The sequence below is a fragment of the Globicephala melas genome, chromosome 1, assembly GCF_963455315.2.
Source record: "Globicephala melas chromosome 1, mGloMel1.2, whole genome shotgun sequence".
NCBI lineage: Eukaryota > Metazoa > Chordata > Mammalia > Artiodactyla > Delphinidae > Globicephala > Globicephala melas.
Genome location: NC_083314.1, coordinates 71699029 through 71804282, shown reverse-complemented (window position 1 = coordinate 71804282; position 105254 = coordinate 71699029). Strand labels below are relative to the sequence as shown.

Here is a 105254-nt window from a genome sequence, read left to right as displayed (position 1 = left end):
CAGAAGAAAAGAAATAATAATATTAGAACAGTAAGAAATGAAATTGAAAACAGGAAATCAATAGAGAAAATCAATGAAACCAAAATGTGGTTCTGTGAAAAGGTCAGCAAAATCTATAAATCTGTAGCCAGGCTAAATAAGGAAAAAAAGAGGATGCAAATTACTAATATTAGAAATGAAAGAGGGGACATCACTACCAACCTCATAAACATTAAAAGGATAATAAAGAAATGCTATGAACATCTCTATGCCCACAAATTTGAAAATCTAAATGAAATGGACCAACTCCTTGAAAGACACAACCTGCCAAAACTCACACAGGATGAAATAGACAATCTGAATAGGTCTACATCTATTAAATATATTGAATCAATAATTAATTACATTCCAAAGCAGAGCATCAGTTCCAGATGGGCTTACTGGTGAATTCTACCAAATATTTAATGGAAGAAATCATACCAGTTCTCTAGAATCTCTTACAGAAGATAGAAGTAAAGGGAATTCTTCTGAACTCATTATTTTACATATTCTAACTCATTCTAATAACAAAACCAGACAAAGACTATACAAGGAAAGAAACCCCATGGACAAATAACTCTCATGTGCATAGGCAGAAAACTCTTCAACAAAACATTAGCAACTCCAATCCAACAATGTACAAAAAGAATTATATACTACAACAAAGTGGGATTTACCTCAGGTATGCAAGACTGGTTTAACATTTGAAAAACAATTAATCCATCATACCAACAGGCTAAAGAAGAAGAATCACATGATCACGTTAATAGACACAGAAAAATAATTTGACAAAACTGAACAGATTTTTTCTTCCCTCTACACAAATCTTTTATTTTTTTAACATCTTTATTGGAGTATAATTGATTTACATTATTGTGTTAGTTTCTGCGGTATAACAAAATGAATCAGCTATATGAATACATATATCCTCATATCCCCTCCCTCTTGCGTCTCCCTCCCACTCTCCATATCCCACCTCTCTAGGTGGACACAAAGCACCAAGCTGATCTCCCTGTGCTATGCAGCTGCTTCCCACTAGCTATCTATTTTATATTTGGTAGTGTATATATGTCCATTCCACTCTCTCACTTCGTCCCAGCATACCCTTCCCCCACCCCGTGTCCTCAAGTCCATTCTCTATGTTTGCGTCTTTATTCCTGTCCTGCCTCTAGGTTCCTCAGAAACATTTTTTTTTATTCCATATATATGTGTTAGCATACAGTATTTGTTTTTCTCTTTCTGACTTTCTTCACTCTGTATGACAGTCTCTAGGTCCATCAACCTCACTACATATAACTCAATTTCGTTTCCTTTTATGGCTGAGTAACATTCCATTGTATATATGTGCCACATCTTCTTTATCCATTCATCTGTCAATGGACACTTAGGTTGCTTCCATGTCCTGGCTATTGTAAATAGTGCTGCAATGAACATTGTGTTACATGACTCTTTTTGAATTATGGTTTTCTCAGGGTATATGCCCAGTAGTGGGATTGCTGGGTCATATGGGAGTTCTAACTTTACTTTTTAAAGGAACCTCCATATTGTTCTCCATAGTGGCTGTATCAATTTACATTCCCACCAACAGTGCAAGAGCGTTCCCTTTTCTCCACACCCTCTTCAGCATTTATTGTTTGTAATTTTTTTTTACATCTTTATTGCAGTATAATTGCTTTACAATGGTGTGTTAGTTTCTGCTTTATAACAAAGTGAATCAGTTACACATATACATATGTTCCCATATCTCTTCCCTCTTGCGTCTCCCTCCCTCCCACCCTCCCTATCCCACCCCTCTAGGTGGTCACAAAGCACCGTGTTGATCTCCCTGTGCTATGTGGCTGCTTCCCACTAGCTATCTATTTTACGTTTGGTAGTGTATATATGTCCATGCCACTCTCTCACTTTGTCACAGCTTACTCTATTGTTTGTAATTTTTGATGATGGCCATTCTGACCACTGTGAGATGATACCTCAATGTAGATTTGATTTGCATTTCTCTAATGATTAGTGATGTTGGGCATCCTTTCATGTATTTGTTGGCAATCTGTATATCTTCTTTGGAGAAATGTCTATTTAAGTCTTCTGCCCATTTTTGGATTGGGTTGTTTGTTTTTTTGATATTGAGCTGCATGAGCTGCTTGTAAATTTTGGAGATTAATACTTTGTCAGTTGCTTCATTTGCAAATATTTCTCCCATTCTGAGGATTGTCTTTTCGTCTTGTTTATGGTTTCCTTTGCAGTGTAAAAGCTTTTAAGTTTCATTAGGTCCCATTTGTTTATTTTTGTTTTTATTTCAATTTCTCTAGGAGGTGGGTCAAAAAGGATCTTGCTGTGATTTATGTCACAGAGTGTTCTGCCTATGTTTTCCTCTAAGAGTTTTATAGTGTCTGGCCTTACATTTAGGTATTTAATCCATTTTGAGTTTATTTTTGTGTTTGGTGTTAGGAAATGTTCTAATTTCATTCTTTTACATGTAGCTGTCCAGTTTTCCCAGCATCACTTATTGAAGAGGCTGTCTTTGCTTCATTCTATATTCTTGCCTCCTTTATCAAAGATAAGGTGACCATATGTGTGTGGGTTTATCTCTGGGCTTTCTATACTGTTCCATTGATCTATATTTCTGTTTTTGTGCCAGTACCACACTTTCTTGATTACTGTAGCTTTGTAGTATAGTCTGAATCAGAGAGCATGATTCCTCTAGCTCCGTTTTTCTTTTCTCAAGATAACGTTAGCTATTCGGGGTGTTTTGTATTTCCATACAAATCATGAAATTCTTTGTTCTAGGTCTTTGAAAAATGTCGTTGGTAGTTTGATAGGGATTGCATTGAATCTGTAGATTGCTTTGGGTAGTGTAGTCATTTTCACAATGTTGATTCTTCCAATCCAAGAACATGGTATATCTCTACATCTGTTTGTATCATCTTTAATTTCTTTCATCAGTGTCTTATAGTTTTCTGCATACAGGTCTTTTGTCTCCTTAGGTAGGTATATGCCTAGGTATTCTTTGTGTTGCAATGGTAAATAGGAGTGTTTCCTTAATTTCTTTTTCAGATCTTTCATCATTAGTGTATAGGAATGCAAGAGATTTCTGTGCATTAATTTTGTATCCTGTCACTTTACCAAATTCATTGATTAGCTCTAGTAGTTTTCTGGTAGCACCTTTAGGGTTCTCTATGTATAGTATCATGTCATCTGCAAACAGCGACAGCTTTACTTCTTTTCTGATTTGGACTCCTTTTATTTCTTTTTTATCTCTGATTGCTGTGGCTAAACCTTCCAAAACTATGTTGAATAATATTGGTGGGAGTGGACATCCTTGTCTTGTTCCTGATCTTAGTGGAAATGGTTTCAGTTTTTCACCATTGAAAATGATGTTGGCTGTGGGTTTGTCATATATGGCCTTTATTATGTTGAGGTAAGTTCCCTCTATGCCTACTTTCTGGAGCATTTTTATCATAAATGGGTGTTGAATTCTGTCTGAAGCTTTTTCTGCATCTACTGAGATTATCATATGGTCTTTTCTTTCAATTTATTAATATAGTGTATCACATTGATTGATTTGCATATATTGAAGAATCCTTGTATTCCTGGAATAAACCCCCCGTGATCATGGTGTATGATCCTTTTAATGTGCTGCTGGATTCTGTTTGCTAGTATTTTGTTGAGGATTTTTGCATCTATGTTCATCAGTGATATTGGCCTGTAGTTTTCTTTCTTTGTGACATCCTTGTCTGGTTTTGGTATCAAGGTGATGGTGGCCTCGTAGAAGGAATTTGGGAGTGTTCCTCCCTCTGCTGTATTTTGGAAAAGTTTGAGAAGATAGGTGTTAGCTCTTCTCTAAATGTTTGATAGAATTCGCCTGTGAAGCCATCTGGTTGTGGGCTTTTGTTTGTTGGAAGATTTTTAATCACAGTTTCAATTTCAATGATTGTGATTGGTCTGTTTATATTTTCTATTTCTTCCTGGTTCAGTGCCTGAAGGTTGTGCTTTTCTAAAAATTTGTCCATTTCTTCCAGGGTGTCCATATTATTGGCATATAGTTGCTTGTAGTAATCTCTCATGATCCTTTGTATTTCTACAGTGTCAGTTGTTACTTCTTTTTCATTTCTAACTCTGTTCATTTGAGTATTCTCCCTTTTTTCCGGATGAGTCTGGCTAACGGTTTATCAATTTTGTTTATCTTTCAAAGAAACAGCTTTTAGTTTTATTGATCTTCACTACTGTTTCCTTCATTTCTTTTTCATTTATTTCTGATCTGATCTTTATGATTTCTTTCCTTCTGCTAACTTTGGGGTTTTTTGTTCTTCTTTCTCTAATTGCTTTAGGTGTAAGTTTAGGTTGTTTGTTTGAGATGTTTCTTGAGGTAGGGTATTATTGCTATAAACTTCCCTCTTATAACCATTTTTGCTGCATTCCATAGGTTTTGGGCCATCATGCTTTCATTGTCATTTGTTTCTAGGTATTTTTTGATTTCCTCTTGATTTCTTCAGTGATGTCTTGGTTATTTTTAGCTATTGTTTAGCCTCCATGCGTTTGTATTTTTTACAGTTTTCTTTTCCTGTAATTGATATCTAGTCTCATAGCATTGTGGTCTGAAAAGATACCTGATATACTTTCAATTTTCTTAAATTTACCAACGCTTGATTTGTGACCCAAGATATGATCTATCCTGGAGAATGTTCCATGAGCACTTGAGAAGAAAGTGTATTCTGTTGTTTTTGTATGGCATGTCCTATAAATATCAATTAAGTCCTTCTTGTTTAATGTGTCATTTAAAGCTTGTGGTTCCTTATTTATTTTCATATTGGTTGATCTGTCCATTGGTAAAAGTGGGGTGTTAAAGTTCCCTACTATGATTGTGTTACTGTTGATTTCCCCTCTTATGGCTGTTAGCAGTTGCCTTATGTATTGAGGTGCCCCTGTGTTGGGTGAATAAATATTTACAATTGTTATATCTTCTTCTTGGATTGATCCCTTGATCATTATGTAGTGTCCTTCTTTATCTCTTGTAATAGTCTTTATTTTAAAGTCTATTTTTCTGATATGAGAATTGCTACTCCAGCTTTCTTTGATTACCATTTGCATGGAATATCTTTTTCCATCCCCTCACTTTCAGTGTGTATGTGTCCCTAGGTCTGGAGTGGGTCTCTTGTAGACAGCATATATACGGGTCTTGTTTTTGTACCATTCAGCCATTCTATGTCTTGGTTGGAGCATTTAATTCATTTACATTTAAGGTAATTATTGATATGTATGTTCCTATTATCAGTTTCTTGTTTTGGGTTTGTTTTTGTAGGTCTTTTCCTTCTCTTGTGTTCCCTGCCTAGAGAAGTTCCTTTAGCATTTGTTGTAAAGCTGGTTTGGTGGTGCTGAATTCTCTTAGCTTTTGCTTCTCTGTAAAGATTTTAATGTATCTGTCAAATCTGAATGAGATCCTTCCTGGGTAGAGTAATCTTGGTTGTAGGTTTTTCCCTTTCATCAGTTTAAATATGTCCTGCCAGTCCCTTCTGGCTTGCAGAGTTTCTGCTGAAAGATCAGCTGTTAACCTTATGGATATTCCCTTGCATATTATTTGTTGTTTTTCCCTTGCTGCTTTTAATATTTTTTCTTTGTATTTAATTTTTGATAGTTTGATTAATTTGTGCGTTGGCATGTTTCTCCTTGGATTTATCTTGTATGGGACTCTCTGTGCTTTCTGGACTTGACTGACTATTTCCTTTCCCATAATAGGGAAGTTTTCAACTATATACTCTTCAAATATTTTCTCAATCCCTTTCTTTTTCTCTTCTTCTTCTGGGCCCCCTATAATTCGTAGTTGGTGCATTTAATGTTGTCCCAGAAGCCTCTGAGGCTGTTCTCAATTCTTTTCATTCTTTTTTCTGCTCTTTGGTAGTTATTTCCACTATTTTATCTTCCAGGTCACTTCTCCATTCTTCTGCCTCAATTTTTCTGCTATTTTTTCGTTCTAGAGAATTTTTAATTTCATTTACTGTGCTGTTCATCGTTGTTTGTTTGCTCTTTAGTTCTTCTAGGTCCTTGTTAAAGGTTTCTTGTATTTTCTGCATTCTATTTCCAAGATTTTGGATCACCTTTACTATCATTACTCTGAATTCTTTTTCAGGTAGACTTCCTACTTCCTCTTCATTTGTTTGGTCTGGTGGGTTTTTGCTTTGCTCCTTCACCTGCTGCGTTTTTCTGTCTTCTCATTTTGCTTATCTTACTGTGTTTGGGGTCTCCTTTTCGCAGGCTGCAGGTTCATAGTTCCCATTGTTTTTTGTGTCTGCCCCCAATGGCTAAGATTGGTTCAGTGGATTGTATAGGCTTCCTGGCTGAGGGGACTGGTACCTGTGTTCTGGTGGATGAGTCTGGATCTTGTCTTTCTGGTGGGCCGGACTGCATCCGGTGGTGTGTTTTGGGGTGCCTGTGACCTTGTTATGATTTTAGGCAGCCTCTCTGCTAATGGTGTGGTTGTGTTCCTGTCTTGCTAGTCGTTTGGCATGGGGTGTCCAGCACTGTAACTTGCTGGTCATTGAGTTGAGCTGGGTCTTAGCATTGAGATGGAGACCTCCGGGAGACCTCTCACCGATTGATATTACATGGGGCCGGGAGGTCTCTGGTGAACCAATGTCCTTATATCAGCTTTCCCACCTCTGAGGCTCAGACCTCACACCTGGCTGGAGCACCAAGACCCTGTCAGCCACATGGCCAGGTACGTGGGCCGTTTCTTGACTTTTGGGAAGTCTGAGGTCTTCTGCCAGCGTTCAGTAGGTGTTCTGTAGGAGCTGTTCCACATGTAGATGTATTTTTGATGTATTTGTGGGGAGGAAGTGATCTCCTTGTCTTACTCCTCCACCATCTTGAAGGTCCTTCTGCACAAATCTAAAAGCTCTTTTTTCTCCTTTCCTCTTAGAGATCACAGAAGATTAAAGTTCCAGAGCACCCAGGTAGATCATTTACCAACTGAACAGTTTTTCTTGATAAAAACTCTTGACCAGCTAGAAACAGTGGGGAACTTCTCAATTTGATAAAGAATATCCACAAAATCCTACAGTTAAGCCATCAAGTTTGTGGTAATTTGTTATAGCAGCCACAGGGAACAGTTACAGGACCTAAGAGGCAAGGTGACTAACCTGAGGTTTGCAGTTATTATACTTGGTACATCAAGCTGCTTCATCAGCTATAAAGAACAGACTTTGGCAGCCAAACAACAAAAGATACACAGGTGACAATGCCTTGAATTTACAAAGCCATTTTCAAAGGCTTATTTGATCTTTACAGCAGCCCTATGAAGGAGGCAGTGCTGGTGGTGGTGTAAGGCACGGTCTGAACCAAACTTGGGAATCCTGACTCTGGGTCAAGAGATCTTTCTCTTCCCCTGGAGTGTACTAATTTCCCCCATGAATATTCAAGAGGGTAGGAAGAGGAAACTTCTGCTAACTCAACTTCCTAAATGTCCAGGGCCTCCACATACATTATTCCATTAATCTTTGTGATAGTAAAAAGCAGGCATATTTATCACTATTTTACAGATTGAGGAACAGAGCTGCTAAATAACTTGTCTAATGGCTCATAGCCAAAAAAATGGGAGGATTGGATTCAATCCTAATTTGACTCCAGAGTTTGTGCTCTATTCACTCACCATACCACTTATTACACTGGCAAGAACCTTAACCAATCTTCAAACTTGTGTTGGTCAACAACCCATTATCCGTGGAACATTCCATCTGGCACAGAAAAATGTATAGGCAACAAGAGCATCCCGGGTGAGCACCATTTCCTGACCCACATCTTCATCACTTGTGACAAAGCACCACTTCCTTCCCTTTGGCTATGTGGAACCTCTCCTTGAGAGCAAAGAGGACATGTGTCTGTGGGAAAAACCCCTCCCTAAACAATCTCAGGTGGGCTGCACAATGAGGTCATCTCCTATTCCTAAACAAGAGAGTCTAAATATTCCCCTGAGACTTTCTGCTCTCTCTTCTGACATTTTAAGGCCTAGGATGGCAAAGTGACCTGCCTGAAGGTGCCTGGGTCTGGGCTGCCCCTGAGCATCCCATCTTCCCAGCCAATGACGGTTCTCATCACGGTCTCTGACCAAAGGTCCCTATAATATAGGCCAGCCCCACAGTGAAGGGTCACTGAGAAGCAGTCCAGACCACCTGGCCACTTGGAGCCCATGATGAGTACACTTATCTGGATAAGTAAAAGAAAATCAAAAAACAAAAACCCCACAAAAACAAAATGAAAGTATAAAATTCCCCCAAACTCTGAAACATCTCCTAGGAGATCTGATTGCAGAGTCTAAAACTGGCCTGGGGAAAGCACTGGGAAAAATACCCTGGGGTCAGCCCTGCTGGGTGAGATGAGGAAGCCCATGGGGACAGGTGTCTGATATGGAGGCTGAGCAGACCAGTGTACCAAACAGCCCTGCCGTGGGCTGGGGTTGTAAGGTTGAGCGGAGATGGGGGCGAAAATGAGACTATGAGGTGGCTCTCTCTCAGATCTAGGCCCAGGTTTTATCCAGCATCTTTCCCCTGAGAATTCAGGAAGTCACCTTCCTGAGCAGATAGCTGTGCCCAGGTTCAAGGAGGGGAGCTGGGGACATAGCCCAGTATGGCCTGTGATGATGCCCACTGGCAGTGCTTTCCGGACCTTACCCAATCTGTACTACTCAGAAAGCCCACCCCAAGGCTTTTACCAGGTTTCCCACATCAGTGCCTCCTCCAGGGTTCAGATCTGGTTCAGAACACTGGAGTTTGGAGGTTAAGGAGAGAGATTCATGAGCATCTGTAATCTGAGGTTTTTCTCCCTGAACACTTGTCACTTTCCTGATGCTCCTGCCATCCTTCCAGACCCCAGAGCCAATATGTGGAATCTCTCCCCTTCTGGGGCCTTCCTGGGACTTGACCCTGAACTTCTCATGTCCCCGCAGTCTCCACAGCTCTTTGAGAAACATTCTTGGTAGGGTTGGGGGTACTTTTTAATGTCCCTCAAATTACCCTGCACGGCAAGCCACGTAGTTTGCTAGCTTGCTTTCTGCTGCCATAAGCTACTTGAGAGAGGGAAGTGTCCTTACCATTCCACACCTTCTAGGAAGGAACAGCGTTTACGGACCAGTAACCATGACTGTTGAGCCACCAACCTCAAACCATTTCTGTGCACCAAAAACTACCTCCCATAACTCTGATCTATCTTCTTAGACAAGAGTGGTAAATATGACAATTTGCGAAGTACCCTAGAAACCCTGACTAACCACATTCAGCCTTGTTCTTCCCTCTGTACAAAGCTCAAACCAAGGTTGCATCTTTGGCCATTCTAGAAGACTCTTTGGTATATCCACTGAACACTCTTCCTGAAAAGGCTGGCACAGAGCTGGATTCTCCTTTGTCTCTGAATAGTTCCAGTCCCCAACCAACCAAGCCTTCCCTGGGAGACAGAGACAGCTGGGGAATGAGGACTGCATGCTCCACGAAGTCATTCAATGATCCTCTGAGATGCTCATGGGTCATGTATGCAGCCCAGAACAGGGATTCCTGTGCTGTCATGCCAAAGAAGTGGGCTGACTTGAAGTGAGTCCAGGGAAGAGGGATAGGGAAACTAGGATACTGAGTTCTGAGAAAGTCAGACTCCTTCCTCTTAGCCCCCAGAAATACAGATGTTGCCTGGCCCACCTATTTGACTCTGTATTTATTTCCCAATAAAAGAAGGGCTCTTAAAGGCAAGAAAACAAACAAACAAAAACAAAACAACAAGCTGTAGACTAATAAGCTTCAGTGAAGAACTCTAGCTGGGATCACTGGAGAGTGCAATGAATTGTGGGGACAGCTCCAGATGAAACATGGTAGAGGAAGTGTCCAGTAACTTCCTTTTCTCCATCCACTTGCCTGCCCCAACACTACCCTGAGAAAACCATTCTGTTGGCTTAAAACATAATGACTCCAAACATCCTTTAATGATGTAATCATAAAAGGACTAACACATTTAATTATCCACCACTCAAATTACTTTATCAGATATCATTTCTAGTTAAGAGCAGGACATTTAGAATATGGGATTTTTAAATATTAGGGTTCTGTCTCCTCTTTTAAAAATTGCAAATGTAATACAGCAGTGAAGAAGATGTTAAAAGAAAGAAAATAAAATCTTCCATAGTTTTCCAATCTTGTCACAACTGTTTTCAAGTTTGTAAATCTTTGTTTATAAGGTACTAGAGTGACTGGTTCAGAACTCTGGCTCTGTGGTCAGGGAGACCTGGGGTTAAGTCCCCAGTCTGTTAGTTATAGATCATGTGACCTTGGCAAGCTGTTTAATCTCTCTAAGCCTTTCTTTCTTCAGCAGTAACAGAGTTAAGATGAACCATCTCATAGGATTGTTGGGAGAACTAAATGACACTAATGCAAGTAAGGTGTTCAGTGCAGTGTCTGGAGTATGATGGCCATACTGCATTTGGCATCTGTCATTTTCATTATTTCTGGAAAGTAGGCATAAGTGATTAAATGACAAACCTCATGTAGCTGCAGCAGGTGATGCACAGGAAGTACTACTTGTGGTCAAGATCAAGGGCAATACTCAGACACCTGGAACAGAATGCCTCAGGCACCCCAGAAAGGGATGTCATTCCTGGGTTTCTTCATAAGACCAATGGTAAATCTGCAGCATAAATAGCACATCATGGACCATTAAGAACTTTTAGCAATTGAAGACAGAAATGTAGATCTTCTGCAATCAGTATTTTAAAGCCCTGTTATAAAACAATTGAAAATTCTCAGCACAGACCATCACATTTGATAAAGAAAAATATCAGTGTATAAAACACAATAAGAACAATAAAATAAAATATGAATCAGAACTGAAAATGTAAAGCAGAATGAAAATATGAACTGAACCCATAGCCACACCTGATTCAGTTTTGCAAAATTCATGTGTGGGAGGTTTTGAAGTCCGTATCAAAATCACACAGTATAATAATTGCATTTATTTTTTATTTTAACTGTAACTGTATAAAATACCTATAGAGTTCTCATTGTAGTGTGGGTTGGTCAACTTAATTTATTCTTTTGCTGTATTAAGCAATTTCAAGTCAAAAATGCCTTTGGGTATCATCATAAGTAAACGTCTGATAGTTGGGCTACTTCCAAATAATTACAGTCAAGACAGGGTGGAGACAGTGGGAGGAATACTCCTTACTGTGCAGTGACTTAAGTTAAGTACTTTCTTGCCTCAGTGGACTACTTATTCTATAAGCACATATGTAACTAAAACGACTGGTGTGCAAACAGTTTTGTGTTTTTTTAATTTAACATAATACATAAAAGGTATTGTTATATGTGCTGTTTAGTTTATGAACAGAGATTTCTTAAAGAATTTCATGTTAATTATCTTGCCTTGAAAAGAGAGCAAAGGAAGAGCAAAGGATTGTTTAAATTGTTAGGTTTTGGAAGGCATTCTATGGGGTAAAAGAAGTACAGACTGTACCCGAAGACAGAGGTTGCCTTCTTTAGTTTTTCTGTTTCTAAACTTTGTGCTGTTAAGCAAGATAACAGAGTTAAAACAGTAAGGAGAAGTTCCCATCCTATGATATTTTTCTGGGCATGAATAAGTCAATTAAGAGGAGGCCTCTAAAAAGAAAAAAAAAGAGGAGGCCTCTATCTATGTTGTCTTATATTTAGGAAGCATGGCTCATAGCTCCCAGTTCTGATGACAGAGCAGGGAAACAAACATTAAAATGCTAAATCTTGGTCTCATTGGGCCTCAAGTGGCTGAGATATTAAGTCCTACTTGCTCAGATGGCAACTTGAGCTCCAGCTGTCCTTCTCAAATTTCCCACCAGCTAGAGCCGACAGCAGGAACTTCTGCAGATGTTCCCCGCTGAATCCCAAAGTGTCCACTCTTCCCCCTTGGGGAGACCCACACTGGGACAGAAGGCTGGGAGAAAGACAGGCAATCATATTGCTTCCTGTGTTGTTTACTGAACTCTTTAAAATACAAGAATCTACTTAAGAGCCTGGGTTCTAAATTTGGTTTGTCCACACAGGTGTGTTAGGTCATGGGCGTGGAAGAATATGAGAATTCTAAAATAGAAACAGCTTATTTCTCCTAAGAGCTCTGCACCAGGCCTAGACATTACAATTATTATCCCCAATAGACAGATGAGGAAATTGAAGCTTAGAGAGTTAAATAACTTGCTTGAGGTCACACAGTAAATAAGTGACAAGTATAGCACCTGAATATAAGTTCTACCACCTCCTGCCACACTGGCTTGGAATACATGCTTCCTAGCAAAGCCATTATCAAAGCCCTTAATGTCTAGGGAAAAGAAGGCCACATAAGGAGAGATCAGGGGAAGAGAACGGCTATGACCCTATGCCCTCATTCTATCACATTCTTTCTGGACTCTGTACCCTGTATTCTATATATTTATCCATAAGTATCTATGACTCTTGACTTCCTTAGTACTTCCTGTCCTCTTCTTAGGAACTGCCTCCATTTTGACCTTAGGCTCCCTCTTTCTCCCCCTCCCTCTGTCCCACTCCCATTAGTCCTTTGAGCTCTCCATCTCCCAGGACATTTCTGGCCACTGGTCCAGGTCTGTGATTGCTGCCTTGCTAACATTTTTCAGCTGCCAGTTTTCTACAAAGACTCATTCTGGGCATGCCATAAGCATGGTTCTGCTTTCCTTGTCGTCAGTTTCACATCGAATCTCCATAGGTCCTGATTCTTACTCTGTCTTTTCTCAGAAATCTCTATCTAGGACTTTCTTTTCCTTCAATTGAATTTTTATTTTATATTGGGGTATAGTTGATTTACAATGTTGTGTTAGTTTCAGGTGCACAGCTAAGTGATTCAGTTATACATATACATATATCCACTCTTTTTCAGATTCTTTTCCCATGTAGGTTTTTACAGAATATTGAGTAGAGTTCCCTGTGCTATACAGTATGTGCCTGTTGATTATTTTATATATAGTAGTGTATATATGTTAATCCCAAACTCCTAATTTATCCCTCTATCCCAAGTTTCCCCTTTGGTAAACATACATTTGTTTTCGAAGTCTGTGAGTCTGTTTCTGTTTTGTAAATAAGTTCATTTGTAGCATTTTTTTAGATTCCACATGTAAGTGATATTGTATGGTATTTGTATCTAGGACTTTCAATACTTGACCTCACTATTGCTCAAATTCTTCCTCAAAGGATTAATGTGTGTGACAGCTTATACTGCCACCCAAGTACCTGAGGGTTCGAGTTTGACTTTACACTAGTGGAAATTTTTTTCCAAATTGTGAAGGTGTATGTAGTCAAAGGAGAATGGGATCAGAAAAATATGAATTTGAACCATAGAGTTTTCACTCACTACTTGTATAACCTCTAGGATAAGTCACCTTGTTGATGGAACACAGCTTTTCTACCTATAATATAGTGCACTACAAGTTACCTAGTATATACTGTAATGTGCTGCTCAGACCTCCTCGAAAAAAAGCAATCATTCCCCAGTTGCTGGAAGCACTGGTGACTGACAGCTCTCAGCTGAGTCCCACTTCCAGAGCTGCCCTCAGCCAGTCCCTTCCCTGAAGGCCACCCACATCTAACAACTGGTCAGTTGGTCAATGAAAGGATATAGAAGACCAGTCCCTCTGCCTCAGTTTAGAGCAGCCCTTCAGGAGTATCCCAGGTCAAGAGTTCCTCATGGAGCCAGCTGAAGTTTTTGCTGTAACTGCATTCAGAGCTCAACTCCTTTGTCTGCTCAGTCCTACATCCTTTGCTTCCCACAGGCATTGATTCCACAAGTACTCCCCAACAAACTTCCTGCATACACATCTCCATCTCAGTCTATGTTGGGAAGAACTGACCTAAGATATAGCATATATTTTTTGAATGTTAAAACAACATAGGGTATATAAAGCACAGTATTTGATATAGCATGGTCACTCAATATTTGCTACTTCCCTCCCCTTCCTATTGTTCTTTTCTCTCACTGATTCCTAATGATACTTGACGTAGTGAACCTAGGCCTTCTAACAGGAGGCAATGTCCCTCTTCCCACCTGATCAAAGCTCCTTTTCACATACAAAGGGTTAAAAACATTTTTGGAAAGGCTTTCATCCTCTTGATGGGAGCCACCAAAAGTTTTAAGTTGGTCAGTGACCAGGTCATATTTCTGTTTAGAAAGCTTACTTTGGCCATAGTGTGGGAGAAATTTAGGTAAAACTAGAGGCTGGGAAATGATTAGCAGAAAAAATGGTCTCCACTAAGAAGTGGCAGTGAGGTGGGAGAGAAGGAGGTCCATTGCAGACATTTTATAGTTGGGTTTGGTAGCGTTTGGTGACTGTTAGGATATGGGGTCTAAAGGAGAAGGACCTCTAAAGTGACGTTTAGACTTATGGTGTCGTTTCCAGGCATATAGCAATGTCATTCTCTAAGATAGGAAGTATAGGAGATGGAGATAACTTTGGATCAAAATTAGGAGCAAGGGCATAAGATTACTTTGTTGGCTTGGGATGGGTACAGTTGAAGTGGTTTTGGTTCACCCAGATGGAGATTTCCAAGGAGTACTTGAATATATAGAGCTGAATTTCAGAGGAGAGGTATAATCTGGAGAAAAACAGAAACAACAAAACCAAGTAAACCTTAGAAGCCACCTTTCAAACTTCCTCATCTCACGCTCAGAAAGCTGAGGTTTAGAGGTTACCACCTCTGAAGGATTTGCCAGAAGCCACGTGGCCAGTTTTTTAAAGCCATGACCAGAAATCAGGTCTCTTGGGTCAGTGTACCCATTCCTTAACTGAGTTTCATTTTGCTCTATTTATATATACGTTTCCCCAATTTAACAATGCCTACTATACAGTAGGTGTTAAAAGTGTTTGTGGAATGAACATACTAATTGCAACCATTCTTTGAGGTAGGGCTGGCCTCTCCCCTCCACATCATCACTGAAATTTTACCTCAGTGGCATCTTGGAAATCATCAGACCCAGAGAAGTCCTATTAAGCCACCAAATTTACATTTCCCCAGGTACCTCCTGACCCCTCTTCACTTCCTCTGAGAGCCAGATCTCTGTTGTGCAGGTCACACCCATGGGCAGGGTTTCTGTGGAGTCCACAGACCTGAATGGGAAAATTGATAAAAGCAAGAAGAATAGAAAGAAGGTATTATTTGGGGGCACAGAGATCATGTAATCAATTCCTTTTTATTCTACATTTGGAAAAACTTAGGCTAAGACCTTGTTCTGGATGATTTATTGAGGTTATCCTATTTAATCCTGGTGAAAAGATCATCCACTTGTTTTACATGAGGAAACTGAGACTAGAAAGTTTACTTTTCCTGAAGTTCTAAAACTGGTGGATTTTGAACTCAAACCCAAGACTGTCTGGCTCCAAAAGTTATGCTCTTTCCCTCATACCATGCAGCCTTCCAGAGGCTCCCATCGTGTGTGGTTCCAGGTCTTAAGTATAAGCATGGATACCAAACATGTCCATTCCAGTGCTTTCTCTAGGTACCAATAGGCCCTTCAATTTTCCCATCTTAGCAGACCCTGCAGAATTCACTGCTCTGGGGTCTGGGAGAATCCAGGAGACCTTTATGAACATAAAATAGGTAATGGGTCGAGCCCAAGGGAGTGCCTAGTGGGCATCAGGAAATCCCAAAGGAAGGAGAGAACATTTTTGACTTCTAGCCTCAACTCTGCTGGTAACTTGTTACGTGGCCTTGGGTATATCACTTCCCTCTCTTGGTCTTCTAAGATTGAAGAAAATATGGGGAAATGCAAATTTTCTGGGCTTCCCTGCTGATGATTTCCAAGTCTTCTCTGTAATAATCATCTCCATCACACAGGGTATGGAAAGAGGTGATGTATGGGGAAAGAGAGAAACTCATCCCTAAGAAGTGGTTTGGGGGCTTTGGAGAAGCAACAATTAGTTTGAATCTTAACAAATGGGTAGGAGTTTGTTAGGCAAACAAGGAGGAGGAGGGGAGATTCCAGGAAGTATAAAAGATTGAGCAAAGGTGCTGAGAGAGTTTGGGGAACTGCAAGTAGTTCAGGAAGGTTACAGCACTTGCTGCAAGGGAGGAGCCAGGTTACAAAATAGACAAGAGACATCCACAGAAGCCAAGTCATGTAGACATTAATTAGTAACCTTGAGGCCCTCTAAACAGTTTATCCTTGAAGATTGTAGGCATGGAGATGTCACAGTCAAACTTGTGTTTTAAAAAGACCCTTCTGCTCTGATTTCTGCCCTCTACCAGAGAATATAGCACAGCAAAGAAAGGAGCTGCTCCTATTGCCTGGGAACTGGAATGGAAAGACATTTATGGGACAGACCATCCAGAGCCACAGCCAACCTGTAGCCCCTACTTATCTGTTATTCATGACAGCCCTCTTCTCTTCTTGATTGATTTGACAGAAAAATGGTAAGAAGAACACTGTTATCCACACCTCATAGAGCTGCAGAATTAATTAATTACCTCTATTGTTTTTGACAAACACCCCCAGGGGAAAGACTTTCACACTGTGTGATTTTCTAGCCAGGTTTAATAAAGACAGCCTTGCAGATGGGGTCTTTCAAGGAACCACCAGACAGATCAAATAATGACAGTTCTCTGGGAATGAGGTTTTGAAAGAGTTCCAATCCCTTTCTACCCCTCCAGTGGCTTCCAGGCTGTTAGTTTTCACCATGATTGTGGACTTTTGGTTTTAAAGGCAAGAGAGAGGCTAGAGTGGAGTGGGAACCAGGCAGGTTAAAATGCCACAGAGCTCACTGTTCTTACTGGGATTCAGCCATTTTTCTTGAATAAACATTCCTTGAATTGTTGTAAGCCTTTGGTTAATTTCTAGAATTCTGAAAAAGTTGATTCTGATCATTCCCCACCCCCACCCCCACCTCCAGTTTTCTCATTGCTTTTACAGATGAGAGAGTTTTCAGAGGTCCATACTCTGCCATTTTTGCTAACATCTACTATTTGCGGGTGTGTGAAATTCTCATTCTATTAAGGGGATTCTCATCTACTAGGTTGATTTTTTTAATTGTCATAAAATTTTTACATCTTTTCTTTGTTTATTGAAGTGATTGTATGCTTTTTCCCCTTTAATGAGCCATTGTGATTAACTGCATAAATAGATTGTTCAAAGTGAAACCATCTTTGCATTCCTGGGATAAACCTATGGTATATCTTATTGGGTTAAGGAATTCCATTTGTTAATATTTTATTTAGAATTTCTATCCACAAGTGAGCTCGGTCTATAATACAGAGAAATAAAAGAAGAATAATTATCATTTGGACAACTGAACTCAGAAATGTCAGTAACCATGACGTGACTTCCGTGTACAAGAGTTGGCTGTAACTTTTAGTTGGTTCCTCTTGGGAAGTAGGTAAATCCATTTGAGGCTACACATGGCAAATCAGTTAGTGTTAGGATTAGATGAGTTGAAGAAGGCTGAAAAAGAGTGCTTTAAGCAAGATACATGTTTATTATTTCCTCAACTAAACTAAAAGAAGACAAGAGGTAGGCAGTTTATTTTAGTATGGTGATTCTTTGGATATCTCTAGAATATCTGGGATAGCTCTAGGATATGGTGGTTCTACTATCCTTATGTTGTAACCCTTGTTCTCATGGTCCAAGATGGCTATTGAAGCTCCATCCATTCATTTTTGTCCCAGGCAGCAGGATGAAGGAAGAAATGAAAAATACTTTCCCATTCATTCTCAGAAATCCCACACAATTTCTGCTTATATAGCAATGGCTAAAACTTAGCTATGTGTAAAGGAGTTGGGAAATGCACCCTTTAGATGAACGGAACACATCCAACTAAACATCAGGGTTTGTTAGTTTGAGAAAAAAAAGGAAGATAAATATTTATTTAATAAGCAATTAGGAGTCTCTGCCACCCAGAGAATGGTTTGATCATGGAAGAGAGGACATATTTGTAATCAGATGTATGGGAAGAAGGTGAAGGTGTACGTGCTTGCATGAACATTTGCTCGGCAGTCAAGGAGAATGGGGAGGACATCTACCAACATTACGTGCTCATCTCATTTTCTCTGAGAACAGTGTCACAATAGAATTTATCCCTCACATTTATTAAAAGTTAAACGCAAGTTTCTTGGTCTGGCTGCTAATTTTACAGGCATGTTTACTTTGTAGAAATTTACCAAGCACTTTTCAGGACATATGTAATATTCCAATAAGGAAAGATAATGAGAAATAGTGACTGGGAGAAAATACTGACTTTTAAAGTTTTGTTTCAAATCCTTCCCTAATTTTACCCATTTGAGCCACAACACTTTGAACCTATTTTCTCTCCCCTTTGTATAGAAATATACTATTATTTAGCATATAAATATATTTATATTATTTTATTATCATATATAAATACATAATAAAATTTATATAAGTATATATATTTATAAGGATCATTTCTGAGGGCCACACATCTACCTATAAAACCTTGGTATTGCATTACATTAATTATCCCATATCTAGAAAAAATTTTATAAAATAAAACCAAATTAATATTCAGAATTTTTCAATGAAATATTTCAAATTTCACAATTTTCTAACTTGCCAACTCACCCTGCAGAAATTTCACATAGAAACACTTCTATCAATACCTGTAACATCCTTGAAATTTCCCGTACATCAGCGAGAACAACCTATCAAAGCACAAAACTGGCTGTGCAACTTTCCTGCTCAAAGCCAAGCAATGGCTTGCTAATGTTTCTAGGATAAAATTCCCAAGACCCTGCATGATATGGTCCCTGTTACCCCATCAGTCTTTTCTCCTGCTACACTTTCTCTAGCTTTCCCAGACACACTGCTCTTCTCTCATTCTGAATCTCAGGAGTGGCAAGCTTCTCATGAATTATGGTTTCCTGAATTCAGTTTTGTATCTTTGGTGCTGATGCAAGGCAGGAGGAGGTGGGAATTAGAGCAGTGTCTTTATAGGTGCTGGTCTATGGATCTGTCCGATGGTACCAATAACTATCTCCGACTCTACTTGGAAATTCATAAGAGGATGGGGCTGATTCTCCTCCAGCCTCACCTCTCCAGAGCCCTCACAAGAGATTGGAGAGGGATCACTGGCTCTTTTCAGAGTACCTCCTACCTTTCCAGTTTTTTCATAAAAAGAACACCTCAGCCTACTATGGATGTATATAAATTTCTTTACTGAATTGTCCACAGGATCTCAAAAGCCCAAGGAACTTTAGCAAAAACAGCGGTCATAGGAATTTACATATAAAGCAGAATGTCACAAAGTCTGCAAGCGAAGCTGATTCACCTTGGTGGGGAACCCTAAAAATTTGCCCATTAAATCTTGCCACCTAGATGCCAGTGTTTAGCTTTTCTTTTGATTCTTCAATTTACTCCAAAACCCTTCAGTGAGATTCTCTCCCACCTTTTTTGTTTGGGTGTCTTGCGTACAACCAGCTGATACACGAGGCACAGTTTCTGCCCTTTCAGTCCTTTCTCATCTTTTGCAAATACAAATGCCCTGGCTTTGCCCTGACATTGTTTGAAATTCTCTTTTGCTCAATCAAAGTTGATTTTGAAGTGGAGAAAGGTAAATTCTAGTCTAAAGGGTGAGGGAGAAAATGGGTCCATTCCATTCTCATTGAGTCGCCTTGTCAGTGAAATTTTGCAGCCGATTTTCTCACTAGTATTGCTAAGAAATAAGCAGACATCAGTCACATTAGGAAAATGAGATTTTTTTGGGGGGGGGGGCTGTGTGGCATATGGAATTTTAGTTCCCCACCAGGGATCATACCTGCGCCCCCTGCACTGGAAGTGTGGAGTCCCAACCTCTGGACCACCAGGGAAGTCCCAGAAAAATAAGACTTTTCTTATTGATCTGACCCTGACTTTTGTGAAATTAAAGTTCCAGAATTATTGTGCTAAGGAACATTTGATTCTTTGAGAACGGATTTATTTTTCAAGAGCCACCGCCCAAGATAGCTCTCTATTTTCCACCTAGAAATGTGGCAATAGCTTATTTTAGATGCTTTTAAATTCAGACCTCTCCAGCAGCCAGGTTAGTTTTTTCTTCCAGAGCATCCCTGCTTCATGCTCCTTTCCTCTTTCTTAAAGGCTCCTCCACACACCCATCCCTGACCTATCTAATGTCTGCTCATTTTTCAGCCTCTGATTCCAAGGGGAGGCTCTCTCTGACCCTCAAAACCAGATCCAGTCATCCTGGTTTGCATATGCTCAGCTCTCACAAGCTCATCTGTCTAGCAGTTGTCATATCTGACACCTGTCGCATTGTCATAATTGAAATTAAATTACCAATTTTCCTTTGTGCTGACTCAACACTTCCAGTGCAGGGGGCACAGGTATGATCCCTGGTGGGGAACTAAGAGTAGAATGTAATCTGCATGAAGGCAAGAACTGTGTCTGTCTTTCTACATGCTATATCTAGAATGGTGTTTGAATCATAGCAGCTGCTCAATAAATACATATAACCACTTTTTAAAATAGTCTGAACTTGGTTGTTTGGACACTAACATCAAAGAATGTGCTTTTCCCCCCATTTACATCAGGACTATGTCAAACTGCCTTCTTTCACTTAAGGATGTTTTGGGAAAATCCCTCAGTTTCATTTTCATCACTTCTAGTAACTTAACAGTACAGTTCAATGTAAAACTCCCCTTTAACCTCTTCCTGTCACTCCAGCTCAGGCTTGCCTCATGGTCCAAAAAGTCTATAATAGGGAGGGGGATATGGTTTAAACTCCCCCACACCCCTCCTATTTTACCTTGCCCATTTCCAGCTTCTCAAGTGGTTTTAGGTCAGGGAGGGACCTTCTGTTGGTTATCTCTGTTTCTCCGGATAATACTAATCCACTGTAGATGCCTTCTCTGACAGATACCTGAATATTGGCTCTTTGGTGGAGCATGGGTTTGAATGTCTTGGCGGTGGTGGGGGTGAGGAGTTCTCCACTGAAGAGTGCTGATGTGGGAGATGTTCTCTGGCTTCGCCTCTTCCTGCCCTCCCCCGACTCAACTCCCACTGATGATGTACCATACAACCTCCTGCTTCTGAGACCTGCCTTCCTGGTGGCCAAGGTGGCAAGACAACTGAAACCTGGTACTGTCTGCAGAGTCCACTGTGGAAGCTCATACATGTCAAGGAGTAAGTGTACAGGCTGCTTCTTCATCTAGCTCCAATGTCGTGTTTCTACCTCAGGGAAGATCAATGGACCTACTGCCCAACTAGAGAGTAAGGTGTTAAGCTACACTTCCTTTGCATATCTTAAATCTCTCATGTAGTACTTTCAGGGCACCCTTCATCTGGCATTGCGGAAAGGGGACCACACTCCTGAGGAGGGGAGGAGAAAGTCACAGGTCTCTCCAAACTCCAACAATCTTGATCCTGATGATTTTCTCTTCTCTCCCTAGTCTTCTGCTTATATAGAAGGGGGTTGAAGAGTGCTGGGGTGATTGCTGGGGTAGCAAAGTCAGTTCAGTCACCCATGACTAAACCTAGACATTGTGCTATCCATGATTTATTTGCAGCTCTATTTAGAATAGAGGTCTCTTTCTTGTAGCTCTAAATGAGAGGCATTTGGAAAAGTCCTGCCAGGAACTCCATTACAAATATCTGTTGATCCAGCCTCCACGGAGGGCAGAGGGGCAGGGGATTGAGCTGTTACCGATGGACAAGAATTGAATCAGTAGTGCCTAATGGAAGCTCCATAAAAACCCTAAATAAAGGGGTTCCAAGAACTTCTGGGTTGGGGAACCCGTCCACAATTTGGGAGAGTGGCGGACCCTAAACTCCACGGTGACAGAAGCTCCTGGACTCTGGACCCTCCCAGACCTCGCCCTCCACCTCTTTCTCTGGCTGTTCATCCCTTTATCATAAATGGAAAGACCTTCAAGATGGCGGAAGAGTAAGGCGTGGAGATCACCTTCCTCCCCACAAATACATCAGAAATACACCTGCATGTGGAGCAACTCCTACAAAACACCTACTGAACACTGGCAGAAGACCCCAGACCTCCCAAAAGGCAAGAAACTCCCCACGTTCCTGGGTAGGGCAAAAGAAAAAAGAAAAAACAGGGACAAAAGAATAGGGATGGGACCTGCGCCTCTGGGAGGGAGCTGTGAAGGAGGAAAGGTTTCCACACACTAGGAAGGCCCTTCACTGGTGGAGATGGGGGTGGGGATGGCGGGGGGGAACTTCGGAGCCACGGAGGAGAGCTCAGCAACAAGGGTGCAGAGGGCAAAGCGGAGAGATTCCCGCACAGAGGATCGGTGCCGACCAGCACTTACCAGCCCAATGGGCTTGTCTGCTCACCCGCCGGGGCAGGCGGGGGCTGGGAGCTGAGGCTCTGGCTTCGGAGGTCGGATCCCAGGGAGAGGACTGGGGTTGGCGGCGTGAACACAGCCTGAAGGGGGCTAGTGCTCCACAGCTAGCCAGGAGGGAGTTCGGGAAAAGGTCTTGACCTACCGAAGAGGCAAGAGACCATTGTTTCAGGGTGTGCGAGGGGAGGGGATTCATTTTTTCGGGGTGCACCGCCTAAACGAGCTCTAGAGACGGGCGCAAGCCACGGCTATCAGTGCGGACATAAAACACTAAGGCTGCTGCTGCAGCCACCAAGAAGCCTGTGTGTAAGCAGAAGTCACTATCCACACCTCCCCTCCTGGGACCCTGTGCAGCCCACCATTGCCAGGGTCCCATGATCCAGGGACATCTTCCCCAGGAGAACGCACGGCACACGTCAGGCTGTTGCAACATCACGCTGGCCTCTGCCGCCACAGGCTCGCCCCACACTACGTACCCCTCCCTCCCCCCGGCCTGAATGAGCCAGAGTCCCCTAAACACCTGCTACTTTAACCCCATCCTGTCTGGGCGGGAATAGACGTCCTCAGGTGACCTACACTCAGAGGTGGGGCCAAATCCAAAGCTGAACCCCAGGAGCTGTGCAAAGAAGAGAAATGGAAATTACTCCCAGCAGCCCCAGGAGCAGCGGATTAAATCTCCACAAGGAACTTGATGTACCCTGAATCTGTGGAATACCTGAATAGACAACAGATCATCCCAAAATTGAGGAGGTGACTTTGGAAGAAGCAATATATATATTTTTCTTTTTTCTCCTTTTGTGACCGTGTATGTGTAGGCTTCTTTGTGTGATTTTGTCTGTATAGTTTTCCTTTTACCATTTGTCCTAGGGTTCTGTCTGTCAGTTTTTTTGTTATTGTTTGTGTTTTGTTTTTGTTTTTTGGATAGTTTTTAGCACTTGTTATCATTGGTGGATTTGTTTTTTTGGTTTGGTTGCTCTTCTCTTTCGTTCCTTTTTTATTACTTTTTAATTTTTTATATTTTTAATAATTATTTTTTATTTTAATAATTTTTTTTTGCAGTACGCAGGCCTCTCACTGCTGTGGCCTGTCCCGTTGTGGAGCACAGGCTCCGGATGCGCAGGCTCAGCAGCCATGGCTCACGGGCCCAGCTGCTCCACGGCATGTGGGATCTTCCCGGACTAGGGCACGAACCCATGTCCCCTGCATCGGCAGGTGGACTCTCAACCACTGCACCACCAGGGAAGCCCTATTTTAATAATTTTTAAATTTTATTTTCTTTCTTTCTTTTTTTTTTCTCCCTTTTCTTCTGAGCCATGTGGCTGACAGAGTCTTGGTGCTCTGGGCAGGTAAGTCCTGTGCCTCTGAGGTGGGAGAGCTGAGTTCAGGACTTCGATCCACCAGAGATCTGGCTCCACATAATATCAAACGGTGAAAGCCCTCCCAGAGATCTCCATCTCTATGCTAAGACCCAGTTCCACTCAACGACCAACAAACAACAGTGCTGGACACCCTATGCCAAACAACTAGCAAGACAGGACCACAACCCCACCCATTAGCGGAGAAGCTGCCTAAAATCATAATAAGGTCACAGGCACCCCAAAAAACACCACCAGACGTGGTCGTGCCCACCAGAAAGACAAGATCCAGCCTCATCCACCAGAACACAGGCATTAGTCCCCTCCACCAGTAAGCCTACACAACCCACTGAACCAACCTTAGCCACTTGGGGCAGACACCAAAAACAATGGGAACTACGAACCTGCAGCCTACGAAAAGGGGACCCCAAACATAATAAGTTAAGCAAAATGAGAAGACAGAGAAACACACAGCAGAAGAAAGAGCAAGGTAAAAACTCACCACACCAAATAAATGAAGAGGAAAGAGGCAGTCTACCTGAAAAAGAATTCAGAGTAATGATAGTAAAGATGATCCAAAATCTTGGAAATAGAATGAAGAAAATACAAGAAACGTTTAACAAGGATCTAGTAGAACTAAAGAGCAAACAAACAATGATAAACAACACAATAAATGAAATTAAAAATTCTCTAGAAGGAATAAATAGCAGAATAATTGAGGCAGAAGAATGGATAAGTGATCTGGAAGATAAAATAGTGGAAATAAACACTGCAGAGCAGAATAAAGAATGAAAAGAATTGAGGACAGTCTCAGAGACTTCTGGGACAAAATTAAACACACCCACATTTAAATTATAAGGGTCCCAGAATAAGAAGAAAAAAAGAAATGGATTGAGAAAATATTTGAAGAGATTATAGTTGAAAAATTCCCTAATATGGGAAAGGAACTAGTTAATCAAGTCCAGGAAGCACACAGAGTCCCATACGGGATAAATCCAAGGAGAAACACACCAAGACACAAATTAATCAAACTATCAAAAATTAAATACAGAGAAAAAATATTAAAAGCAGCAAGGGAAAAACAACATACAAGGGAATACCCATAAGGTTAAGAGCTGATCTTTCAGCAGAAACTCTGCAAGCCAGAAGGGAATGGCAGGACATATTTAAAGTGATGAAAGGGAAATAACTGCAACCAAGATTACTCTACCCAGCAAGGATCTCATTCAGATTCTATGGAGAAATTAAAACCTTTACAGACAAGCAAAAGCTAAGAGAATTCAGCACCACTAAACCAGCTTTCCAAACAATTGCTAAAGGAACTCCTCTAGGTAGGAAACACAAGAGAAGGAAAAGACTGAAAATAACAAACCCAAAACAATTAAGAAAATGGTAATAGGAACATACATATTGATAATTACCTTAAATGTAAATGGACCAAATGCTCCAACCAAAAGACATAGACTGGTTGAATGGTACAAAAACAAGACCCAGGGACTTTCCTTGTGGTGCAGTGGTTAAGAATCCACCTGCCAATGCAGAGGACAGGGGTTAGAGCCCTGGTCCGGGAAGATTCCACATGCTGCGGAACAGCTAAGCCCATGTGCCACAACTACTGAGCCTGCATGCTGCAACTACTGGAGCCTGTGCACCTAGAGCCCATGCTGCGCAACAAGAGAAGCCACCAAAATGAGAAGCCCATGCGCTGCAACGAAGAGTAGCTGCTCCTCACCGCAACTAGAGAAAGCCCACGTGCAACAATGAAGACGAACACAGCCAAAATAAATAATTTTATTTTAAAAAAATGTTTAAAAATAAAAAACAAGACCCATATATATGCTGTCTACAAGAGACCCACTTCAGACCTAGGGATACATACACACTGAAAGTGAGGGGATGGAAAAGATATTCCATGCAAATGGAAATCAAAAGAAAGCTGGAGTAGCAATTCTCACTTCAGAAAATGTAGACTTTAAAATAAAGACTATTACAAGAGACAAAAAAGGACACTACATAATGATCAAGGGATCAATCCAAGAAGAAGATATAACAATTGTAAATATTTATGCAACCAACATAGGAGCACCTCAATACATAAGGCAAATGCTAACAGCCATTAAAGGGGAAATTGACAGTACCACAATCATAGTAGGGGACATTAACACCCCACTTTCACCAATGGACAGATCATCCAAAATGAAAATAAATAAGGAAACATAAGCTTTAAATGATACATTAAACAAGGTGGACTTAATTGATATATATAGGACATTCCATCCAAAAACAACAGAATACACTTTCTTCTCAAATGCTCATGGAACATTCTCCAGGATAGATCATATCTCTTGGGTCACAAATCAAGCCTTGGTAAATTTAAGAAAATTGAAATCATATCAAGTATCTTTTCCAACCACAATGCTATGAGACTAGATATCAATTACAGGAAAAAATCTGTAAAAAATACAAACACATGGAGGCTAAACAATAGACTACTTAATAACCAAGAGATCACTGAAGAAATCAAAAAAATACCTAGAAACAAATGACAATGAAAACACGATGACCTAAAACTATGGGATGCAGCAAAAGTAGTTCTAAGAGGGAAGATTATAGCAGTACAATCCTACCTCAAGAAACAAGAAATCTCTCAAATAAACAACCTAACCTTACACCTAAAGCAATTAGATAAAGAAGTATAAGAAAAACCCCAAAGTTAGCATAAGGAAGAAAATCATAAAGATCAGATAAGAAATAAATGAAAAAGAAATGAATGAAATAATAACAAAGATCAATAAAACTGAAAGCTGGTTCTTTGAGAAGATAAACAAAATTCATAAACCATTAGCCAGATTCTCATCAAGAATAAAAAGGGAGAAGATTCAAATCAATAGAACTAGAAATGAAAAAGGAGAAGTAACAAATGACACTGCAGAAATACAAAGGATCATGAGAGATTCCTACAAGCAACTCTATACCAAAAAAATGGACAACCTGGAAGAAATGGACAAATTCTTAGAAATGCACAAACTGCCAAGACTGAACCAGGAAGAAATAGAAAATATGAACAGACCAATCACAAGCACTGAAATTGAGACTGTGATTAAAAATATTCCAACAGGGCTTCCCTGGTGGCGCAGTGGTTGAGAGTCCACCTGCCGATGCAGGGGACGCGGGTTCGTGCCCCGGTCCGGGAAGATCTCACATGCCGCAGAGCGGCTGGGCCCGTGAACCATGGCCGCTGAGCCTGTGCGTCCGGAACCTGTGCTCCACAACAGGAAAGGCCACAACAGTGAGAGGCCCGCTTACCGCAAAAAAAAAAAAAAAAAAATCTTCCAACAAACAGAAGCCAAGGACCAGATGTCCTCACAGGCGAATTCTATCAAACATTTAGAGAAGAGCTAACACCTATCCTTCTCAAATTCTTCCAAAATATAACAGAGGGAGGAACACTCCCAAACTCATTCTACGAGGCCACCAGCACCCTGATACCAAAACCAGACAAGGATGTCACAAAGAAAGAAAACTACAGGCCAATATCACTGATGAACATAGATGCAAAAATCCACAAGAAAATACTAGCAAACAGAATCCAACAGCACATTAAAAGGATCATACACCATGATCAAGTGGGGTTTATCCCAGGAATGTAAGGATCCTTCAATATAGGCAAATTAATCAATGTGATACACCACATTAACAAATTGATCACAAGATGATCATATGATCATCTCAAAAGATGCAGAAAAAGCTTTCGACAAAATACAACACCCACTTATGATAAAAACCCTCCAGAAAGCAGGCATAGAGGGAACTTTCCTCAACATAATAAAGGCCATGTATAACAAACCCACAGCCAACATCATTCTCAATGGTGAAAAACTAAAACCATTTCCACTAAGATCAGGAACAAGACAAGGTTGCCCACTCTCATCACTATTATTCAACATAGTTTTGGAAGTTTTAACCACAGCAATCAGAGAAGAAAAAGAAATAAAAGGAATCCAATTGTAAAGCAATTATACTCCAATAAAGGTGTTTAAAAAACAAACAAACAAACAAATATTTGTTGAGGGAATGAGCCAATGGGTTTGTTGTGCTGTCTGCTCCATAGGCAGCCTCTGCCCAAGCTGGGCTCCCAGGCACAGAGGTTACTGTACTGGGAGGCATTCATTCAGGAGATCACATTTCTCATTTCACTAAGGAAGGAAAGAAACCATCAAGGTAGTGCCTATCAGGAACTGTGCAGACTCTCACTGGCAGATGGTACATCAGGGGCAGAAATGTCTGGGTAAAAAGCAGGAGCAGTGAAAGAAATAATCAGTACTGTGAGGTGGAACAGAGGAATGAAAAATTAAGAGATGGGAAGATAGTGGAATAGAAAATGAGGGTGAGAGAAATTTGGAAAGAGAGAAGAAGGAGGAGAGAGGAGAGAAGACTAAGAGGTGGGTGTGATCGGGAGGGGACTGGGCAAAGGAACTGTGCTATAGCTTGCCCAGCTGGAGCATGGGGGGATGGGTAGTGCAGCTGGTGAAACAGGGAAAGGTCCTGTGGTTACCACTTTCCAGCTGGTACAGGTGTCTCTGGGCTAAATCTGTCCCCTCCCCCACCATGCAATCTTCTGAGAAGGTGGGGGGAGTGCGGGAGAATAGCAGGAGGTTGGGAGGAGAGGAAAGCACACCTCTCCAGGTGCAGGGGCTGACACTTTAACAAATGTGCTTAAATATAACCCAAAGGTACTGGAGGAGGTTGATCCTGTTATTCCTGGACAAGAAGTAAGGATAAAGGATGGAACATTTCTACGACTGCTTTGCTCTCAGCAAGAGTTGTGTAAATACACATGGTCAAAGAAGCCATTTAAATCTAAAACCCAATGAAGAATTTTGGAAAGACTTCTGCCAACACCCAACATTGTTTCCTTAAGAAGAGTGTTCAGGAAAAGAGCTTGACACAGAGCCAGGCACATAGAAAACCTCCATCAGTGTTAGTTCTTATTAAGCAGCTCCCAACACAGAGCCTCAGTATGCAGCATGGCCAGGCACTTGCTAAATATGGGCAGGGAATGAATGAACTCATTGATCCAAGGGTCCAGGTTTAATTTGCCTGGTCCCACCTCCAGGGCCAATCCAAGCTGTTTGTGCAGAGTCAGATATGAAAGCTGCATTCTCTCAGTTCACAGGAGCTCCTGGCCTTGCAAACCTTCCATGTGTCACCTTGTGCTGCCTGTTGGAACAAGCTGGTCCCTGGTGGCATATCCGATGCACCAGAGAACCATGGGAACCTGGGAGTGACCAATAGAAAATTTAACTTGAGAAGGGAAGGAGTGTGGTATACAGGAGCAGAGTAGGGCAGGCAGTGGAGGAGCGAACCAAGTCCCACGGACAGGCCTAGAATCATGAAGCTAAGTTCAGAACAAGGAAGCTTAGAGACCTTTTCTTGTACCTTGAGGCTCAGAAAGTGGTCCATGGACAGCAACGTTAGCATCCTGTGGGGGTCTTGTTAGAAATGCAGAGTCTTGGTCTCCACCCCAGACCTACTGATTCAGAGCTTGCATTTTAACAAGATCTCAAGGTGATTTGCTACTGTTAAAGTGAAGGTTAGAGAAGCACTGGACTAATCCAAGACTTTTTTTTTTTTAACATCTTTATTGGAGTATAATTGCTTTACAATGGTGTGTTAGTTTCTGCTTCATAACAAAGTGAATCAGTTATACATATACATATGTTCCCATATCTCTTCCCTCTTGCGTCTCCCTCGCTCCCTCCCTCCCTATCCCACCCCTCTAGGTGGTCACAAAGCACCGAGCTGATCTCCCTGTGCTATGCGGCTGCTTCCCACAAGCTATCTACCTTATGTTTGGTAGTGTATATATGTCCATGCCACTCTCTCACTTTGTCACAGCTTACCCTTCTCCCTCCCCATATCTTCAAGTCCATGCTGTAGTAGGTCTGTGTCTTTATTCCCGTCTTACCCCTAGGTACTTCATGACTTTTTTTTTTCCCTTAGATTCCATATATATGTGTTAGCATATGGTATTTGTTTTTCTCTTTCTGACTTCCTTCACTCTGTATGACAGACTCTAGGTCCATCCACCTCACTACAAATAACTCTATTTTGTTTCTTTTTATGGCTGAGTAATATTCCATTGTATATATGTGCCACATCTTCTTTATCCATTCATCTGATGATGGACACTTAGGTTGCTTCCATGTCCTGGCTATTGTAAATAGAGCTGCAATGAACATTTTGGTACATGACTCTTTTTGAATTATGGTTTTCTCAGGGTATATGCCCAGTAATGGGATTGCTGGGTCGTATGGTAGTTCTATTTGTAGTTTTTTAAGAAACCTCCATACTGTTCTCCATAGTGGCTGTACCAATTCACATTCCCACCAGCAGTGCAAGAGTGTTCCCTTTTCTCCACACCCTCTCCAGCATTTGTTTCTAGATTTTTTGATGATGGCCATTCTGACCGGTGTGAGATGATATCTCATTGTAGTTTTGATTTGCATATCTCTAATGATTAATGATGTTGAGCATCCTTTCATGTGTTTGTTGGCAATCTGTATATCTTCTTTGGAGAAATGTCTACTTAGGTCTTCTGCCCATTTTTGTATTGGGTTGTTTTTTTTGACATTGAGGTGCATGTGCTGCTTGTAAATTTTGGAGATTAATCCTTTGTCAGTTGCTTCATTTGCAAATATTTTCTCCCATTCCAAGACTTTTTAAACTTAAACTTGCTGCCATGGAGCCATCAGAGGGCAGTGCTGCAGAGCTCCCCAGAGCTGACTGAAGGATGACAGGAAACTTGTCTTCAGACTTCAGTTCACATGAGGCTGTTCATGGTAAGAACTTTAGGCCAATGCTGGAATATCTTCTTTGCACAAAGACAAAGGCTTGAGTTCACTGATAATCATCCCACTAACTTTTGAAATATATGAGGGTCTGAGGAACACATGAGAATCAGGTTTGATCCCTGTACTAGAACTCTCAGAGAAGCAATTGTCTTGGCCATAGGGTATGAGGCATCCTCGAGGCAAACCTGGCTTCATGGGCATGTGACCTAAGCAAGCAAACAGGGCCCTATGCTCAGAAGGGTGCTACACTTGGTTTAGTACTCTGCTGTCACCATCTTGAAATTCTTTTTTTTCCCCTTTTTTGTAATTTAATTTTTATTTTATATTGGGGTATAGTTGATTTAGAGTGTTGTTTTAGTTTCAGGTGTACTGCAAAGTGAATCAGTTATACATATAAGTATATCCATTCTTTTTCAGATTCTTTTCCCGTATAGGTTATTACAGAATATTGAGTAGAGTTCCCTGTGCTACACAGTAGATCACTGTTGATTATCTATTTTATATATAGTCGTGAGTATATGTTACTATATGTAACATAGTGAGTATATGTTATTCCCAAACTCCTAAATTATCTCTCTTCCCCACTTCCCCCCCCCCCGGCAACCACAAGTCTGCTCTTAAAGTCTGTGAGTCTATCTGTTTTGCAAGTAAGTTCATTTGTATCAGTTTTTTTTTTAGATTCCACATATAAGTAATAACGTATGATATTTGGAGTTGAAATTCTTGATAATTTTATCTTTCAAGTTGTGTTTTAAGTGAAGTCCGTTGAGACCAGGGAGCCACACACATGAGCAGGAGATGCGTGCACTATGCATGTCAGTCACTGTTCCTTGTGGCCTCGTTCATGGTACCGCATGAGTGCAGAATCCAGTGGAGGCCCAACGCACAGGAGTTCAGTGAGACTCAAAACAAGTACAAAGGAGTTGTGTTACGGAAGCCACTGGCTTCCATAGAGTGCTGGTAGAATGTGTGTGGACGTATGAGCTATGAAATATGAACTGAGTGATTTCAATGATTCTACATACAAAGTAAATATTCTTGTATTTCTTTCAAAACTGACATTGCACAATATAAACAGTAAAATTCATAGTAATAATTTAAGATTTTAATTTTCCTTTCCTTAGAACATCTTTAAATAGCAAGTTAAAAAATACCATCCCAAGTAGAGAGAGTCTGTGGAAGAAAGGAAAAAGCTTCATTTTGGTACATTTAATGGCACTCTTTTCCTGCTTTTTGAACAAGCGGTCCTTCATTTTCATTTTGTACGGAGCCGCACATATTTTGTATCTGGCAATGCCTCAAGGGATGGGAGAGGCAGAGAAGAGTTGCTGCTGGTGACCTAAGCTAACTAAGGTGGGATTTGCCGCAAGTTTTTAAGTAACTAGAACCAATAGCAACGTGATGCCTGGAGGGGTGTGCCTGTTCTTTAGCAGCCCAGGAATATGCTGATTTGTGATATAAAGTGACATTTCTTTCCTCTTACTACTTTCCCCAGAAATGCTCTTTTATTCCATTCATGTGTATGTGTGCATGCATGCCCGTGTGTGTGTGTGTATGTGTGTGTGTGTGTGTGTGTGTGTGTGTGTGTGTGTGTGTGTGTTTCTCCCAACAAAACCTCCTCCTCTCCCAAAATAAAGTGAAGGAAGAGGGGAGGACACTGCATACAGAAAAGAGATCTAGACAGCCTGATTGGAGGATGCAAGCTGATCAGAGGTCAGTTTGGGATTGGACTGCAGGCTGGGCTGAGAGAGAAGAGAGAGGGTGTCTTAGGGAGCCCAGGTTATCTTGTTGTAACAGACAAACACAAACTTTCTTGTCACGCATGTCCAATGCAGATCAGACAGCCGGCTTCCAAGCAACGGCTTGAACCGAGGCTCCTTGCATTATGTGGTTCCAATTCTGAGTCCCTCACTTTCTGTTACATCAATTCTACCCACATGCTATTGGCTAAAACCCGGTACAGGGCCCAATTAGATGAAATGGGAGCTGGGAAAAAGAGTTTTTCTATTGGCTGATGTATTAGTCAGGGTTTTCCAGAGAACCAGAACCAGTAGCACACTACACACACACATTTAAAGAGATTTATTATGAGGAATTGGCTCATGCAATTAGGGAAGTTTACAAGTCCCAAGATCTGAGTTAGCAAGCTGGAGACCCAGGAGAGCTGATGGCGTAGTTCCCGTCCAAGTCCGAAGGCAGGAAAAACCAAATGTCCCAGCTTGAAGGCAGTCAGCTAGGAGGCGTTCTCACCTACTTGTGGGAGCCTAAGCCTTTTTGTTCTTTTCAAGCCTTCAACTGATTGGATAAGGCCCACCCACACTGGAGAGGATAATCTGCTTTACTCAGTGTACTGATTCAAATGTTACCCTCACCCAGAAACACCCTCAGAGACACACCCAGAATAAGGTTTGACACATAAAATTATTAACCATCAAAGTCCAGAAAGAAAATGAAAGGGTTTGTTGAACACACAGTATTATCTCTGCTACAGAGGTGATGAGGGGAAGGGGAGGTAAGGCTGATTTGGTGGAAAGAGAAAGTGGTCTGTGGTGGAACAGTTCATTGAAAGGGAAGCACATCTTTTGGTGACCCTCTCAGCTCCAGACCCATGCAGAACCTTAGAGGAGGAGAACACACAGCAAAAAATCCAGGTGTTATGTCGATGGTGGGCCTGGTAGCTCTTACCTTCCTATAATGAAAGTCCCTGGTGACAGCATTTAGTCGATTTGATGGTTTTTTGGATCTCAGGACACAACGAGGACATGAAGAGCTGCCCATACAGCGACAATGGTGAAAAGAGGAGGAGAGGAAACTCAGCTCCCAATAAGAGGTTTGGGAAGGACCCTTTTTATGTGGTAAAGCTGCATACTCAATATATATGGAATCTAGAAAAATGGTACTGATGAATGTAGTGGCAGGGCTGAAATAGAGACTCAGACATAGAGAATGGACTTGTGGACACAGGAGAGGAAGGGGAGGCTGGGATGAAGTGAGAGTGTAGCACTGGCAGATATCACTGCCCTGTGTAAAATAGATAGCTAGAGAGAAGCTGCTGCATAGAACAGGGAGATCAGCTCGGTGCTTTGTGACGACCTAGAGGGGTGGGATAGGGAGGGTGGGAGGGACGCTCAAGAGGGAGGGGATATATGTATACGTAGAGCTGATTCACTTTGTTATACAGCAGAAACTAACACAACATGGTAAAGCAATTATACTCCAATAAAGATGTAAAAAAATCAGGGCAAAAAAAAAAATAAGCTGCATACTCAGTTCTGGGGGAGTAAGCCTGACCCCACATTCCCAGGAAACCTAATAAGTATGTTCCTCACAGAGGCTAGAACAGGCAAAACACTGAGAAGGAGACCAGAACTTGGTGGGGGAGGAGTTTGAGAGCTGGAACCCCAGGAGGTTTGGCAAGGATGTGGAAGCGAGAGTTAGAGACAGCACAAATTACCTCCCAGCCACGTAGGCACACAGGAGGCAGTGGTCCCAGGTGTTGCCCTTTGTATCTCCATGTTCCAGTTTGTCTAGGCTAATGGAGCAGGCATTGTCCGACAAATTTGGGGCAACTTTAGGAATCCACTTTGGCAATCATATCAAATATTTATTCCAACAAGAAAACATTTCATAATACATTTTGCCCATTTTTTGATGGGAAGAATGCATGTGTATATGTATGTTAAAAAACAACTAGAGGATATAAAATAAAATATTATTGTTCTTTAAAAAAGTTAGTTTGAAAATCCTTGTAGACATCTCAATTCTTTCACTCATCCTATATAACCAGAACTTCTGTCCTGGTTAATATTTTCATTACTGATGAGGATAATTTCTTGAAGTGCCACTCTTGAGTTAGAAGAGTTTATCTCAGATCCATAGGAGACCAAGAACAGTGGTTACCGTGATCACTAGCCAAGTGGCAGTCCAAGCTACTCCAGAGGATGGGGCTGAAAGAACAAGAAAACACAAAACATTTAGGTGTCTTGATTAATGTGTTGAGAAGGGGCAGGGGTACTGGACATTGGCATGGGAGCTTATAGAGCAGGGGAATTGTTTCCTCCCTCAATCCAGACCCAATGTGCCTGGGACATCCTTTTACCAGATTGAGCAAAGCTCAAAGTCCCAGATGTAAAGTATAAAGAGTACAGAAATCCCTTAAATATCACTGGCTTAGCTGAGTCCTGTACTTGAAGGTTACCTTGGCACCTCTGTGGACCTGGGAAAGAATCACTCTCCTACACTGGGCAGCAATTAAGTAGGGCAGAGCTTCAGGTGCAGTTGATAATATGATGCTATGCGTTAACTTTAGGGAAGGAAGTATTAGTTCCCTTCCCTGTTTCTCTACACTACTAACCATCAGTACCAAATAGGAGGAAAAAAGGGGTAGGAAAAAAAAAAAGAAAGGGAAATAAAGAGATACAGAAGGGGAAGGCAGGATACTGATAAATTAGGGAAGAAGAATTAGGGATACTTTTCTAGGATAATTTGGATAGCTAAAAAGTGACAAGATGGGACTTCCCTGGTGGTGCAGTGGTTGAGAGTCCGCCTGCCAATGCAGGGGACATGGGTTCGTGCCCCGGTCCGGGAAGATCCCACATGCCGCGGAGCGGCTGGGCGCGTGAGCCATGGCCACTGAGCCTGCACGCCCAGAGCCTGTGCTCCGCAATGGGAGAGGCCACAACAGTGAGAGGCCCGCATAACACACACACAAAAAAAAAAAAGTGACAAGATGGGCTTAGCCCTTCAAAAAATAGATGTATTATTGCTTTCATCCTCTCTGTGAATGAGCAGCCACTTTCATTCTATAAAGGACAGGGATTGTTTCTCTTCCTTTTTCTGGATCTCAGGATATGGTGGTGATATAAAGGTGGTGTTAGGACTACCCAGCCAACTGGTGGTCTTATGGTCAGAGAGCAAAGTGTCATACTGGGTCTATGGTGGCAGAAAAGCAGGGCATATCAGTAAAGACTAGAAGAGACATGACCAGTTAGTTGGGAAGAATACTGAACATACAGTTTCCATAGCTCATGTGTGGGAGCAGAGGTAAAGAAATCAGCACAGGTGGGCAGAGTAGATTGGGTCCAAGAAGACCATGAAAGAGCCATGTCTCCAGGGGCCATGATCCCTGATGATTGGGTATGACAGGAATCTCAGGTAAATGCTGGTACCACAGGTATGAGTTATTCTGGAGGGATTTGTACACCAGGGCTTGGGGATATGATTTCAGGCCTGTGGAGAGCACAGGGCCTGAAATGCTGAAGATGGTGATCCAAATTTATTAAGTGGTTGCCAAATCCCTAGTGTCTCTAGAATTAAAAGGATTGGGCCTAAGTTATCTACCATTCATTGAGGACTTGTTAGATACTGTGCTAGGTAGTTATCTGTATTGCCTCATTTAATCCTTATAACAGTATGAGATAAGAACTATTGTTTTGTCTTATTTAAGAAGGACATGACTTCATACAGAGTGAAGTAAGTCAGAAAGAGAAAAACAAACCCCCTAGGCTAATGCATATATACGGAATCTAGATAAATGGTACTGATGAACCTACTGGCAGGGCAGGAATAGAGATGCAGACGTAGAGAAAGGACTTGAGGACACAGTGGGGGAAGGGGAGGCTGGGATGAAGTGAGATAGTAGCATTGACAGGTATACACTACCAAATGTAAAATAGATAGCTAGTGGGAAGATGATGCGTAGCACAGGGAGATCAGCTCGGTGCTCTGTGACCACCTAGAGGGGTGGGATACGGAGGGTGGGAGGGAGGCTCAAGAAGGAGGGGATATGGGAATACATGTATACATACAGTGATTCACTTTGTTGTACAGTAGAAACTAACACAACATCATAAAGCAATTATACTCCAATAAATATGAAAAAAAAAAGAGAAGGACATGATTTGGAGAAGCTAAGTAACTTGTTTAGCTAGTAAGTGACAGTCCCAGGATTAATCCCAGGTGTAACTGACTCCAAAACCTATACTCATAGCTACCCCACTATGGGACCTGTGTAGGCTTGAGAGAGAACGAGGAGTGATGCTCTAATGAGTGGATCCTCCCAGGAGACAGAGAAATCTGAAACACGAAACCCAGAGTTTGCTTTTCCAGCTTCATCAAGGAGCATACACCTGGGGAAGAACAGAAAGTCTCTACCTTAGGATCAGGTTCTCCTGTTCACCACTTGTTCTCACTCATGCTCATCCAGTTGGCCCTTTTTTCCTTCGCTGCCCACCAGAAATGCTTCTGTGTTGCGGCCCAACAGTGTCTGGACTGTTCCCCTACTTGCCCTTTTTCTCCCTGCTCACCCTGAAATCTCAGATTATCCTGCAAGGACACTGGCCTCAGATTCCAGGATGATGCACTGTTAGAGCACGGCAGGAGAAGGGGAAATCAGAGCCCCTGTGCCAACTGCCCTTTGCAGATGAGGACCCTGAGCTCCACAAAGCCGAGGTGAGCTGCTGAGAGGCGGTGAACCCTCTCAGCAAGGCAGTGAAACCTTAGAGAACCCAAGTCTTCCATGCCTTTAGGATTCTCCACTAATTTCTGTGCCAGGAGGCTGAATAAGTTCTCCACGCTTTTCTTCCTTCAAGAGAAAACTAGTTACCCTGTGCCCACCTCAGCTCCCTTGGCAGTATCTCTTACCCAGTACACAGGGTGAAGTGAAGTTGACTGTGTAATTTTGGCTGCTCACAGGATTGCTGACTTGGCAGGTATAAGAACTGGAGTAGTTTTGTGGTGTATGAGTCACTTCAAGCACACTGCTCTGGAACTCTTTTGGAAGGGACTCTGCATACCAGGTGTAGTTTACAGACTGGTCCTGGATCACACAGGACAAGGTCAGGTTACACTTGTTCCCTTCCTGTGTCTTCTTGACTTCTATGACAGGCTTTGGTACAGGGTCTAAAAATGAATATGTTAAGATGAGACAATGGGTTTATGCATTTATGAAGCATTTATGCTGGGAGGGTTTCGCCAACAAAGTACAAAGGGAGCCCCAGAGGGCTGCAGGAGCAGTCATGGAAAAGAGGCCCCTGCAGAGGGAGCCAGTGAGCAGTTTTGACCTCTGGAGGCTTCAGACTGAAAGAGCTACTCCTTGGAGTGAAGCTAAGCTGGATCCAGAAGGGGGAGCCATGCACCCAGAAACAAAAATGGGGTTATGACAATCTGTGGGCCAGAAAGAACAACAGAGGTTTAGCATAGATATCAGCGGGGTTGGACTTGATATCCCAACTGTCTGAGCTGCTCAGGGCCCCTTCTCTAACAATGGTCCACACTTGGCACCTTGGTCTATCAGTCCTTCAAGAGTTCTTGGGCTCAGATTCAGCAAGAGTCCTGGGGTAAGGGGTACCACCCTATACCTTTCCTGGATGCTGGCAGAACTACAGAGAAGAACCTCATGGAATTCCCAGCAAAAGTCAGTAGTGATGAACAGCACTGCATCAGTTAACTTTGGTATCTCAGTGCCAGCCACAGAGCAGGTATTCTATAAGTATCTGATGAAAGGGATAGGTGGATGGATGGATGGATGGATGGATGGATGGATGGATGGATGGATGAATCAGTTATGCAATAGAAAAGACAAAACACTTGCTTTACAGTGAGACCAGCCTGGGTCCTGGACTTGGTCCTGCTAGAGTGACATTAGGCAAGATAATTGATCCCTTGAACTTCTTTCTTGCATGTAGGATGACTCATGTTAGTAATATACAATGCCATCATCCATGAGAAAGTGCTTTTGCAGGGTGTAAGCGTTACATGCATGTTGGAGGTCACAGCATCTTCACTGATGTCATCCTGCAGCCAGATTTGTTGAGAGGTAATCCCATCATCTGCTCCTTCCTTGACTAGGACTGCTTTACCTGAAATCCTCTGGGGTCTTTTCCTTCTGGTCAAGCGTAAAACACAGAATCAATACAGCTCAGATGTCATAGGATTAAAATGTGGCAGAGAATTGACCCAATCAGTGCTGGCCTCTGGATCATATGTCTGTGAGGGGCAGTGGAGGCTCTGCCATCTGACCTCCTGAACTCTAGATCCATCTCCTCCGTGAAACCCTATCAGATTGCTGGACTCCTCCTGCATACTTTACATGAGCAATCTTCATACTGTCTTCCATCATTTCCTGTGGTCTGGACTCAAGTCTTGCATACCTTCCTCATTTCCCATGGTGAGCAGCACAACCCTGAGCACATTGTGGACAGAGCGAGCTAGGGCAGACTGGCTCCAAGATGCCCCCTTTGAGCTGTCAGAAATTCCTGGGCTGGACTGAAGGATAATTCTTCTGCTAATCGCACCCTCAGGGTCTTATCCCTAGGCAAGTGTGCTAAAGCCAAGCCAGCTTGTGGATTTTAAGATATTCAGAAATTTTGCAAGCTGGTTGTGAAATCATTAGCAGTTTGGAGGTGGCTGTGGTGGGAGTATTTACCACAGAATTTGGTAAATGATACAAATTTGGGATTTTTTTTAAAGCCACTGTAAGAGCCTTTGAATCTTTCCTGTTCCCAGTACGTCTTGAACTTTCAGGCCGTATGACATGGAGGAAGTGAGTGAGAAGGGGATTTTAGCCTCTTAGACCATTCTTCCTTCCCTTCAGCCCTTCTTGACTCTTCTAAACTCCTTGCATTGCTTTAAATAGTCCTAGTTTTCTTTTTTTTAAGAAATTCTTTTTTGCTAAAGGTACATCAAATTGGTCTCCATCGCTTGCCATCAACAGAATCTTACCTAATGGGGCAGAGATGGCAAGATCTTTCTCCAAGTTCACACAACTAGTAAGTTACTGCCCAGGGTTTTAAACCCAGGTCTGTCTGACTCCAAGTATAATGTTCTAGCCCTTACTTCACTTATACTCGTTAGGCTGGCACTAGGAGTGGAAGTTTTTTTCCCACCCATTCAGTAAGGTAAAAACACTCTTGAATGGCTCTTGCCCAATCCTTTATCTCTTCTATCTTTTTCCTTATGTTTGATGAAGTCTTTGTTCAGTTATGTTATTAAGAAGAGCTCAGAACTGATTTGGGTTGATCACAGGAGAGCATGAAGAGAATAGAGAGGAAACCATCCTTACTGTTTTCTTTATCTTCAAATCTTAGACTCCTTAATGTCAGAAGAGGTTTTAAATGTCCCAGAGTAATCTACTTCGAGTCTGGCTGGCCCAGCCTCACTTCCAAGTGGAACTGGCTCCAGGAGAAATGAATTAAGCCTATCCTGAGGTTTTTCCCTCCCCCTCCCAGGGAGAGTCCCCTCCCAGTGGTCTGTCCAGGGCCCTGGAGTGGGGACTTGCCCTTTGGTTCCCCTAACTCACCAAGCACCTCCAGTGAGATCTTCCATTCGTCCTCGTACCCAGAGTCCTTCAGCACCCTCAGGAGGTAAGTGCTGCTGTCCTCCTTCTGGACGTTATTGATGTGCAGTGTGCCACTTTGACGATCAAGCCTGACCCTGTCCTTAAATTTAGTATTGAAGTATTTAAGCTGACCGGAATCACATTCTACAATCTTCTGGTCAGTAGTATAAAGCCAGGTGGTGAGTGATTTGTTTTTCGTCGGCACACTGGAGATTGACAGACTCACGTTGCTGCCGGAGATGGCATATTTTGAATAATCTGTCAATGAGAGGCAGAGTGAGTGAGACCCATTTTAAAAAAGGCAGAGCTGCCCAGTGGCCCAGGCTTTGGCCTGGGCTGGTGGAACAAAGAAGAAGGAAGAGCCTTTTGCTTGGGAGCAGTGAGTATGATCTTTATCAGAGGGCCTGACCCCTGATCAGGAACTCAATGATAGTCAGAGCTTGAGAAGTGGGCATGAGAACAGGAGATGTGCTCATAATCCGTCTAATTCTGCCCTAGAGGATAAAGAAAAAGGACACTGAGCCAGCCCTTGCTCTCTCCCTTACTCTCCTAATAGGACATTTTCAAAGAAAATGATGACGAGTCACGTCTCCTCTCTGTGCTTGTGTTCCTTGTGTTTCAATTTAGTTCTCCAGCAGTAGGTAAGAAGTGAAGGAGAAACAAGGTTAGAAAGGAAAGGGAACCAGAGTTAGTCAGTGGCAAAGTATTATAGGAGAGTGAACGCATTTTATTAATAAAAATATTGTGCTATTTTTCTGGCTTTCGTGATTTTTGTATTTGTCAGCTTTTAAAAAAACTTGTGATACACTGGGCTTTCTTTTCTCATCCTAACTACATTCATTTTTGTTCCTATTTGTATTTACAGTTCTGTTCTCTTTCTCATGAGGGCACTCCAAATTGTATAAGCCTCAGTTCTAAAAACCCTGGTTTCTTGAATGCAAGGAGAAAGAAAAGGTGATAGCCAGAAGACATAAGATGAAGGAAGGTCTGCTAACTCTCTCTGTGGAGGGAGGAAAACTAAGTGTAAATGTATAGGCTGAGAAAGAGCAGTAGAAAAAAGCTAATGGTAGAGGAAAGAAGAAATATGATCTATATCGCTCTTACCTCATATACTGTCACAAAAAACTTCATATTGTTTAACATCGTGTCTATACCTATTTACTTTCCACATGTCTATCGTTCCCGAAAACATTCTTTTCAATAAAGATTCAAAATGCCTGTGTCCCCAGGTCTTTCAAGTTCCTAGTCACTAATCCTTCCAACCATCCATCTATCCATTCAACAACCAGTTATGGAGCATTTAATTTTTGCCTGGCGCGTTCACAAACACACACAGGCATTTATTTCCAGAGTGTTTCTGATTGATCCATTCCGTACTTTATAATCTCTGACAGCCTAGGTCAGTGTTTTTCAACCTTGGCATTATTGACTTTTTGGACCAGAGAATTCCTTGTTGTGAAGGGCTGTCCTTGTGCATTGTATGATATCTAGCAGCCTCCCTGGCCTCTGCCCACTAGATGCCAGTAGCATCATTCCAGTTGTGACCATCAAAAATATCTCCAGACAATGCCAAATGCCCCCTGGGAGGAAAAAATCTTCCTGCCTTCATTCTGGTTAAGAACTGCTGACCTAGGTCATCCTTGGTAGACTCTCCAACAAGTCTCAGACATATGTTTAGGAAGATAGCACAAGCCACAATTAACCGCTTTATTTCTCAGTAAGAAGTCACAGCCAACCACCAGGATGGCTTTTTTTGAATCATTACACATAGGTGGTGAAGGAAGGAGGACGGAAAGCTACAATATCCTGTGCATGTCTATATCTTAGAACTCATATCATATTAAAGTGATCCATTTAATATCTATTACTTGCCTTTATCACCAGATCACATGCTTCCTAAGGACAAAAAATGAGTCTTATGAGTTTAACTCATTTTCCATTGTAGTATGATGGTTAAGATCATGGGCTCTGGGGACTTCCCTGGTGGTGCAATGGTTAGGAATCTGCCTGTCAATGCAGGGGTTCGAGCCCTGGTCCAGGAAGATCCCACATGCCGTGGAGCAACTAAGCCCATGAGCCGCAACTACGGAGCCTGTGCTCTAGAGCCCATGAGCCACAACTACTGAGCCTGCGTGCCACAACTACTGAAGCCCACGTGCCTAGAGCCCGTGCTCCACAACAAGAGAAGCCACTGAAATGAGAAGCCTGTACACTGCAACAAAGAGTAGCCCCAGCTCGCCACAACTAGAGAAAGCCTGCGTGAGCAACAAAGACCCAATACAGGCAAAACTAAATAAAGAAAGAAAAGAAAAAAAAAAGATCATGGGTTCTGGAATTAGACTATGCAAATCCTGGCCCACTTATTAGCTGTATAACCTTGAGCATTTTACCTAACATCTCTGCATTTGTTTTAGTATTTATCTTACAGAGTTTGTGAAGGTGAAGTTCATGTGTCAAGTTTACTGAGTTAAAGGATGCCCAGACAGCTGGTAAAACACTATTTCTGGATCATCTATAAGGGTTTTTCTGGAAGAGATTAGCATTTGAATCAGTAGACGGAGTAAGAAGATCACCCTCACCAATGTGTGTGAGCATCATCCAATCTACTGAGGGCCAGAATAGGACAAAAAGGCAGGAAAAAAAGGCAAATTTGCTTTCTACTTTGAGCTGGGATATCCATCTTCTCCTACCCTTGGACATCAGTGCTCCTGGTCCTTGGACCTTAGGACTTGAACTAGGAATTAGACCATTGGCTCCCCTGAAGACTCTCTGTGGAAGGATGAATGAAGATGAGTCCACTGAGAATGAAGAACACAGAACATATAGACTCAAATCACGAGTCTATATATTCTAAGGCCTGTGGATTTGTACTGGAACTACACCTGTAGCTTTCCTGGCCTCCATCTTGCAGGTGGCAGATCATGGGACTTCTCCAAAGAAGTACATAATATGGGTTATACTTCCATAACTGCATGGGCCTCATAATAAATCTCTTTCTATATATTTATATATATCCCATTGGTTCTTTTTACTCTAAAGAACCCTGACCCAGAGTTACACAAATAAATGCTTAGAATACAATTAAATTAACACAAATAATCAATACACATAAAGTACTTAGACTAATACTTGGAAGATTAGTAAGTATTCAATAAATGTCATGTATTGTTTTATTATTATCACCTACGTTAATTTTGTATCCATAACATCTAGTACTATGCATTAAGTACTGAGATGTTTAACAACTGCCTGCTGAACTTACTTTATTGTACCAAAACAGTGGTAAAATAAGGACTAGACTAATGATATATTTTTAAGGAATGAATGCCTATGTGTGAATCTGGAAGAGTGAAGAATGTTGAAGTAGGGGCCAAAAATCCAAAAACCTGTAGCAGCTCCTGAAGAAGCTTTCACTTGTAGGCTAGGTCTAAAAGTAAAAGACATCAGCATGCACAAAAGAAAAACAGAACCAGGTCTTTGGCTAGGACATGTGATGATAAGAAAGAGGCCCCAGCACCAGGGTAGGACCAGAAAACTTACCTGAAGCTTCCTTGGGGAAGGAGGAATGAAGATGAACACAATGAGGAATGAAGAATGGAGCATATAGACTCAAGTCATGATCCAGACCCAGGTATAATACACATCATTTCTCCTTGTGAGAATGGAGTCTGCTTTATAACAATGAGATCTTGTTTGTCCAGGGTATCCCCAACATGCTCAAAAAAACTTCAAACTACAGTGTAAGGGGGAGGGAGAAACTATAACAGACACATAGTCACTAAGATTGTGAGCTTCTCAAAGGCAAAGACCATGTCTTACTCAATCCCCACAATATTTGGCTCACATTTGTTGTTTAGTATAGAATGAAAGAATGAATGAATGAATGGCAGGGACAAAAATGCATACATAAGTGTTCCCAGTTGTCTCCTCATGACCTCCTACTAGTCACATTTTTCTTACTTTTACTCTCCCTTAGCTTTTTTTTTTTTGCTTACTTCTTAAGATTGGTTTGGACTGAAAAGGCAGAGAGGAAAGGAGAAGAAAAACAGGGGCCACTCAGGTTGGTTTAGGAAATAGGGGTGCTATAGTACTAAGGCTCAAAGGAGTGAGAATCTCTGGGCAGCAGATGAATGGGATGGTTTGAGAAGACTGAAGAGGACAGGAGAGGATATGATAGGAAGTATCACTATAACTTATAAATTGGATTCCCTTTAACATCCTTTGAGAGACTTCAAGTAGAAATTTGAGTTACTATTTAATTACTTATGACCAATGAACTGTGTTTCTTAAGTATCATACTGTGCCCAAACTGGGCCAGTGAAGCAGCCCTGTCTTATGGTTGGGTCCTGAATAAAAGAATAAAAGATGACAATTATGACATAGACAGCAGAGGAGCAATGGAAAAGCTGCCCAGAAACTCTCAAAAGAAACAACATAAAAGAGTGTTGAGGAGACAAGAGAAGATGGGCGGAAGAATAGGATGCGGAGATCACCTTCCTCCCCACACATACATCAGAAATACATCTACACGTGGAACTGCTCCTATAGAACACCCACTGATCGCTGGCAGAAGACCTCAGACGTCCCAAAAGACAAGACACTCCCCACGTACCTGGGTAGGACAAAAGAAAAAACAGAGACAAAAGAATAGGGACGGGACCTGCACCAGTGGGAGGGAGCTGTGAAGGAGGAAATGTTTCCACACACTAGGAGCCCCTTTGCGGGCGGAGACTGCGGGTGGCGGAGACGGGGAGCTTCGGGGCCGCGGAGGAGAGCGCAGCAACAGGGGTGCGGAGGGCAAAGCGGAGAGATTCCCGCATAGAGGATCGGTGCCAACCAGCGCTCACCACCCCGAGAGGCTTGTCTGCTCACCGCCGGGGCGGGCGGGGCTGGGAGCTGAGGCTCGGGCTTCGGTCGGATCCCAGGGAGAGGACTGGGGTTGGCAGCGTGAACACAGCCTGAAGGGGATAGTGCACCACGGCTAGCCGGGAGGGAGTCCGGGGAAAAGTCTGCACCTGCCGAAGAGGCAAGAGACTTTTTCCTGCCTCTTTGTTTCCTGGTGCGCGAGGAGAGGGGATTAAGAGCGCTGCTTAAAGGAGCTCCAGAGACGGGCACGAGCTGCGGCTAAAAGCGCGGACCCCAGAGACGGGCATGAGACGCTAAGGCTGCTGCTGCCGCCACCAAGACGCCTGTGTGCGAGCACAGGTCACTATCCACACCCCCCTTCCGGGGAGCCTGTGCAGCCCGCCACTGCCAGGGTCCCGGGATCCAGGGACAGCTCCCCCGGGAGAGCGCACAGCACGCCTCAGGCTGCTGCAACGTCACGCCGACCTCTGCCGCCGCAGGCCCGCCCCGCACTCCGTGACCCTCCCTACCTCCCGGCCTGAGTGAGCCAGAGCTTCCGAATCAGCGGCTCCTTTAACCCCGTCCTGTCTGAGCAAAGAACAGACGCCCTCCGGCGATCTACATGCACAGGCGGGGCCAAATCCAAAACTGAGCCCCTGGGAGCTGTGAGAACAAAGAAGAGAAAGGGAAATCTCTCTCAGCAGCCTCAGAAGCAGCGGATTAAAGCTCCACAATCAACTTGATGTACCCTGCATCTGTGGAATACATGAATAGACAACGAATCATCCCAAATTAAGGAGCCGTGTGGATGAAAGGCTCTTGGTGCTGCAGCCAGGAGTTAGTGCTGTGCCTCTGAGGTGGGAGAGGCAACTTCAGGACACTGGTCCACAAGAGGCCTCCCAGCTGCACATAGTATCAAACGGCGAAAATCTCCCAGAGATCTCCATCTCAACGCCAGCACCCAGCTTCACTCAACGACCAGCAAGCTACAGTGCTGGACATCCTATGCCAAACACCTAGCAAGACAGGAACACAACCCCACCCAATAGCAGACAGGCTGCCCCAAATCATAATAAGTCTACAGACACCCCAAAACACACACCAGACGTGGACCTGCCCACCAGAAAGACAAGATCCAGCCTCATCCACCAGAACACAGGCACTAGTACCCTCCATCAGGAAGCCTACACAACCCACTGAACCAACCTTAGCCACTGGGGACAGACACTAAAAACAACAGGAACTACAAACCTTCAGCCTGCAAAAAGGAGACCCCAAACACAGTAAGATAAGCAAAATGAAAAGACAGAAAAACACACAGCAGATGAAGGAGCAAGATAAAAACCCACCAGACCTAACAAATGAAGAGGAAACAGGCAGTCTACCTGAAAAAGAATTCAGAATAATGATAGTAAAGATGATACAAAATCTTGGAAATAGAATGAAGAAAATACAAGAAACAGTTAACAAGGACCTAGAAGAACTAAAGATGAAACAAACAATGATGAACAACACAATAAATGAAATGAAAAATACTCTAGATGGGATCAATAGCAGAATAACTGAGGCAGAAGAACTGATAAGTGACCTGGAAGATAAAATAGTGGAAATAACTACTGCAGAGCAGAATAAAGAAAAAAGAATGAAAGGACCTGAGGACAGTCTCAGAGACCTCTGGGACAACATTAAACGCACCAACATTCGAATTATAGGGGTTCCAGAAGAAGAAGAGAAAAAGAAAGGGACTGAGAAAATATTTGAAGAGATTATAGTTGAAAACTTCCCTAATATGGGAAAGGAAAGAGTTAATCAAGTCCAGGAAGCACAGAGAGTCCCATATGGGATAAATCCAAGGAGAAACATGTCAAGACACATATTAATCAAACTGTCAAAAATTAAATACAAAGAAAGCATATTAAAAGCAGCAAGGGAAAAACAACAAATAACACACAAGGGAATCCCCATAAGGTTAACAGCTGATCTTTCAGCAGAAACTCTGCAAGCCAGAAGGGAGTGGCAGGACATATTGAAAGTGTTGAAGGAGAAAACCTAGCAACCAAGATTACTCTACCCAGCAAGGATCTCATTCAGATTTGATGGAGAAATTAAAACCTTTACAGACAAGCAAAAGCTGAGAGAGTTCAGCACCACGAAACCAGCTATACAACAACTGCTAAAGGAACTTCTCTAGGCAAGAAACAAAAAAGAAGGAAAAGACCTACAATAATGAACCTAAAACAATTAAGAAAATGGGAATAGGAACATACATATCAATAATTACCTTAAATGTAAATGGATTAAATGCTCCCACCAAAAGACACAGACTGGCTGAATGGATACAAAAACAAGACCCATATGTATTCTGTCTACAAGAGACCCACTTCAGACCTAGGGACACATACAGGCTGAACCTGAGGGGATGGAAAAAGATATTCCATGCAAATGGAAACCAAATGAAAGCTGGAGTAGCAATTCTCATATCAGACAAAATAGACTTTCAAATAAAGACTATTAGAAGAGACAAAGAAGGACACTACATAATGATCAAGGGATCAATCCAAGAAGATATAACAATTATAAATATTTATGCACCCAACATAGGAGCACCTCAATACATAAGACAAATACTAACAGCCATAAAAGGGGAAATCGACAGTAACACATTCATAGTAGGGGACTTTAACACCCCTCTTTCACCAATGGACAGATCATCCAAAATGAAACTAAATAAGGAAACACAAGCTTTAAATGATACATTAAACACGATGGACTTAATTGAATTTTATAGGACATTCCATCCAAAAACAACAGAATACACATTTTTCTCAAGTGCTCATGGAACACTCTCCAGGATAGATCATATCTTGGGTCACAAATCAAGCCTTGGTAAATTTAAGAAAATTGAAATTGTATCAAGTATCTTTTCTGACCACAACGCTTTGAGACTAGATATCAATTACAGGAAAAGATCTGTAAAACATACAAACACACGGAGGCTAAACAATACACTACTTAATAACGAAGTGATCACTGAAGAAATCAAAGAGGAAATCAAAAATACCTAGAAACAAATGACAATGGAGACACGACGACTCAAAATCTATGGGATGCAGCAAAAGTACTTCTAAGAGGGAAGTTTATAGCAATACAATCCTACCTTAAGAAACAGGAAACATCTCGAATAAACAACCTAACCTTGCACCTAAAGCAATTAGAGAAAGAAGAACAAAAAAACCCCTAAGTTAGCAGAAGGAAAGAAATCATAAAAATCAGATCAGAAATAAATGAAAAAGAAATGAAGGAAACGATAGCAAAGATCAATAAAACTAAAAGCTGGTTCTTTGAAAGGATAAACAAAATTGATAAACCATTAGCCAGACTCATCAAGAAAAAAAGGGAGAAGACTCAAATCAATAGAATTAGAAATGAAAAAGGAGAAGTAACAACTGACACTGCAGAGATAAAAAAGATCATAAGAGATTACTACAAGCAACTCTATGCCAATAAAATGGACAATCTGGAAGAAATGGACAAATTCTTAGAAATGCACAACCTGCCAAGACTGAATCAGGAAGAAATAGAAAATATGAACAGACCAATCACAAGCACTGAAATTGAAACTCTGATTAAAAATCTTCCAACAAGCAAAAGCCCAGGACCAGATGGCTTCACAGGCGAATTCTATCAAACATTTAGAGAAGAGCTAACACCTATCCTTCTCAAATTCTTCCAAAATATAGCAGAGGGAGGAACACTCCCAAATTCCTTCTACAAGGCCACCATCACCTTGATACCAAAACCAGACAAGGATGTCACAAAGAAAGAAAACTACAGGCCAATATCACTGATGAACATAGATGCAAAAATCCTCAACAAAATACTAGCAAACAGAATCCAACAGCACATTAAAAGGATCATACATCTTGATCAAGTGGGGTTTATTCCAGGAATGCAAGGATTCTTCAATATACGCAAATCAATCAATGTGATACACCATATTAACAAATTGAAGGAGAAAAACCATATGATCATCTCAACAGATGCAGAGAAAGCTTCAACACCCATTTATGATAAAAACCCTGCAGGAAGTAGACATAGAGGGAACTTTCCTCAACATAATAAAGGCCATATATGACAAGCCAACAGCAAACATCATCCTCAATGGTGAAAAACTGAAAGCATTTCCACTAAGATCAGGAACAAGACAAGGTTGCCCACTCTCACCACTCTTATTCAACATAGTTTTGAAAGTTTTAGCCACAGCAATAAGAGAAGAAAAGGAAATAAAAGGAATCCAAATCGGAAAAGATGAAGTAAAGCTGTCACTGTTTGCAGATGACATGATACTATACATAGAGAATCCTAAAGGTGTTACCAGAAAACTACTAGAGCTAATCAATGAATTTGGTAAAGTAGCAGGGTACAAAATTAATGCACAGAAATCTCTGGCATTCCTATACACTAATGATGAAAAATCTGAAAGTTAAATCAAGAAAACACTCCCATTACCATTGCAACAAAAAGAATAAAATATCTAGGAATAAACCTACCTAAGGAGACAAAAGACCTGTATGCAGAAAATGATAAGACACTGATGAAAGAAATTAAAGATGATACCAATAGGTGGAGAGATATACCATGTTCTTGGATTGGAAGAATCAACATTGTGAAAATGACTCTACTACTCAAAGCAATCTATAGATTCAATGCAATCCCTATCAAACTACCACTGGCATTTTTCACAGAACTAGAACAAAAAATTTCACAATTTGTATGGAAACACAAAAGACCCCGAATAGCCAAAGCAATATTGAGAACGAAAAAAGGAGCTGGAGGAATCAGGCTCCCTGACTTCAGACTATACTACAAAGCTACAGTAATCAAGACAGTATGGTACTGGCACAAAAACAGAAAGATAGATCAATGGAACAGGATAGAAAGCCCAGAGATAAACCCACACACATATGGACACCTTATCTTTGATAAAGGTAGCAGGAATGTACAGTGGAGAAAGGACAGCCTCTTCAATAAGCGGTGCTGGGAAAACTGGACAAGTACATGTAAAAGTATGAGATTAGATCACTCCCTAACACCATACACAAAAATAAGCTCAAAATGGATTAAAGACCTAAATGTAAGGCCAGAAACTATCAAACTCTTAGAGGAAAACATAGGCAGAACATTCTGTGACATAAATCACAGCAAGATCCTTTCTCACCCACCTCCTAGAGAAATGGAAATAAAAACAAAAATAAACTAATGGGATGTAATGAAACTTCAAAGCTTTTGCACAACAAAGGAAACCATAAACAAGACGAAAAGACACCCCTCAGAATGGGAGAAAATGTTTGTAAATGAAGCAACTGACAAAGGGTTAATCTCCAAAATTTACAAGCTGCTCATGCAGCTCAATAACAAAAAAACAAACAAACCAATCCAAAAATAGGCAGAAGACCTAAATAGACATTTCTCCAAAGAAGATATACAGACTGCCAACAAACACATGAAAGAATGCTCAACATCATTAATCATTAGAGAAATGCAAATCAAAACTACAATGAGATATCATCTCACACCAGTCAGAATGGCCATCATCAAAAAATCTAGAAACAATAAATGCTGGAGAGGGTGTGGAGAATAGGGAACACTCTTGCACTGCTGGTGGGAATGTGAATTGGTTCAGCCACTGTGGAGAACAGTATGGAGGTTCCTTAAAAAACTACAAATAGAACTACCATATGACCCAGCAATCCCACTACTGGGCATATACCCTGAGAAAACCAAAATTCAAAAAGAGTCATGTACCAAAATGTTCATTGCAGCTCTATTTACAATAGCCCAGAGATGGAAACAACCTAAGTGCCCATCATCAGATGAATGGATAAAGAAGATGTGGCACATATATACAATGGAATATTACTCAGCCATAAAAAGAAACGAAATTGAGCTATTTGTAATGAGGTGGATAGACCTAGAGTCTGTCATACAGAGTGAAGTAAGTCAGAAAGAAAAAGACAAATACCGTAAGCTAACACATATATATGGAATTTAAGAAAAAAAATGTTATGAAAAACCTAGGGGTAAGACAGGAATAAAGACGCAGACCTACTGGAGAACGGACTTGAGGATATGGGGGGGGAAGGGTGAGCTGTGACAGGGCGAGAGAGAGTCATGGACATATACACACTAACAAACGTAGTAAGGTAGATAGCTAGTGGGAAGCAGCCGCATGGCACAGGGATATTGGCTCGGTGCTTTGTGACCGCCTGGAGGGGTGAGATAGGGAGGGTGGGAGGGAGGAAGATGCAAGAGGGAAGACATATGGGAACATATGTATATGTATAACTGATTCACTTTGTTACAAAGCAGAAACTAACACACCATTGTAAAGCGATTATACCCCAATAAAGATGTTAAAAAAAAAAAAGAAGATGTGGCACATATATACAATGGAATATTACTCAGCCATAGAAAGAAACAAAATTAAGTTATTTGTAGTGAAGTGGTTGGAACTAGAGTCTGTCATACAGAGTGAAGTAAGTCAGAAAGAGAAAAACAAATACTATATGCTAACACATATATATGGAATCTAAGAAGAAAAAAAAGTGTCATGAAGAACCTAGGGGTAAGACAGGAATAAAGACACAGACCTACTAGAGAATGGACTTGAGGATATGGGGAGGGGGAAGGGTAAGCTGTGACAAAGTGAGAGAGTGGCATGGACATATATACACGTATAATAGATATATAAACGTAAAATAGATAGCTAGTGGGAAGTAGCCGCATAACACAGGGAGATCAGGTAGGTGGTTTGTGACCACCTAGAGGGGTGGGATAGGGAGGGTGGGGGGGAGGGAGATGCAAGAGGGAAGACATATGGGAACATATGTATATGTATAACTGATTCACTTTGCTATAAAGCAGAAACTAACATACCATTGTAAAGCAATTATACTCCAATAAAGATATTTAAAAAAAAGTGTTGAGTAGAGCATTCATGGTTTCAGTATCAAGAAATCAATAAAAAGCAGCTAAGGGAAACCTTGAAATATAAACCCAGCAGCCTCTCATGGGCTGAGACTAATGCTTTAGAATAGCAATGGAAAAGTGAGTTTGGGGAAAAGAATCTGAAAAAGAATGAATATATGTTTACGTATAAAACTAACACAATATTGTAAATCTACTACACTCCAATATAAAATAAAAATTAATTTAATAAAAGAAAAGTGAGTTTTGCTATGAAATATCTAATGAAAGGGTGGGCTTAAAAAGCAACATGAACCTAAAGATAGAAACAGTAGAAAGAATGCTTGATTAACCATAAAAAAAGGGAAAAAAATATTCTAGTCTTCTGGAAGGATTCTTTAATCCAATCACAAGTTGAAGAAAGATGCATTAATATTACTAATATAGATCGCAAAAATTAATGTACAGCCATTATATAATTTGGGATAACAAGGTGGTGGTTTAGTCTGTTACAGAGGATTGTCTAATAAATTCAGAAAGATAGATTCACTTATAGTTTTCTTATATATAATATATTTATGTATTTTTTCAAATTTTAAAGTAAATTGAAAAAAATCTTGATTTGCCTTCCTAACAATTCCATGTTTTAGAAGTAGAAAACTACCTTAAGAAAAGTACTATTTTGATTTAATTCTATCGAGAAGAAGTAGTTGGTTATGTGTGTGGATGCTTAGGATAAAGTAACTGTGTTTTCCTGTAGTTTATAACAGGAAATGAAGCAGATCTTTCCTGTGCTTACCCATGTTTCTTGTCTGTAGAGAAGAAAAACTAAAATGGGGTGGGGGGAATTCAGATCAAAGGAAGTTGTAATTTCATAGAAAAAGTGTCTACCCAGGAAGGAGAAAGAGGTCCTAAAGGGGAAATTCTGATTACTCTAAAAACAAGTCATGTGATTTCTAGTAAAACTTTGAAGAACTGAAAGAGGTGAGTTTTAAAGATATTGATATAGAGTTACCTGGAGCTCTCTAATGAGATCAACTATTTAACAAACCTGTACAAACCTTTCAAGGAAGTAATTTGTCAATAGATATCAAGACTCCAGATGTGTGTCATGGGGGACAAGATGAACAGAGAGAGTTCCATTTCCTGAGATGGGAAGTCTAATGAGTTTAATTGGCCAGATTGCAATGACTAACTGGAAGGTGAGGAAGTCCCAGTGTTGTGGTGGCTTGTTATGCAGCAGTAGATAGCTGGAACAAAGATGGAGAGTTAGATTTTGGAAATGTGCTTGGAGAGTCTGGAGATGTTTAAAAAGCAGTTAGAAATTCAGGTCTGTGGCTCAGGAGAGAGTGCGGGGCTTTAGAGTTTCCTTATGTTCTTCTCAGCTCTTATCTACCTCAAATTGTATGTGGTCACAATCACAGAGCAATTTCACATTCTTTATTTCTTTTGATCTTAACAATAACCCCTTGAAAAAATGGTGAGCATATTGTTATATCCATAACAGAGTGGAGAAAATTGAGGCTCAGGAAGCTTTCACAATTTATAGAAAGTCCCATGGCATGGAACTCAGAACATAGATCTTCTGATTCCCAGTTCAAGCTGTTTCCACCACACTCTGTTGTACTGAAGGGAGACAGGGAAGATGCCTACTAGTGATGAGGGGGCCCTGAGGTCAGAGAGCTGAGAAACTCAAGTCTGAGGAGGAATTAAGGAGAAGATTTAAAATTACTTCTTAAATTTCTTCACAAGAGCATCCCTTACTGGGGAGGAGAGAATTACTATACCCCTAGGAAGATCTGGACAGATAACCTGAAAGGAAGTTCTTTGATGTCATTCATTCATAGGATTAACAATTATTTATTGAGCCCATGCCATGTTCTAGGCACTGTGCCATGTTCAGCACTGGACAAGGTCCCTGTCCTCACGGGGCTCAAGGAAACAGACAGTCAAGCAGTTCACCAACCATAACTTGGAGTCTGAGGTTTCCAGGAGGAAGTCACATGAAAATGGAATGCTAAGGGAGGAGCTGAAGAGAAGAGAGTGAAGGAAATTTTAGGCAGGAGGAAAGGCATTTGTATAGACCTAGAGGTAAGAGAGACAGAACCTCCTTCAAGGCAAACAGCAAAGTTAAATTTAGATGAAATGTGGTTATGGGGTGAGGGAGTCATAAATTGGGGTTAAAAGGACCATCTGTAGGCATAATCGAGGCATAAAAAGATTTAGACACATTGACCTAAGTCTAGAAAAGTCCTGAAATATTCCAGTTCTCTTGGCATCTCTATCTTTCCCAACAATTGGATGAATAATTCATGCCAGCCCCCACTCCCAAGGTCATATCAGTGCCCTATGAGTAAACTCAGTCCCATGGAGCCCACACAGCCATGAGTACCCTGAATATATCATGTATCTAGGCTTACACAGCCTAAAGGAGCAGAATTTGCCACCCTAATATATGTTTCTTTGGCATATTAATTGTTTTAAGCTGGTTATTTTCTAAAGAAAGAGAAACATTCTGAAAATCATGTAGGAGTTACCCTTTTGTAAGAAACATTTATATTTGTAAGGGAAATTTTCATTTGTAAGAGTGTCTCCCTCTCTGTACCGGAAGAGGACAGAGAGGGAGACCAAGTCTCTAGAAACTCTTATCAACGGAGAAGGCATTAACTTAAGTCTGCCTAACAACCTTACCCTTGTTTACTGTGCTTTTCCAGATAACCTCCCAGAACTGCCACCCTTAACATCCTCTTGTCTTTAGCTGAGGATGGTATTTAAAGTGAGGGCTTCAGCCATTATGGCAAGTTATTCAGGTTTTCTGGGTTTCTCCCATGTATGCAATATTAAACTCTGATTTTCTCTTGTTAATATGTCTCATGTCAATTTAATTCTTAGACCAGTCAGAAGAATCTAGAAGGGTAGAGAAAAATTTCTTCCTCTCCTAAACTTGTCATAAACCAGATCCAATGTATTACCACCCTGAGAGGCCTTGCATGAGTGGCCAACAGGGTTTCCTTCAAGCATTGCTATCTCATCTCCCTAAAAGTTACATACTGTCATAATTCTATGATGTTATATTTGTTTCCCATACGAACATTCACTTTTACTCATTTTTTTCCATTGTGGTGAGCATTAAAGCCCCTTAAATGAAAAAGACCTGAGTATTTATTAGGAGGAATAGTGAGAAAGACAATAGCTTAGCTCTCAATTCTCAGACAGGTACTGGAGGGCTGGGCAGCTGTAACAGGGAAAGGAAAGTTAGCACAGGAGGGGACCAGAACAAGCCCATGGCAGAAGAATGAACCTGAACTCTTAATCAGATGTTTGGGGGTTCCTCTGGTACTGAGTCCTCTGCTCAGACTCTCACTCAGAGACCTTAGACAAGTTTCCTTTCCCACAGTTTTGATCTCTCTCTGGGACAATGACAACATCATTTACCTTTGCTCATGACACAATTCCTTGCATAGACAAAGGTCTCAAAGAATGCCTCAAGGGGCACAACACACCTGAGCATAAAATGTGGCAGCTATCAGAGTAGCTTCCTGTTATTCACAATGCAAGGAGACTTTACAGAGGACAAACCACAGCACTAAATATGAGGGGCCTACTTTCTCATCTCACCAAGGTCCTAATTTTGTCACATCCCTTGGGGAAATAGATGGAGTCTGATTCTCCAGGCTAAGGAAGGCTCCCCAACTCACCACAGCCCTGTTACTAGGATGAAAATACCTGCTGCCTGGAGCCCCTACTCCACTTCCAGGTTGAGCCACACCCCATATTCCCTTTTCCGTCTGACAGGGCTTTCAGCGCACAATTAGAGGCAGACAATTTGTGGAAATTACCTTGTATGCTGGTTGCCAAGAACAAATGAGGCAGCAGTAGAAGTTGCAGAGCCAGAGGCAGTTCCCACCTTCTGGAGCACATGCTACTCTCCAGAACTTCCCAGGAACTCTAGAGACAGGCCAGAACCAAAGGGCTCTCTTGAATTCGTGTCTTAAGGTTAGAGAAAAATAGCACTGAGCTCTTCTCTCCATTCAGCAACTCGTGGGTGGGGCCTAGGCACCAGAAACAGGAAGTCCCATGCTTTTTTTTAATTTTTTTTTAATGCGAGCACAACAGGAACGAAACATTTTGTTTGAATGTGTGTTAGTTTTTTTTCTGGTGAGAGGATCCATAGCTTCTACTTGTTTTCAGAGGTGTCAGTGCTCAGAAAAGATTAAAGACCCCTGATAGAGAATATCTGCTTTTGGTTTCCCAGTTAGGAATCACCCTGATTAATCCAGAAGCTAAAATTTGCTGGTACCCACCCAAGGGGATTTCTGACCTGAGCCAACTTTAAATCATGTGAGGAGTAGACCATGTGTGGGTAGGTTGAGAGCACAAAGTGTGGGAACTCAGACCTACACAGTTTAAATACTGGTCTCCCACCCCCAGGCTCTTCCTCCCTTATGACAAATTCACTGTATGAACCTTTACATTGGCCTATCCACTGAACAATAGTAGAAAAGCAAGGTTATTTGACCCAAATGAATGGATTCCACACCCTTGTGGTCTAAGAAATTTCAGGTCCATCCCTCTTGTATCTAAATGAATTATTTCCCCACCCAGGACAATTTGGAGACCCATAAAGTAGCCACAGTCCCTGATACAGCATATTAGTAGCTATTTCCAATTGGGGACATTTCTGATTCTCAACATGGAGATGACAATAAAAACACTGCTCTCCTCAATCTCTGAACTCTTGTCTTGGAAGTAGTTACCCTCCCCAAAGGATCAGCATGGGGAAATGGAGTCGGCTAAATACCAGAAATTGTATATGACACTTGATCATATTGGAGCCCTGTGAGCCCTGTTTATTTTACTACCTGCATTTCCGAACTGAAACTCAGGGTCAGACTTGCCTGAGGTCATGCTTCAGCTCCAGTCAACCCCAGTTTTCACTCAGCTCTTCCCCCAATGTGGACTACAGTAAATACTTGGACTAGAAGATAAGATGAGACAGGAGTAGAATGAGCAAGGTTGAAGTGGAGTTAACTAAGAAAAACTTTAAAGTGAACCATGAAAAAGAAGCTGAGGAGGAGTAGGCGGAGTCAAATGACAGAACAGGGTAAGGGATGGAAGTCGAGGTCATGGGATTTGCTCAGACTGATTCCTCTGAGGATTTTTCAAAAAGGTTGTTGCCCAGTGGGTTTTGTTTTTGTTTTTTCTCTTGATCTTTTTTTATTTTAATTTTTGAATTTTATATTACTTATGTTTTTATACAGCAGGTTCTAATTAGTTATCCATTTTATATATATTAGTGTATACATGTCTATCCCAATCTCCCAATTCATCACACGACCACCACCACCACCCCACCGCTTTCCCCCCTTGGTGTCCATAGGTTTGTTGTCTACATCTCTGTCTCAATTTCTGCCCTGCAAGCCATTTCATCTGTACCATTTTTGTAGGTTCCACATATATGTGTTAATATACAATATTTGTTTTTCTCTTTCTGACTAACTTCACTCTGTATGACAGTCTCTAGATCTAGCCACGTCTCTACAAATGACTGAATTTTGTTCCTTTTTATGGCTGAGTAATATTCCATTGTATATATGTACCACATCTTCTTTATCCATTTGTCCGTCAATGGGCATTTAAGTTGTTTCCATGACCTGACTATTGTAAATAGTGTTGCTATGAACATAGGGGTGCTTGTGTCTTTCTGAATTATGTTTTTTTCTGGGTATATGCCCAGTACTGGGATTGCTGGGTCATATGGTAATTCTATTTTTACTTTTAGTTTTTTAAGGAACTTCCATACTGTTCTCACTAGTGGCTGTATCAGTTTACATTCCCACCAACAGTGCAAGAGGGCTAACTTTTCTCTACACCCTCTCCAGTATTTTTAGTTTGTAGATTTTCTGATGATACCCATTCTAAATGGTGTGAGGTGGTATCTCATTATACTTTTGATTTGCATTTCTCTAATAATTAGTGATGTTGAGCAGCTTTTCATGTGCTTCTTGGCCATCTGTATGTCTCCTTTGGAGAACTGTCTACTTATGTCTTCTGCCCATTTTTGGATTGGGTTGTTTGGTTTTTTAATATTGAGCTGCATGAGCTGTTTATATATTTGGGAGATTAATCCTTTGTCAGTTACTACATTTGCAAATATTTTCTCTCATTCTCAGGGTTGTCTTTTCGTCTTGTTTATGGTTTCCTTTGTTGTGCAAAAGCTTTGAAGTTTCATTACATCCCATTTGTTTATTTTTGTTTTTATTTCCATTTCTCTAGCAGGTGTGTCAAAAAGAATCTTGCTGTGATGTATGTCATAGAGTGTTCTGCCTATGTTTTCCCCTAAGAGTTTGATAGTGTCTGGCCTTACATTTAGGTCTTTAATCCATTTTGAGTTTATCTTTGTGTATGGTGTTAGGGAGTGTTCTAATTTCATTCTTTTACATGTAGCTGTCCAGTTTTCCTAACACCACTTATTGAAGAGACTATATTTTCTCCATTGAATATCCTTGGCTCCTTTGTCATAGATTACTTGACATAAGTACATAGGTTCATCTCTGGGCTTTCTATCCTGTTCCATTGATCTACATTTCTCTTTTTGTGCCACTACCATATTGTCTTGACTAGTGTATCTTTGTAATATAGTCTGAAGTCAGAAAGTCTGATTCCTCCAGCTCCGTTTTTTTCCTTCATGACTGCTTTGGTTATTCGGGGTCTTTTGTGTCTCCATACAAATTTTAAGATTTTTTGTTCTAGTTCCATAAAAACTGCCATCGATAATTTGATAGGGATTGCAGTGAATCTGCAGATTGCTTTGGGTAGTAGACTCATTTTCACAATATTGATCCTTCCAATCCAAGAACATGGTATATTTCTCCATCTGTTGGTATGATTTTTAATTTCTTTCATCACTGTCTTATACTTTTCTGCATACAGGTCTTTTGTCTCCTTAAGTAGGTTTATTCCTAGATATTTTATTCTTTTTGTTGCAATGGTAAATGGGAGTGTTTCCTTAATTTCTCTTTCTGATCTTTCATTGTTAGTGTAGAGGAATGCAAGAGATTTCTGTGCATTAATTTTGTATCCTGCTAATTTACCAAATTCATTGATTATCTCTAGTAATTTTCTGGTGGCATCTTTAGGATTCTCTATGTATAGTATCATGACATCTGCAAAGAGTGACAGTTTTATTTCTTCTTTTCCAATTTGTATTCCTTTTATTTCTTTTTCATCTCTGATTGCCATGGCTAAGACTTTCAAAACTATGTTGAATAACAGTGGTGAGAGTGGACACCCTTGTCCTGTTCCTGATCTTAGAGGAAACACTTCCAGTTTTTCACCATTGAGAATGATGTTTGCTGTGGGTTTGTCGTATATGCCCTTTATTATGTTGAGGTAGGTTCCCTCTATGCCCACCTTCTGGAGAGTTTTTATCATAAATCAGTGTTAAATTTTGTCAAAAGCTTTTTCTGCATCTATTGAGATGATCATATGGTTTTGTGGGGGTTTTTTTTACATCTTTATTGAAGTATAATTGCTTTACAATGGTGTGTTAGTTTCTGCTTTATAACAAAGTGAATCAGTTATACATATACATTTGTTCCCATATCTCTTCCCTCTTGCATCTCCTTCCCTCCCACCTTCCCTATCCCACCCCTCTAGGTGGTCACAAAGCACCGAGCTGATCTCCCTGTGTTATGCGGCTGCTTCCCACTAGCTATCTATTTTACGTTTGGTAGTGTATATTTGTCCATGCCACTCTCTCATTTCGTCACAGCTTACCCATCCCCCTCCCCATATCCACAAGTCCATTCTCCAGTAGGTCTGTGTCTTTATTCCCATCTTACCCCTAGGTCCTTCATGACATTTTTTTCCTTAAATTCCATATATATGTGTTAGCATACAGTATTTGTCTTTCACTTTCTGACTTACTTCACTCTGTATGACAGACTCTAGGTCCATCCACCTCATTACAAATAGCTCACTTTCATTTCTTCTTATGGCTGAGTAATATTCCATTGTATATAAGTGCCAAATCTTCTTTATCTATTCATCCGATGATAGACACTTAGGTTGTTTCCATCTCCTGGCTATTGTAAAAAGTGCTGCAATGAACATTTTTGGTACATGACTCTTTTTGAATTATGGTTTTCTCAGGGTATATGCCCAGTAGTGGGATTGCTGGGTCAGATGGTAGTTCTATGTGTAGTTTTTTAAGAAACATCCATACTGTTCTCCATAGTGGCTATACCAACTCACGTTCGCACCAACAGTGCAAGAGTGTTCCCTTTTCTCCACACCCTCTCCAGCATTTATTGTTTCTAGAGTTTTTGATGATATGGCCATTCTGACTGGTATGAGATGATATCTCACTGTAGTTTTGATTTGCATTTCTCTAATGATTAATGATGTTGAGCATTCCTTCATGTGTTTGTTGGCAGTCTGTATATCTTCTTCAGAGAAATGTCTATTTAGGTCTTCTGCCCATTTTTGGATTGGGTTGTTTGTTTTCTTGTTATTGAGCTGCATGAGCTGCTTGTAAATTTTGGAGATTAATCCTTTGTCAGTTGCTTCATTTACAAATATTTTCTCCCATTCTGAGGGGTGTCTTTTCGTCTTGTTTATGGTTTCCTTTGCTGCGCAAAAGCTTTGAAGTTTCATTACATCCCATTTGTTTATTTTTGTTTTTATTTCCATTTCTCTAGGAGGTGGGTCAAACAGGATCTTGCTGTGATTTATGTCATAGAGTGTTCTGCCTATGTTTTCCTCTAAGAGTTTGACAGTTTCTGGCCTTACACTTAGGTCTTTAATCCATTTTGAGCTTATTTTTGTGTATGGTGTTAGGGAGTGATCCAATCTCATACTTTTACATGTACTTGTCCAGTTTTCCCAGCACCACTTATTGAAAAGGTTGTCCTTTCTCCACTGTACATTCCTGCCTCCTTTATCAAAGATAAGGTAACCATATGTGTATGGGTTTACCTCTGGGCTTTCTATCCTGTTCCATTGATCTATATGCCTCTTTTTGTACCAGTACCATACTGTCTTGATTACTGTAGCTTTGTAGAATAGTCTGAAGTCAGGGAGCCTGATTCCTCCAGCTCCTTTTTTCGTTTTCAAGATTGCTTTAGCTATTCAGGGTCTTTTGTGTTTCCATACAAATTGTGAAATTTTTTGTTCTATTTCTGTGAAAAATCCCAGTGGTAGTTTGAAAGGGATTGATTAAATCTGTAGATTGCTTTGGGTATTAGAGTCATTTTCACAATGTTGATTCTTCCAGTCCAAGAACGGGTATATCTCTCCATCTATTGGTATCATCTTTAATTTCTTTCATCAGTGTCTTATAATTTTCTGCATACAGATCTTTTATTTCCTTAGGTAGGTTTATTCCTAGATATTTTATTCCATTTGTTGCAATGGTAAATGGGAGTGTTATCTTGATATCACTTTCAGATTTTTCATCATTAGTGTATAGGAATGCCAGAGATTTCTGTGCATTAGTTTCGTTTCCTGCTACTTTACCAAATTCATGGAATAGCTCTAGTAGTTTTCTGGTAGCATCTTTAGGATTCTCTATGTATAGTATCATGTCATCTGCAAACAGTGACAGCTTTACTTCTTTTCCGATTTGGATTCCTTTTATTTCCTTTTCTTCTCTGATTGCTGTGGCTAAAACTTCCAAAACTATGTTGAATAAGAGTGGTGAGAGTGGACAACCTTGTCTTGTTCCTGATCTTAGTGGAAATGCTTTCAGTTTTCCACCATTGAGGACGATGTTGGCTGTGGGTTTGTCATACATGGCCTTTATTATGTTGAGGAAAGTTCCCTCTATGCCTACTCTCTAGAGGGTTTTTATCATAAATGGTGTTGAATTTTGTCAAAAGCTTTCTCTGCATCTATTGAGATGACCATATGGTTTTTCTCCTTCAATTTGTTAATATGGTGTATCACATTGATTGATTTGCGCATATTGAAGAATCCTTGCATTCCTGGAATAAATTCCACTTGATCATGTTGTATGATCCTTTTAACGTGCTGTTGGATTCTGTTTGCTTGTATTTTGTTGAGGATTTTTGCACCTATGCTCATCAGTGATATTAGCCTGTAGTTTTCTTTCTTTGTGACATCCTTGTCTGGTTTTGGTATCACAGTAATGGTGGCCTCGTAGAATGAGTTTGGGAGTGTTCCTCCCACTGCTATACTTTGGAAGAGTTTGAGAAGGATAGGTGTTAGCTCTTCTCTAAATTTTTGATAGAATTCGCCTATGAAGCCATCTGGTCCTGGGCTTTTGTTTGTTGGAAGATTTTTTCTTTTTTTTCTTTTTTTAACGTGGACCTCTCACTCTTGTGGCCTCTCCCGTTTTGGAGCACAGGCTCTGGACGTGCAGGCTCAGCAGCCATGGCTTACGGGCCCAGCCGCTCCACAGCATGTGGAATCCTCCTGGACCGGGGCACGAACAGATGTACCCTGCATCGGCAGGCGGACTCTCAACCACGCGCCACCAGGGAAGACCCTGTTGGAAGATATTTAATCACAGTTTCAATTTCAGTGTTTGTGATTGGTCTGTTCATATTTTCTATTTCTTCCTGATTCACTCTTGGCAGGTTGTGCATTTCTAAGAATTTGTCCTTTTCTTCCAGGTTGTCCATTTCATTGGCATAGAGTTGCTTGTAGTAATATCTCATTATCTTTTGTATTTCTGCAGTGTCAGTTGTTACTTCTCCTTTTCCATTTCTAATTCTATTGATTTGAGTCATTTCCCTTTTTTTCTTGATGAGTCTGACTATTGGTTTATGAATTTTGTTTATCTTCTCAAAGTACCAGCTTTTAGTTGTATTGATCTTTGCTATCATTTCCTTCATTTCTTTTCCATTTATTTCTGATCTGATCTTTATGATTTCTTTCCTTCTGCTAACTTTGGGGTTATTTTGTTCTTCTTTCTCTAATTGATTTAGGTGCAAGTTTAAGTTGTTTATTCGAGATGTTTCCTGTTTCTTAAGGTAGGATTGTACTGCTATAAAATTCCTTGTTAGAACTGCTTTTTCTGCATCCCATAGGTTTTGGGTCGTCATGTCTCCATTGTCATTTGTTTCTAGGTATTTTTTTATTTCCTCTTTGATTTCTTCAGTGATCACTTCGTTATTAAGTAGTGTATTGTTTAGCCTCCATGTGTTTGTATATTTTACAGATCTTTTCCTGTAATTGATATCTAGTCTCATAGTGTTGTGGTCGGAAAAGATGCTTGATACAATTTCAATTTTCCTCAATTTACCAAGGCTTGTTTTGTGACCCAAGATATATCTATCCTGGAGAATGTTCCATGAGCACTTGAGAAAAATGTGTATTCTGTTTTTTTTGGATGGACTGTCCTATAAATATCAATTAAGACTATCTTGTTTAATGTATCATTTATAGGTTCTGTTTCCTTATTTATTTTCATTTTGGATGGTCTGTCCATTGGTGAAAGTGGGGTGTTAAAGTCCCCTAATATGAATGTGTTACTGTTGATTTCCCCTTTTATGGCTGTTAGTATTTGCCTTATGTATTGAGGTGCTCCTATGTTGGGTGCATAAATATTTACAATTTTTATATCTTCTTCTTGGATCAATCCCTTGATCATTATGTAGTGTCCTTCTTTGTCTCTTCTAATAGTCTTTATTTGAAAGTCTATTTTGTCTGATATGAGAATTGCTACTCCAGCTTTCATTTGGTTTCCATTTGCATGGAATATCTTTTTCCATCCCCTCAGGTTCAGCCTGTATGTGTCCCTAGGTCTGAAGTGGGTCTCTTGTAGACAGAATACATATGGGTCTTGTTTTTGTATCCATTCAGCCAGTCTGTGTCTTTTGGTGGGAGCATTTAATCCATTTACATTTAAGGTAATTATTGATATGTATGTTCCTATTCCCATTTTCTTAATTGTTTTGGGTTTGTTATTGTATGTCTTTTCCTTCTCTTGTGTTTCTTGCCTAGAGAAGTTCCTTTAGCATTTGTTGTAAAGCTGGTTTGGTGGTGCTGAACTCTCACAGCTTTTGCTTGTCTGTAAAGATTTTAATTTCTCCATCAAATCTGAATGAGATCCTTGCTGGGTAGAGTAACCTTGGTTGTAGGTTTTTCTCCTTCATCACTTTCAATATGTCCTGCCACTCCCTTCTGGCTTGCAGAGTTTCTGCTGAAAGATCAGCTGTTAACCTTATGGGGATTCCCTTGTGTGTTATTTGTTGTTTTTCCCTTGCTGCTTTTAATATGCTTTCTTTGTATTTAATTTTTGACAGTTTGATTAATATGTGTCTTGGCATGTTTCTCCTTGGATTTATCCTGTATGGGACTCTCTGTGCTTTCTGGACTTGATTAACTCTTTCCTTTCCCATATTAGGGAAGTTTTCAACTATAATCACTTCAAATATTTTCTCAGTCCCTTTATTTTTCTCTTCTTCTTCTGGAACCCCTATAATTCGAATGTTGGTGTGTTTAATGTTGTCCCAGAGATCTCTGAGTCTGTCCTCAGTTCTTTTCACTCTTCTTTCTTTATTCTGCTCTGCAGTAGTTGTTTCCACTATTTTATCTTCCAGGTCACTTATCAGTTCTTCTGCCTCAGTTATTCTGCTGTTGTTCCCTTCTAGAGTATTTTTCATTTCATTTATTGTGTTGTTCATCATTGCTTGTTTCCTGTTTAGTTCTTCTAGGTCCTTGTTAAATGTTTCTTGGATTTTCTCTATTCTATTTCCAAGATTTTGGATCATCTTTACTATCACTATTCTGAATCCTTTTCAGGTAGACTGCCTATTTCCTCTTCATTTGTTAGGTCTGGTGGGTTTTTATCTTGCTCCTTCATCTGCTGTGTGTTTTTCTGTCTTTTCATTTTGCTTATCTTACTGTGTTTGGGGTCTCCTTTTTGCAGGCTGAAGGTTTGTAGTTCCTGTTGTTTTTAGTGTCTGTCCCCAGTGGCTAAGGTTGGTTCAGTGGGTTGTGTAGGCTTCCTGATGGAGGGTACTAGTGCCTGTGTTCTGGTGGATGAGGCTGGATCTTGTCTTTCTGGTGGGCAGGTCCACGTCTGGTGTGTGTTTTGGGGTGTCTGTAGACTTATTATGATTTGGGGCAGCCTGTCTGCTATTGGGTGGGGTTGTGTTCCTGTCTTGCTAGGTGTTTGGCATAGGTTTCCAGCACTGTAGCTTGCTGGTCATTGAGTGAAGCTGCGTGTTGGTGTTGAGATGGAGATCTCTTTTCACCGTTTGATATTACGTGGAGCTGGGAGGTCTCTTGTGGACCAGTGTCCTGAAGTTGCCTCTCCCACCTCAGAGGCACAGCACTGACTCCTGGCTGCAGCACCAAGAGCCTTTCATCCACATGGCTCAGAATAAAAGGGAGAAGAAGTAGAGAGAAAGAAAGAAAGAAAGAAAGAAAGAAAGAAAGAAAGAAAGAAAGAAAGAAAGAAAGAAAGAAAGAAAGAAAGAAAGAAAGAAAGAAAGAAGATAAAATAAAGTAAGATAAAATAAAATACAGTTATTAAAATAGAAAATAATTATTAAGAAAAAAATTTTTAAGTAAAAGAAAACGAACCAAAAAATGAATGGACAGAACCCTAGGACAAATGGTGAAAGCAAAGCTGTACAGACAAAATCTCACACAGAAGCATACACATACACACTCACAGAAAGAGGAAAGGGGAAAAAATAGTAAATCTTGCTCTCAAAGTCCTCCTCCTCAATTTGGGATGATTCGTTGTCTATTCAGGTATTCCACCGATTCAGGGTACATCAAGTTGATATTGGAGATTTAATCCGCTGCTCCTGAGGCTGCTGGGAGACATTTCCCTTTCTCTTCTTTGTTCGCACAGCTCCCGGGGCTCAGCTTTGGATTTGGCCCCGCCTCTGTGTGTAGGTCGCCTGAGGGCGTCTGTTCTTCGCTCAGAGAGGACGGGGTTAAAGGAGCCGCTGATTCGGGGGCTCTGGCTCAGTCAGGCTGGGGGGAGGGAGGGGTACGGATGCGGGTTGAGCCTGCAGCGGCAGAAGCCAGTGGGACGTTGCAACAGCCGGAGGCGCCCCATGCGTTCTCCCAGGGAAGTTGTCCCTGGCTCCAGGGACCCCGGCAGTGGCAGACTGCACAGGCTCCCTGGAAAGGGAGGTGTGGATAGTGACCTGTGCTGGCACACAGGCTTCTTGGTGGCGGCAGCAGCAGCCTTAACATCTCTTGTCCGTCTCTGTGGTCCACGCTGATAGCCGCGCCTCGCGCCCGTCTCTGGAGCTCCTTTAAGCAGCGCTCTTAATCCCCTCTCCTCATGCACCAGGAATCAAAGGGGGAAGAAAAGGTCTCTTGCCTCTTCGGCAGGTCTAGACTTTTCCCCGAACTCCCTCCCGGCTAGCAGTGGTGCGCTAACCCCTTCCGGCTATGTTCACGCCACCAGTCCTCTCCCTGCGATCCGACCGAAGCCAGAGCCTCAGCTGCCAGCCCCCGCCACCCTGGCGGGTGAGCAGACAAGCCTCTCGGGCAGGTGAGTGTTGGTCGGCACCAATCCTCTATGCAGGAATCTCTCCGCTTTGCCCTCCGCACCCCTGTGGCTGTGCTCTCCTCCGCGGCCCCGAAGCTTCTCCCCTCCGCCACTCGAGTCTCCACCTGTGAAGGGGCTTCCTAGTGTGTGGAAACCTTTCCTCCTTCACAGCTCCCTCCCACTGGTGCAGGTCCCATCCGTATTATTTTGTCTCTGTTTTTTCTTTTGCCCTACCCAAGTACGTGGGGAGTTTCTTGCCTTTTGGGAGGTCTGAGGTCTTCTGCCAGCATTCAGTAGGTGTTCCGTAGGAGCTGTTCCACATGTAGATGTATTTCTGATGTATGTGTGGGGAGGAAGGTGATCTCCGTGTCTTACTCTTCCGCCATCTTCCCCCTCTCTCCCGATCATATGGTTTTTATTCTTCAGTTTGTTAATATGGTGTATCACACTGATTGATTTGCATATATTGAAAAATCCTTGCATCCCTGGGATAAATCCCACTTGATCCTGGTGTATGATCCTTTTAATGTGTTGCTGGATTCTGTTTGCTAGTATTTTGTTGAGGATTTTTGCATCTATATTCATGAGTGATATTGACCTATAATTTTCTTTTTTTTGTAGTATCTTTCTCTGCTTTTGGTATCAGGGTGATTGTGGCCTCATAGAATGAGTTTAGGAGTGTTCCTTCCTCTGCAATTTTTTGGAAGAGTTTGAGAAGTGTTGGTGTTAGCTCTTCTCTAAATGTTTGGTAGAATTCACCTGTGAAGCCATCTGGTCCTGGACTTTTGTTTGTTCGAAGATTTTTAATCACAGTTTCAATTTCATTACTTGTGATTGCTCTGTTCATACTTTCTATTTCTTCCTGGTTCAGTCTTGGAAGGTTATACCTTTCTAAGAATTTCTCCATTTCTTCCAGGTTGTCCATTTTATTGACATAGAGTTGCTTGTAGTAGTCTCGTAGGATGTTTTGTATTTTTGCAGTGTCTGTTGTAACTTCTCCTTTTTCATTTCTAATTTTATTGATTTAAGTCCTCTCTCTCTTTTTCTTGATGAGTCTGGCTAATGGTTTATCAGTTTTGTTTATCTTCTCAAAGAATCAGCTTTTATTTTATTGATCTTTACTATTGTTTTCATTGTTTCTATTTCATTTGTTTCTGCTCTGATCTTTATGATTTCTTTCCTTTTGCTAACTTTGGGTTTTGTTTGTTCTTCTTTCTCTAGTTCCTTTAGGTGTAAGGTTAGATTGTTTATTTAAGGTGTTTCTTGTTTCTTGAGGTAGGATTTTATAGCTATAAACTTCCCTCTTAGAACTGTTTTTGCTGCATCCCATAGGTTTTGGATTGTCATATTTTCATTGTCATTTCTCTCTAGGTATTTTTTTATTTCCTCTTTGATTTCTTCAGTCATCTCTTGGTTATTTAGTAACGTATTGTTTAACCTCCATGTGTTTGTGTTTTACATTTTTTTCCCTGTAATCCACTTCTATTCTCATAGCGTTGTGGTCAGAAAAGATGCTGATATGATTTCAATTTTCTTAAATTTACTGAGGCTTGATTTGTGACCCAAGATGTGATCTATCCTGGAGAATGTTCCATGAGCACTTGAGAAAAAAGTATAATCTGCTGGTTTTGAATGGAATGTCCTATAAATATCAATTAAATATATCTGGTCTATTGTGTCATTTAAAACTTCTGTTTCCTCATTTATTTTTATTTTGGATGATCTGTCCATTGGTGTAAGTGAGGTGTTAAAGTCCCCCACTATTATTTTGTTACTGTTGATTTCCTCTTTTATAGCTGTTAGCAGTTGCCTTATGTATTGAGGTGCTCCTATGTTGGGTGCATATATATTTATAATTGTTATACCTTCTTCTTGGATTGATCCCTTGATCATTATGTAGTGTCCTTCCTTGTCTCTTGTAACATTCTTTATTTTAAAACCTATTTTATCTGCTATGAGTATTGATACTCCAGCTTTCTTTTGATTTCCATTGCATGGAATATCTTTTTTCCATCCCCTCACTTTCAGTCTGTATGTGTCCCTAGGTCTGAAGTGGGTCTCTTGTAGACAGCATATATATAGGTCTTGTTTTTGTGTCCATTTAGCGAGCCTGTGTCTTTTGGTCGGAACATTTAATCCATTCACGTTTAAGGTAATTATTGATATGTATGTTCCTATTACCATTTTCTTAATTGTTATGGGTTTGTTGTAAGTCCTTTTCTCCTGTGTTTCCCACTTAGAGAAGTTCCTTTAGCATTCGTTGTAGAGCTGGTTTGGTGGTATTGAATTCTCTTAGCTTTTGCTTGTCTGTAAAGCTTTTGATTTCTCCATCAAATCTGAGTGGGATCCTTGCCAGTAGAGTAATCTTGGTTGTAGGTTCTTCCCTTTCATCACTTTAAATATGTCATGCCACTCTCTTCTGCCTTGTAGAGTTTCTGCTGAGAAATCATCTGTTAACCTTATGGGAGTTCCCTTGTGTGTTATTTGTCGTTTTTCCCTTGCTGCTTTCAATATAATTTTTCTTTGTCTTTATTTTTTCCAATTTGATTACGATGTGTCATGGCATGTTTCACCTTGGGTTTATCCTATATGGGACTCTCTGCACTTTCTGGATTTGGGTGGACATTTCCTTTCCCATGTTATGGAAGTTTTTGACTATAATCTCTTCAAATATTTTCTCTGGTCCTTTCTCTCTCTCTTCTCCTTCTGGGACCCCTATAATTTGAATGTTGGTGCATTTAGTGTTGTTCCAGAGGTCTCTTAGGCTGTCTTCATTTCTTTCCATTCTTTTTTCTTTATTATGTTCTGCAGCACTGAATTCCACCATTCTGTCTTCCAGGTCACTTATCCATTCTTCTACCTCAGTTATTCTGCTACTGATTCCTTCTAGTGTAGTTTTCATTTCAGTTATTGTATTGTTCATCTCTGTTTGTTTGTTCTTTAATTCTTCTAGATATTTGTTAAGCATTTCTTGCATCTTCTTGATCTTTGCCTCCATTTTTTTCCCAAGGTCCTGGATCATCTTCACTATCATTATTCTGAAGTCTTTTTCTGGAAGGTTGCCTATCTGCACCTCATTTAGTTATTTTTCTGGGGGGTTTATCTTGTTCCTTCATCTGGTACATAGTCCTCTGCCTTTTCATCTTGTCTATCTTTCTGTGAACGTGGTTTTTATTCCACAGGCTGCAGGATTGTACCTTTTCTTGCTTCTGCTGTCTGTCCTCTGGTGGATGAAGCTATCTAAAAGACTTGAGCAAGTTTTCTGATGGGAGAGACTGGTGGTGGATAGAGCTGACTGTTCCTCTGGTGTGCAGAGCTCAGTAAAACTTTAATCTGCTTGTCTGATGATGGGTGGGTCTGGGTTCCCTCCTTGTTGGTCACTTGGTGTAAGGGGACCCAACACTGGAGCCTACCCAGGCTCTCTGGTGTGGCTAATGGTGGACTCTGGGAGGTCTCACTCCAAGGAGTACTTCTCAGAACTTCTGCTTCCAGTGTCCTTGGCCTTATGGTGAGACACAGCCATCCCCCGCCTCTGCAGGAGACCCTCCAACACTAACAGGTAGGTCTGGTTCAGTCTCCTATGGGGTCACTGCTCCTTTCCCTGGGTCCAATGCACACACTACTTTGTGTGTGCCCTTCATACTTGGAGTCTTTGTTTCCCCCAGTCCTGTCAAAGTCCTGCAATCAAATCCAACTAGCCTTCAAAGTCTGATTCTCTAGGAATTCCTCCTCTCATTGCTGGACCCCCAGGTTAGGAAGCCTGATGTGGGGCTCAGAACATTCACTCCAGTGGGTGGACTTGTGTGGTATAAGTGTTCTCCAGTTTGTGAGTCACCCACCCAGCAGTTAGGGAATTTGATTTTATTGTGATTGCGCCCCTCCTACCATCTCATTGTGACTTCTCCTTTGTCTTTGGATGTGGGGTATCTTTTTTGGTGAGTTTCAATGTTTTCCTGTTAATGATTGCTCAGCAGTTAGTTGTGATTCTGGTCCTCTTGCAAGGACCTCTTGCAAGAGGGAGTGAGAGCACATCCTTCTACTCCGCCATCTTGAACCAATCTCCCTGTTGCCCAGTGATTTGCTGAAGCATTTGATGTCTTAGCCAGCAGAGAATAGCAAAACCTATTTGCAACACCCTAGGATGAGGGGCTCTACTTTTGCTGGCTGGCCTCTTGCTGGTTCCAGTAGGCGGCAGTACAACACTGCAGGTGTCTGAGTAAGCTCCAGCTTGGACCTCGGTCTCCAGTGAAACTAAAAGATCTGGAGACCCAGGACACTATCCTGAGGTAGAAGGTAAGCTTAATATTTAAGAAGCAAGCAGAAGAAAAGGATCCCGAAGAGGAAAATGAGAAAGATCTATCTGATAGACAGGAGTCTAAGAGAAAGCAATGTCTCAAAAAACAATACAAAGAAACAAGGAAAAGAGTTTCAAAACTGTATCCAGATTAGCAAAAATTATGTCCAATGCATTTAGTAATTGTGTGGTCACTGGTAACGTTGATCTTGGTGAGCACTATTTTAGTGGAGGTAAATGCCAGATTCTCCTTTGCTCTTCTTCTTCCTTCTATCTATTGGATATTTCTTGAGCTATATCTGAGGATGTAGAAATAAAAGCTACACTCTTTTCTGCTCTTAAGCAGCTCGCAGTCTCATGGAGGAACCAGCTAGAGAAGCAAAGCATTAAAATGTAGTTCTGAAACTATGGGGTCACTTAGAATGACTGCATAATATAACTCTGTGTTATCAGAGGAGGCTGCTGGGAGAGAAGTTAATAGGTGTGGTTCCTTTGAAGAATGGGGGAAGTATGTTACATAATGAGGATGAACAAGGGTAATATCTGAGAAGCCAGAGAACTTAGCTAGTTCAAGAAACTGAGGATGTTTTAATGTGGTTGAAAGAAAAGGAAAGAAAACCAGGTCCATAGTGCTAAGGTTTTAGTGTCCAAGATTAGGAGTTTGGATTTTATCCTGAAGTCTTTCAAGGAGATGTAAAGAAAGGATTTGGGGCAGGGGAGTGTTATACTTCAATTCACACGTTAAAACTAAACTGATGAAGAGGAGAATGAGACTAGAAACAAGGAGATATTCCAAGGCTATTGGAAGAATCCAGCTAAGCAATAATGAAGGCCTTAGTTGAAGTGGGGCGGGGAGGGGGGTGGATAAATGGAAGAAGTCAGATTCAGCAAAACTTGATACCTGGTTTTATATGCTAGTTGAAGGAGAGGGAAAAGGAAGAGTCTGGTTGCTGACTTGGGTGATCAAACCCAAGATAAGAGAAGGGACAAGTTGGGACATGAGAGATGATAAGTTCAGTTTGGGACACGTTAAGATTAAGATGTCTATGACAGAGTTGAATATATGGATGTGGGACTAAAAAGAGTCACTTGAGCTACATACCAGATACATGTATAAGCAGCACACAAATTGTGGTTGAAGTCATACCATGTACTAGAAGGATCTTTCTTGGAAAGAAAATGTAAAGTGAAAAGGGGGCTGAGGAGGAGCATCCCCTGTGGCTTAGTCCATGCCAGCCACTATGTCAAAAATACCATTATCTATATGGCTTAAACAACACACATTTTTTTTCTCACAGTTCAGGAGGCTGGGAAATCCAAGATGAGGGAACCAACGGACTCAGTGTCTAGTTAGAGTCCGCTTACTGGTTCATAGACGGGCATCTTCACACTGTGTTCTTACATGGTAGAAAAGAGGAGAGAGCTCTCTGACGTCTCTTTTTTAAAAGTATTAATCTAGGGCAGGGCCAAGAGAGTGGAGTTGGAAGACCCTGAGCTCATGGGCATAACAAAATTATAACTATTTACAGAGCAACTATTGATGAGAAAAACTGGGAGACTAGAAGAAAAGATCTCCTACAACTAGAGATATAAAGAAGGAGACACAATGAGACAGGTAGAAGAGTGAAGATACAGTATAGTCAAGACCCATAACCCAAGGTGGGTGACTCACAAATGGGAGGACTATTATAATTGTAGAGTTTCTTCCCAAGGAACAAGGGGTTTGAGCCTTCCCTGGGGTCCTGCACCAGAAATATGAACCCCCAGAATGTTTGACTTTGAAAGCAAATGGGGCTTACTTTCAGGGGTGTGAGAGGGTTGTGGGAAGTAGACATTCCAGTCTTAAAAGGTAACACAAAATTCCCTGTACTCAGGGACCCAGGGAAGAGGCAGTAATTTGAAAGGAGCCTGGATCAGACCCACCTGCTGATATTGGGGAGCCTCATGGAGAAGCTGGAGGAAACTGTAGCTCACCCTGGGGACATAGACACTGGAGGCAGCCATTTTGAGGAACTCGTTCTACCATGTGGGAACTGGTGCTGGCAAGCACCATTTTGGAATTCTCCCTCTAGCTTATTAGTGCAGGGACCTGGCCCCACCCACCAGCCTTTCAGCACCAGTACTGGGATGCCTCAAGCCAAGCAGCAAGCTGGTCGAGAACACAGTCCCAGCCACTAGCAGGGCTTCTGCCTTAAGGCCTCCTGAGCCCACAGCCATCCCAGGACCATACCCTGCCCATCAGGGCACACATACATATACCAGTGCACCACAACTCATATACCAGTGCACCAACACTAGCCCTGGGAACACAAGGACCCTGCAGTCAGAGGCCCTGGGACCTGGCTGTGCCCACCAATGAACTGGTACTAGCCCCAGGACCATCCTCATCCACCAGTGGGTAGGCACCAACCCTACGACCTGCTGGCCTTGGCCCTAGCAGGCCAACCCCAGCTTCAAGACACCTTGGACCCCTCACTCAGCTGCCCTAGGATCATCTCCACTCATCATAGGCCAACACTAGTCTTGGGACAATTTAGACCCCACAGCCAGTTGTGTCAGGAGCTGGCTCTGCTCACCAGTAGACTGAAAATAGATATGGAACCCTTGGTCTCACAACCACCCATGCCTGACCTGGCTCTGCCTACCAGTGGCCCAGCACTAGACACAAAACCACCTGAGGTCCTGCAGCTATCAGCCTCATGACTCAGCCCTGACAACCAGTGGCCAGCAGCTTCCACACAAGACAGAACATGGCAACCAACTGGACTGGGGGCCAGCCACATCTACCAGATTGCCCACAGTAGTCAGCCTGCCACAACAGAAGGACTCACACAGCCCAAATAGGGGACAACTCTAGAGCATAGAGCTCTGGTGACCAGAGGGGAATACGCTACTGTGAGACATAGGAGGTCTCCTCCAAAAGGTCACTTCTCCAAGCACAGGAAACATAACCAACCTACAGATACATAGAAATAAAAACAGCAAATTAAGCAAAATGATGTAACAGAGGAATATCTTCCAAATGAAGGAATAAGATAAAACCCCAGAAGAAGAACTAAGTGAAGTGGAGATAGGCAATCTACCCTATAGACAGTTCAAGTTAATGATCATAAATATGTTCAAAGAACTCAGAAGAAGACTGGATAAAAAGAATGAGAAGTTAGAAGTTTTTAACAGTTAGAAAATATGAAGAAGACCAGAGATGAAGAATACAATCATTGAAATGAAAAATACACTAGAAGTAGTCAACAGTAGATTAGATGATTCAGAGGAATGGATCAACAAACTGAAAGATAGAGTAAGGTAAATCAGTGTAAAGGAACAGAAAAAAAGAACAAAAAGAAATGAGGGCAGTTTAAGAGACCTCTGGGACAACGTCAAGCATACTAACATTCACATTATAGGGGTCTCAGAAGGAGAAGTGAGAGAGCAAGGGGCAGAGAACAAGTTTCATACAAGGGATCTCCCATAAGGCTATCAGCTGACTTTTCAGCAGAAACTCTGTAGGCCAAAATGGAGTGGCCCGATATATTTAAAGTGATGAAAGGGAAAAACCACAACCAAGAACACTCTACCCAGCAAGGCTTTCAATCAGATTTGATGGAGAAATCAAAAATGTTACAGACAAGCAAAAGCTAAAAGAGATCACACCACACCAGCTTTACAAGAAATGTTAAAGGGACTTCTCTAAGTGAAAAAGAAAGGCTGCAACTAGAAACACGAAAATTATGAAAGGAAAAATCTCATTAGTAAAGGCAAATATACAGTAAATCAGCCATGTATAAAGTTAGGAGGGAGGGCAAAAGACAAAGGTAATAAAATCGTGTATATCTGCAATAAGTAATTAAGGGATACACTAAACAAAATGATGTAAAATATGACATCAAGAACAGTTAGTGTGTTGGGGGGAGTGAAAATGCAGGTTTGTCAAATGCATTTGAATTTAAGAGATCAGCAACTTAAAATAACTATATGTGTGTGTGTATGTATATACAGATAGATACAGGTAGATAGTTATGTACAATGGGGGGAATATAGTCAATAACTAATATCTTTGTATGATGACATCATAACTAGACTTATCGTGGTGATCATTTTGAAATGTATAGAAACACCAAATTGCTATGTTGTGGCACAGGAACTAACACAGTGTTGTAGGTCAATTACACTTTAAAAACAAACAAACAAATCATAGAAAAAGATTGGATTTGTGGTTACCAGAGGCTGGGGTTGGGGGGAGGGGAATTGGATGAAGGCAGTCAAAAGCTACAAACTACCAGTTATAAGATAAATAAGTACTAGGAATGTAATGTTCAACATGATAAATATAATGACCATTGCTGTATGTTAAATATGAAACTTGCTAAGAGAGTAAATCCTAAGAGTTTTCATCACTAGAAAAAAATGTTTTTCTATTTCTTTAATTTTGTTTCTTTATGAGACGATGGGTGTTCCCTAAACTTGTTGTAATAATCATTCATGATGTACAAAATTCAAATCATTATGGTGTACACCTTAAACTTACACAGTGCTGTATGTCAATTATATCTCAATGAAGCTAGAAGGAAAAAAAGACCACTAATCCCATTCATGAGGGCTCCACCCTCCTGAGTTAATCATCTCCCAAAGGCCCCACTTTCTAATGCTATCACACTGGAGATTAAGTTTCAACAGAAGACTTAGGGTGTTGGAAGGGGAGGGGCACACAAACATCCAGTCTATAGCATCCTGGCAATACTAATATTTAAAGAATTGTAAAGGAAGAGACATACACAGAGGAGATTGACAACAACTCACTAGAAAAGTAGGAAGAAAATTAAAGTGTTTTAAAGGAGGTCAGTAGGAAATAAGAGAATTTGAAGAACTGGGATGTTAACAATGTCAAATACTGCAGAAATGAAATACAGGGATGTGTTCATTGCAGCAATTTATAGAATAAGAATAAGAAAATGCTTAAAAAACATGAAAAAATGCACATTCATTCTAGGAATCAGAGAAATATAAATTAAACAGATATTGATAGTATTTCCTATGAAATTGGAAAAAAAATAACTGATAGATTCCAGTGATGACAAAATTAGAGGAAACAAGGCACATACACTGTTTATGGAAGTATAAATTGGTGCAGAGTTTTTGGAGAAAAAATTGGTGTTACCTGTCAAAATTTTAATTGTTTGATACCCTTGGTACTCTGTTCTATTTGTAACAATCTGTATACACACATACTAGCACAATTGCACAAGGATAAGTGAGACATAAAACAATGTTCATTACAACATAATTCACAATGAAAGAAGTTGGAAATAATTTACAAATACCAATCAATAAGAGGTTAGGTGAATAAATTATGGTATAAACATACTATAGAACAATATGGATCTGTAATACAGAATGAGACAAAACAGATGGTATTGATCTAAAAGAAATCTGTTATATATTGTTGAAGAAAAAAATTGTAGACAAATACACGAGAGACTCCTATTTTTTTAATTTTATTTTATAGAAATATAGTTAATTTACAATGTTGTGTTAATTTCTGCTGTACAGCAAGGTGATTCAGTTATATATATATACTTTTTAATATTTTTTCCATTACGGCTTATCACAGGATATTAAATATAGTTCCCTGTGCTATATAGTAGGAGCTTGTTGTTTATCCATTCTAGATATAATAGTTTGCATCTGCTAATCCCAAACTCCACTCCTGTTTTATTTCTACCTCTCTGATTCTATTTCTTGTGTTCATCTTTATTACTGGCAGTTCCCAGAATTGTGTCCTTCATCCTTTCTCTTCTCACATATGGTCCCTGAATGATTTACTCTTTTTCTGTGGCTTCATCTATCCCCTGTCATGTTATTTATGATGGAATTTTTCTAATATCAAGAAGATAAAGTTGATAGCAGTATAAGCAATTGGCATACCAGTCTAAACATGCATTGACTCTAGCTCATTCAGTTAAAACTTCACAAGGGTGGCATATTTCTTGTGCATCTGAGAATGTTCCTTCTTTTCCCTTGTACTAAATGATGACTTGAAGTGGCAATAGAGTTCTTGGGTCATCATCTGCACCTTCCTCAACTCTGTAGATGTTATTCAAGTCTTTTATTACATTTTTGCAGCAGAAAGTAGAATTTTCAGGTCTGGTGGTGCTGGTGGTTCTCCCCTATCCAGCTATCTGACTGGAAATCACCACCATTTACCTCCTGGATGTATAGTTCCCTCACAGGAGAGTGAGTCTCAAGGCAGGCCTCACTCTTCCCTCACTCTTGTGTGGTCTACACAGCTTTATCGCTCTAATAAACAAGCTCAGCCAAAGATGGTTTTCCTCCAAGTCTGAGAGGTAATCTCTAAACCCTTGGAATGTCAAGCCTGATAAGAGTGTCTTTGTTTGCCAGGGGAGCTTGCACCTGCCAGATAGTAACAATGTGATTTAGGTTAGGGGATTTAAGCCACATCAAAAATGTGATTCAACGTGGGGACTTTGGGTCATATATATCAACTCAACTTCCTGAAGGGCTGAAAATCGAGATCAGTAATATTGGAGCCTGAATGATGAACCAACACTGACTCTGGACACCAAGACTGGAGTAAGCATCCCTAACTGACAATACTTCATGTATATTGTCATTCATCACTGCCAGGAAGAGTTAACGTTGTTCATGACTCCATGGGAAGAGGACAATTGGAAGATCCATGTTTAAAACCCTCCTGGACTCTTACACAAGCATCCCTTCCTTTGGCTATTTTAATCTGTATCCTTTCCCTATAATAAATCATAACCATGAGTATAGAAGATTTTGGTGAATTTTTTTTTAACAAATGGAGAGAGAGACCCAGAGAGGTCAGCACAGCAAAGAGCTCACACAGTGGCCAAGTGGCAGAACCAGGATTCAAACACAAGCCCTGCTGTGTGCACTAATCCCCTAGGCCAGCTCTGTTCTTGTTCACAGGGGCCTGTGAGGGTGAGGCTCATTTTGCTGTTCTCCAGAACTGCCTGGAGAGCCTGGTATTTCCACCTGGTTACAAATCTCGAACCTTTCACATGTGAGGTGAATTCTAGTGAGTAATCAAAATAGAGTGTGGTTTTGGGAAGCCCCCTGAACTTGTAATTGGTGTCAGAAGTGAAGCAGTTTTTAGGGACTGCCCCCAACTTCAGTTGGCTAACCTTCACACAGAGACTTTCTAGAGGTTGAGAAAGTGTAGACTGAAGTACCAAGAACTTCTCCCCTTTTGGAGAAAACAGTGGTTTTCTACTTTTCTGTGAATGTTCTGGGAGGCATTAAATTCCATTCATTTGTCACACTATTCTCTAGTCACCCTCCACTGCTCCCATTATTTGAGTAGAACGATTTATAACACTGATTGTGCTGTTATATTCTCAGGAGGTAAATTTCTTGCATGTTCCAGTAAACATGCCATCTCCTTTTAAGATAAAATTGACAAACCTTTATCTAGACTAAGAAAAAAAGAGAGAAGACTCAAATAAATAAAAACAGAAATGAAGGAGGAGACATTACAACTCACACCACAGAAATACAAAACATCACAAGAGACTACTATAAACTACTATATGCCAACAAACTAGATAACCCAGAAGAAATGGTTCAATTCCCAGAAATGTGCAACCTGTCAAGCCTGAATAATGAAGAGATAGAAAATTTGAACAGAACAATGACAAGAAAGGAGATTGAATCAGTAATCAAAAACTTCTCAACAAAGAAAAAGCCAGGACCAGATGGCTTCACTGGTGAACTCTACCAGACATTTAAAAAAGAATTAACACCAGTCCTTCTCAAACTCTTCCAAAAAATTTGAAGAGGAGAGAACATCCCTAAACTCATTTTATTATGCTAGCATTACCCTGATACCAAAGCCAAATAAGGAACTACAGGAAAAGAAAACTACAGGCCAATATCCTTGATGAATATAGATGCAAAGATTCTCAACCAAATACTAGCACACTAAATTCAACAACATATTCAAAGGATTATACATCGTGATCAAGAAGAATTTATCCCTGGGATTTCAACACAGGTAAATAAATAAATGTGATAAGCCATATTAATAGAATGAAAGATAAATGTCATATGATCATCTTAATAGATGCAGAAAAAGCATTTTAAAAGATTCAGCATCTTTTATAATAAAAATTCAGCAAATGGGGTATAAAAAGAATGTACCTCAACATAGTAAAGGCCATATATGACAAAACCATAGTTAACGATATACTCAGTGGTGAAAGGTTGAAAGTTTTCCTTCTAACATTAAGAAAGTGGACACAAATGTGCCCACTCTCACCACTCTCATTCAACGTAGAGCTGAAAGTCCTAGCCAGAGCCATTAAACAAGAAGAAGAAATAAAGACATCCAATTAGAAAGCAAGAAGCAAACTTGTCTAAATAGTCGTAACGACTCCACCAAAAAACTGTTAGAACTAATAAAGGAATTTAGTAAAGTTGCAGGATACAAAATCAACATAAAAAATCAATTGTATTTTTTTAACTAGCCACAAGATTTTATTGTAGGGATCTATATATATCTTTCTGAGAAATGGTTTGAGCTATTCACTTGATGGTTATGAACACAACAGGATCTGTTTCATTGGTATATTTTTGGTTTGCTTGGCAAGGGAAAATCATGAGTCATTTTTATATATTAACAATGAACTAGCTGAAAAATAAAGAAAACAATCTTATTTGTAATAGCATCAAAAATAGTAAACTATTTAGGAATAAATTTAACCAAGGAGTTGAAAGATTTGTATACTGAAAATCACAAGGCTTTGATGAAAGAAATTGAAGACATAAATAAGTGAAAAAATATCCTGTGTTCATGAACTGGAAGATTTAATATTGTTAAAATATTCATACTACCTAAAACCATCTATAGATTCAGTACAAACTCTACCAAATTTCCAATGGCATTTTTCATAGAAATAGAAAAATTTATATGGAACCATGAAAGACCAAAAGTAGCCATAGCAATCCTGAGAAAGGAGAACAAACCTGGAGGCATCACATGTTCTGATTTGAAACTTTATTTCAAAGCTATAATAATCAAAATAGTGTGGTACTGGCATAAAGACAGACACATAGACCAATGGAACAGAATTGAGAGTCCAGGAATAAACACATGTATATACAGTCAACTAATATTTGACAAGGGAGCCAAGAATACTCAATGGGAAAAGTATAGTCTTCAATAAATGGTGCTGGGAAAACTGGTTATTTACATACAAAAGAGTGAAATTAGATCCCTATCTTATACCAGTCACAAAAACTATCAAAATGGATTAAAGATTTAAGTGTAAGACCCAAAACTGTGATACTCCTAGAAGAAAACATAGCTGAAAAACTCCTTGACACTGGTGTTGGTAATGGTTTTTTGAATATGACATCAATAACACAAACAACAAAAACAAAAATAAAGAAGTGGGGCTACATCAAACTAAAAAGCTTCTGCACAGCAAAAGAAATAATTGAAAAGGTGACCTACTGAATTGGAGAAAGTATTTGCAAAACATCTGATAAAGGGTTAACATCCAAAATATATAAGAAACTCATGCAACCTGCACCCCAATGTTCATTGCAGCACTATTTACAGTAGCTCAGATATGGAAGCAACCTAAACGTTTATTGACAGGGGAAAGGATAAAGAAGATGTGGTACATATATACAATGGAATATTACTCAGCCCTAAAAAAGAATGAAATCATTCCATTTGCAGCAACATGGATGGACCAAAGATTGTCATACTGAGTAAAGTATGAAGTAAGAAAGTCACAGAAGAACAAATATCGTATGGTATCACTTATATGTAGAATCTTAAAAAAATGCTACAAACGAACTAATTTACAAAACAAATAGAGTCACAGAAGTAGAAAACAATCTTATGGTTACCGGGAGGGAAGGGGGGAGGGTTAAACAGGGAAATTGGGATTGACATATACACACCACTATATATAAAACAGATAACTAATAAGGACCTACTGTATAGCACAGGGAACTCTACTCAATACTATGTAATGACCTACATGGGTAAAGAATCTAATAAAGAGTAAATATCTGTATACATATAACTGATTCACTTTGCTTTACAGCAGAAAGTAACACAACATTGTAAATCAACTATACTTCAATTTAAAAATATATATGGAACTCATGCAACTCAATAGAAAAAAATATGATTTAAAAATGGGCAGAGCACATGAATAGACATTTTTCCCAAAGAAGACATAAATGACCAACATGTTCATGACTTATTAGTTCCATGAACTTGGATGTCAAAATCTCTTTCCAGATTTGGGAAATTCTCAGCCATTATTTCTTTTTGTTTTTTGTGGTTTTTTAGAACTTTCTTTTTTTTTTTTTTAACATCTTTATTGGAGTATAATTGCTTTACAATGGTGTGTTAGTTTCTGCTTTATAGCTATACATATACATATATCCCCATTACTCTTCCTTCTTGTGTTTCCCTCCCACCCTCCCTATCCCACCCCTCTAGGTGGACACAGAGCCCCAGGCTGATCTCCCTCTGCTATGCAGCTGCTTCCCACTAGCTATCTATTTTATATTTGGTAGTGCATATATGTCCATGCCACTCTCTCACTTTGTCACAGCTTACCCTTCCCCCTCCCTGTGTCCTCAAGTCCATTCTCTACATCTGTGTCTTTATTCCTGTCCTGCCCCTGGGTTCTTCGGAAGCTTTTTTTTTTTTTTTAGATTCCATATATACGTGTTAGCATACGGTATTTATTTTTCTCTTTCTGACTTACTTCACTCTGTATGACAGACTCTAGGTCCATCTACCTCACTACAAATAACTCAATTTCTTTTCTTTTTATGGCTGAGTAATATTCCATTGCATGTATGTGCCACATCTTCTTTATCCATTCATCTGTCGATGGACACTTAGGTTGCTTCCATGTCCTGGCTACTGTAAATAGAGCTGCAATGAACATTGTGGTACATGATTCTTTGAATTTTGGTTTTCTCAGGGTATATGCCCAGTAGTAGGATTGCTGGGTCAGATGGTAGTTCTATTTGTAGTTTTTTAAGGAACCTCCATACTGTTCTCCATAGTGACTATCAATTCACATTCCCACCAACACTGCAAGAGTGTTCCCTTTTCTCCACACCCTCTCCAGCATTTATTGTTTCTGGATTTTTTGAAGATGGTCATTCTGATCTGTGTCAGGTGATACCTTATTGTAGTCTTGATCTGCATTTCTCTAATGATTAGTGATGTTGAACATTCTTTCATGTGTTTTTTGGCAATCTGTATATCTTCTTTGGAGAAATGTCTATTTAGGTCTTCTGCCCATTTTTTTGGATTGGGTTGTTTGTTTTTTTGACATTGAGCTGCATGAGCTGCTTGTAAATTTTGGAGATTAATCCTTTGTCACTTGCTTCATTTGCAAACATTTTCTCCCATTCTGAGGGTTGTCTTTTTGTCTTGTTTATGGTTTCCTTTGCCGTGCAAAAGTTTTTAGGTTTCATTAGGTCCCATTTGTTTATTTTTGTTTTTATTTCCATTTCTCTAGGAGGTGAGTCAAAAAGGATCTTGCTCAGCCATTATTTCTTTAAGTAAGCTTTCTGCTCCTTTTTCCTCCTCTTCTCCTTCTGGGTCTCCAAACATGTGTAGATTGTTTATTTTAATGTTAGCCCATAATTCACATAGGCTTTCTTTGCTCTTTTTCATTGTTTTTTCTTCTCCGAGAGAATGATTCAAAGGACCTGTCTTCTAGTTCACTAATTCTTCTCTTTGGTTGAGTCTATTGTTGAAGCTCTCTATGGACTCTTTCAGTTTAGTTACTGTATTCTGCAACATAGGATTTCTGTTTTGGGTTTTTCTGTGTTTTTTTTTTTTTATGGTTTCTATTTCTTTGTTGAACTTTTCATTTTGTTCATGCCCTGCTTTCCTAATTTTATTTAGTTGTCTCTCTGTGTTTTCTTAGAGTTCACTGAATTTAAGAAGATTATTCTGAATTCTTTGTCAAACACTTTGTAAATCTCCATTTCTTTAGCATCAGCCTTTGGAGCTTTATTAGTTTCCTTTGATGGTGTCATGTTTCCTTGATTATTCATGATCCTTGTGGCCTTGAATTGGTGTCTGCACATTTGAGGAAGTAGGCACCTCTTCCAGTCTTTAAAGACTAGCTTCAGCAGGCAAAGCCATTTACCAGTCAGCCCATCAGAGATCCAGAGATCCTGAGTGGGCTTACTTCTTGAGTCCTTGTACTGGCAAGTATGGTGCCTGGGTCAGCAGACTGGCAGGCCTGGTGCTTGGGTTCATTTGTGCCTGGGTCCATGGGTTGGGCCCAGAGCCTGTGTTCACTTGGGTGGGTCTGATGCATAAGTCTGTGTTGGGGAGCCTGGGATCTGTGTCCAAATGGGAAGACCTGTCTTCTAGGACCACAGGGGTCAACCAAGGCTACCAAGGCTAGTCAACCAAGGCTAGTCTCATAATTTGCCTGCAGATTCCTTTGGATTTTCTACATCAGCAGTAATGTGATCTAAACCAAGGCTACCAAGGTACCAGTGGGATGAACCTGACATCTGGGTCTAAAGGGACCAGTCAGGTGCTGGAATGGGCCAGGAACCTGGTTTTGTGGGAGCCAGCCTGGAGGCTGTGGACATGGGGATTGGCCTGGACCTAGGGTGATCCTGGAGCCTGAGGCTACAGCTGCTGGTCTGAAGGTTGGGTCTGAGGGAAGTCATCTGGCACTACTAGGAGGGCAGACTAGGAGCCTGGGTCTGTAAGAGATTATCTAAAGTCTAGGTCTGCAGGGGCCAGCCTGGCACTGGGGCAGGCTGGCAGCTTGGGGTGTGGTAGCATGGGCCCAGCTGGAGTCTGGGTTCATAGAAGCATAGATTCATGGGAGCTAGTTGGGAGCTGGGGCCACAATAGTCATGATCTAAGGGAGCTGGCTTGCTCTGGGGTGGTCCAGGAGGCTTGGTTCACTGGAGTCCACCAGGAGCCTGTTGTCACAGAAGCTGCCTGGAGCCACTGGAGTTGTTCAAATTGATGTTTCTAGTAGGGGACAGGTACTAAAAAATCCTACACTACCATCTTGCTCATTTTACTCCTGTCTCTTCTAAGACTGAATTTTTCTATACACTTGCTAATCACAATATCTGTGTGTTCTTTCTGTGAGTTTTTACTAACTGTAACTGCATTCATTTGCCCAATTTAGCTGTGGAGTCAATACTGACTACTTACATGAGATCAGATCTGGCCACAGCTTGTCAGGGGCACATGGTAGCAAGTTCTTCCAGTGTGCTTTCTAGTCTTAGTATCAATTTGATGTGATTTTCATCTTAATGTGCTAACACAGTGTACCTTCTTTACATCAAAATATAGTATTTTATATAAAAATCACCCTTAATTTCCACAAAATGGCTCCCAGAGTGATTTTTAAATCTGTTTATACTAATTTGCATAGCTGCTAAGTAACTGAAATATGTTGAGATTCTACCAATTCCCCCCCCCTTCTTTTTTTTGAAAAAGATTTACATTACAGTCAGCCTTCCATATCCATGTTTCTAGAACCCACAGATACAGAGGATGATTGTAAGGGACTTGAGCATCCAGGGTATCTTGGTGTGGAGTGAGCAGTCCTAGACTCAATCTCCCATGGATACCAAGGGACTACTGTATATGATTATAATGTCAGAACTTACAATTTGTGTCATGAGCTCTGTGGAAACAGAGACTAGGTGTAACAGACATCTCCATGTTTGTCAACTTACACACACCTTCCATCTCCCACCTACCTCCCCCATCCCTCTTACCTAAGCCTGGCACGTGGCACACATATCTGTGCCAGCAGATAACAGCAAAGAGTCAGGGAATCAGAGATGAGGTATCAGTTAGGAGTGCTGTGACCTACCTGAATGAGTCAGGTGGCTTTTCTGCAGTGGGGAGGGAGCTGGAACATCAACGCAGAGGGCAGAGGGCAAGTGCAGATGCACAGCAGGCATATGGCTCACCAGCATTCCTCACATAAAGACTGGGACTAGGGGATTTCCCTGATGGTCCAGCAGTTAAGACTTTGCCTTCCAATGCAGGTGGTGTGGGTTTGATCCCTCGTCAGGGAGCTAAGATTCCATATGCCTCCCGGCCAAAAAACTAAAACATAAAGACAGAAGCAATATTGTAACAAATTCAATAAAGACTTAAAAAAAAAAAAGACTGGGACTTCATCTGTTTACACTTACAGCCCAAGGTCTGGCTCTTTATAACTGATTAGAAGCTATTTTAAATGAATTATAATTAAAATAATAGCTAATATTTACTGAGGACTTACTAGGAGGTAATCTTGAACTATGTCAAGATTAGTAAACAAGTGTTAACCTGTGAGCCAAGTTAGAATAATATCTTGTATACAATATGGTTGTTTGCTGGAGTCCTGTTCACTCCTTTATTAGCTCTCATAATTTGCCTGCAGATTCTTTTGGATATTCTACATCAGCAGTAATGTGATCTAAAAACATGATAATTTGTGTCTCCTTTTCTAATCCACATACATTTTTATTTTTCTTGTCTCATTGCTTTGGCCAAGACACCAGTTAATTAATAGATAGTAGCAGTAACTGGAGAAATTCCTGCTTTATTCCTGACTTTGATAGTATTGCTTCTAAAGGCTCACTACCTAAATATTATGTTTGCTGTAGTTTTCTACAAATTTTTGCAATTATGAGTGAGTACTGAATTTTACCAAGTTTTTATTAAATCTTCTGAGATTTTACCAATTAACAAGAAGTCATTTTTAAAGATCCCACCATTATTTCCATGAGAGAAAGATAGATAGATAGATAGATAGATAGATAGATAGATAGATAGATAGATTAGAAAGGTTATAAAAACACATGATCAGACTACTCATTCCAGAGAAGATGAAGTGGGCACATTTTTCTCTACTTTTCCAAAAATCCTGGACATTATATATAAAACACAAACACAAGAAGATTCTAAAAGGTGGAGAGAAGAAGTACTGGATAGGGACCTCAAGATCCAAGGAATGACATGGTGGTTAGTTCCCTGGGTTTCCTTTTTGTCATGTATATACCTTGGGCTGTGTGTTAAACAAGTCTGTAACCCAGAAATGCCAATCCCAAGAGAACTCTTCTCTCTCTTGGCAAAGGATGAGAAAAGAGATGGCCTAGCAAGATAGAAGCCTTTAGGCAATAATCACCTTATTCTGGCCAAATGCCATTGGAAAAATGTGGGACCCCACACCATCAGCAAGGCCAAGAGGAAGGCCTAGACCTCCATCTCTCTTGGCAGTAAGGAGGAATCCCTCCTCTTCCCAACTGAGGTGACGTCAGAAGAGGCTGATTGGGAAGACTGAACTTCCATTCCCACCCTGAAGTAATGAGGCACTACTTCCCTCTCTTGCTTGGGGTGTTATTGAGCAAGGACAAGGGAAAATTTGTATTTTCACAACCACCCAGTGGTAATAACATCACCTACCCCACCACCACAGTGTCAAAAATCCCTCATCATACCAAAAACCAGGAAAATATCAACTTGAATGAAGAAAAGACAATCAATAGGCACCAAAACCAAGATGAGAGATGTTGGAATTATCTGACAAGAATTTTAAAGCAGCCATCATAAAAATACTTCAACAAGTAATTATAAAACCCCAGAAGTGAAAAAAAAGACAAAACCACTAGAAAGTCTCAGCAAAAGAACAGAATATATGAAGAAGAAACAAAGGGAAGTTTTAGAAGTGAATAATGCAGTAAATGAAATTTAAAAGTCACTTGATGGGCTTAATAGCAAAACGGAGATTATAAAGGAAAGAATCAGTGTACTTGAAGATAGAAAATGCCCAACCTGAACAACAGAAAGAAAACAGACTGAAAAAAATTAACAGAGACTCAGAGCTCTATGGGGGCAATAATAGAAGATCTAACATTCTTGTTATCAAAGTCTCAGAATGAGAGGAGAAAAAATATGAATGCTGGGCTAAAGAAAGAAAAACTATTCAAAAAGTATTGAAATTTCTCCAAACTTGGCAAAAAGCACAAATCTACAGATTCAAGAAACTGAATGAACCCCAAAGAAACTCAAAGAAATACATACCAAGACACATTATAATCAACCAGCTGGAAACTAACAAAAAAGAAAAAAATATCTTCATAACAGAGAGAAACAACACATTAACTACAGGGGAAAACAATTTAAATGACTGCTGATTTCTCATCAGAAACCAATGCAGGCAAGAGGAGTAGCATAACATTTTTCAAGTGCTGAAATAGAAGAACTGTCAATCTAGAATTCTATACCCAGGGTCGGCAAGATCAAGTGCCTTACAAAAGGTGGTAAAAAGGGAGCCAAGAAGAAAGCAGTTGACCCATTTTCTAAGAAAGATTGGTATGATATGAAAGCACCAGCTATGTTCAATGTAAGAAATATTGGGAAAACACTAGTCATGAGAACTCAGGGAACCAAAATCTCATCTGATGGCCTCAAGGGTCATATTTTTGAAGTGAGCCTTGCTGATCTGCAGAATGATGAAGTTGCATTTAGAAAATTCATGCTAATTACTGAGGATGTTCAGGGCAAAAACTGCCCGACTAATTTCCATGGCATGGATCTTACCCATGATAAAATGTGCTCCATGGTCAAAAAATGTCAGACCATGATTGAAGCTCACACTGATGTCAAGACTACCTATGGTTATTTGCTTCGTCTATTCTGTACGGGTTTTACTAAAAAACGCAACAATCAGATTCGGAAGACCTCTTATGCCCAACACCAGCAGGTCCTCCAGATCCGCAAGAAGATGATGAAAATCATGACCCAAGAGGTGTAGACAAATGACTTGAAACAGGGTAAATAAATTCATTCCAGGCAGCATTGGGAAAGACAGAAAAGGTCTTCCAATCTATTTATCCACTCCATGATGCCTTTGTTAGAAAAGTAAAAATGCTGAAGAAGCCCAAGTTTGAATTGGGAAAACTCATGGAGCTACATAGTGAAGGTAGTAGTTCTGGAAAAGCTACTGGGGATGCAGCAGGTGCTAAAGTTGAGTGAACTGATGGATATGAGCCACCAGTCCAATAATCTGTTTAAAAATCAGACTTCCAATGGTGACAAATAAAAGATCTTATTTGTGAAAAAAATAGAATTCTATGCCCAGGAAATGAAGGTGAAATCAAGACATCCTCACTGTGAAGGAAAACTAAAAGTATTTGTCACCATCAGACCTACCCTAAAAGAATGGCTAAAGGAATATCTTGAAACAGAAAGAAAAAAGAAGGAAACTTGGAACATCAGGAATAAAGAAAGAGCAATGGAAAGAGTAAAAATATGGGTTAAATATCATGGACTATCCTTCTCCTCATTTCTTTCTTTTTATTGGCTGCACCAGGTGGCTTGCAGGGTTTTAGTTCCCCCACCAGGGATTTAACCCAGGCCCTGGAAGTGAAAGTACTGAGTCCTAATCACTGGACCACCAGGGAATTCCCTATCCTTCTCCTCTTGAGTTTTCTAAATTATACTTGACAATTGAAGCAAAAATTATAACATTACCTGATATGGTTCTCAATATGTGGAGAGGATATGGTTAAGATAAGTTATCAAGGAGCGATGGTAAAGGAATCTTGTAAGGGTAATGTTTCTACATGCTAGTTGAACTGGTAAAAAGCCAACATCAGTAAACCATAAGTTACGTATGTTTAATGTAATGCCTTGAGCAGCCATTTAAAAATCTATTCAAAGAGATATACTCAAGATACACTATAGTAAATCAAAATGGAATTATTAAAAATATATTCAAATAACCTACAGAATGGCCAGGAAAGTAAAACGGAGGAATAAAAAACAGAAGAAACAAGAAGAAAATAAACAATAAAATGGCAGACTTAAGTCATAATATATCAATAATTACATTGTATAAATCAATGGAACAGAATAGGTAGCCCAGAATATACCCACACAAGTATAATCAACTGCTTTTTGACAGAGGTATAAAAGCAATTCAAAATAGACAACTAGTGAAAACATACTGTATAGCACAGGGAATTTTACTTAATGCACTGTGGTAACCTAAATGGGAAGGAAATCCGAAAAAGAGGGAATATATGTATATGTATAGCTAATTCATTTTGCTGTACAGTAGGAACTAATACAACATTGTAAAGCAACTATACTCCAATAAAAAATAATTTTAAAATAAAAAGCAATTCAATATAGAAAGGACAGTCTTTTCAACAAATGGTGCTGGAACAATTGGACAACCATATATTATGGGTATAAGCCTCTTGTGGAATAAATGTATTACAAATATGTTCTCCCACTACGTGGCTTGCCTTTTTACTATTATAATGGTTACTTTTGATTAAAAGAATTTCTTAATTTTACTGTACTATACTCTAAGCCTTCATTTTCTCATCTGTAAACTAGGCATTATGGTAGTATTTCACTCACAGGGTTGTTATGAGGAATAAATAAAAGAATACAGGTACTCCTGGTACTTAGCAAAGCTCAAAAGATATTATTATTATCCCCAGTGCCACCCTTTTTTCTCTGTATAACCTTCTATTTCCTTCCAGGTTCTCTATTATGAATCTCTGAAAGGTCACATGTGTAACAGAAAATGCTGGCCATATGGAGAAAATTGAGATGACTCATTCTCAATCTCATGACCCCACCTACTTAAAATCCCAGCCGGGGTGACTACACCGGGTGACTACAAGAGGGAAGTGGGTTCATTTTAGTGACTGACATCCAAAGAGCAATATGCTTTCTTCCACAGCATGCTTCACCTTCATCTTTCTCCTCTGCCAGCTCACAGGTGAGTCCAGCAAGATCTTCCTGTTTTCTGGACTGCCTACCCCATCCTGCTTGTAGCTCCAGGCTTCTGGCTCCACTCTGGGCCTCTGGCTCAACTTAGGAGGCTCTGCTCCCTCATCTAATATTGCTTTTTTTAAAAAAAAAAAAAAAAATCTTTATTGGAGTATAATTGCTTTACAATGGTGTGTTAGTTTCTACTTTATTAACAAAGTGAATCAGTTATACATATACATATGCTCCCATATCTCTTCTCTCTTGCGTCTCCCTCGCTCCCACCCTCCCTATCCCACCCTTCTAGGTGGTCACAAAGCACTGAGATGATCTCCCTGTGCTATGCGGCTGCTTCCCACTAGCTATCTATTTTATATTTGGTAGTGTATATATGTCCATGCCACTCTCTCACTTTGTCACAGCTTACCCTTCCCCCTCCCCATATCCTCAAGTCCATTCTCTAGTAGGTCTGTGTCTTTATTCCTGTCTTACCCCTAGGTTCTTCATGACACTTTTTTTTCTTCTTAGATTCCATATATATGTGTTAGCATATGGTATTTGTTTTTCTCTTTCTGACTTACTTCACTCTGTATGACAGACTCTAGGTCCATCCACCTCACTACAAATAACTCTATTTTGTTTCTTTTTATGGCTGAGTAATATTCCATTGTATATATGTGCCACATCTTCTTTATCCATTCATCTGATGATGGACACTTAGGTTGCTTCCATGTCCTGGCTATTGTAAATAGAGCTGCAATGAACATTTTGGTACATGACTCTTTTTGAATTTTGGTTTTCTCAGGGTATATGCCCAGTAGTGGGATTGCTGGGTCATATGGTAGCTCTATTTGTAGTTTTTTAAGGAACCTCCATACTGTTCTCCATAGTGGCTGAACCAATTCACATTCCCACCAGCAGTGCAAGAGTATTCTCTTTTCTCCACACCCTCTCCAGCATTTATTGTTTCTAGATTTTTTGATGATGGCCATTCTGACTGGTGTGAGATGATAATTCACTGTAATTTTGATTTGCATTTCTCTAATGATTAATGATGTTGAGCATTGTTTCATGTGTTTGTTGGCAATCTGTATATCTGCTTTGGAGAAATGTCTATTTAAGTCTTCTGCCCATTTTTGGATTGGGTTGTTTGTTTTTTTGTTATTGAGCTGCATGAGCTGCTTGTAAATTTTGGAGATTAATCCTTTGTCAGTTCCTTCATTTGCAAAGATTTTCTCCCATTCTGAGGGTTGTATTTTGATCTTGTTTATGGTTTCCTTTGCTGTGCAAAAGCTTTTACGTCCTGTGGTCTCTGACTCACAGAGGGTAGGAAGAGACTGGAGGGAGAGGAGAAGGAATGACTTTGGGAGTTGACTGCCCTTCTGACTGTCCCAGGGAACAAAGGGCTGAAAGAAGTGGTGTTGGGTATCAGGAAAACCTGTGTCCTTATCTGGATTCTGCCATGAAATAGATGAAGAATGTCATCTTCCTCGGACCTCAGCCTTCCTTCATTTTGAGGGTAATTTTAAGAACAAAATGAGATGGTACAGGTGTATATTTATTTACTTAGAAATATATATTTAAAATATTTTAATTCAAATACATTTATAACATTTATACATATACTTCTATGTTTTATATTTATGTAAATATAAATATGTATTATTTAGAAAAATATTTTAAATTATTATGCATTTAACAATCATACTGATGGCAGAGAACATTTGAATTTTCTCTCTTAACCCAAGTAACCCAATCAGTCTCTACTTAGAAAACCAACTCATAGGTAGGAACTTTATATTTAATGCCATGAAGGACTGAGGACTTTTCTATGCCTGTCACAGGTATTCTAGTCTTTCAAGATGTTACTATCTTCAGGGCTCTCAGGAAGGACCAGGAACCCCATAAGTTAGGAATATCTCTCTGGTCATCAAACTCATGGAGAACCACATGAGGTCTCCCTCTGAGGATTTGGTGTGGCTGGTTCATTTATGTGTGCCCCAGTCCTGCCAGAAGAGAACTGCCCAAGCCCACGTAGTAAGTCAGGGCTCACTATCCTCTCTTCCCCGCCACCTGGTGTCTTGAACTGTTCAGCATCAACAGACTCTCACCCTCTGTGAGTTCGTTAAAAGTTTGCATTTTTAGGAAGCACCTGGTCCTGGAACTGGAACTGACCCTTACTTTAAAAATCACTCCTTGAACGGAAATGGTGATCAGAAGGGGAACTTGGGGATGGTGAAATGGGGAAGGACATGGCAGGACTTTTCAAAACCCAGGTGCCCACCTGAAACATGATCTGGGGCAGCAGGGTGCAAGTTGCAAGTGTGCACCCTGCTCCAGGAGGCTGTGGCAGCCTGCGTGCTATAACTTCCATGATTGAAAGAATAATCTGAGATTGTCATAGAGCCTCCAGTGGGCAGGACGGTGAAAGCAGTGCTGGCCCTGGAGAAGAACTCCTGGGCTTGACTTAGTAGCTATATTATTGTGGATAAGTTTCTTAGCCTCTGAACCTCGGTCTTTACAAGTATGTAAGAGAAAATGAAACTTAACTTGCAAATTATTGTCATGTTTTAAATAAGATATCAAATGCAAAACAATATAATAATAATCACCATTTATTAAGCTCCTATTACATCCAAGGCATTTTTCATACAATCTCCTCACAAATCTACAAGATAGATATTATTATCCCCAAAACTTAGGCTCTGAGAGGTCAAGTGTCTTAGGCACGATTACACAGCTATTAGGAGGTAGAACAGAAACTGAGTTTCCAAACCTAGTGCTCATTTCATCACACCAAACTAATGGCCTAATATTGTACCCTCAGAAAAAGTGCTCAATGAATGTGTATTTGAGATGAATCTTCCCCAGAGATTCCTTCCCTCTCCAGGTACATGAGGCCAAGGTAGGCAGTGGAAATGCCCAAGAAGAGTAGGGAACTCCATTTCCAGGATGTGAATGCACCAAACAAAATTCACCCTGGCCAAATTCAGAGGGACCAAGGAATAACTCTTGCAGCCTCAGTATTCTCATCTGGAAAATGGACACAATTTTATGATGATTATAGGATACAGTAGGGTTGAGGAGACAGTTTATAAAAGGAAATCAGAAAAAGTGGGTGAGGAGGTATTAGGGAGGTGTTGAAAAAGACCAGAAGAGACAAACAAGAGGAACGTTTCAGAGATGAGTGAGGGGCAGAACAGTAGGGAACTTGAATATGAATGTTGCAGGTTAGAACTGGAGTGTTGGCAAAGGTGGCTGGTGAATTGGGAGGCTTGTCAGCCTCTGTTCCATGTACATCTTACATGGTACTGATTGTAAATGCCCTTTCCAAGTACATTAATTAAGGGGAATTTGGGTAAAGAACAGTAGTTTCCAAAGTCGTTTTTTTCTTTTTTAAGCAGTGGTTTCCTTTTATAAAAAGAAAACTTACACAGAAACAAACAACTCTGATGCACAGAATTGAAGCCTCCCTGATGGAGGGGGGTAGTTCCATAGCTTCCACCCCATCCCCTACCCCCTTGACCTCCATCTAAGCTCCCAAGAAATACACTGAGGCACTGCCACAGACCTCAAAGGTAGCAGGGGCACAGCTTGGGAAACCCTGCCTTAGGAGCCCTTGTTACTAATCCTGGCCTTCCACTCACTTGGCACACATCACTATAACCTTCAGAGCACCAGACTCTTCATCTATAAAATGGGATTGGACTAAGTAGTCCCTAAAATTCCTCCTAGCTTTGAGATGCTCTGATCCTTGGTTTCCATGGTGAGGGTGGCATGACACTGTGGTGCATTCTGATAGAGGCACCCAGTACTGGAAGGGGTGCTCGGGGACAGGGCTGGCAAGCAGGAGGTGGGCTTTACACACTCCGCTATGCCGAGGTCTTCCTCCTAGGTCACCATTCCTTGATTCTGGCTGTACTGATGGTGCCCCTTCCTCCTAATTTGGCTCCTTCCCTCCACTCAACACATGAGCCTTGGGGGAACAGGTTAAGGGGAGGAGGTGACAGCAAAAAGGAAAGGCAGGTGGCAAAAGGGAGGAGCTGTTGTCCGTTCTTGTTATGAAGAGCATCTTAGGGCTGAATCTTCTGGTGCCAAAAATACCTGAGACTTGGCCAGGGCAGAAAGCAGAGGGTCTCCTGCCCCAGCTTCCTCAACCTCCAAAAGTAGGTTGGTGGGGATGCTTGCTGTAGGAATTATCTCCCTGCGTGGTGATTGGACTTACTCTTTTGCTGTGAATTAGCCAGTGACTGATGTATAGGCGTTAGTGTCCAGACCACCTTCTAAGAAGATTACCTTACTGAGAAGCCATCCAAAGAAGTTTTGGGAAATCTCACTTTTAGCCATTCTTGCAGAAATGAGACCAAAAAGTGGGAAGGTTTCTCAAAGCCTGTCTCATAACACTCCTGCCTGTCGTTTCCTCTTGCCTCCCACCATGTCTCAGACTGCTCTGTACTTCTCAAAGTGTTTTCACATCTGTATTCACCCTTCATCCTTCCCTAAATCTTGGTGAATAAAGATTATTCTTTTTCTCCTATGAGAGGTAAGAACACTGAAATTCAAATTTACGTTTAGGATGTAAACTGGGGATAAGCTGAAATTCAAAATGGTAGTGGGAGGTAGCAGTGGAAAGAATGCAGGCCTCTAGAGGAGATGGGGGAACAAACTAGCTTCTCATGTCACTTCTGCCACTTTCCAGTTTGGGGCCTTGGGAAAGTCACTCAGCATCTTGGATCCCCAATGTCTTCATCTATAAAGTGCAGCTTAACCTTTATCACATAGAGTTGACTTGAGGATCAAGAACGGGAATACCCATTAAACCAAGTATTCATTGCTGGAGTTATTATTACAGTGGAACCAGAATGGAACCCAGGTCTCCTGACCCCCATTTAGGCCAGACCTCTAACTTTTTTACACTGTTGCATGTTGTCTGGGAGAAGAGACCATCTCCACATGTCCCTGGATGAGACTCCAGACCCCATCACCAGGTGATCTGGAACCTAAAGCCTGTAGATCAGTGATCCGCTAACTCACAGCAAAATGGTATGTCCAGTCACCACCCATGGGAATAGCTCCTCATGGGGAATTTCAAGTGGAAAATGAAGTGACATTCATGGTGGAATTTCAGGGGGTAGGTGTGAGAAAGAGTTGAAGACTTCCTCAGGGAAGGGCTTTGAACTAGGATTTATGGGTCTTAAATAAGACTTAGATGGACAGAGAAAAGGATAAAGCACCAATAAAAGCGTGAGTTAGGAGGTAAACTGGGGATAAGCTGAGGAAGGAGCCCTGGCTGCTTGTCTGGTGGTAGTAAGTGGGTGGCAGTCCAAGGCTTCATATCTTCCCACAGCATCAACTATTGCTGGCCTAGGAACAAAAGCCCTGATACAATCTCAGATTGTATCTCAGATACAATCAGATACAATCAACCTGGGACATGTGATACCCCTGAACTAATTACTGTGCAGAGGAAAGCTACCACTTGAGTTGAGTTACCCAAACCATATGGCTGCTACAAAATGAGGAAGGACTGAAATGAATGCAGAGGAGGCAAGTTACAACAGTCACCACATTGATCCAGGTGGGAGGGTAGATGATTCTCATGGGGCCCAATCCTCCCTGGCCTTATAGATAGGTGTTAGTAGCTACTCATTCTCTAGGGCCTTCTGATCACACAGGTCATGTTACATCCCCCACCCCCATCATGTGTTCCCTAAGTACTGTCATTTCCCCTTTCACAGCACATGTTGTTACTCATTTAATGACTCTCTCCCAATTCCATGAGTGCAAGGATCATGATTATCTTGCTCCCCAGTTATACCCTCAGCTCTTAAACAGTGCCAGGCACAAGTATGGAACTAAACAAATTTTAGTTAAAGGAAGGAATGACTGAATGAGCAGAGCATGACTTACCTAGACATGGTAAAACCCTATAGGGTCACACATCACAGGTGGAGAAGCCATCAGAGAAAGGGGAGCTTCAGTTCAGTCTTAGAAGCTGAGAAGAGAAGTGTCTTGTTTCTGGACCCCCTTTCACAGTCAACTGGGAAGAGGAAACAAAACTGGCTAGGACTTAACCAACCCAGGCCCTTAACGTCTGAGCTCACGTTTAGGGAATGGCATGGAACTACTTTCTTCTTTTACGACTCTTCTCCTCACCCTGAAGATACAATAAAGATAGACCAATATCTTCCACCTAGGTTCATGTTGGCAATTTGCACTGTATTGTCCTCCAATTTCATTCTAACAAGGAACAATGAATTTGGGGATATTTTCTTATATCTCCACACAATTAACATTTCTTAAAATGTACCCTAGGAAGATAGCACCATGTATATAAAGATGTAAAAAGAACAATTAATTATTCATGGCTTAAGTGCATGCACACATGCTAAAACACTAAAACCACATCCTTACAATTTTGTCACCTCCTTGACATATACATGTCCCCCAAACCTCACATGAAAATTAAAATACTCAAAGGTGCCCTAATCCAATAATTGAACCTACTTGGGTGCAGGTGATATCCAATCTTTATTTGACTGCAAAATATTCACCCCTTCCATCTCATGGTTGAAGTAAGAGAATGAATACATTAATTGATAAATCAAAAATTCAAATAAAACTGGTTTTGTCTATAACATTTAGTGGAAATATTTTGACACCCCATGAGATGATCAAAGAGAAAGTAATGAAAAACCATCCTCCCTTAGTATTAGAGTAGCAGGGAGGGTAGCTTTTTGGAAAATCAGCTTACTTAACAGGATGATTTGATAAAGGCTTGAGTGATCCAAAGTATATATGCATATATATAAATTATAGGGGAAAACTGTTTGAAAACAGGAATCAGCTCCTAAAAGGCATTTACTCAGGAAGAGAAACAAGTACTTTTAGAGATAAATTTAGCAAAAAATTTGGTCAAGATCCAAGACCTGTTATCAAGGGGCTAGGTCAACATTTGGTAGCACCAGATTCCCTTACTCTGGGGGCACTGGTAGAGCAGCTTGTACTTGAAGGAAGGTCACCAAAGGACTTGAATGGTAAATCGGGATTCCATGAGACCCCAGGGCTTCAGAATTGACACCTGAGCCCTTGAGGGAACTGAAGAAGGGGACTAATGGAAAGGGCTGGAGCTGGTACAAATGCCAAGGGACCTTCAAACTGAGCCATAGTGGAAAGAGTCCAGACTCCAGGGCTGGAGTGACATTGGGTTAAATCCTCAAATTATCATCTGCTAGCTTTGTGCCCTTGGAAAACTTACTTACTTTTTTTGAATCTCAGGTTTGTTTTTGTTTTTTTAATCAAATCCAGTTAACAAACTTTTGCTGTAAAGGGCCAAATAGTAAAATTTTAAGCTTTGCAGGCAGTATGAACTCTGTCACAACTATCCAACTCAGCCTCTGTAGTGGAAAAGCAACCACAGACAATGTGCAAAGGAAAGAACATGGCTGTGTTCCAATAAAACTTTATTTTCAAAAACAGGGGGCAGGCCAGGTTTGGCCCATGGGCTATTTATTAGGTTGCTGCTCAGTTGACCACTTCTGGAAGCTTTTTCAGCAGCCATTCCTAACTGTTTTTCACCTGGAGCCACAAAATCAGTGATGGTTGTTTGCAAGTCACGCTCTCTGAGGTGAATTAAGATTGCACTGAAACAGAAATTTGGGAGGCAGGGAGCAGTAAAGCCCTACTACAATTCCTGATAGTTCAGGTTAAACATCACAAGGTAGCCTGGGCATATTCCAGAGCTCCCAGTCACTCACCCTTTTCCTTTCCACTCAAGGAAGGATATTGGAATTCAAGTGAATGAGAACCTCATTTGGGGATGAGCTTTAATTCACTCCCATCCACCATAAAATAAAAAGATAAATCATCCTCAAACTTCTAAGCTATCACTATCTTTAAAGACTTACAGCTTGCCTCTCGATGCCCTGGTTTGTGCTTAAGAACCTCTGCCCCAGGTCAGATAGACTGTTACCTTCTTCATCTGCAACAAAATCAGCTCTCCCAGGAGCAATCTGAGAGTCCTAAATGGAGCTTGGACAGTAACCTCCCCACTTGTCACCCCACAGGAACTTGTCAAGGATGCAGCCAACCTCATGGTCTACCTCAGAGCTTGGTCTTTTCAGCCAGAGATCTCTGGGAATGGGGTGGGTTTGCCTGTAGTCACCCCTTTCAGACAGAGAGTTCTGACCTCAGTGCCTTTGTGTGAGTGAGGTTCCAAAGGGTTTCCCAGGACTGGTTGGGTTAGACTGAGAGGGTTTCTTGGGACCTTTCCAGGACCCAAAGGGAGTGAGTAATTGGTGGCAAGGTCAGGAACTCAGGTTTATTTTATGGTTCTCTGTTTTTACAGGGCCAGCAGCCTGTGGAGTACTGAAAAAGCTAGTTGGTGCCCTTGGTGGGTCTGTGAATTTCCCACTGAATCTCTCAGCAGATCCAATTGACAGCATTATCTGGGTCTTCAACACAACCACTCTTGTCACCATACAGCCAAAGTTGGCAGACAAAAAAGCCCTTATCATAGTGACCCAACATCGTAACAAGGAAAGGGTGAATTTCCCACATGAAGGCTACTCCCTGAAGCTCAGCAAACTGAAGAAGAATGACTCAGGTGTCTACCGTGTGGAGATACACAGCTCAACCCTCCAGGATCCCCTAACCCAGGAGTATGAGCTGCGTGTCTATGGTGAGCAGAACCAGTTCCAAAGGTGGATGACTGCCTTCTTAAAATGGTGAACTCCCTGATATTGGAGCTGTTCAGACAAAGGCTGGATAAACCCTTGGCAATAAAGTGGAAGAGGGAACTCATGCATGGATGAAGTAGATATAGCCAACCCTTGAAGTCCCCTCTTAGATATTCAGTAAGAAGGTTTGTGGTGCAGCAGATAGGCTTTATGAGAAGTGACAATCACGCAGGTCAAATGTTGGCTTCTCTACTTACTAGTTACATGGCCTTAGACAAGTTACTTGATCTCTTTGAAACTTAGTTTCCATATCTGTAATGGGGAGTAAAGTGATACCTATCTTAGAAAGATTATCAGGTATAACTATCAATCACACCTCTTCCCGTGAAGATTCTAACCAAATGAGAAATAGACACAAGAATCAGAAAGGAAGATAAAAATATCAGTTTTATTTTTTCTGGTAAAGCTGGATAATAAAAATACTTTCCCCCAAGTCTAGACTTTGGTGCCTATTCAGGGAAAATGAACTTATGAAACAATTACTCAACCAGCTAAAAGAATAGCTGCCTTTCTCACTGAGCTGCAATATCAGGGACACCAGGAGATGGGCCTGCAGGTTTGCATGTAGGAGGTAGACCATGCACCTTGATCCAGGTGTGTCCTCCATATAGATATAGTTGAGAAGAATGGAAGACCTGCATTCTGCAGGCAAACTAGCAGGGGTGGGGGGAGGGGGGAGGGTAAACCACATTTAAACAGCAATCATAACAGCCCAAACATGTAAATAGAGAAATGTAGATGAGGGATGTCAGACTCACCATCTCAGCAATGAAACAATTGCTCATCCTCTGAAAGAGTGAGCACAAGGTAGAGAGGGGAACCAGAAGTGTTGCTCCAATACCTTTGTTCTCTCCTAGAGAGTAAAGTGAGTCTCTTCAAGGAAGCCTGAGGACAGGGGAATAGGGAGCCTCCAAAAAAGATAAAACTAATGAACATCTAAAATGCTTTTAACACAGTGCTTACCATATGCCTGTGCTTAGTAAATGGCAGCTCATTCTTGTTGCATTGTAATTATTTCTATTACTACTGTTGTTGTTTTATGGCTGTGGGCAATCTGACCTAGATTGTTCTCTTCCCCAGATAAGAATGAGAATTCTGCTCTGAATTGCTGCTTCCTCTCCACTCTGTAGCACACCAGGGAGATTCAGGTCCAAGGTTTACAAGAATAATGCAGAAAAAATGAGGGCTATGGGCATAATTTCCACACTTGGTTGTCTATTTCTCTTTTACAGAGCACCTGTCAAAGCCCAAAGTCATCATAGGTCTGCAGAACAATAAGAATGGCACATGTATAACCAATCTGACATGTTCCATGGAACAGGGAGGAGAGGATGTAACTTACAGCTGGAAGTCCCTGGGACAGGTGACCAATGAGTCCCATAGTGGCTCCACCCTCCCCATATCCTGGAGGCAGGAGAAAAGTGATATGACCTTCATCTGCATGGCCAGAAACCCCATCAGCAGCAACTCCTCAAACCCCATCTTTGCCTGGAAGCTCTGTGAAGGTGACTGTCTCTCCTCTTTCTCCAGGAGCCCCTGGTCTTAGGACCTATATCTTCTTCAGCTCCTGGCCCCCCTTGGGAACAAGCCCTTTGTGAAAACTGGAAGCCCTGGGGAAGTCATCAGACTGGGAGGAAGGTTGCAATTGCTCCAAAAGTTGGGTCATTTTCCCTAGCTGACTCTTCTCCCTGCCCTGTGCCTACATCCATTCTCTCTTTAAAGGTGCTGCTGGTGGCCTGGCTACCACTGTGATCCTCAAACTTCTGTTGTCACTCACCCTGCTCTGTTTCATTGCACCGGTGCTAATTATTTTGATCATACGAAGAGAAAGAAGAAAAGGTAGAGCATGAACTATTTTTGTCTTCACCCTCAATCATGCATTTTCTCCTTCACTCATTCAACAGTATGTTGGACTGTGTGCCAAGCTTGGTGTTAGGCACTAAGGATGCAGAAATGAAGAAGCCATCATCTCTGTCCTAAAGGACAGCACCAGCCATCTGTACTCCTTAATTCTGGAGTGGAGAGAATACCTGAGCCCTTAACTTCTCTCCTAAGACAAAGGTTCTCCTAATTCCTTCTCCAGTGCCTGCCCTTCTCCTTCCCCTCAAAGGGACTTACTAGTGTATCCCTCCTGCTGACACAGGTCACACACTGTTGACTCTGCTCCCCTGACTGGGAGGCCATGGCCTTCAACTCTGAGGTCCACAAACCAGCACCGCCCGTTCAGCCCATCCCTGTCAGAGCCCCCAATCCATCCCAGTTCTCTCCATTGGATCAACTCCAGAGACTTCTCTCTACTCCCCACCTCAGTCTAGATACATTACTCCTGGAGAAGCCTTTCTCTGTCTTTCTCCAGGCTGTACCCCATGCTCTGTGTCCCTAAACCCTGCTGATTTGTCTTCTCGGGTTCCCACTGATACTGTCCACTCAGGGTATTGGGGAGGGACCTAAGCGTTGGTTGGGTACGAACTGCAAACTTTGAGATATTCTCTCCCTCCTGTAAACACTGTAAAAGCATTTCTGATCTCCTCTGCTTCCTCTTTTGGCTGCCTTTGTCCAGAAATTGGGAAGTGAAGTGATGAGGGTGACCAGTTCATCTTGGGGTTCCTGGGTTTAGCACTGAAAGTCTCATGTCCTGGAAAACCCTTCAGTTACAGGGAAATCAGGATGGTTGGTCACCCTAAGTGGGTCATCCAGATGGTGGGCCAATGTGGGTGGCCAGGGGAAAGAGGAGCCAGCTCTGATTCTCTCCCAACTTGGTTTCAGAGTCCATTGAAGAGAAGAATGGACTGAACCTTCATCCAGAAACTCTTAACTACTCCCCCACTTTTGGAGAGGCCTCGGAGTATGACACAATCTCTTACTTAAATGTGAGTTCTTTCCCGTCTTTCCTGGGGACTGATTCTCCTCTCTGAGGCCCTCCTTGCTTTACTTGAGATTTTTCCATGGATTTGGGCAACATGGGAAATGAAAATGTATAACCCTTTAAACCCAATGTACCTGTGCCTCCCCCAAGTCTTCATGGATTCTCTCTTGTGCAGGAACTGGTGGCCCCTGGAGCATCTGGCTCTGACCTAGCCAGTAACGCTCACACTGTGATCTACGGAATCACTCCTTCCCCTCCACTGTTCAAAATGGCCACTCAACAGACCCAATTCCTTTTGCATAGGATGGCGGGTAGAAAAATGTGACTTTGATATGATGTTTGAGTTATGGTATCAGAAAACTGGCTTTAGAGATGCCATTTCTTCTGAGGCAACTCAAGGAAGCATCAGGAGGGGGCTCAGAGGGTCCATGGTGGCTCTGGGCCCTCACTCAAGGCTTCCCAAGTGTGGGTCGCCAAGCTGCAGTGAACAAACACAAGGTTAATTCAAAGAACACTCTTTGAAAAGAAAATCCTAAGACTAAGGTTTAAAGAAATGCAAATAACAAGAGACAATTTGTAGACAAGAACTAGGTAGACAGCTTCAAAAGGTCCACTGGCAAAAATCATTGCAGCTGAGGCTAGGTTTGCTCCTTAGGTTTCATAGTGCCCTTTCCACATTGGCCCACTTAATGAAGAAATAAAAGCACTTTGGAGCTTCAAAACTCTTAGTTTTACTCCAGCCTTCAGTGTCTCCTGATCAGGATGCATCTTCTTACACTTATCCACAACTTTTCCAAGAGGAGGTATTATGTTTCCTCTTCGAAGTTGTTGGTGTCCTGAGAGCTCCTTCCTTCCTCACAGGGGTGACCTCTTTGTGCTTCACTCAGCCCGGCTTCTGTCAAATTCGATCACTTTATCACCATCCTCCCTCTTCCCCTGCTCAAGACACATTCCCTGGAGACCACAAGACTGTCCTAGATGTTCAGGAATAAACTTCACTGACCCAGGATATTTTTCTCCAACCTGGAAGGAGCTTTTGTTATTGCTGTCATTGTTTTGTTTTGTTTTGTCCCTTTAGTCATCATTTCTGATTTGCCCCATAAGTTCTTTTGACTGATGAAAAAGTTTATTTCCAACATTGACAATATGATTTCAAATTATCCTTTAATAACCTTAGGAGGCTCATAGCTCATACAGTTTAAACAAGATACAGTTTTAAAATAATGCAATTTCTTCTTTTTAAAATTTTATTTATTTTTGGCTGCATTGGGTCCTTGTTGCTGTGCACGGGCTTTCTCTAGTTGTGTTGAGCAGGGGCTACTCTTCGTTGCGGTTCAGTCTTCTCATTGCAGTGGCATCACTTGTTGCGGAGCACGGGTTCTAGGCACATGGGCTTCAGTAGTTGCAGCTTGCAGGATCTAGAGCACAGGCTCAGTAGTTGTGGTGCACGGGCTTAGTTGCTCCGTGGCATGTGGGATCTTTCCAGACCAGGGCTCGAACCCGCGTCCCCTGCATTGGCAGGTGGATTCTTAACCACTGTGCTACGAGGGAAGCCCGCAATTGCTTCTTGAAAAAAGTCATTAATAATTACAATAGCAGTCACTGACAAGAGCACTTCCCACTCCCCCATTCAGGCTCCAGAACCCTCTCTTCTCTCTCACCGTCTCCTCCCACCTCTGTTTTCCCTTCTCTGGATTCTGGATGTCTCTTTGGCCTTGTCTATGTGACCCAGGGGGTTGGCAATGATTTCTTTTGTTTGTTTTTTGTTTTTTAACAGAGCATTGTACCAGAGGAAAATGCAGTAAATACACTTTATTCCACTGTGCAAATACCCCCAAAGGTAAGAAGCTTTAGAGCTGAGTTTTATCTTAGCTGTCCCATCCTTCTTCCTGTTTCAAGTTTAGCTAGAATTTCTTGGGCCCCAGAGATCTCATTTTCCCTGGTACTAAAAGGCACACCAGGATACCCATTCCCTTTGCTTAAGGTTACACAAGTATGTGGGGAATAGAAGAGAACTGTGTTTTAGGAGTGAAAATGGGGGCAATGTGGAACAAATAGAGTAGGAGAGAGGTTCCAGGCAGGATCAATAGGGAAAATCAGCAGGATCCTGACTGAGGGCCTGGGGAAAGTTCCATGGCTTAGGCTGTGCCTGGGAGAAAGGGATGGCTGGGGAGACAACTCCGGCTTGTTTCTGAGCCACTAGTAAACTGGAGGCAGGAGAGTGTTCCTCTTCTTTTCCATGGTCTAGCTATGTTACATGCTATTTGCAACTTCTCCCCAGTCAAGCTACTAACGTAGTAAGCTTTTAAAGCTTATTCCTTCACAGATCACACTTGGCAGAAGCCAGGAATGCCTTCCTGTCTCCTCTCCCAACCACATCAGAAAAATGAGGATGGATAATGCACTTTGCCTAGTAATAGGAAAGGTTGGTTTGGATAGATCATTAGAAGGAAAGTTGAGTTCATTAAGCATTCAACAAGATAAATGTGGGTTAGGCTTGAGGAGTAGTTTTTCTAAGGTCAAAATGATTAAACAGTGGGAGAAAGCATAGCGAGAGGTTTAGGTTGGGTACCCTTGGCAATGAAGAGTGTCTGGGATGGTGGGGTCTCCTGAGGGGATCCATAGTTCTGCTCCTCTTCAGTGTTCTGCATCCTTATGTCTGCCCAGCAGGTGGAGAAATCCCACTCACTGCCCACGTTGCCAGACACACCAAGGAAATTTACCCATGAGAATGTCAACTAAGCAGCCATGTGCTCCAAAGAAAATGGTCAAAAGATTTCACTGACTTAATCAAAAACATCAAGGAAGAATGAAGGACACTGACTTCCTTCCAGAATAAAGTATCCCTTAGGCTCCTACAGACTTAAGAGTTCCCAATCTGGGAATTTCCTGGTGGTCCAGTGGTTAGGACTCTGTGCTGTCACTGCTGAGGTCCGGGGTTCAATCCCTGGTTGGGGAACTAAAATCCCACAAGCAATGTGGTGAGGCCAAAAAAAAAAAAGAGAGAGAGAGAGAGTTCTTCATCCTACCCACTGCTGAGAAATCTCTTCAAATCCAGAATCCCTCCTGGAAATGTGATTGGGAATTTATCAGCCAACTCAAAGCAAGGGCTTAGAAGCATCTCTGTTGAAATGTAAATGCGGTTTCACACATTTGAATGACAGCTCCCCTTCCAGGGTTTGGAGATGAGGAATATACCAAGGGTTAGGTTGCCAAGAGGGCAAGAACTTCGGATCAGCCAGCTGATGTTCCCCGCAGAAGCAGAAGACAGCAGTCAGAAATGGATTTATTTACTGACTCATCAACGACGTGCCTGGCACTGCGCTGAGCTAACTGTGATTTTCGTCAGATGTGCTCTCTGTTCTCCTGAAACCGACCCTTCATGAATTATTTCCGTGGGCAGTGGCATCAGGCCTGACCACGGATTCCCAACACCCAGGGGGTCAGGTGTGGATTCACAGGACTTGGGAGTCAAAGAACACAAGGACAGAGAAGCCAGGTAGAAGACCAGGTAGAAGCCAAGTGAAAACTCAGAAGTGTGATTGACCACTGCCCCAGCTTCATTTACACTTTTGTGCTGCAAGGGAGAAACCCAGGCCTTAGGCCTATGTAGGAGCCCATCTCAGTGGAAGAACTGCCCTGAAGACACACTTTGAATCTATTTATAGGAGACTTGCAAACATTTAAAGTTGTTTAATTCATTCAATGAATATTTATTAGGAACCTCTGTTAGGTCAGTCTAACAAATAAGACAGACATGATCCCTGCCCCCATAGAGCTCACCTTTTTAATGAAATGAGAAATACGTGGAGGGAGAGTGTTGCTTTGGATGTCTTCCTGGACACGCATCTTGAATGGAAATGTTGGAAAGGGATCTGAGGTCTCAGGTCTAGGGTTGTGAAGTATTTCCTTTATTCAAGGGAAAACAACTTCTGCATTGGGGGAGTACAGTGCCTCACAAGCAGTGCAGCACTCTTCCTGAGGGATTTTGGACAAGAGTGAGTTTTATAGAGTTTTAGAAGAGGCAACTTAGAAACAGGGCGTGATCGGCTAAGAGGTGGGGATTTCCCTCTAAGTTCTAGTTTCTAGGGTAAGGCGAGCTAGGGAAAGCTGAGTTGGAGGATTGTGATGAGTGGATGTTAGGTTCCTGGACAGGTGTTTCCCATAAGTGCAGGCTGACTTAGGCTTAGATTCGTGATGTGGGCTGGACCACTGGGGCAGCTACCATTTTGTGGGTCCAAATATATGAACTATTAGAAATAAAGTGAAGAAATGTGTGTTAAAGTTTGTGAAAGGAGAAAATATCTGCTCTGTGTAGAAAGGCCCACGTGGGAGAAGAGCAAGTCCACTGGCTGACAGCCAAGCTGAGCTTCCAGCCGACAGCCAGCACCAGCTGCCAGCC

General features: G+C 41.1%; 2 protein-coding genes and 1 pseudogene across 2 annotated transcripts; 2 read left to right on the top strand and 1 right to left on the bottom strand.

The window, feature by feature from the left end:
• Positions 1–34389: 34389 nt before the first annotated feature.
• CD48 (CD48 molecule) lies at positions 34390–55686 on the bottom strand. Its single transcript, XM_030842053.3, has 4 exons — positions 55510–55686; positions 39821–40117; positions 37165–37422; positions 34390–34469 (listed from the first exon to the last, which is right to left on the bottom strand). The coding sequence occupies exons 1-4, from the start codon at positions 55589–55591 to the stop codon at positions 34390–34392; spliced, it is 717 nt and encodes a 238-aa protein (XP_030697913.3). The 5' UTR covers positions 55592–55686.
• Positions 55687–66055: 10369 nt separating this feature from the next.
• LOC115844749 (small ribosomal subunit protein eS1-like) lies at positions 66056–87526 on the top strand (annotated as a pseudogene).
• A 1677-nt stretch (positions 87527–89203) lies between these two features.
• Positions 89204–103594, top strand: SLAMF7 (SLAM family member 7). Its single transcript, XM_030842160.2, has 7 exons — positions 89204–89258; positions 97596–97928; positions 99219–99491; positions 99709–99825; positions 100753–100856; positions 102630–102692; positions 103523–103594. The coding sequence occupies exons 1-7, from the start codon at positions 89204–89206 to the stop codon at positions 103592–103594; spliced, it is 1017 nt and encodes a 338-aa protein (XP_030698020.1).
• The last annotated feature ends 1660 nt before the right edge of the window (positions 103595–105254 follow it).

Coding starts and splice junctions, on each gene's coding strand:
- SLAMF7 (XM_030842160.2), top strand. CDS start 89,204: ATGCTTTCTTCCACAGCATGCTTCACCTTCATCTTTCTCCTCTGCCAG. Junction 89,259..97,595: donor TCTCCTCTGCCAGCTCACAG/GTGAGTCCAGCA, acceptor CTGTTTTTACAG/GGCCAGCAGCCTGTGGAGTA. Junction 99,826..100,752: donor ACGAAGAGAAAGAAGAAAAG/GTAGAGCATGAA, acceptor ACTTGGTTTCAG/AGTCCATTGAAGAGAAGAAT.
- CD48 (XM_030842053.3), bottom strand. CDS start 55,591: ATGTGCTCCAGAAGGTGGGAACTGCCTCTGGCTCTGCAACTTCTACTG. Junction 40,118..55,509: donor CTTGGCAACCAGCATACAAG/GTAATTTCCACA, acceptor TCTCATTGACAG/ATTATTCAAAATATGCCATC. Junction 34,470..37,164: donor CACTTCACCCTGTGTACTGG/GTAAGAGATACT, acceptor TTGTTCTTTCAG/CCCCATCCTCTGGAGTAGCT.